The sequence below is a fragment of the Zootoca vivipara genome, chromosome 2, assembly GCF_965207765.1.
Source record: "Zootoca vivipara chromosome 2, rZooViv2.hap1.1, whole genome shotgun sequence".
Taxonomy (NCBI): Eukaryota; Metazoa; Chordata; class Lepidosauria; order Squamata; family Lacertidae; genus Zootoca; species Zootoca vivipara.
Window position 1 is genome coordinate 48,990,088 of NC_142584.1, and position 144,179 is coordinate 49,134,266.

The 144,179-nt window shown below is 43.9% G+C and overlaps 1 protein-coding gene and 2 long non-coding RNA genes across 6 annotated transcripts; 2 read left to right on the top strand and 1 right to left on the bottom strand.

The window, feature by feature from the left end:
- Positions 1 to 24,408: 24,408 nt before the first annotated feature.
- STC2 (stanniocalcin 2) lies at positions 24,409 to 40,970 on the bottom strand. Its single transcript, XM_035105307.3, has 4 exons — positions 40,631 to 40,970; positions 38,118 to 38,260; positions 34,360 to 34,571; positions 24,409 to 28,602 (listed from the first exon to the last, which is right to left on the bottom strand). The coding sequence occupies exons 1-4, from the start codon at positions 40,785 to 40,787 to the stop codon at positions 28,209 to 28,211; spliced, it is 906 nt and encodes a 301-aa protein (XP_034961198.1). The 5' UTR covers positions 40,788 to 40,970; the 3' UTR covers positions 24,409 to 28,208.
- An 838-nt stretch (positions 40,971 to 41,808) lies between these two features.
- LOC148686843 (uncharacterized) lies at positions 41,809 to 81,567 on the top strand. Of its 4 annotated transcripts, none has more exons than XR_015948106.1 (4): positions 41,809 to 42,411; positions 48,392 to 48,690; positions 53,372 to 53,432; positions 81,449 to 81,567. It is a non-coding gene; the product is annotated as an uncharacterized LOC148686843 (long non-coding RNA). The 4 variants fall into 4 exon arrangements; XR_015948105.1 differs by lacking the exon at positions 81,449 to 81,567 and adding an exon at positions 71,515 to 71,823; XR_015948104.1 differs by having other exon boundaries at positions 48,392 to 53,432.
- Positions 81,568 to 124,070: 42,503 nt separating this feature from the next.
- Positions 124,071 to 126,639, top strand: LOC148686844 (uncharacterized). Its single transcript, XR_015948108.1, has 3 exons — positions 124,071 to 124,214; positions 125,870 to 125,943; positions 126,479 to 126,639. It is a non-coding gene; the product is annotated as an uncharacterized LOC148686844 (long non-coding RNA).
- Positions 126,640 to 144,179: the final 17,540 nt, after the last annotated feature.

The window sequence follows — 144,179 nt, forward strand, 5'->3', positions numbered from 1 at the left end:
ATAATAAGTAAGTAAAAGAATATAATTGGAATTGGGACACTGTGAAAATTCCTTATGCAAAAATGGTTTGGTCTGGACACAATGCTAGAATATCTTGAAGGGGACATCATTTGGACATGATCCAAATATTTTTGAGGAGATTAGAGGTGTGCAAATATCTGTTCTTTATTTTAGGCTTCAGCACCGCTGGAAAGTAAGAAAAACTAACTTCAGCCTTGCAGTCAGGGAAGAGAATCAGAGCAGTCACAGATGAAGGCCAGGAGAGCCTATGACTGACAGCTCCAAAATGGTTTCAAAATATGTGTACCAGTTTATTCTGGAACATTATAGTTGGCCTGGACACTGTATAAGGTAGCAATTTCCTGTGCTGCTCTGGCCTGTCTCAGGCATCTGGCAACCCTACCAAAAGTGTTATCCAACCAGTGATAAGAAAGAGCCTTGGTTATGGGTGAATTGTTACCATTGCCTAATATTCCAACGTTCTCTACTTGAGAAGGCTATTTGTGGAAAAAAAGAAAGACCGGACCATGGGGGCAAATCTGGTTTGCTGCACCAGAAAGAACAGTTGGGCTGCAAAATCCCAAAATAAAACATGAAATAAGTTCTCAGCATGGTACTAGCAGACCCAAGACACTCATATCCTGAAAATACAGGACTGTCCGATCTGAGAAGGGTTCGGCATTTTGGGCCTTGATAGATACATATTGTTACAAAAGCCCACAAATAAGCAGTTTGGAAGCTTCTCTCATTATGAGGGAAATTTAATTGAAGACCTGTCTTTTGAATTAATGTGGGAGCTCTCGTCTTGCCAGACTCTGTCTTCATTCATTTACCGGTATATCCTACTCTTCCTTCAAGGGTGGCCTATATGAGTATACCATCCTGGCACTGACCAGAATGAGACCTCTTTAGCTTTGGCAATGAGCAGCATCCTGCACCCTCAGCCCATTCATTGATCATACTGCTATCAGCAATGATGCAAGCAAGGGAGAGAGTATTGTTATGCCCACATGCCTCATTATAGGATTAACATTCGATTTCTAACTTTGGAGCTTATCCTGTTCATATCCTGGCCACCCCACTTTTCATTCTGTGGCCACATCCACACCACAGATGTAAAGCGCTATGATACTACTTTAAAAGGTAATGGCTTCATCCAAAGAATTCTGGGAACTGTAGTTTCTTAAGGGTGCTGAGACCCCTATTCCCCTACCAGAACTACAGTTCCCAAAGTGATTTAACAACCAATCCCTCTTCACAGGAACTTTGGGAAACACATTATCACAGCACTCTGAGGGGAATAGGGGCCTCTTAACAACTCTCAGCACCCTTAACAAATTACAGCTCCCAGAATTCTTTGGGGGAAGCAATGACTGTTTAAAGTGGTATCAAAGCTCTTTAAAAATATGGTGTGAATGTGGCCATGGCTGTATGTATTTACCACATATTTATATACTTATTTTGCATTATGTATAACTTCCTTTCAGCCAAAATTCTTAAGGTGGTTTACAAAATAACATTCCAAAGCAATTTTAAAAAATTGTGCTGTAGGTAAGAGGGAATGTGGAGATGGGGAAACAGTGTTTCCTTCACACCTGTACCAAATTATGTTTTAATAGGTCTTCAACCCCACCCCCACCCCAAGTTGTCCCCCACCATTGTTTTTAAATCTGTGTTTAATTTAGTGTCGGGTACTACACTTGGTTATAGATATGGTTATTTGCCTGTGATATTGAAAAGCCACTTGAATTTTAAATATTTTAAAGAATCTTCTAACTCGTGCTGCTTTGAAACAAACACACACACACAAACACTGGGAAAGAAACACAACTTCCTCCCTATCCATTTATGCTATCTGGCTGCCCCAGTGCCGATGTCTCAGCTGTAAGCCTGTTTGAGAGGGATTCCTGCAGCTAGTCTAATGTTGGTTAACTCACAGCCCACTCTTCATGGCATTCCGTGGCAAAAGTCCAGTTAATTATGAAGGGGTTGGATTGCACTATAAGCATTTTGAGCACACATTGATGTAGTTCCTTCAGGTTGATTTGGCTTGGCCACACTACACTTGTGGCGATCGGTTAAGGGGTCAAAGATTAATGCATTTTATATAACATGTGCCTCTGCACAAATTTAGAGTTGACAGCTCCTTCCCTCACAAGTCGTAGGACTCAAGGACTACCCTGTCAGGTGGCAGAGAGCTGGTGGTGTATTTATAATTCATCGCTGCCTGGGACTGATGGGAATCTGTCATCTCTCAGACTACTCTGGAAGCTGTTCAGCTAAAGGTTGACAGTGATGCTTGTGGCTTTTCGTTTTTTTAAGAGGGGATGTGGGACTATGGATTCACTTGCATTTCTCAGCTGACAAATGAATCCTATTAAAATTCACACCGTGAAAAGCTGGTGCTCGTAGCAGCAGAAAACACCCAGTTTCTACCTTGTCGTCACTGCACCAGCTTTCAGGAGATGCCTTAGCTAGTGAGTTCATTTTCTATGGCAATCTGGTCCTGCTCTGTACCATATACATTAACTAGTCTGGGTCAAAAAGGCTGCAACACAGAATAAAAATGGATTGCCCCCCCTCCTTAGATCATCTCACTGTAGATGCAGGAGCACTGCAAGCCTTGGGTCTCCACATTGACTAGTTCTGTTTTGATCATGGATTTATCCTGGTCGACTCATTTGGGAGGGATTATGAATTTCAGGGATAAAAGGAAGAGCTATATATAAGCACATGGTCACTGACCTGGGGTAAAGACTATCTAGGAGAGTCATTATCCCAATATACTGGCCCAACAGGTTCATCATGCTGAGATGTCTTCTTCTCTAGACTAGGAGAACTAGCATGCTTATATTTTGCTTTTCTCTGAGACTTTCCCTTAGGCTTGTCCCATCCAACTGCTCTTCCTATCTTTTAACAAACATCTTGGTTGTCTATACCTGGGCACAAATCGGTTATTGGGTGGGGCACAAACACCAGCTGATCAGTTTGTGGTACTGTACTGATTTAATGGAGGCAGCAATATATTCTTGAGCTATTCTTGTGCTTCTCAAAGTCTCCGGGTTAAGGGGATGTCTTTTTATCTGCTTTGATTTAGTAATTGTATGTATTAATATGCTAACAGACTTAAGTGACAGAGAGACAATACTAAAATAAATAAATAAAAATCAAGTCAGCATTTAAAGGATTTTTTTGTGATTTTCCAGGGAATAGGCAAGACAGAGATGTTGAAAGCAATGGAGACATGCTTGTGCCAATTTTAGCTGCCAACAGAGATGACAAAAACATGCAGTACCAGAGTGAGTCATGACAACTGCGAGCACATGGCAGCAGCATGTAAGATACTGCTCCAGAGCAAACCACATTCTAACATGCCAAGGATCACCAACATGGTGCCTGCAGGCACACATGTGCCCACAGAGGTCTCCCTCCTCCGATTGAAGTTTGGCTTGGAAGAAGCATTCTGCTGTAGCCAGTACCAGGGGCGTACCCAGGATTAAAACTAGGGGGGGGGCAATCGGGAGTGGGAGGGTGGTGAGCACGCTGGGGCTGCTGCTGGCATCGGAGCAAGAGCCGAGCCCTTTCCCTTCTAGGCTGTGTCGCCAGTGGGATGCCTGCCTTCCTCGCTTGGCTGCTGCCTGTTTTATCACTTTATAACCATTTAATTTTTTTCTTCTAGGGGGGGGGCAGCTGCCCCATGCTGGGTACACCCATGGCCAGTACAATAGGTTGTGCTGTGTGCTTGGTTGTGGGTTGTGTGGGGGCACCTGCAACAGTTCCCCTGATGTGCAAATGTGACCACAGGACCTCAAAGGCTGGAACCTCTGAGAGGCACACAGTCTGACTTGCTAGTTAGCAGGCAGTAACCATTGAGGAAGAGGAGCTGCATGAATTCATTCCACACAGCCAGGGCTGGCCCAAGACATTTTGGCACCTGAGGAGAACCACAAAATGGCACCCCCCTCCCTGCCATGGAAGAAGGGGTGAGTGAAGATCTACATCAAGAACAAGGGGAGGGGGAAGTAGTAGTAAATATCGACACCGGGATCTGCTGCCCCTGTGGATCCTGCCGCCTGTCTGCTTTTGTTATTTTGGTCTCTCTGAATGCGTAGAACAAAGGCAAGCATTGGAAATCTGTGGATGTGTCACAGAGAAAGATCCTAGCATATTACACCTATTGGGCATACTTTTGGAATCTGTGATGCAATGTGATGGCATATGTGACAGTGTGGGAGGAAAAGTGATGGCTGCTAAAGCAGTGCGATTAGATTACAGCTGCCTGGCAGAGATGAAGGCCAAAAGCAAAACAAAAAAATGTCCCTACCGTGCTGCTGTTAAATTCAGAGGCAGGAGCTGCATTTATATACTCCACAACAGCACTGAAAGATTATGAGTTACAGGGATGGGGAGAGTATGTGGGTGAATTCAATGGGGCTTAGTTTGTTTTTTGGTTAATGTTGTTAATATTGTTTTGTAGATTATGAGTGCTTTAATGGTCACATAAACATAATAAATGAAATGAAATCTGCAGCACTGAACATTTGAGAAGAAGTCAGAAAGCTTACAGCAATATGCCTGCTGTCTGAGTAGAAGTTAATTTGTGTGTGTGTACTTACTGGTATGAATTCATCCCAAATCTTAGAATATCTATCATTTCTCTCTTAAAGCCCCAACATCTAAAGTTTTAAATTACTCAGTGTTTGTTTATACTCAGGTATTTTCTAGCCTTGATCATAGAATCATAGAGTAGGAAGGAACCACAAGGATCACCTAGTCCAGCCCTCTGCAATGCAGGAATCTTTTGCCCAACATGGGGTTCAAACACACATCTCTGAGATTAAGTCTCATGCTCTACTGACTGAGCTATCCCTCCCTTATGAGCTGCAGAAGGAGAGAAAAAGAGAGAAAATATTCACAGTGAGGGTACACAAACATTCATACGCAAACAGTGCACACAAACACGCACAGGGAAACTGGTTTTTTGTTTTGTTACTAAAGGTGGGGGGTTTAAAATACATAGATAGTGTAACATCGATTAGTTGTATTGAAAAGTTCCTTAAAAGCAGACAAAAGCAGAAGCTCAACAACTTTGTTTGGATTTCCACTTAGGGAAATATGGCACCCCTAGGCCAGGCTTCCCCAAACTGCGGCCCTCCAGATGTTTTGGCCTACAACTCCCATGATCCCTAGCTAACAAGACCAGTGGTCGGGGAAGATGGGAATTGTAGTCCAAAACATCTGGAGGGCTGAAGTTTGGGGATGCCTGCCCTAGGCTATATAAAAGATACTCTCCCTCTCTCCTCTGACAAACCCACACAAACATTGTGCAGATTGGAGAGTGCTCTTCCTTAATCACACTGAAAAAAGAAATGGAACAAATCAACCCACCCTTGAGTGATGATTAATCTGCTGCTTCCTGACACTGATTTCAGCTACCGGTTGACCAAGGACTGCTGTTTGTCTTGAACCCTCAGCTTCCTTTCTGATGCAGAGGAATTCCTTTCCAGCACAGGGGTGACTCAAAAACCTAATCATGCATGCAGAAGGTCCCAAATCTCTAGTTGGGGCTAGGAGAGTTTCCTGTCTGAAACTCTGGAAAGCCTCTGCCAGTCATGGGATGAGCACAGGAAGGACTTAGCAGGACAATAATCCCTCACCCATCATTTGTACCCACCATCTGCAAGGCCAGATTTAGGTTTGATGAGGCCCTAAGCTACTGAAGGTAATGGGGCCTTTATACTGTATGTCCAGCTGTTCTTTGTCAACAGCAAATTGTTGCTGTTTTTTGTGTTGAATATATGCTATATAGAAATTTATGGACCTAATAGTTATCTAAAGCCATTTGCACATAACAAAATATGTATTTTATCAAAGTAATTGTTGAACTGAAATACAATTAAGAAGAAATATACTAATAGTGAAATACAATTAAGAAGAAGTATAGTGAAATAATTATTAAGCTCTAACTTAAAATGATTTTTTTATTCATAACAAACTTAATAATGCAAACACTTTTTTCCTTTAATTTTTTTTGGGCCCCCCAAAAGAGTGGGGCCCTAAGCTATAGTCTGTTTAGTTTATATGTAAATCCAGCACTCATCATCTGGTAATCAGAGGTAGACTGCTTGTCAAAATGGAGATGCCATCAAAATTCCTAACTACTGATGCAGGCTTGGTTTTTCACTGTCAAATGAGCACCACCACCACCACATTTCTTAAGTAATGTTTCATTCCGGATTGTTTGAGTTAATGTTCTAATGTGTTGTAATCCACTTTGAGATCCCCCCCCCAATATATATATAAAGTGGTATAGAAATGAAATGAAATAATAATAATAATAATAATAATAATAATAATAATAATAATAATCTGCCGCTTCCTGATTCCCTGTAAGAGAAACTCAAATACCAAACAATAAAAAATGGGTTGGATCCAGATTTGCTCATGGTTAAAAGGTAAAGGGACCCCTGACCATTAGGTCCAGTCATGACCGACTCTGGGGTTGCGGCGCCCATCTCGCTTTATTGGCCGAGGGAGCCGGCGTATAGCTTCCAGGTCATGTGGCCAGCATGACAAAGCCACTTCTGGCGAACCAGAGCAGCACACGGAAATGCCGTTTACCTTCCCGCTGTAGCGGTACCTATTTATCTGCTTGCACTTTGACGTGCTTTCGAACTGCTAGGTTGGCAGGAGGTGGGACCGAGCAACGGGAGCTCACCCCGCGGGGATTCGAACCGCCGACCTTCTGATCGGCAAGCCCTAGGCTCTGTGGTTTAACCCACAGCGCCACCCGCGTCCCTCACGGTTAGATAATGCCAATTGAAATAATAACTAATTGAAGTTTCATTGATTTCAGTAGGTCTGATTACAAATCACTCTTTAAAAACAAATACATGCAATAGATGAACAGTCAGCTGTTGCCATGGCCCCACTCCTAGAAACTACTCTGGGCACACGGTTGCTGGTTTCACCTGGTAGAAGAATTTTAGAATTATTGAGTTTTTGCAAGACTTTACATTGTTTCAGTTGTTTGTTTTGATTTTATTTGCCCCCCCCCCAACTTTCTCTCTTTTGTTGCTCTTTGTGTGCAGAGCTGAAAACCTTTTAAGGGTCCTGTTTCCTGGATCATTAACCAGTCTTCTTACTTCTTGGAGCTCACAGATCAGTGTCAGTAGCATCAAAAGACCAGGGCTGTGTATTCACTCAAACTAACTCTGCATCCATTGTGCCCCCAGCGCTGGTTTGGGAACGGATATTGGCCACAATCCATATCTATCTTGTATCTGTCTCCTGTCATTTCATTTGATGCATTCCCCCCTCCAACCAGCTTCAATCTGAATTGAGAAAAAGAATGACTCAGCTGTGCTTTAAGCCAGTAATAGTGATGGAGTATGCAAACAGTCTGTATTGTAACTGGGTGGCACAAAAAACAATAACTTAAAATAGCCCAAAACTTAATTTGGGGGCTCAAAACATAGTGCTGAAGTGCTTCCAAAAAAGCAACTTCGCCTCAGCTCTCAAGATGGTGGTTGTGCTCCCAAGGAGATACAATGCCTGTCCTTTTTCTAATCCTCTGCAGCCCCACAGTCTAGAATCCATGGCTCTTCCAAGGCTCTTCCATCTGTCAGCCCACGCCTCTGTACACGTGGGGCAGGCTGCTTCTGCATTCTCTTTGCACTATGGGCAGGTCAGATTGAAATGCTGACTATAAAAAATTCTCACTAGGTATTTTGGCAAAAGGCACCATAGCTTTGGGTCAGTTTGCAGCATCGTTTTAAGAAACATCTGTTGCTGTCATGTGGCATCCAGTGACATGTTGACTGCATTGAAAAATGGCTGCTTAAAGGTCCAGATTTTGCTCATCAGGGACAATTGGTTTGATATACTTTCTCAACTATAATCACATGTTTCTGATGTGAGACCTTTGATGAGCTGAGCAACAGGACAATGGCATGGTGCAGGTAGAAGAATCAGACATTATTCTAACTCAGGGTTACCAGACGTCCCCATTTCCCGGGGACAGCCGCTGGATTTGTGAATAAGTCCCTGGACAAATTCCATCCCTGGAATGTCCCTGGATTTCATCTAATGTCCCTGGGAAACGCGGCAGCGGCAGTCTCAGCAGCTTGGAGCAGTTGGCTTTGGCTGGCTTCAGGAGCTGCTCGGAAGTCCCCATATGATCAGGGCCGGCTCTAGGGGTAGGCTGGGTGGCGCGGCAAAGCCATGCGGAAGCCGTGCTGCGCCCGCCCACCAGGGCAGGGGCGCCGGAGCAATCTCCGCACCACAGTGCCAGGGCGCCCGACATGCTTGAGATGGCCCTGCATATGATGGTGGTGCAGGGGCTCTAAGATGCAGCTTCCGGGCTGCCTCCGCCTTCCCTGACCCCAGCATCTGAGCTGTGAAGGGAGCCTTCATGCTGCCTATTGGAGCAGCCTCCCAACTCCTACTTGCGTGTAAGTAGGAGCAGGGCGGGGATCTCTCAGCTGTGAAGGGAGGCTTCACACTGCCTATCAGAGCTTGCACGCAAGCAGGAGGGGGCAGGGATCTCTCAGTTAGGCAACGGGAAGCCTCCCTTCCCAGCTGAAGGATCGCCGCTCCCTCCTGCTTGCACGCAAGTAGGAGTTGGGATGGGGCTGCTCCGAAAGGCAGTGTGAAGCCTCGCTTCCCAGCTGAGGGATCCATGGGCGTACCCAGGATCAAAACTAGGGGGGGGCAAGGGGAGGGGCCAAGGCACGGAAGGGGAGGGGGCCACAAAGTGGGCGGGAACAGCGAACTCGCGCTCCGCCGGGCTGTGCCCCTCCCTAGAAGCAGGGCTGGTGGGCAGAGGCGGAGCCCAGCCCAGCGGAGCGCGAGTTCAGCGTTCCCGCCCGCCGCGCCGCGCTCTCTGGTTCCCCGCCGCGCTTGGCCTTGCCAGAGGGCGCGACGGGGAGCTGGAGGGAGGGCGCAGCGCGGCGGGCGGGAATGGCGAACTCGCGCTCCGCCGGGCTGTGCCCCTCCCTAGCAGCAGGGCGGGTGGGCGGAGGCGGAGCCCAGCCCAGCGGAGCGCGAGTTCGGCATTCCCGCCCACCGCGCCGCGCTCCCTGGTTCCCCGCCGCGCTTGGCCTTGCCTGAGGGCGCGCCGGGGAGCTGGAGGGAGGGTGCGGCGCGGTGCTCCGCCTCTGCCCACCAGCCCTGCTTCTAGAGTAGGGCAGCTGCCCTAACTTGCCGCATGGTGGGTACGCCCTTGGAGGGATCCCTGCCCCCTCCTGCTTGCATGCAAGTAGGAATGGGATTGGGGCTGCCGCTCTCAGCCCTCCTTCTCTGCCTTCCATGCCTGACCCACCACACACCGCTTCCCCACCACCACCACCAAAGAACCAACAACTCAGGGGCTGCCCAGGCTCATGGAGAAAGGAGATGGAAGCCTCAGAGTTGGAAATGACCCTGAGGATCATCTAGTCCAACCCCTGCAATGCAGGAATATGCAGCCATCCTGTTTGGGGATTGAACCTTGGTGTTATCAGCACTATGCTGTAATCAACTGAGCTATATTTCATCTGGATCTTATCCTAATTTTGTCATAACAATACTGGGGTCCCTAATGTGGCATCCTTGGGCTTCAACACACTCTCAGAAACCTTATTGATGCTCACCCAGCACTTTTATTCCACCTAAGGGTTTGAGACTGTGTTTTGTTGTTAGCTAGTTGGGAAATTGCCTGTTTTGGGGAACAGGGGTTCTGAGCATTACCAGGTCCCCCCCCCTGTAGAATAGATATTTTGTGGTGCTTATGACAGTTTATTAGACTTCCAAATGTACCTCCAGGCCCCAAAAGGTCATTGCTGATAGTAGCAACACTAAGTACAAGGGGGTTAGAGCACTATATAAACAATACCTTCGCAGCCCCATTGCAGACTATGGGCTTAACGCTATGCAAAAACTTAGTTCTTCTGCATTTGGATTTGTTTCTGTATTCTGTGTACTTTTTGTATAATTGTCACAAACAATTTGTACATATGCCAGCTTAGATCTTTTTGTACCTGCTCCCCCTTCTGTAATTTTTTATTTGCAGATAGAAATGGAGGTTGGAGGAATAAAACAACCCCGTCTCAGACGTATAGCAGCTAAAGTGATAGCTTCATGCTTAGGCTGGCCCTCGTCTTAAAAGTATCTGTTGTGATTTGGAACAGATCAGAATAATGTTTTAAAAAATGTTTACGCAGGTCTTCTTGAGTGAAAAGATGATATGGCAGAATTAGAGAAGATGTCAGGAGGTAACGTATGAAGAGGTTAAAAGACTGTGAGAGTACAAAGGAGAAAATGGTAAACTTGCGCCAAAGGCATTTAAAGCCATATGGACCATAGAACCTTTTTGGTACACCTCTTCAGTTGAAAAGGACCTTATTCCCCACAAAGAGCTCCAGTTCTAGAGTTCCCTGGGAAGAAGGGTTGACCAATAAACCACTGGAAACTGTAGCTCTGTGAGGGGAATAGGGGGTCTTAGAATCATAGAATTGTAGAGTTGAAAGGGATCCTCAAGGGTCATTTAGTCCAACCCCCTGAATTGCAGGAATCTCAGCGAAAGCATCTATGTCAAATGGCTATCCAACTTCTGCTTAAAAATCTCCAAGGAAGGAGAGTCCACAACCTCCTGAGGGAGATCATTCCACTGTTGAACAGCTCTTACTGTCCGAAGGTTCTTCCTGATGTTTCGTCAGAATCTCCTTTCTTGTAACTCGAAGGCATTGGTTTGAGCCCTACCCTGCAGAGCAGTAGAAAACAACTTGTCTTCTAGCAACTCTCAGCACTGGCGCTGAATTGGGGGCTTGCATACTCACAGCGAGGTGGTGTGTGCTTTCTTTAAGAATCCTCTGGCTTTCCCCCTGTGGGAAACTGTGAGGGCTGTTTCCAGCATAATGCTTGGAACTCATGGATAGACTTTTATTTAAAAAAAAACCATCACACAAACTCTTCAGTTTGAGATATTACATGGGGATTAGCAGCTTTCTCAGCTGATTGGTCGAATGCAGACAATGACTGTGCTGGGGAAAAACTGATATGAGAGAGCTTTGCCTTGCTCTTGTTTGCTTCCAGTAGAGTATTATGTGGTGTGGTGGTGCCTTCATGTGGAAACTGGAGGGATATGCAAGACAGAATCTGTGGGAAAGAACTAAGGCAGAGGCACAGAACTTTAATAGTACCATATATTCCGGCGTATAATACGACTGGGCATATAAGACAACCCCCAACTTTCCTAGTTAAAATATAGAGTTTGGGATATACTTGCCGTATAAGAAATACGACCCGGCATATAAGACGACCCCCGACTTTTGAGAAGATTTTCCTGGGTTAAAAAGTCTTATACGCAGGAATATACAGTATGTAATGTGTAATTTTCTCATGAGATAAGAGCTCCACAACTAATTCACCTTGGCAACAACATATGTGGGATTATACATTCAGCATGCTGGAAACTTTACCATTCCCTTGCCTGCTAAAAGTAGGAGAATTGTATACTAAGTTCATATATATCACATGTCAGGAGGTCTTGTGATGGGCCCCTTGGCTCCATCGGGACCTGGCAAGGTTTGGCAACTTCAGATGGACCAAGAGGAGGAAGACAAAGGAGCAGATGGAGGGCTGAAAGACTGGCATCCAGGGGTGTAGGAAAGAGGTTCTCTGTGTGTGACTCTATATGACACACACACACACACACACACACACACACACACACACACACACACAGAGAGAGAGAGAGAGAGAGAGAGAGAGAGAGAGAGAGAGAGAGAGAGAGAGAAGCAGATTTCATGGCTTTCTCTTCCACCCCTCCAAAGGAGTGCAGAGCCTCATCAGGGAGCAGGGAAGACTTCAACAAGCCAGAGAGAGGGGCTGTTGGTGGTGGTCGAAGGACAGGACAGTGTTGTCACTGAGAGTCAGGCACTGCTGACATGGGTGTGATCAAACACAACTCCTCAGATGCAGCAGGCATGAGTGTGTGCAGCAGATTTACAGGGTGAGAGAGTCCCACAAGTGAGCTCTCCCTGCCTCACCTTTTAAAGCTTGGGAGGAGGGGCATGTCAACTGTTGGGACATCTCTAAAGCTTCCACCCACTGATGCATTTCTTGTCCTGGTCATGGAACCTTGAATTCTGGATCACGTGCTTGCTGCTGGGCCTGCGTGGCTGTTCTCTGCTACTTAGTGTGGGAAGTGGTTTGTCTGTCGGTTTGTTAGTTCTCTCTGTGTTGGGAAGCCTCTTGAGATATTGTCAGAAAACGTGGCACGAAGGGTTCCTGAAGTGGGGGACAGCACTCTTCATCAGCATTTGGGTGCCAGCTGCCATTTTGAATCACAATTGCGGACATAAACCATCTTTTTAAAATGAAGGCTGTTTCCAGAGTGGGTTCCTTGGTTCATTCATATCTGATTTGTCAGTGTGTGCAATAGGCATGTGAGGTGTATGTCTTACACTTTTCACATGTATTTCCCTGTTTCCCATGCACACCAGGGGTGATCCATGATGGAGTTTCCATGCTGTGTGTCCTAGCCCCTTCACTCATTAACTACTCCCCTGCCTTTCACCACCTTTTCCTGTTGTGGGCATGCATTCAGGTATTTCTGTACCTCTGAGTGTACTCCTTTAAATCCACTCCATACAGGAAGTGTGCAAGAGCATAAGAGCAAAAGCTACCAGCCTTTTGTTATCATGTTCCACAATGAGCACAATGGAGGCTTGTGCTTTGGGTGCATGTGTGTGCAGGGGGAAGCCAACATCCATTTTAAATTGAACAATAATAGTAATAGTACTAATAACACACATGTATTATGCAAGACTCTTATTTAATAACACGGAAGTTTTGATAAAAAAAAGTTGTGACAGACACACCAGGGGTCAGCCTCTTAGTGACCCAGCAACCAATCAGAGCCAGTTATAATGCAGCCAATCAGAAGGGACTGGTAAGTGAGAAAATTAGAACTTTACAGTTAAACTGTCAGACAGGAATCAATTGAGGTTGGAAAAGTGCCTAGTTAGGGACCTGGGAGAGATAGGGATTGGGGTTAGCTATGCAAGGCAACCTGGTTTAATTTTCTGAGAGAAAGTAAGAATACTAGAAGGGCCTCGGAGAGCATTGCTGGTGTAGTAATATTAATAGCTAGTGCGGAAAATAGTCCATCCTGAGATGAATTTTAAATAAGAGTACTGAATAAGGTTTTAAAGTTTTCTGTAGAGTGTGTTTGCCTGAAGCTAAGAATTGTGCCTCTCATGCATAACCTCACTGAGTACAATTAAATAAAAAGTCTAGGTTTGTTCCAGAAGTGCCTCATATTTCAAACCACTTGGTGGGAGGAATAAGTGGACACATACTCCACACAAGTAAAACACCTGGTTGTGGTATAATAAAGAAACACTACCACAAACAGTTTCTAACAAGGAGAGTTGAAACTTTTAAACACCCAGAAAATTGGTCATGTTACCCAGCTCCTCCCATCTTAAGTGAGGGAGTCTGTCACAGAGGTCTTGCCAAGACCTTGGTATTGAGTGCATGGGGTGGAGGGAGGCTACATTTATGTACTTTTATTAAAGTCTCCAAGGTAATTTCCACATGTGTTGAGATCTGGAGAAAAGAGCCCCTTCAAATAGTTTCTTCAAATGGGGGTTGTTAAAGTCCTTGAAATCTCACTTTGACAGTTGCTGTTTTTACCATCAAGCTATATGGAAATTTTGTGAAATGCCTAAATACCTTAATAAATTATCTTCCTTGGTTGCTTCCAGACTGAGATTGTCTGCTGTATGCTGCATTTCTGTGATCCCAATACACATTACCTGTTTACTGGGTCTTGCTACTATTGTGGGATACAAAAGTGATCGACAGATTTGTAATAAATGCATATAGACTCTTCCCCCATTCCTCTTCTTTCTGGAGCTAAGCTTGAAATATTGAAAAGAACGACAGCCTTAAGTTTTTATCTTAAACACCATCTAAAGGAAGTAATCAACTGAACTTGGTGAGATTTGTGGGTGGACATGCTCTGATAGAGCAGGCTACTTGTGCCAAGTGCTTGCAGTGATAATAATAATAATAATAATTTTTATTTATACCCCGCCCTTCCCAGTCAAGACCGGGCTCAGGGCGGCTAACAACAAATAATATCAACACAAATATAAAAAAAACAATTCAGTTAAAACAACAGAATAATACAATGTTAAAATTCAATTTTAAAATTAAAAATCTACGAATAAGATAAAACCATTATAAATAAAACCTTAGGGGTTTTGATCTGGTCATATGGATGCTTCAGCATCAGGCGAGGTGGCTACTTCTTTTTGCACATCACACAAAAAAGAAGAAATGCATCAACAAAAACGGACAAAAGAGGACACAGATTTGCATAAAATTAGGATGTGCTAATTTATATGCATAGATCCAAATTTAGAAATAGTTACTATAATTTAAATAGAAATACAATACATCTGTGGGGAAGACAGTAGTCAGGTGACCTGTGCGCCCGCTCAGTCTGCTGTCCAGGTACAAACTGTGGATAATAAATTTCATGGCTTTCCATGGAGGCACAGGTTGCAGCCACAGCTAAGGTGGCATTTTTCCATCTCCGCCGTATCAAGCAGTTGGTCCCTTACCTCTCTCGCCCTGATCTGGCCACAGTGATCCATGTGACGGTCACCTCCAGGCTTGATTATTGTAACTCGCTCTACGCGGGGCTGCCCTTGAAGCTGACCCAGAAACTCCAGCGGGTGCAGAATGCCGCAGCGAGGTTCCTTACGGGGTCCCGACCGCGGGATCACATTCATCCAGTGCTTTACCAGCTGCACTGGCTCCTGGTGGAGTACAGGATCAGGTTTAAGGTGCTGGTTTTGACCTTTAAAGCCCTATGCGGCTGGGACCCTCGTACCTACGGGACCGCCTCTCCTGGTATGCCCCGCGGAGGACCTTAAGGTCCACAAACAACAATATTCTGGAGATCCCGAGCCATAAGATGGCTAGATTGGCCTCTACTAGAGCCAGGGCCTTTTCAGTATTGGCCCCAACATGGTGGAACGCTCTTTCACAGGAGACCATGGCCCTGCGGGATTTGTCATCTTTCCGCAGGGCCTGCAAGACAGAGCTGTTCTGCCTGGGCTTTGGGTTGGATTCAGTCTGACCCCTGTGTTTTCCTCCCTCATGGTTTGTATTTATGGACTACTTAAAATGAGGCTGCATTTAAAATTTTAATATTGTATTTTAATCTGTATTTTAATTAATTGTTTTATTTTCTTTTATGTCTTATTGTAATTTTATTGGTGTTAGCCGCCCTGAGCCTGGTTTAGACTGGGGAGGGCGGGGGTATAAATACAAATTTATTGTTATTATTATTATTAAATCAGAAATAAAAAAATCCTTCCAGTAGCATCTTAGAGACCAACTAAGTTTGTCATAGGTATGAGCTTTTGTGTTCATGCACACTTCTTCAGATACACGAAAGCTCATACCTATGACAAACTCAGTTGGTCTCTAAGGTGCTACTGGAAAGATTTTTTTTATTTTTGTTTTGACTGTGTCAGACCAACACGGCTACCTACCTGTAACTATTAAATCAGAGTTGGACTGCTGAGTCCTTCAGACAGAGGGCATTCTCAAACAGGGGGCTGATCTCTGATGGCTCTTCGGAGAGAGGAGTGTCCTCTGCAAAGTAGGACACACGACCACCCTGTTGTCTTGTTAAACTGCGTTGTATTTGCCTTTCACTTTAAAATAAAATGCATGCTACAATAATGTCACTTTCCGGTTGGCATTCTAGTTCAATAGGTGCTGATCTCTAAATGGCAGCAAGATGGCGACGGAGAATAAGGAAACAGATGATACATGTCGAAAAAGAAGGGCCTGAGCTATAGCTGCCCTATAACAAAGCCTCTTGCCCAGGGAGCCTCAAATGAAATTACTGCACTACACAAGTCTAAGGGTCAAATGACATATGATATGAGATCACTCAACCTCCTGCAGGTTTTTTTTTTTAAAAAAGTTTAATAGCAGGCACCTCAGGGCCATTTTTGAAATTAGAACCTGTTCACACAGCCCCTTTGGCTTGTGGCAAACCTGCCCATTTTCATTCTGAGGTCAAAGAGTGCTTATGATAAACCACTTCTGTGAATGGCTCCTAATAATAACAGGCTATTATGGTAGCTATGGTTGTCCAATGGAACCCTCTAAGGGCCAGGTGCCAGAGGACAAACAATGGGGAAGACTGATGCCTTCACACCCTACTTATGGGCTTCCAAGAAGCATTTCTGTGATGCCTCCTGGAAGCAAGGTTCTGAAAACAGATGGATCCTGGGTGCCTGATCCAATTGGGCTTGTCTTCTGTTTTTAGACTAAAAGTTCCCATATCACTTAAACCCTCACAGCAGGAGCATGACTGAAAAATTGGGATCTGAAATTCACGATGAACCACCCACATGCCCACATGCACCTGGGGCAAGCAGGGACAGTTTGTGATTCTTGCCCCAATGACTACTGTACAGTGGTACCTCTAGTTACAAACTTAATTTGTTCCGGAGGTCCGTTCTTAACCTGAAACTGTTCTTAACTAGAGGCGTGCTTTCGCTAATGGGGCCTCTTGCTGCTGCTGCGCCGCTGGAACATGATTTCCCTTCTCATCCTGGGGCAAAGTTCTCAACTCGAGGTAACTCTTCCAGGTTAGCGGAGTTTGTAACCTGAAGCATTTGTAACTCGAGGTACCACTGTATGTCCATTGCCATTTCAGGCACAATAATGTGGCAATGTGCGTGTTGCAAGCACCTACTGGACACTGCCTTGAAAATAAACAATTGTGAGTATTGCAGCCCACCTAAAAAAATCCACACACTACACCATATTCATATGAAAAGTTTCTAAAAGTTGTTAATTTTTTTTAAAAACAGACTGTTTATGAATTACCACCCTGGTCCCTGGCATGAAAACCAACCTATCACCCCACCCCTTTTTTTAAAGGCAAGTGAATAGAAGGTGTTTCTGAAAATGTTTAGCTCTATTTATGTTATTTTAAAAGCGAAGTTGGAATGCATACCCTCTGATATTTTAAAGGATGAATTGCTCTTATCCATTCGTTACTTGAGAACCAGATATTGCATGGCTCAAGGCTAGGAGGGCTATAGTACTAATAATAAAATCCTGTGGTGGTGGTAGATATAATAGAATCATAAAGTTGGAAGGGACCCTAAGGACCATCTAGTCCAACCCCCTGCAATGCAGGAATATGCAGCTGACCCATACAAGGATTGAACCTGCAACCTTGGCATTATCAGCACCATGCTCTAACCAACCAAGCTATCCAGGCAGTGTTAGTATGTTTGTATCACCTGGAACAGGATAAATTCTCTATGCACTGATAACAGCTTCTAGGAACCGGAATCCAAGAAGATAACCAGGTTCCCACAAGAGCCTGGCTCTTCAGCTATAGTTAGCAGCAGACCCACTGTTATCTTTCATCTGGGTGGAGAACCTTATCATTAGGTGTTCTTGGAAAATGAAGGTAATACCAATCTTACAATATATCACAAGTTTTGGCATTCCACTGGTCAAATTCTTTATTTGCTGCCTCCCATGCTTTATAAATTCCATTTCTTTCATTTTCATCAGTGCTGCTATCAGATGTGAGGCCGGCTGCTATTGGTTTCCAGGGGGTGGGGTGGGGAGGTATGGGGGGGGGCTGATACCGGGGAAGTTGGACAGTCACTCACACATCACTCAAAAATAAAAAGAGGACAAAAGAAAACACATTTGCATAAGATACTATATGCTAATATATATATGTGTATAGATACAAAGTTAGAAATAATTACTGTAACTGAGAAAGAAAAGCATCTCATCATAGTGTGGAAGACAGCGACCAAGTGACCTGTGTACCTGCTCAGTCTGCTGCCAAGGTGCGCATGGTTGATGTGCAACTTTCAGACCCCTTCTCTAGAGATGGACAAATCTGTAAATTCTAGTTTTTCTCAGATTCTCATTTTTTTAAAAAAAAAAACCTTGAATTCAGTCCTCTCCATTTCTGTAGCAGTTTGCTTTAACAAAAACAAAAACAAAATCCAAAACTCTGCATGAAAAACTAGACCCATTTTGAATATACATTTTGTATGCAGTTTTGCCTAATATACATAGTTTGCAAGCAATTCCCCCTAGCGTACTTCATTTTCCTGAATTATTTCCCACTAATATATGCATTAGTGTGTGCACGCTTCTCTAATATACCCATTTTTTGTATGCATCTTTTGTTTGTTGGAAAACTGCACTACAGAAGTGAGGATTTTGAAGGACAGGTGCATTTTAGTTTGCATAGTGGTTTGGGAAGTGTGAATTAAGTAGTAGGTGCACTTTAAAATATGAATGTAATTTCTTCCCCACCTCTACCCTGCTTTCTCTACTTATGGTTATTTATCTTTAAATCAGGCTTGGATCAGACAGCTCTTCAAATAAAGTAGGACACACAGCCATAATATATGCCAAGCAGGTTAGGGAGGATACCATATTCACTTGGTCAAGGTCACTATTTTCGTCCATAAAAGACTGTAATTAAATTCCACACTCTCCTATGAACTCAATCCCTGTGATTCTTCTGCCTCTCCCATATTTATGAATACCCACAGGACTTCCATGCATGTGAAACTATTGGAAGGCAGTGACTATGACACTGTAAACCTCTCCTTATCATGAGCTGCGCAGAATAATGCAAACAACATTGTGAGTGCAATTCATGGAATTAAAAACTAGTAAAATAAATGTGTAGTGTGCTGCTTGAAAAAACCTAGATGCCATTGCAGTTTCACTACCTTAAGGAAGTGTACGCCCATTAAGAAATGCAGCTAGAATTTTGTTAAGAGAGTCGTTGATATCATAAGAGGTGAATTCATTGCCCTTTCTTCGTGCTGTGTGACTCCGATGCTCCTGAGAGAAGTGAAGCAGCAAAAAACCTTTCTAAGTGAAGAAAACTTGCTCAGTCTCTACAGAGAAGGGGCATATTAGAGCTCTGGTCTGTGTATGTGTGAGAGACGGTCGATGGGGGTGGGGCAGGCTATTTTTACCTAATCTCTTTGCTGAGAGGAAAGTAAGTCAGATGAATATTTTTACTAAAGAGGAGTCTGCTTTCTGGAACTGGGCCTAAGGAAGGGCAGTCCCTCTCTTTTAAGTGACCGACTTTTAAGATATGCCTCTCAAGCTCACTCTCTTCCTTCACTCAATCCTTTCTAATGTTTCTTCATGCTTAATGCTAGCTCAGCTGCAGTAGTTGGGCTACATCTCCCAGGCCCCTGCAGCCTGAGGGATAGTGTTATATTCAACCTCTTTCCTGTCCCCAGGAACTGGATCTGTCAGCAGAGAACAGCTAAAAATACCCTCATTTCCTTTAGAAATCAAGGATGCACATTGCCTGAACCTGGGGCCCACCTCATGAGTGCCTACGGTAATCCTATCAACACATACCTCTTTGGCTATGTTTGCACTACCCCGCCCCATCCACACACAGCCAAGAAACCTAATTCCCTTCACAGAAAATTAACTGTCTGCATAAATCTCTCCTGTACACTTAATTAAGGATGAGTTCTTCCAGTGCTCAAAGTTTTACTAAAGGTACAGTTCTCCTATAGCTCAGCACACCTCTGTTTTTATGAAGGGATGTACTGTCCAACTACCTCCTGGAAAAGACCCTGATGTTGGGAAAGATTGAGGGCACTAGGAGAAGGGGACGACAGAGGACGAGATGGTTGGACAGTGTTCTCGAAGCCACCAACATGAGTCTGACCAAACTGCGGGAGGCAGTGGAAGACAGGAGTGCCTGGTGTGCTCTGGTCCATGGGGTCATGAAGAGTCGGACACGACTAAACAACAACAACTGTCCAACTTAGTCCTACTTAAAGTAGATCTCCTGAAATTAATGTGCTTAAGTTACTCATATTCACTCATTTTAATGGATCTACTCTGAGTAGGATTAACTGTGGCTGCAACCCAAAATAGCCATGGCTTCCCACAAAGAATTCTGGAGGACTGTTAAGGATGATGAGAATTGTTAGGAGACCTCTATTCCCCCCCCCCCCCCGCTACAATACTAATGACTCAAACATGACTCAAACATCCTGGGAAAGTTATATTTCCCCAAATACCTATTACCTGGGATAGTGCCATTGTTGAGTGCTGCAAAAGGAGAAGGTACAGATGTACGGTACCTTCTACATTCTGGTCTCTGGTCCCCTTGGTCTCTGCAGTGCTCCAGTCTCCCAAATTTATACTCTCTGAGCATTGGAATATGACAGGCACCCTTGTCTCTGTGGTCAGCCAGGAGAAGTACCAATGGCATCATCACGTACCACTCTAAGGTATGTCAAAGAGTTGGCAAGCTGTCCTCTTCTATTATTAGCATGAGAAGCACTAGTCCCTGTCATTCCCATGGCTTTGATCCTGTAAACCCATGAATCAATCATCAATCCTGGCAATTAGCCCAAACTGACCTCATGGCCTGGTAAGGTGAGGTTACCTCACTGACTTATGTCCATAGTCAAAAAATAAGCTCATCTTCCATTATATAACACCCATCACATAAACACAGCCTAACAGGCCAAAATATTGTAAGCAAATTCAGGCTCCTATGGAAGCCATCAATAAGGCACCAGGGACATAATTTTTGGATACCACTTATCTCTTCATAATCAAAATACTGTATACTTCTACACATTTCCAACACACATTAACATCAGACTCCTCCTCATTGAGGTGGATTAAAATACTACTTTCCCTCATTGTACAAGAACATTGTGGTTTCCTAGTCTTTGCTGTTCTAAGGCATGGTCCCTTTTTGCACTGGAAACCCATGAAACAGATTTTTTTTTTTGCAAGGAAGGCAGCCTCTGTTTTTAATTGAATTTCCAGCTCAGTTCCAAACCACAATTTCTTTAGTAAGAGACCATGGTATTTGTAGAAAATCTCATAATGTAGGGCTACAGTCGTAAGGCTTTGACGGAGGTAGGGATTCAAGTCCCTTGTGGCTTCTGCATAATGCCTCATCTTCAAATTCCTGAGTCATGGTTTTCAATCCTTGGTTGTGAGGTTTGGATTTACACATCATGTCTTATGCTAACATATGAGTTTATACACTAGTGAAACAAATATGACAAAAACCAGAATGCTACCTTTTTTTAGTTTGGGGCCAACCCACTCTTTCCCCCTGTCTTCAGTTGCTTAGTGAAGGCTTCAGTGGGGAAGTCTGGGGACTGTTTTTTTGTGGTTGCTAAGCAACTGCAGCCACCTCTTCCCTCTCTGGCATTGTCAAAGTGGCTGACTATATATGGAAGAAAGGGTAATAATGGTTACGAAGATGTCTAACAAGATGTCTAACTTGGGTAGCAGCTAGAGCAGAGATGCCATGGAGGAACCAACAGTTCAAATGTCATGGAGAAATGTAGCTGGGCCCTTACTGCTTTAGAATCATATCCAATGTTTTATTGTTATGTATTATACTGCTTACATGTCAAAGTGGCCTTTGTACACAGGTAGCTGTGGACCTCTCCTAGGTAGTACTTAGCTCTGGTTTTGGGGTTCACCTTCCTGTGTGTTTCATGTTCTTGCATTATTTAGGCTTTAAATGCACAAATATAAAACCAAACAAATTACCGAATTGTTTCCAGAAACTAAATGGAAGCCAGTGCATTTGACTTGCTTGTGCATAACTGCTTAATACAGATATTTTTGCATTTTTTACATTATTTTTCTATTTTTCTATTACTTCACACACTGGTCTCCCTGAAGGAAAGGAAAGACACCAAAATTCAGCCACTCCTAAGGTAGAGCATGTACAGAAATAATTCCCTTCAGGCTTCCAGGCACAGTTGGAATTGGCCGAATCTAACTCTACAAACTGGGGACCCAGGTGGCGCTGTGGGTTAATCCACAGAGTCTAGGGCTTGCTGATCAGAAGGTCGGCGGTTTGAATCCCTGCAACGGGGTGAGCTCCCGTTGCTCGGTCCCAGCTCCTGCCAACCTAGCAGTTCGAAAGCATGTCAAAGTGCAAGTAGATAAATAGGGACCGCTCCGGCGGGAAGGTAAACGGCGTTTCCGTGTGCTGCTCTGGTTCGCCAGAAGCAGCTTTGTCATGCTGGCCACATGACCCGGAAGCTGTCTGCGGACAAACGCCGGCTCCCTCGGCCTATAGAGTGAGATGAGCGCCGCAACCCCAGAGTCGGACACGACTGGACCTGATGGTCAGGGGCCCCTTTACCTTTAACTCTACAAACTGGCTTTGGGCCAAGGATCAGAACAGGTGATATAAGAACAGCTGCAGACCTGGGTCTCTTTTCCTGCTATTTTCTATGGTATCTACTGCAAGCAATGCACCTTATGCTGTCATCACACAGCTGCTGATGTCAGGTAGAGACAATGAGACCCACAGTGCAATGGCCAACATACAGTTGGCCCCAGGAGAAGGAACTGCTTCTTCAACCACCACACAGTCAAACGACGGAATTTGCTGCCACAAGATTTAGTGATTGCCACCAACTTGGATGGCTTTAAAAGGGGTTAGATGAAATCATGTCAATGGGTACTAGTATAATGTCCGGTATCAGAGGATGTCTGAATTGCTGGGGAACATGAGCAGGGAGAATGCTTGGAGGGGAACACCTGGTTATTAGCCGCTGTGAGTACAGGATGATGAACTATATCGGCCTGTGGTCTGATCACGGGGCTCTTACGTTCAAAACCCCAAACCAGGGTTCGCAAAAAGCACTCACAGAAGCGAACGACACATGGAAAGTAAGTCAGCTTCTCATCTAGTTTCAGAAATCCTGTAGCTTGGCTAGAGACCATTTCCTACTAAGGTCTGTCACCATATACCGGTATCTGGCAGGAAACGTTCCCTTTCCTCTTTATCCAATGGCTAAAACTAATCTATGGAGGATTATGCATATAAACTGTGGATTGCAATGCACCTTAAGCATGAATATGACAGGTCATAGTTTCCTGCAAATCAAACTTAAGCTTGCAAACTCCCATCTCATCCGAGGGTTTAAATTGGATTAGTTATTTTTAAACCTCACAGAAGGGGCATTAAAATGTGCTTTTCAAGCGGCCATAAGCAATTCCTGCCGTAGGGCATGGGCTGCTCTGCTACTAATTCCTCTCCCTATCCCTTTAAATAACCCCAAGTGATGAGACAGAAAATAATATGCCAAGGCACAGCAAGGCACTCTACTTGCCTTTGCTGATTGTTGACTTTAGAGAGAATTCAGATTTCACTTGTGGGTGTGGGTGGGGGTTTGTTTTGTTTCACAATCCAGGATTTGCTGTACCACCAGAATTCAGCAGGATATATTTTTTTAAAAAGAAACCAACAACCCTCAGTCCTACCCATAACTCTTTAAAGAGATCATTACTGGAATGAATAGTCTAAAAAGTTGAAGGTAGCATGCAACTCAGTCACCTAAGAATCACCAGGCTGTAAAACCACATACACCAGGCCCTTCCCTTCCCTGTTATATTCTGATCTGAAAACCACTGCTGCCATTGTTAGCTTTGAGCCCCTCCGCTACTCTGAGATTTCTGGCCAAGTTAAGTAGTGGCTCTAGTTTAACTCTTACATTTGATACTTTGGGTTCATCATGCAGTATCTCCTTCCCAAGAAAAGAGCCTCAAGATTTGATATGTGCATTCCTGGCAAAATGTGTCCACATTTGAATACCCACCTTATCCACCCACCTATTTTTATGGGAAAAGTACAACTTTATAAATGTCTGCAATTCTTAGCAAGCTTCTTCCTCCTCCTCTTCTGTGGATTGAATTATTCATTTTTCTTTCCTTTTTAGCTAGACCTAGGCTTGCAGAAATTTTTATTGTGGAGCTGGTGCTACTCAATGGATCCCCCCCCCACAGCAGCCACATGACATTGTCCTCATCAAAAATACCATTCCTCATGGCCCCATTTAATCAGGATTCTATGACAGAGTCTGCCTCTTTTGGGATTGCTAGCTTGCTTCCATAGAAGTTAGCCAAGAGTTAAAATATTCATAAACCCCAGGTTTCAAATAGTTAGCCACTGCTCTAATGGTAACACCTGTTTTCCTCTTAAATGATCTCAAGGCTCAACCCTATATTCACTGGCACTGGACCAAAAGAAGTGAAAGATTTGTTGCCTTCTTGCTGACATGGGATTTCAAAGTGATGCGCTTAACTTTTGCATACAGATCTCAAATCCAGCTTTGCACTCTGCATGCTCCAAGTTCAGGTATACCCCATCACTGCTCACTTTCTCTAGGTTAGTTCTTTCACACTTCCACACTAAGGTGTATGTACTGAATGATTATTTGCTCCTTGCATATTTGTAACTTGGCTGTCTTAAGAGCAGTACACATATACTCTGCCTTTCTTTTCTGTGCAATAAACCAATCTTCTACTTCCTGGTGTGGCAAGTTCTTTATTAGGCATAAGGTTTAAAGGTATACACACATTTTAAATGGATGCACGTCCTGACTCCACGCAAAAGGCTTCATTCCTCTCAAGAGTGCGCATTGGATCGACACATGTGGTGGACACATATGTGGGTTCAGATATGCATCTTTTAACAGTTTCTCATTGTACAGGAGCTTTAGGCAGACAGAAGTGTAAATTACTTTGGCTTACTCCCAGCATATGAGGCAGCCTTGCATCTACTCTGGAGATAATGGGAGGGTTGCATTGATTCTGCTCTCCAGATTTGCGGGAGGGATCCCCGTGTTGTGCTAAGTGGATTTGTCAAACCTGTTTGAAGGGATAGTAGCTCTGTACTGAAATGAATGGAAACTGTAAATCAGAAGTAATGGACATTTCCCACCAGTCTGGCATGATTCAGCCAAAGTTAAGCCCTTTTCAGTTCTGCTTTCAAAGGCTGAAATGTACATTCACTTAATGACTGAGCTCCATGAGTTGTAGCCAACTAAGCCCAACTCAGAGTAGACCAACTGGAATTAATGAATTCAAGTTAGTTATGTCCATTAGTTTCAATGGGTCCTCGTTGTATATGACCAACATCGGATACAACCCAACAAGATTATAAAGGCTGCAATCCAGTCCACTTTCCTGGATGCAAGTCTTGTTGAACGCACCCTTGTTGAACCACCCTTCTGCTTTTCCATTTCCCCCACCGCTTTTTCCCAGGAAAACCTGCTCTTTACTGCTGAATCTGAGCAAATGTCAATCCACAAAAAACTCCATTGACATTTGCTCTAATTCAGCAAAAAGTGGGTTTCTCTGGGTGAAAGTGTTAGGACAAGCAGAAGTGTGGCCAATCCCTGTGAATTACTTCTGAGTAAACAGCCACAGAAGTATACAGCAGAACTGCTTAACATTAATTGCGCTGTGTCCATAATTTTAAAAGAACTTTTGTTGTTGTTGTTGTCACGGTGGGTTAAAATATTATTGGCTCCTTGAGCGGACAGCTGATCATATTTTTATTTTCAAGAAGTAAGGCTATACAGATGTCTTGACAAAACTATCAGGTTAAATGCACTTGTTATCTGTTAGAAATGAAAGTTAACAATAAATAAGTGATTTATGCTGTCAATAACATTATGGAGTGTATAAAATTATATTTCCCTTGCTTTAAACAATAACAAAAATCTACTAGTGGCATTAATATATACAACACAGGTCCTGAAATATATTTAAATTACCTTAGCCAGCAGTGCTCATATTTATTATTATTTTTATATGGAGAAACTATAATAAATAGAAACGTCAAATATTTACAATAAAAGAATACGTGGAATCAGTAGGTGAACACATACATCCAATTTTCATACACAGAGGGGGGGAAGATATTATATACACCCCCTCAAAAAACACCTGGATTTCCTTTGTGTAAGCGATAAGGGGAACATATATTTACTGAATGAAGATAAATTATATGCATGCTGAGGTGATCGGTTGACAGACATTCAGTGGTGTCTCTGAGTTTTGGTTCCCGTTAGTAAATCTGACTTCCGTAAGATCCAATTAATGACATGAAAATATAGGGGCCTGATTTTTTTTTGGATTGTACCTATGTAAGCTGATGATATGGTGATCATTTCAAACAATTTTATATGAACAAGGGGACCTCATCTATACTCTTGCTTCAGTGGGACCTGGAGTCACTGCTTGACACAATCACAAAAGTTGCCCTTGTTTGAAATGGTGTAAATAAAACTCCCTGGCTGCATGAACAATTCTATTGTTCTTCATAGGAGGAAAGGCTTATATGATATTGTTCCTGGTCCGAGTGAGGCTAGGTCCCCCAGCCAGAGCTAGCTTTGCATATGCAATGTGCATGAATGCACATGGCCATGACTGGGGAAGTTCCTGCACCTAGGAGATTGGTGTGCAGAAGAAGCCACTACACTGGGATTTCGTTCTGATACTGCCTTTCTGCTGAGGGAACAGTCGCCAATGCCTTCTGAAGCCACAGGAGCTATTAATGTAGCCTTACAGTCTCTGACTAAAACCTGCTTCATCGATTTAAGGACTACTGCAGTCCCTCCCATGCAATGTAGTGTCCTGAGTGATCTTAGTTAACGATAGAAAGAGGTTTATTTAGAAGTAAAGATGGAATAAAGCATATTAACTCTGGATAATAACAGAGATTGTAGTCCAAAATGCACTTAGGAGGTGGCTGGGGCTGAGGTGTCAAGATGAGTTAAGCTTCCTGTAGTTAACCTGATTAAATCATTGCACAGTGCTGGGTTGCGCTTATTCTACATCACCATTTCTTTGGCAACACACACACACACACACACACACACACAACCTTAGAGCACAGGATTTCTATAGCTCTGCAAACATTGTGGTCCTGCTTTGAGGAAGAGAATAACTTTTCATCAAGCCTCCGAAAAAAGAGCTTCGTGTCTAAGCAAGTTGTAGCCCACCATATATACGCTGTACAGGAAACTCGCCTCTCACATGAGGGCTTGGTTTCAGCGGTTGTAGGGCGAACCAACTACCTATCTGCTTTGGGGAGGTGTGAGGGCTCTGGCAGTGTCCCAAAGCCCTTCCACCACCTTCTCAAAGCACACCTCCTTCGGCTCTCTGAAGGCTTGCCTGCCTTTGCAAAGGAGGCATGAGGGCTCTGTCAGGGTCCTAGAGTCCTCACTCCTCATTCCCGAAACCTAGTAAGCACTAGCCCAGCTTTATGGAAGATGCAGGGCTCTAGGACCCTACCAGAGCCCTTATGCCTGACGCCTCCTTCCCAAAGCCAGGTGCCTGCCCTGCCTGCCTACTTAGCTTCAGAAAGTTTGCAGGCACAGTGAGGGCTCCGGGATGCTTCCAGAGTCATTGTACAGCCTTCCCAAAGCCAGGTAAGCCTGTGATCGCAGCTTTGTTCAGTTTGTTTGTAGGCAAATAAATAAATAAATAAATGGAGAACGGGTTTTCCCTGCTCTCCATTTCTTTATTTATTTTCCCTCAGCCAGGCTCATGCAAGTAAAATAATAATAAGATGCGAGTTACCCATATTTAGGAAACCCACTTCAGTCAGAAGCCAGGTGGATTATTTTACGATGTGGGGGGGGGGGAGAGAAAAAGGCATGCTTTTGGGTTGGTTGAAAATGTCCTCATCCAGAAACTGATTCCCTCATCAGCCAATTTCTAAAGAAACTGGAACAAAAAGCAGAAGAGGTCAGCTAAGAGCCACCCAAACCAATGCAAGGGACACTTAAGGCAGATGGTGTCACTTAGACAAGATCAATGGCTCAGACAGACAATTTAGTTTGCAATTCCAAGGTCCCCTATGCAGAGCTCTGTATCTGAGTTTCTCTACACCTGATCTGGAGCCCTCATTGCCTCTGAGAGAGTGGAGACTAGATTATTTTCTGTCTTGAGACTCAATGTTGAACCTGATCTACATGTTCACCAATTAAAATGTGGCCAAATCCTCTAATCACCACCACCTCAAACCTGCATCTAATCTCCCGTTTCCCCTCTTTTTTAAAAAGAGATGAAAGGATTTACATGAATACATTTTGTTGCACCTACACATCAAATTTGCTGGATACAATCAATAACCAATAGCTGTTGCTTTTCCTCTGTTACTTATAATACATACACTGTCACTGCCACATATCTCACAATGCCCTATGCCTGACACCACCCCTCTATATTGTACATATTTTGGAATGCCCCTAGATAAGAAGATGAACTCAATGGAGGAAGGTTCTGGTGCAGGGGGAAAGAAGAGCTACATCCTCCTTTCACCTCCGGATGTCAGAGAAGTCAGACAGTTCCTCTGCCTGTTCGACAATCCCGTGAGCCACTTTGGGACTATGGCTCCCAGCTTTAGTGCGGGTTTGGGCATTCCCAGGAAGCCTGCTACCTCTCTCCCCTCTGGTGTTTCGGGAGCTCTCTCTGGCGTCAGGTTCAGGGTGGACTATAATGTCCCCTTGACTAATAGAGGATCTGGGGACTTCATTTGGCTTCTTCTCTGGTTCAAGGGTGAAATCTCCATGTGGGATGGAGGTGCAGAAACTCAGGATAGAACACAGGCTGCCCCAGCTCTGTTCACACTGGGCCTGGACGCTCCGAGTGATGGCCTCTCTAACCTCCTCTCCACAAGCGAGCAAGGTGTTCACTAAATCGACATACGGCCTAGGAGAGAAAAAATAAATCAGAAGAATGGAAGGTTACAGTGAAATGGCAGCTTGAGTAGTTCGGTATACTTCAGGCCTGACCCCCAAAGACAAAGGCAGCCCAGCAGCCCCACACATCCATTCACTGAATTGTGGTTTCCTACAACCCTGTTGTTCGGTCCCAGGACTTTCAGAACAGTTTCGAAAAAGTTTTTTAAAACAACATTAATAATAGAAGTCAGGTTTAAAATAAACAAAAGCACAGCAACAACAAACTCTCAGTGTAAATCACAAAGAAAAGGACTTGGGGCAGATCAAAAGGTTACAGGTAGGTAGCCGTGTTGGTCTGGCGTAGTCGAAGCAAAATAAAAAAAAAATCCTTCCAGCAGCACCTTACGGGACCAACTAAGTTTGTCATTGGTATGAGCTTTCGTGTGCATGCACACTGCTTCAGATACACAGATCAAAAGGTGTTCACCTTGGCGCAGAGAGGTGGTAAGATAGTGGTTCGGAAAATATTAGGCAAGCCTTCCTGGAGAGAAACCTTCCATTGCCAGAGCAGTGCAGCCAGTGGAATTTGCGTGGGTTCTGGTTGTTGGAAATGTTACATGAACCAGTCCCCCCCCAATATTATGAGAATCGCACCAGTTATTGGAGCCATATTAGCCCTCTTCAGATGCTTCTCCCTGAAATTGAGATCACATGGAGAGGCAGAGTGGGGAGAGATGCTCACCCTGTGCCGGCCCCTGTCCCAATCCCATTGATGTGTTGGGGGATGGTGTTAAGTGTGAATGTGTGGTGGTAAGTCTGCCTAAATATGAGTAGGCAGCCACCACGAACTGGAATCCATAGAGGTACAAATTCAACAGGCTTCATGCATCCAGACCTTCCCTTGAGACAGTGGTGGGCTTGTGTCAGATGTAATGGTGGGGCAATGATGTGTGGCTTCAGAAAAGGCTCCTGTGTTAGGAGAACCATATCCGTTTATTGTATTGTTGCCAGGCAGCTGCAGTGTCTTGTTACACATTATTTTTTTCATCTCTGAGAAGTTGAAGACTTCTTGTGAAGTGACTTCTTCCACAAAATGGCTGGTGCCTGGTTCAGACTCCTTCAAAAAGATTGATGAGAGGCAATACTCACCATCTCCTCTGGGTCATTACAATGATGGAACACAGCCTGACCCCATTCTACGTAATTGGCTGATTCTGGTAGAAGAGGGAAATACCCACTGCAATATCAAAATAAGGGATTGTGGGAAATGTTTATCCCATTGAAATTAATGAACATGACTACTGTCTCCCCCTTTCAATGAACACACCTACTTTTTACTCATGAGAGACCACTGAAGGACCGACAGAACATTAAATCTCTTCTTCGTCAGCCTCCTCACTAGTCTGGGTAAAATTCTTAGTTGCCAATGGCAATCAGAGGAGTGGTTAAGGCTGGGATAAACTGTACTATGCATTATGGAGTGGTATAATTCAATGTGGAACAAAGTGCTTTGACTGTTAAAGCTAATGACTGTTAAGTTAAATAAAAAAATTCCTTCAGTAGCACCTTAAAGACCAACTAAGTTTTTATTTTGGTATGAGCTTTCGTGTGCATGCACACTTCTTCAGATACAGTGAAATGGAAGTTTCCAGGCACTTATGTAGAGAAGGGGTGGGGAGGGGTGGGGATGGGGATGGGGGATCACTCAGAAGGGTGGTGGAAATGGGTGATTGACTGACTGATAGCTGTTGATGACCGCAAACGACTGCAAATGGTTTTGCATGAAAAAGCAAGGGTTGAGATGGCTGAAGATCGCTTATCATGTATAATGAGATAAGAACCCGATATCTCTGTTCAAACCAGGTCCCTCCATGGTTTTGAGCTTGGTGATAAGTTGCAATTCAGCAACTTCTCTTTCCAGTTTATTTCTGAAATTCTTTTGTAGTAAGACAGCTACTTTGAGATCTTGTATAGAATGTCCTGGGAGATTGAAGTGTTCTCCTACTGGTAAGTTGTTAGAAACCACAGCAGATGTTTCCTATGGGTATGCTTAGATCAGATCTGAGAGGCAAGCCTATAGCCTTGACAAAATACCTTCAGGGGCAGAGAAGTGTTTCCCCCTAGCTGTTATTTTCAAGTATGACAGCTGGTATTAAACCCAGTTGGCAAACAAATAGTGCTTTTCCTTCACCATTTGTGTTATGAGAATCTGTTTGTAGGTTTGTGGTTGCTCCCTTGTCTCCAGTAGTATTATAACCACCACCAAAAATGGATATACTTTATTACTTGATCATCTAAATACCACTGGCATTTTTGTCAATGGTATATTTTTAACTGCTGTAACATAATATCATACTTATTTGTCCATAGCAGAAGACTTTTAGTTTCTAATGAGCTTAGCTGCATTCCACATCTTTCATACAGACAAGCCATAATATCTGATTTGAGGATCACAAGGAATTTTCTTTTTTAAGTTGTGGCAACCAGTCACGTTGTTCTTGTTTTCACTGATTAAGCTACCTCTCTTCATACTCAAATATCTATATTATTATTTCAGAATGTACGATTTAGATTTGGATTCTGAACTTTCTTTGAGAACTCATTTATTAAAAAGCTCCCAGTCCTCATCTTTAACCATTTAATAATAATAATAATTCATTATTTATACCCCGCCCATCTGGCTGGGTTTCCCCAGCCACTCTGGGCGGCTTCCAACAGAAATATTAAAATACAATAATTTATTAAACATTAAAAGCTTCCCTAAACAGGGCTGCCTTCAGATGTCCTCTAAAAGTCTGGTAGTTGTTTTTCTCTTTGACATATGGTGGGAGGGCGTTCCACGGGGCGGGTGCCACTACTGAGAAGGCCCTCTGCCTGGTTCCCTGTAACTTGGCTTCTCGCAGCGAGGGAACCGCCAGAAGGCCCTCGGCACTGGACCTCAGTGTCCGGGCAGAACGATGGGGGTGGAGACGCTCCTTCAGGTATACTGGACCGAGGCCGTTTAGGGCTTTAAAGGTCAGCACCAACACTTTGAATTGTGCTTGGAAGCTAATGTACTGGGAGCCAATGTAGGTCTTTCAAGACCGGTGTTATGTGGTCTCGGCGGCTGCTCCCAGTCACCAGTCTAGCTGCCGCATTCTGGATTTAGGCTGCAATCATATACTCACATGGAATAAGTACTGCAGCCCTGGCCTCCTTTGGGAAGAAGGGTGGGATGGAAATTTACCAACCTTACCACAGGGTGCAGTCACCCAGTTCCTTATCCATTTGTACCACCTTTGGCTATTATTGGCATGGGGTGTCATGCGTGATCTGGCGCCCAAACAACCTGGCTGTAGACCACAGGATTGTGACTGTTAACATCAAGGTGTGCTAACAATTATATAGCAAAGAAAATTTACAATATTAGTTTAGAAATATCAAAGGTGTTTCTCATTATTGTGGTGCTGACAATTGACACAAAAGAACCTATGAAATGTTTGACTATTCAACATTTGAAATTTTTATTCACCCCCCAAAATAAAAAATAATTCAAGGAGGTTGGCATTTGGTTCCATGGGAGTGAAGATATTAAGGGAATTGATACTTTTCAGCCATTTCCGATAACAATTGGGGAGAAAAAGGCCCCCATTTTGCATCAAACTGTACATCACAATGTTCAATATATTGTGTCTTATGCTAGGCTGGTGGTTCTCTTTTAAAAAGAAAGAATATACTGTAGTTTGAAAAATAATCTTTTCCCTTTACTTCTAAAAGTTCAAGTTTATTTTCACTGGACTATACTACTTCCACAACAGCTCCATTCCTGAACACTACAAAGGTCTCAATCCTGAAGCAGGATTTTGGAGAGAGCTGTTCCGTCATAGTGAATTGCTGTAAACAGTAATTGCTGATTGTTACACTGAGTAACAAATGCTTCCACATTTTAGAGACAAACAGCTGTCAAAGTGGCATTCTTTTAAAAAGCATATCCTGATCCGAATAAGAAGTTGAACTAACACTGATATATCCAACCTAAGACAGGTATTAGGAGTCCGTTTGTTGCCATTCTTGAAGTAGGGGAAATGAGCTTTTAAGAGAAATGAGAAGTAAGTGGAGCGTTTGTACCTATATTTTGGCAGGTTAGATATTAACAGTACGGTCTTTGCCAACCATTCACCAAAAATTGGCCTCACCAGGATTCTGTATGTGTAAAGTTAGAGTATGTTTTGAGGATTTGTGTGTTTGTGAAGCCTGATGTTTCCCCTTATAATATATAAGCCAGTTATGTGAGGATACAATGCACCAACAGGAAGTATTGGGACATAACTAATTAGGGTTCTTTTTGAATGCCAGCACCACCACTCCCTTTTATCTTTTAATTTAAGAAGCAACATATAAAATTTTTTGAAGATACAATCCTTGATTTCAACTGAAAGGACTGAGCCATGCCATTAATAATATGCACACATTCCTTCCCTATTCCAAACTGTGGACCAGGCTGTGGTCCACACAGTACATGTGAGGCAACCGGACCATCTGCCATCTTCGCACACTTTTATATCTGTGTGAAGGAGGTGTTTAGAAATACGGTAGAGATCCAGAGTAATCAGAGCCATGTTTACAAAAACAAACAAACAAACAAACAATTACCCCACAGATGCTATACCCCAGAATAAAATCTGCCACAGAAGCATTCACAGGATGTCTTTTGGGATAGTTCTCAAGAGGTATGTTTCTGATCTTGGGCACTTAAGTGAAAACCACTAAGAGCAACTAAACAGAGTCAAGAAGCTTCCCTTTGTAAACTGCTTTGATCCCCCCCCCCAAATCAGGTGGTGTATACATTTTATGAAATAATAAATAATAAATACACCTGAGGCTGCACAGACATTCTGTGGACGGTTAAGGAACCAGAGCCCATCTATTACAACAGAACAGCTGCACCCAACCCCTCCAGATGTTTGGGACAACTTCCATCATCCCTAACCATTGGCTGTGCCAACTGGAGCTGATGACAGTTGTTGTCCAAAATATCAGGAGGGCAGCTGAAGAAAAAACCAGAACACACTAAATTTAGTGTACTTAGTCCAAATGCAATGTATAATTCAGTCCACAAGTACATCCAAAGAGATACAAGGGATAAATCTGGGAGTGGCAGCCTGGCAAGACACTTGGAAATCCCTTTGCAATGCCATTGCTTTCTTTCTGTGGACTAAGGGCTTATCCACACTAAACTTTAACGCTCCGTGACTGAGCACTGTTTTGTTTTTGCCCCAGGCTTTCCCCAAGCAAAAACCTGCTCTTTAGCATTCAATTGGAGCAAACGTCCATTCGGGTTTCCCATGGATTGCTGTTTGCTGTGATTGAGCTTTAAAGAGCGGGTTTTCATGGGGAAAACTCTGGAGCAAAACAAAAAGGAGGTCAGACACAGAGCTTTAAAGAGCAGTCTGTGCCCTGAAACAGTGGAGGAATTATGGTAAGTGTGGATAAGCCCTCAGGCACCCCGTAGTGTGCTATCCTACTGTACCTGTTCGTTGCCCTCTCTCTCTCAAGGCTCAGCTGCATCATCAAAGCCTACCAGTGGTTTGGAAATGGCCCCCCACGGCATTTCTTTTCCCGCTGGCTGTCCCTACACTCCCAGATCAGTAAAATTAGGGTCTATGCAATTCTGTGAGGATGCACAACAGCAGGATTATCACGACTGGAGCATCCCTGGAGCAACTGGTGATAACACAGAGCAGGCTCCCCTCCCCATCTGAGCTCCCTTGCCACCTCCCACTGCAGTATCCAAGCTCTGACTTACTCGTGCTGCAGCAGGTCTTTGAAGTGAATCATCTCCACAATGACCTGGACGTTCTCCTTGGCTGCTGAGCAGAGGTCGTGCTTCTGGTAGCATTCTCGCTGCAGCTGGAACACCATCTCCTTGATGGCAGGGCACTTGCGGCTGATGCAACTGAACTTGTGCCGTAAGGCGTGAGCCTTGCACCGCAGAGCATCTTTAATGAAGGATTTTCCCTGAAGAAAGACCAAAAAAAAAAAAAGCACACCAAGTCTTCATCTCCATGAAGCATGACTTACAGCTGAGTTGCCACCTCTTCTCCGAGAAGCCTTCACAGAGTTACACATCACAGATCATTAAAGGTAAAGGGACCCCTGACCATTAGGTCCAGTTGTGACCGACTTTGGGGTTGCGGCGCTCATCTCGCATTATTGGCTGAGGGAGCCGGCATACAGCTTCCAGGTCATGTGGCCAGCATGACAAAGCCGCTTCTGGCAAACCAGAGCAGCACACGGAAATGGCGTTTACCTTCCCGCTATAGCGGTTCCTATTTATCTACTTGCATTTTGATGTGCTTTCGAACTGCTAGGTTGGCAGGAGCTGGGACCAAGCAACGGGAGCTCACCCCGTCACAGGGATTCGAACCGCCGACCTTCTGATCGGCAAGCCCTAGGCTCTATGGTTTAACCCACAGCGCCACCCGCGTCCCTCACGGTTAGATAATGCCAATTGAAATAATAACTAATTGAAGTTTCATTGATTTCAGTAGCCCTAGGCTCAGTGGTTTAGCGCCAACAGCGCCACCTGGGTCCCAACACAGATCATTAATCACATACAAAAAACCCCTAATGATATGAGGCCTTTCCTGTAAAAAATTGTGTTGCATTTTTATAAATAGGCCTATGAATGTTCTCAGATTACAATACGCTAGTGCAGAAGGTTGTTATGGGGAAAGAATCCCATAACCTGAGCCTATTTAGTTTATTATTTATAAATTGGTGCCTGTGAGATGGCACTAAACGTATGTGGCAATAGTTAGAAAAGGCCAAGTGTGGCTAAGCAATGTTTTCTAGTTACAAGGGCATGGAGATGCAGCACCCTAGACAACCCTCTGCCCCTCCCCACAGCAAAAGTCAACATGTGGTTTTAGTCTTCAGAGACACAGCTTCTCTAGCATAGTCCTGTGTGTTTACTTGACTTCAGTAGTGCTTACTCTCAAGTTCAGGCACCCCCAAACTGCGGCCCTCCAGATGTTTTGGCCTACAACTCCCATGATCCCTAGCTAACAGGTCCAGTGGTCAGGGATGATGGGAATTGTAGTCAAAAACACCTGGAGGGCCGAAGTTTGGGGGTGCCTGCTCAAGTTGGTATACAAAAGAACTGCAGCCTTACAGTGCCACCTAGGCATGTCTACTCAGAACTAAGTCCCTTGAAACCAGTGGGATTTATTCAGTTAAGTATCTGTAGGACTGCAGCCACAACCTGTCATTATCTATTATATACTATAACAAAGGGCCCTTCGTCCTTCATCCTGCCTATCCATGGCAGTCAAGAGAGACCTTCTGTTAGCGTGAAAAAATGCAGCATTCAGCATGTCACAATAGCATTATGACATTAGTAGAAGTTGGAGGGCACACCTTCTACTCTGAAACTTCCAAAAAGGCCTAGTAAGAAGGGTTAGATTTTGAAGATAAAAAATGCCTCATAGATATGCACACTGCATACTATACGATCTCTTATCCTTATTCTGCCCTCTTTTTCTGCCATTTGGTTTGAAGCCCAGTCATGCTTCAATGGTGTTACAATTCTTTGGATAATTGGTCAGCAATTCTTCTCCTTGGTGAATGACAGGCAGCTGGAAATCCTCCTACATTCTTCCCATTCCTTAACGTTTCAGGTCATCCGAGCTGATGAGCATTTCATGTTCTGTGCACCATATAGGGCAAACACTCTTTTAAAAATTTGACTCAAATTTTATAGTAACAATCATAGCAGTTGAGTGTGAGAACGCAAGTTCCTTTGGTTTGGGAGGGCATTTGAAGGGGTGTGTGTGGATGGTCTTTGCTGAGTAGTGCACCAATATTCCGTATATTATTTTCATTTTGTAACTGCTAAAGCTATACCTAGAAGATTCAATACTTGAAGCAATTCAACATAATCTAATTCAACCTGCATGGGCATCAAGGGAGCTGGGGAATGTGGAGAATTATGTGGAGAATTATGGCTATGGACCATAATGGGAATACTATTGTACAAAATGTGTCAAGTATTGTAATATAAAATGAGCATTTTGTTTTACGTTCTTAAAAAAAATATCAAGGGAAAGGTTTTTCAAAGGTGTCTCAGTATTAGGGAATGGGTGATAGATTCCTATTCATTTGAAAGGAAGCAGACATCCTTACATGTCTGAAGAAGCAGCTTAAACATTTCTAGAAAGATTTGTTTTCAAGTCCAAAGTGAGGAGTAGCCTTGTAGCTCAGCTGCACAGAACACCTTTGTCTGCAAGACAGCTCTCCTCCCTACCCACGCTAGGGGTTGAAATCTTTACACATAAATATGTGTGTGTGTGTGTGTTCTGTAAACTGCCTCGTCAAGCCAAATGCCACTGACCCATCGTAATGTGCTCCTTCCCTCTTTCACTGAAATTGGAGAGCAGCTGTACAAGACATAATAACAGGATGCTTCAACGATGTACAAATGGTTTGGAGAGAAAAGGTCCCAAACCCAGGCAAAGCAGCTGCAGACATCCCCAAATGAATAAACCGCAAGACAAAAAAGCAGGCACCCCCTGGAAAAAAAGGCAATGGAACAAGCCAACTCCCCACTCAGTTTAAAAAACAGGGTGCCCATGGTTGCCATGTTGGGAACCCAGGCACTAAAAGGATGACTAATGGAATTATTTAATTATTGACTCTGCAGGAGGTTCTGCTTGCCTCAAGTGCCAAACTGTTTTGAACTAGGGCTGTTCACTAGCCGTACTTAGACTTGTGCAGTCTGCAGATCCAGGCTGCGATTAAAATAAATCCTGTGTGTAAGGAAGAGCCATGCATGAAGCTAGAAGGATATTTAGATGCTGTGTCATAACAATCTCCACTACTTGAGGGGCAACCGCTTTAAAAAACTGGCTTTTATCTTTTTGGCAATGTGAAATGCTCTTCTATATGGGCATATCAGTGCAGACTTTGATTCCTGGGCTAAGCAAGCAATTGGTAATGGAGGTATGTTGAAGGATGCTAGGTTCTAGAACCTCAAGTCAAGAACATTACAGTGCAAGTTAACATCTGAGTGAAGTGCCACCGAGTTCAATGAGGTCTACTCCTAAGCAAGTGGGTTTGGGAATACACACCCATTGCATTAAACAAAGATTACTTCTGAGCCACTGCACAGTCTGTTTTTTCAAACAAGTGCCCCCATACTGTTTCACCTAGCATGCTGTGGAATCTCCGTATGGTGTTTTTCTTCAGCTGGTGGGACTTGAAGTGGACATGCAGTACATATATTGGGCTACTAAGAAGGAGTGACAAGTGTGTGTGTGTGTAAGGCAAGATGTAAGTTTAATAAGAGACTTTATGAATGAACCTTCTGTGCTACCGTATGAACACCCCCTATTCCAAAGGTGTTTCAGACTGGTTCATTTTTGCTGAAAGCAGAAAATGTGATGAGAAAACAGAACAAAACAAAATCTAACAAAACTCTGCACTGTTTATTTCTGCAGCTTTTGCAGCTCATAGGCTGATTTGTCAGTTACCTTTCCTTGTACTTTTAGGTCCAGTTATGCTTACCTGGGCATCAAATTTTCCAGCATTGTGGAGGAACGTCATGCAGATCTCATGTAAGCCTCGGATCTCACAGGAGTTGTTTTCAAAGCACTCAAATACACTGCACCCCACATCACCAGCATTGACCAGACAGTGCTGGATTTCAGCTGAAAATGAACACCCGTCACAATAAATGTTTAAAACCGGAAACATAGAAGGTGGAGGTTTTGATTTGCTAAGAGCATCATCATTTCAAGAAAAAGGGGAGAAAGTGCATGAGCCACACATTAACTGCCCTTGCCTTGCACAGAAATTAAGAGACAAGCTTTTAGTTACAGAAATGCAAAGTCAGTGTTTGGTGTTCCCAATCCACTCAGAGCCATTGTCTCATGTGGCAAATCTGATCCACAGAGCTCTTAAAGCAATATTCGCAACAAGGTTTCCAAGATTTTTGCACCTGAAGATATTGAGAAAGGGAATCGTCAAGATTGCTGAACAAGTGCCTTGATTATTGTTTTATGGTTGGGCCCATCTCCCCCAGATTACTGAAGTCAATTACAAAACTCCTACCGGTAATATAGCTACAGGAAGAAAGAGTCTTTTTGCTACAAGCTTTTGCTGTATGTACTGCCATTTACCATCCCCCAATATTCATTACACATTTGCAATTCAGTTGTGCACACGTTTACTTGGAAGCAAATACTGTACTACTGTGTTAAATGGGGCAAGTATATATTCCACTGAAACCCAATGCAGCTACTATAGGACAATGTACACACTCATGCATGCAACAGTAAAACCAGCCAGCTTTTCCTTCCATGATTTGTGCAGATTAAAAAAAATGCCAGTAAACTTCAAATACTGATAGTGTGTTAATATGTGTGTGTGTGTACTGACTCAGATACTGAGAAGTCTAAAAAAATGCAAATCAAATAGCACCGTGACATTTTAAGTAAAAGGGAAATGTTTTGAGTGCCATATAGACAGCCATTGCCCTAGTACACATTTATGTATCACTCTTTGCAAGCTTTTCCCAGCCTTTCTCGTCTGCCCTGGCAGCTCAAGTCACAGATCCTTTGATTTTCGTTTTATATTGCATACACTGCTTCCAGGTTTTCTCCAATGATGAAGCAGTTTATAAACAATATAATTAAAATACATACATGAAAGAAAATGGGTGTTCCTTAAAAGGGCACACAGAAGCCAAGCTAAGAGAGAGGGATCCTAGTTAAGCAAAATAAATAACAATCAGGTAGGAATTCCTCCTTTTTTAAAACACTGATTGGACAAAGGGCCAGAAGACCCAGAGCAGGATTTTGCAGCTACATCTCCTGAATTTCCATCTCAAGGAAGCCTCACTGTATTGAATTCTATAGACACAGGAGAAGCTGTGCAAAGCAGATGGGGAAAAGGGGCTCTTTGTCCAACATTGTGTAAGTATGCAGCTAGGGTGTGTGTGTCTGTGTGTGTAGTGTAGGCGGCCAGCTGTGCTTGTGTTGGGTAGGATGCAAATGCGGTTCCAATCACACGTCCTGGCCTCAGTGTGCAGAGAATTGCACAGATCTATGATTCATATGTGGCACTTTGGCATTCCTGAATGTGTGTGTTTTAATCAAAGCTTTGCAGCAGCCAGTTCCACTACAGTTAAACCTGGGGAGAACTGGAGGGTGTGTGTGTGCTGCTTCCCCGTTTCTTTCAATGCATGCCTGGCAGGTTTCCTCCAAGGAAACTGCACTGCATTGAGACTTATGGACCACTATGCATTAAAAAGATCACGCGCACCCCCCCCCCCCAAAGAGGGAAGACGGAAAAGGAGAGGAAACCCCCTGTGGTGAATTGCATCACTGCACGCCTCTCCTGGCAGGAAAAAGAGAGAGAGAAAGACTCAGCAGTTCTACTTAGGTCTGCACGTTCCAAGTGCTCTTTTTCTTTCTCAATCGGCTCCTAAACCTGCGCCCAGGAAGCATCCTTTGTACCAGCAATGCTTTTCCCCCTGTGTTTCCTACCCGCCTCCCCTTTAAGACTTTTGCCTCCGGAATCTTGCTGAAAATTAAAGGATGGGAGAGAGCTGACCAGTATGGAACGTGCAAAGACACGCAAAGGACTAGTCATTAAAATCTTTTTATAGCAAAAGAAAAAAAAAGAGTGAGCAAGCGCGAGCAAGCACGTATTCTCCTCGGCTTATAATTACTACCTGGTCTAACTTTCACTCTGGTCCTCCCCGTCTTCTGCCTGCGATGAGCTCCTTTTGCCTTACTTAGATGGCAGCACAGCTCGGGGGTCTGCAGTTCCAACAGGGGAACAAGCACGTGCGCTTCCAAACTAAAGGAAGCATTTTTATTTTCTAAAAAAAAAACGATTTCTGCTTCCTCCCTGCGATGCTCATCGCCGTGCCTCTTTTGAGCCTTTTACGCTGCACAGAACGCAACACCCCGAGAGCCAATTCCCCGAACTTAAAATGCCGGTTTACTTCCCTTCCGAGTTTAGACTCACATGCCGATACGGTTTGATGATATTGGAAAGGAAGCCCAACATACCTGTGTTTTGCAAAGACAGGCGCCCTTTTTGCTGAGGCGCTCTATTATCTTGGGCACCATCCGGAGGGTTGGTGGCTTCCGTGCCCACCACCGGATCCAAGCTTGCAAAGACCAAAGCCAGGGTCACGAATTTCCCTAACCACTCTGCAGCATGCATGGCCCCGATGTCTACGCCAACAGCACTAACCAAAGGAGAGCTCGCCCTCTCTCTCTCTCTCTCTCTCACACACACACACACACTTCTTTGCAAGAAAAAAAGTGTGCGCGCAGCGTGGGGTGATCAAGACGAGATATCCCGGATCTTTCCCAAGCCTCGCTCGGAGCGTGCGATCGGCGCTGGTACAAGTGCGAGAAGTGGCCAGGAAAGGGAACGGATGGTGCCTCAAATATCCCTCAAAGCTCCGGTGTCACTTGAATGAAGGAGTCGAGCAGATGTTGTCCGCCAAGCCGACCAACCGGAGCATCTCTTTCACTCTGACACCACGCTCGGGGGGCGTGGCCTGCGCTCAACTACTACACACTCCAGCGAGCAACTCTGGAGATCTCGGGACAGGAAAGTCGCTGCAAAGTGCAGCAGGTTGCAAAAGCATGCACCGGCGAGCGTGGTCCAGCGAGCGGATCGCGCTCCAGCCTTCCTGCGCGTTGCAGCGTCCTCACATTCCCAATGCGGAGCGCTTATTTGCTCGGTCGTTAGGAAGTCGATTAAAGGGGAAAAGGCGACGCTAAGAATCAAAAGCGTGGCTCTGCAAGGGCAGTCGCTTGCAAGCAGCAGCGGCGGGAAAAGGGAAGCTCTTGCAGGCGATGCGGACGGTGGTGCTTGCAAGACTCGCGCTGCTAACTAGGGGGAGGGGGGGATTGCATGAGTAGTTTGGAAATCGGGCCAGGTCGTTTCCGTGATGAATTTAGCGATACCTTTTGCTAAGCACCAACAAGACTCGCTCTCTGCCTGCCTGCCTGCCTGGCACTGTGCAAGCGCGTCTACGGTATGTATGGCACACGCGGCAATCGAGCGGAGCCAGCGAGTGGCCTGCGAAGATCGGATTTCGAGTAGGCGACCTAGACGGAGCCATGTGCTTTTGCAGCCAGGGGTGCCCAGGGCGTCGCCAATCTACACGTGTTCCTTCGGAAGCGGGTGGGGGGCGGCGGGCATGGCAGGGAGCTTATCTGATATCCGGTGTAGCACCTGAACCCGAACAAAAGGACACTTTCGCCTTTTGGATCGAAGAACCCCCGTTGCATGCTGCGGTTAATATTTGCATTTTAGAGCAGTACTTTATTAATCTTGGCTCGTTTTCTTCCTACATGTCACACAGAGCAGTTTATAATGGTGGTGGTGGGGAACCCGTACTGCCCTCTCTCCCCTTTAAAAAATAAAACATGATACATAGATTTGGACCCTAATACCAAGTGGAGGTGGGGGGATTCAAATGGAAAGTTTGGTTTTATTGTGCGCCCCCCCCACTATGGAACCGTCTCCATCCTCAACCTTAGCGCACGCCTTGCCTTTCGCCCAGATTTTGGGGGATATTTGGGGGTGGGGTGGGGGAGAAGCGGCGATCCTTTTCTTGTGTAACCCCACCGCAGTCGTTGCATCATCTGGTTGCTGTGCCTCAGCCCTCATCCACAGCCCGATCCTCCCGCATTCCTTCCCATCCGCATTGAGAGGCGCAGATTCTGGGGCAAGGCAGCCCGCCCTCCCCGGTGGCGCGTTCGGGATTCCCACCTAAAGCCTTCCGGCAGCAGCTGCTTTCCTTAAGGAAGGCGATGGAAGCCTTCAGCAGGTGACGATGGGGTGTGTGTGTGCCAGGGATCGGGGTGGCTCCTCTTCCTTCCTTCCTTCCTCTCCCCCTCCCACCCCCCACGCCCCGCTGCAGCAATCGCTTTCAGAGGTTTCATCAGGCAGACGCCGCCAATCTGCAACTTCTCCCCTCCGGCCTTCCAGTGGAGGAGAGCCGCGGAGTGCCCGGGTCCTGTCTGGCTGCTGTAATGCAGGCAGCAGCAGCAGCAGCAGCAGGCGGGCGGGCGGACCCTTCAGACTTCGCCAGGGACAGCCGGCTTGCCGGAGGAGGGGCGCGGTGAGGAATGTCTCCAGCTGTTGCTGCTGCTGCTGCGATCCCCTTGCTCCCAGCTGTCAAAATGCACTTGAGAAAATCCACTCTCACCTCCTGAAGTGGAGGGGAGCCCCTGGGAGGAAGACGTGACACTCCGCGGCACAGCCATGGAGGACCCTGTCACCCTTCCCTCATCTCCGCTCCGGCGCGCACACACCGACCCCCCCCCCTCCAAGCCCCGGCGCGCGGCTTTCAGCTCCTCTTCCACAAACCTCTCTGCCTTTCCGTACAAAGCATCGGGTGGTGTCGTCGAAGTGTCTTTGTTAAGGTTTCTGGAGGCCAAGCTGTGGTGGAGGAATAAGAAGGGTAAGGGAAAATTCAGGGACATTCACGAAGGAGGTGTGTAGGTAGGGAATGTATTTATTAAGAGCCTTATAGCCAACGAATTCTCCAAATGTGGATCTTTATTTATTTGTCAAGACTTAGGCTGCCCCACCTTTTATCCAAGGAGCTCAAGGTGGCAAGACTCACTTCTCAACCCCCACCCCTGTTTTAACCTCACAACAACCTTGTGAGGTAGGTTAGGCGGAGAGATAGCAACTGGCCCAAGGTCATCCAGCAGGACAGCGCTGGTCTTTTTGAATTACCTGTTCTAGGATCTTTCCTGGTATCGATTGGTCGTTACCTGGTTCTTCTTCTTTTTTTCCCTTTTGGAAAATGGGGACAACATTTACTCACCTGCAGTCTGTAGGGACCTCACTTGGTCTCCAAGAATTCTCAAAGATTATAGACAGAGGCTCTGAGATCACAACCACAAGTTTCTTTGATACCCTTGGGTGCACCTCATCAGGCCCTGGAGATCTGAATTCATTTAAAGTAGTTAGGCGTTCACCTCCTTTCTTATATTGGGCTGCAGCTCCTTCCTTACATCATTTATTCTGTCATCACCAGGTTGGGCATTGCTTTCCTTTGGGGTGAAGATATGTATCCCCCCCAATACATATACCCACTTATATATTCTCATACTTCAGGGTACTCCAGGTACCATGAGGTGTTGGTAGCCAATGGCACCAGCTTCCCATGCCCCTCATCAGGAAAGGTTAGGCAAGTGGCAAAGCAAGGGAGTTGCTACAGTGAGGGAGAAGCAGCTGAGGGCACTCTTGCAGCTGCAGTTGCAGTTTTGAGCACTCCTGAGGATCCCGGAAGGGCTGCAAGGTTTCAGAAATGACTGTACATTTTTTAGTGACCAGCTCTAGGCTCGGGATCCAACTTAAAGGGCCAAATTCAACTGAGTGGTCCCATTGGAGGAAGAGCAGCTAGCACAACAGGGCTCCCCCCATCTCTGTCATCAAAATGGCTCAGGTGTGTGTCTCAGGAGAAGCCCCACAACAGCACACAAGGGAGGAGAGGGGAGATTGTTCTGGGGGCCAAGCAGAAATGCCTGCGATGACAGATTCCTGCCACTGAAAGCAAAAAGTGGACAAAACATATACTGTATACTGTAGCAGCCCTGGTTAGAGCGAGGGAACCCCATGGTGCTTTGTCATTTGGAACTACATACAATGTGAAGTCCAGTTTGCATTTTCTGCCTTTCAATGAATTTTAAATAGTATTAGTCTAGACCAGTGAACAGTAGATTCCACCTTCCTTTGCTTTCTGTTAGTAAAACAGGCCTTGGCTGACAGTTTCTGTCAAGAAGCTGTGGATTATTTTGGGCTGATTTAAATGTGCAGAACAAGCATATTGATGACACCCCCCTACGACCGAATGACTACAGGCTGCAGTTTCCCCCATGTTTAAAAAACAACAGGGTTGGATGAACCATTAAGCAAAATAAGCATGTGCTTAGGGCATCAAGGGAAGGGGGCACTACTGGAATTTTCCATTGCCAAATTCTTAACATTCGTGGTCACAAATTGCTTAGCTGAGCGTTCCTTTTCTCAGCTGAAGTATATTAAAAAATCCCAACAGAACAACTATGCAACAAGGCAGGCTGGATGCTGTATCTACTAAGCATAGAAGCAGATGTGTTATGTAAGGTTAGTTTTCAGGATCTGATCAAAGACTGCAATTACAAAAAGTAGGGGAATTATTTTCAAGTATAAATAAAGTGGAAGTATACAAAAATAAACATTATTTTCATCTTACTGTAGATTTTTTCATTTTAAAAATAAAATTATATTTTACAGTTTATTATTGTGTATATATATATATATATATATATATATATATGGGGGCATCCAAATCTTTCAAGTGCTTAGGGCCTCTAAAGGTCCAGCCCTTTTAAAATAACAACAACACCGATCATCTCTGCTTGTGGAAAGCTAACATGGCAGAGAGAATTTAAGTTTAGTGTTTTCCCCCATCTACATGTAGTGAGTTTTTTGTTTTACACAACTGGCGCATTCAAACACACAATCCCCTTTGCATTCTAAAGCAGTGCCTTTCCGGAGAGATGTCTTCCTCCATGTGCTATTTTTGCATGTTTGAATTGGACCTCACTTCAGCTCTCATGAGAGCCCAAATCTACTCAGAATCTCTTCTCACAGAATTCTCCAGGGGCCAGGTCAAGATGCAATTCTTATTCTGGAGGCACTGGAAGCAATAGGCAAGCATTTCTAGATACGTGAACCAATGAATACAGCCTAAAGTAGAAGGGAAGCATGAAAATCTGCGATGGGGACATGCTTTGCACCCATCAGAGTACTCCAGACTCACACTTCTGACTTGCTTTTAGTGATGTATTTAGCCCCCAAAATGCCTTTAGTCTCAGAGACTTTACATGTCTGGTCCTAAATAAGTGCTGAAAATATTCCACAGTAGAGCATGATGTTCTAGCTAGTTTGTGTTCCCCAGGGTGCTTTTGTGCTTGGACACCAGTGTAGATGTTCCAGCCGTAGGGACCAGATAGTTCAGATATCAAAGCCAAAGCATACTTTATGCCCTCTCCCTTTTGTCTGGACTGTCTTTTGCCTTTTAGGGGATATGTGTTAGTTTCCCAGTGTTCAGAGCTGTTGGAAAGAAGCAGGAGGGAGCCAGGTTTAATTGCTACTTGAGGAATTATTGTGCGCGGAACTAATGCATAAATGCACAAGCCTGGAGGTTAGTGAGGGATACCATTTAGAGCAGCCTTCACTAACCTGCCACCCTCCAGATGTTTTTGGACTGCAGCTCACATCACTGGTGTGCTGGCTGAGGCTGATAGGAGTCGCCACCCAAAACATCTGGAGGGCAGCAGGTTGACGAAGTCTAATTTAGAAGGGTGCATGTCTGACACCTCTTCCTTCTCACTTCAGACCGCATGTGCTTGCTTGTCAAGAGTGTTTCTCTGGCAAGGAAATGGATTTAGCAGTTGTGCTTGAGTGGGTCAAACCAAACAAATGAACCGAAACAGCAGCAGTCTGACCTCTGCTGATAGCATTGCTATAGCTATTAGGAAGTATTAAAAATAATAATAACCACAGCATTATTACCATTTTATGCAAGGGTGGGTCTTCTGATCTTTGTGAGCATTTCTGGGCATCACCTGCATATCGATGCCACTGCACTTCAAAGCTCCAGACACCCTTCCTTCCGCAGCAGATTCATGGACATGTTAAAGAGAGCAGGGGACATGCTGGTGACGGACTCATGATAGCACCCTGCAAGCCAAAGGCCACCAAGTAGAACAGAAATCCCCCAGCACCACCTTTGGGAACATACTTTTCAGGAAGGCCTAGAGGCACCACAAAAACAGCACAAAGAGATCCAGGAGAATCAGCAAGGTCATCCTCCGCTGTCCATTCCTCAGCATTCACCATGGTAACCAAGGCAGTCAGCTCCAGAAATGAATTTAGCATGAGTAAGTCCTGTTTTAAAAGGGAAGTAGGAATGCTTTCTCCTTTAAGCTTTGCAGGTTTAGACACCCCCTCGGATAGCTTCAAAAGGGGATTGGAAAAGTCCACGGAGGATAAGGCTGTCCATTGCCACTTCTTCCAGTATTGGAGGCAGTATACCCATGAATCCGGCCCTTTAACTTCCATCTCTTGTGATAGGCCTCAAGTACTTCTGAATTCTAACCCAGCTATAAATGCAGATTTCCACATGTTTTCCTTTTTCCACAGCTTTCACAACACAAACTTCAAAATGTGATGGCAGCCACCAATTTAGATCACTTTAAAGAAGCTTTGACAAATTCATGGAGAACAAACCTGCCAATGGTTTGCAGTCATGATGGTTGCATACTACTAGGGACTCAGCTATACAGCCGCAAATAAAATGTTTTAAGTGTGTTGTAAAGTGCATTATCCTGCCAACCTAGCAGTTCGAAAGCACGTCAAAATGCAAGTAGATAAATAGGAACCGCTACAGCGGGAAGGTAAACGGCGTTTCCATGTGCTGTTCTGGTTTGCCAGAAGCGGCTTTGTCATGCTGGCCACATGACCTGGAAGCTATACGCCGGCTCCCTTGGCCAATAATGCGAGATGAGCGTGCAACCCCAGAGTCGGACACGACTGGACCTAATGGTCAGGGGTCCCTTTACCTTTACCTAAAGTGCATTATACAAATGTGACACTAGATGGCGATAGCGAGCTATAGCAAATTCAATATCTTTTTTCAAAACGTTTTATTTTTTTAAAATCATTTTCGCAGCGTTTTTTTATATGTGTCTAGATTCCACCTAGGATCACAGGCACTATGCATCTGAATACCAGTCCCTGGGGAGCAACAGCAGGCAAGGCCTACAGCTCCTATGATCTGCCTCGAGTTTCCTGGAGGTATCTGATCGGCCACAGTGGGATGCTGGATCCAGTGTAGCCTATTGGTTAGAGTGTTGGACTAGGACCTAAAAATTACCAGGCAAACTTAGGCCTGTCACAATCTCTCAGCCTAACCTACCCCATAGAGTTCTTGTATGTCACCTTGAGCTCCTTAGAGGAAAGGAGGCCTATACTTATATTAAGGGCATAAATAAGCCTTTGGTCTGATCTAGCAGGGCTATTCTTATGGGAAATTGGTCTCCTACAGAATTTCAGTTCCTTATAGTTTAAATCTGGGTCATTTTTGGCAGATCTTCAGGAATATGCATACTGTATAGAACTGTGAACATTTTGACACTACTTGGAAAAGAAGGACAGTAAGTACCTGTGAGGCATAGCAGAGTTCCAAAACTCCCCTTTGAAGCTCTGTAGAATAAATGGCTCCCTGGGGATGATACAAGCAGTGGTGTTCTCAGTTAATTTTAGACCATTAAATTGGGAGGAGGGTGCTTGTCTTTAGATGGTAATGTGTGTTACTTCAACAAACTGAGTCAGGTGGACAAGAAACTGAATCAGCAACCCTCTTTGACCTATTTTTTTTTAAAAAAAGTATTTGAAATTCAAAACTATTACAATAAATGGGAGGAAAACTTTATTTTTAGGTGACTATAAAATGAGGAAAATAAAACTAATGCTATGGAAGAAATAGCAGTAGGAATGATATTTTAAATGGCTCAAACACCTTTTTCCCCCCTCTGGTTTTATGAAAAGGTCAAGTATTTGAAAAATCGTCTCGGTGAGGAGTTATTTTCTGATTTTATAAGAAAGGCCTATTTGGTTGATAAAATATGAACTGTTTGAAAGATTTATAGGTGTCAGAAATCCTGCCTAGCTTTTTATATTTACAACAGCCACAATGTGATATTTTAAAAACTGGTATTTACTCATGTAATCATTTCCTTTTTATGTAGGACGTGAAGAAGAGTTTGGATTTGATATCCCGCTTTATCACTACCCGAAGGAGTCTCAAAGCGGCTAACATTCTCCTTTCCCTTCCTCCCCCACAACAAACACTCTGTGAGGTGAGTGGGGCTGAGAGACTTCAGAGAAGTGTGACTAGCCCAAGGTCACCCAGCAGCTGCATGTGGAGGAGCGGAGACGCGAACCCGGTTCCCCAGATTACGAGTCTACCGCTCTTAACCACTACACCACACTGGCTCACCACACTAGTGAACTGGGCATGTGACTACTGCCCTTGATACAAAGAGAGGTATGGGCAGAACAAAATGCTCAAATTGCACCATTTTGAAAAAGGCAGTCCTACAGGACAACAGCACAGCAACCATCACCTGTGTTTACAGGCCACCCCCTTTATACCTTAGGCAATAGCCTGTGTAATAGTTTTGAGTTATCCCGTTTTCTGCTTCGGTAGTTGAAGTTGCAAACTCTTTGGCATTAAAGGCAGAAAACCGTTAAAGGTTCAAAACTTTTGCTACGGTAGTTACATTAAGGACACAAGAAGTGCCTGCTGGATCAGGGCATTGGTCCACCTTGTCCAGCATTTTGTTCTCACAGTGGCCAAGCAGATGCATATGGGAAGCCCCAAAGCCAGGACATGAGTGTAATAGCACCCCCCCCAACTTATGATTCCCAGGAGCTGGCATTCAGAGACAGCTAGTGGATTAAAACACTCTGTTGCCCTAGTGCAAGACATCTACTTTTTTTTTTTTTAAAAAAAGACTTTTCATAGTTTGGAAAGTGATGGAGACATGCGTTGAAAAGTGTGATTATCAGGAAAACATGTAAACACCCAGAAAGAAACTTAGGAATGAATGCTCCTTGTCGTATAACCGCCCCACAAACAAATGAGAACAAATACTCATTAAAGACCGCACATAGTCTTGCCACCACATTAGCTTTGCACAAATAAATCAGGAGGAATGCTCAATAAATAGATCATCTAGTGTGTTTTGCAGATGAATCATATTCTGGATTTGGAGATTCTGATGGGCTGCTGATCTAAGCAATGAAAACACCGAATATTGATCCTAAAGCCTCATTGGTCACTTTGACAGGATGAGATCTCGCTATGGCTTCACCTTGTGGAAGTACTGATTCTACGGCAGATGACTAATTTTCTCATCCTGTGGCTCCACTAAGATGTCAACTCAATGGAGGGTTTGCTTTTTGCATGCAACAATGGAACGTATCTCGTGTCCATCAGTTCCACACAGGTTCCATCACTCTGTGACCGCAAAAAGTGCAAGTCAAAGAGAAGTAGCCCCTGTGCAAAGACCTGAATATCCATGTATCTAATTTAAATATATTTATCTCCAGCTTTTTCATCTCTGCTCCAATGGAATTGGGCTGCTGCTGCTGCTTCTTTTACCAAACACACACACACAACTATCCCCAGCTGTTTCCTGCTATGACTTGTGCCAACTGCTCAGCTGCTCATGGAAAAGGAAGGAGAAGGAGGCTATTGCCAGGCTGGTCAACTGGGAACTTGTGAGGGAAACTTTAGATCTTACCCAGAAAGCAGATGGGAGGAAGCACTTCCTCTTCGTACGCTTCCTGTGTATTGTCTAAAGTGGGAACTTGTGCATCTACCCTGTCATGATGCATGATTTCTGGATGCAGGTATAGATCCTGCATATTGCTGTGAGTTTTGGCTTTGCCTTAAAACCATAAGGGGTTACCTTCCCCCCCCACCCCCATCTCTGTAATATTTTGAAGCCACCCTAGCTGTGCCAGAGCTTTCTCCTTTGGCAAGAGTTGGCTTCTCTTTTTTGGGGACTACTTTCCTACTTTCCCAGTCAAACGGACTAGTTATAATGCTGGGGATTTTTCTGCCTCTCTCCTTAGCACATGCCTTGCCTTGAGTTTGTTCACATGCTTGAACTTTCTGCAGTTATTTACATCTTTTTGCTGAGATGGGCATAGGGGGCCCTCCTGGTAGTTCCTCTGCACTCAGAGGTTCGATATGTAGCAGCACAAGAGAGGGCATTCTCCTTGGTGGCCCCTAAGCTATGGAACTCCATCCTCACAGAGCTGTGCCTCTCACCTTCATCATACAGCTTTTGGATGATGCTGAAGATGCATTTTGTTGTTCTGGCTTTTGGCACTTGAGGTGTATGTTTTTAGGAGCCACCTAATTTTTACAGTTGTAAGTTGTATTAAATTGTTCTTAATATATTGTTTTAATGCTATAACCCACCCTGGAATGCTGGTGGGGCGGGGCAGGTAGCAGGCATGCCAACTCTATGGGACCAAGGTGTTTTCGGCCCCCTTAATATCTGTTGGGAGGGGGCCAGGCCCCTCAATGTTGAGGGGGCAGAGGAGGCTGAGCATGGCACAGCTTCAGTAGTTGGCTCCTCCTGAGTGCAAAGCCCTTTGAGCCGCACTGCTTCAGGCTCCGCCCTCAGCCTCGTCCCAATGTTGTAATGACACATGCACATCATGTGTTGCATACATGACATCACACATGTGCACCACACACCGGGGCCCCTCAATCTTAGGTGGAAGTTGGCACCTCTGGTGGGTATTAAATGAATAAATAATACTTGACCTCTGATTTTGGCACACTTGTAGGGAAGGGCCACAGCTCAGTGGTAAAACATCTACAGTATTTTGAATGCAGAGGTTGAATCACTGCCTTCTCCAGGCAGGGCTGGAAAAGACCCCTTTCTGAATTGCCAGAGATGTGCTACCTGTCAACGCAGACCAGCAATCCAACTTTGTAGTCAACAGCTTCCAAGGTTGTGTAGGGTGATGGGGGAAATAGATGCAGATGGCATTTTGTTGTCTTCCAAATGATTCCAGTTGCTGCATCATTAGACATCTCTTTATAATCTTAGCTGTGAACACCTTAGTTTTTATGAAGGCTTTGGATGCATAAAGGTGGTCCAGCATAGCATCTTGATTTCACCTACTCCTCTCAAAGGCTTGTGGGTTTTATGCAACTGATTACATGGAAACTAGATGGAAGACACGTGTTTTTGGTTCAAATAAAAGGAGAGGAGGGGGGAAAGTACGGACACAGGCAGCACTGGTTCCAGCAATTTACTGCAGAATATCTGAACCAGATGCTGTTAAACCATAATTCCAAGCAATTTGCCAGAATTATGTATCTACTTTAATCTTTTGAGTCAAAGTTAGGCTATGCATGGTTTGCATTACTTGTATATATAAACAAAACTGTGATGCGATTACAGCTAATATGAGACAGATAATGATAAACAGGCATGATTTCACTAACTGCTGTCCTAGCTGGGGGAAAATTGCAGCTTTCTTTGCTAACTGGGGATAGTCTATCATAAAAGAGTCTTCAAAATGTGGCTGCCCAGATGAAGACATTTCCAACAATCTCATTATTCATAGCTATGCAAAAGCAATGTGGAGATTCAGCAGACTTTTGTCCCTGTTTTTAGCGTCAACAAAGGCTGGCCCTTAAGAAGTCAGACTATAGCACTTAGATCTGCCTTCCCCAACCCTAGTGCCCTCCAGGTTTTGTTGAACTCTCAGCTCCCATCAGGCCAGCAATGGTCAGGAATGATAGGAGTTGTGGCCTAACAATATCTGAAGGGCACCAGGTTGGAGAAGGGTGACTTAGATGTAAAGAAATGGGGGAAATGTATTTGCATGAATTGATCAGTAGTGTGGCACCTGTGGTCCCCAGATGTTGCTAGACTACACTTTCCATCATCCCAGGCCATTGACCATATTGTCATATTGGGAGTTGGAGTCCAACAACATATGGAAGACAACACCATAAATAGACCCCTAATAGATCCACAATAGAGAAGAAGAAGAAGAAGAAGAAGAAGAAGAAGAAGAAGAAGAAGAAGAAGAAGAAGAAGAAGAAGAAGAAGAAGAAGAAGAAGAAGTTGCTCATGGGAATCCTATTATGTAAGGTACCATTTTAGCAAATTATGAGCTGTTGAGTCTGGCATATGCTGAGAAACAAAAATTCACCTTGGAACAACAGAGTATGGAAACAGATGACTGCTAACCATAAGAGATGATAGCCATGGAAACATCTGCTGCATGGCAGCCCTACCCATCTGGAGAGGCCTATAGAATCTGTCACATGAGAAATCAAGGATGAAGACAAATGTAGCATTTTTAGAGCAGTGAGGACCCCAGTTCTATTCAGTCCAAGGATATATTTTCTCTCCAATGTCAAGTTCTGAAGCAGGAGCCGGCTGTGCTGAGGCTCCTGTGATGATCTCCCCCTCCCAATTCCTGGAGCAGTTTTGCACTTTAAAAAACAAAATGAATACTACATTATTAGTTACATGAGTTTTAAATAATGAACTTGTTCATTGCTTGATTAAATCTCCATGGTTTGTGTATGATAAACTGAATTGAAACAAATTGCTTCCTTTTATATACAGTGGTACCTCGGTTTACAAACTTAATCCGTTTCGGAAGTCCGTTCTTAAACCGAAACCGTGCTTAAACTGAGGCACGCTTTCCCTAACGAGGCCTCCCGCCGCTGGTGCCCTTTCACCGTGTGGCTTCCGTTCTTAAACCGAGGTAAAGTTCGCAAACCGGAACACTACTTCCAGTTTTGTGAATATTGAATATTTCGTAAACAGGGCTGTTTTTAAACCAAGGTACCACTGTAAATAGTCACTATATGTGTTGCAGTAGGCATTGGCTTAGAAAAGACATTCCCCCTGGGATGAGACAGAAGGAATGCTTTTTCTAACATGACACCTGATACTCAAGGTTTTTTTTTTTAAGATTATCTTTTTTTAGTAGACACAGAGGTTTTTAAATTATGACTGAACTATATGCAGCCCATTACTAAAATGCAGAATGATGTCCTTAAATGTTGGTGTAGTGTAGTGCTTTAAAAAATGCTGGATAGAATGCCTGAAGCATGTGGGGAGGACAAGACTGATGTCTCAGTGTCAAATTGCTGTTATGCATGTCTGTCATTTCAGTTGCAAAGCACAGAGGAAACTGGGAGGAAGCTGAGTTTGCACTATTGCTGAACAATTCATGGTAAGATCTGTTCTGATATTCCATTAATCCCCCCACCCATTTCCACAGCTGTCTGGGTTTCCAAGTAGTTGCAGAGGTGTGGCACTGCTTAGTTTATTGTATAGCAGGAAGCTACAGCCAATTGCCTCTCCATACAGTTCTATCCACGATACAATATGTATTTAAGCAGATGCCATTTTGTTAGTGGTTATCTATTTCCATGCAGGGTGTCATTATTATATTTAACATTACAATATCAGAACTCGCTAATACAATAGAGTCTTACTGTCTGACCATTTTAAAATAGAAATTCTGGCTATCTACCTGCACATCTGTGCAACTGCTTGCATGCAAATAGCACCGCAGCTAATTCAAATGTATGATTATCTAAATATTTTCCAGATTGTTTGAACCAGAATGATGCCTTTTCTGCTTATCTAAGGCCATTCATATAAATTGAATTGTACTGTGGCTCTGGCTGCTATTCTATGTATATCCTTACCTCCTGCCCAAAAGAGCCTCCAACAAAATATACTGTAATTGTAATTTTGCTTGCTGAAATGGGATCTCAGTTTAGCAAATAGCATAGGCCACCAGGGGTGTAGGAAGATAGAGGCGGTGGGCCCCGAGCGACGCGATCCCAGGGGCGCCATCGCCGCTGCCCACCCCACCCCCAAAATGCGCCCCGCCCCTGCGTGTGGCTCGCCCCGCCCCAAAACGCGCCCCATGTCACTGCGCATGGCGCCCCCCCAGAATGCGCGCCACGTCACTGGGGGCAGTGCGCCTGCTCTCCGCCCCCGATGGCGGAGCATGAAGCTCCGCCGCTGTATGCCACTGCATCAATATTGTTTCACACCTCTCCAATCTCTGAGCAGTGCGAGATGCCAGGGGTTCTAGATGCTTACCCAGAGTTTGGTTGCCTCAGAATGAAGAACAGCAGAGACTGTGGTGTCTTTAGGATATATAGCTTATTTACGCACACCGTATATACAACCTGAGCCTTTAGTGGAGGGGCTCACAGCATTAACACCCCAAGAGGGTCTTGCTTCTCCCATAGCCACAGCCTTGGATTCCAACAGAAATCAGGCACAGCTCTGTCTCCCAGCTGCCCAGCCTGCTTCCAGCTTCTAGCTCGATGGAAGGGGGCCCACCCATTTGTACTCTGGCACAGAGCCACTTCCTTTGCTCCCTTAATGACTACACTAAAGAAACTTACCAAGAAACTTGTCTGGCTGTTCCAGCAATTGGATACTTGTTGGATCCAGGAATTAGAAGGGACTCAGACATACAGCCTAACCCCCCTACCAAACTCACAACAATATATTCGAATAGATGGTTTCCATCAGTGGCGAAGCTTCATGCTCCGCTGGGGGGCGGAGAGCTAGCGCCCCTTGGTGTGTGTGTGTGTGTGTGACACGCACTGGGGGCATGGTGCACATCCTAGGGGTGTGGCCCACAGCCCGCGAGGGTGTGGCGCGCGTTCTGGGGGTGTGGCGTGCCGCCTGTGGGGGCGTGGCGCCCGACGCGCAGGAGTGTGTGCGGCACATGTCTGGGGGGGGCCCCGCTGCGATGGCACCCTACCGGAATAGTGGTGCCAGGGGCGGTCCGCTCCCTCCCCCCCCCGGTTCCTCTGCCAGTGGTTTCCATACATTTTGTAAAACCCTTTTCTTTTGTGTGGTTAGAGATTAAAGCATAGTTTCCACAAATAAACTGACACTATTGACACGAAGTAGTAGTTTCTGCTTCTGTCCAAAGACTTGTTACAGTGTTAATATGGGAATAGATCATACTGTGTGTCAGTGGCTCATAGGATCGGCCTGTAAGATATGCGATTTGCTCAGTGCACTGGGCTGCTAACAATGTAAACCATTATACTGCTGACATCAGGCACAAACTATTTTATTTTAACGCGGCCTTCTTTATTTTGGTGAGACTTAGACAGGAGCCATGCTGGTTGTTGGAACCGATCCTTAGCAAACAGCCAGTTAAAACATGATTGAGGTCATAGATGGTAAAGAACTCCTAAGCCCCATCTGGTCCTTCTCTTTACTAGTTGCATAATGCTTTCTGTACAACATTCCCATGGGCTTTTCCCAGTCTAGCCAGAAATCACTTCGTTCCCTTTGTCAGGCTGCTTTCCCGTCATCATTCTCTCTATTTCCAATCTCTGTTCAGGCTATGAGTACTAAGGCTTATTTATGCAGCCCAAATGGTATTACCCACACATAGGAGGGAGATATCAGCAGGCTTGGGGGAGGGGTAAGAGAACCTGAAGATTTGTACAGGATTACAAAAAAAAATAAATCTCCAGGAAAACCTCCTCTAAGTTCCCACCCCTAACTTTGAAACCAGTTCAATGAGAATAGAGTATGCTCGTTGCCTGTTGGAAGGGGGAGAGAGAAATGGAAAACTTGTGGGAGGAATGGAATGGAATGGAATATCCCTGAAAAGTGCATGGATGGAAGGAACAGTGAACAGGAGCACTCTAGGCTGCGACATTTTAATGGTTGGCTTATTTTAATTGGAACTTTTTTGTTGTTGCTGTTGGTTCATTCTACTTGCGCTTGGCAGAGATCCCCAAGACCCAAGAGAGTCTGGGAATCAGAGAAAAATAATTATATGCACAAAAAAGGGGAACCTGCCAAATTATGTCCCTTCATCAAAGTTTCCCTTTGAAACCTAATTGCAGTCTGCTGCTATTGGGCCCATTCTCCAGTAATTCTACTGGATTTTCTTACCAACCCAGATAAGCACCCAAGCCCAAGCCCAAAGCAGATGTAACTGTGGGAACGAACACTTCCTCCACAGAGCCCTCCAAAATTTCGGGTGTGAAATTCTGAAATGGAGAGCTTTTTTTTACTTGCTTAGGGTCTCTCTGTGTTTTTAGAATCCTTCTATTAAAATACCCTGTTCTTTTAATGCCACCATCCTGGTATGACAAGAGCACTACGAGGGAAGAAATTTGCCTGCTAGCTTTTGGAAGGATTTAATGTCAATGAAAACACATTCTGCGTACAGATAGGTAATCCTTGGACAGTGTGTGGAATGTTGTGGCAGAACCGAAGACCATTTGAACTGGTTTGGCGTTGAATATCATACATGCTTCAGGGCTGACAAATAAGCTATAATTCTGTTGAAGGTACCACTGAAACAACAAACCCCAAGAGTTCAGTTGGTCGGTGACAGCTGAAACCAGAGGCTTGAATTACAGTGGGCCCTGACAACAACTAAGAACAGTTATGGCATTATTTATTTTCCTGCAAAAATACGTTTTATGCCTTTGCTGTCAATGAGAAAATAACTTTAATTGGCCTTGTGCATTTAAAATAGAGTCACATACTTGTGTGACTGTGTGTGTGTGCACGCACACACACACTCTCACACACTCACACTCACACACTATATCCATGTGTGTATATGTTAAAATACAGTGTTCAGTGATACAAGGGAAAAAAGGGAAAAAAGGAACAAAGAAAGGTGCATTATTGTCTGCAAGCAGACACAGTTCAGCCACATTGTATAACCTAAGACTTTAAAAAGTTTTGAAGTGAAATTCCAGAAAGTCTAATGAAGCTACTCTTCCCTTTGTCCCACCGTTTATTTATTTATTACATTTATATGCAAGGAGCTCAGGGTGGTGTAGATGGTTCTCCTCCTTCCCATTTCGTTCTCACAACAACCCTGTGAGGTAGGTCAGGCTAAGAGATGGAGACTGATCCAGGGTCACCCAGTGAGCTTCATGGCTGAGTGGGGATTTGAACCCTGGTCTCCCAGATCATAGTCCATGATTTCTAGGCACGGGTCTGAGAGGTTTTTCTTTCGTCCCGCTGCTTTCTCCAGGAAAACCCACCATTTGTACTGCTAAATTGGAACAAACATCAATCTGCAGAAAACCTAACTGACATTTGTTCCAATTCAGCAGTAAATAGCAGGTTTTCCTGGGGAAAGTGGTGGGACGAAAAATAAACCTCTGGGATCTGTGCCTAGAAATCATGGTACAAATGGAAATGTGGATGAGCCCAAAGATAGAAAGAGAAAAGTGGGTGGCAGCGAGAGAGAGAGAGAAAAGATCCTGCCCCGCTAACATACGTTTGGTTTTTCCGGAATGCCCACTTTTGACTCGGACCCAATCATTTTTGATCACCAGCATGCAGCACCCATTACATGCAAGGGGAAAAGCCCCAGGAGAAAGGATGGGTGACCTTCATGCAGAATTTTCTTCCCTTACTTGGATGTCTCCTACTATATACTGAAAGGATGGCTGCAGAGGGGAATATTTCTCAAGCATCCAGCCAGCAGCATGGTTTGCAGATCAGTGAAGCTTATACTCATTCCCCTTTCCTCCGCTGTTACCAGACACAGTCCATGCATTAAAGCTCTGTGTCCAAGCACCTTTTCTTTTTTTTGCTCTACGGAGTCCCTCTGTTTAAAGCTCAGTCTGAGCAAACAGCTATCTGTGGAAACCCTGAATTGACCTTTGCTCCGATTGAGCGCTAAAGAGTGGGTTTTCACAAGGTAAGCTCAGGGCTATGCTCAGACATGGAGCTTTAAATTACGGACCTGTGCCTGGAAGGAGTGGGGCAGAAGGTAAGAGTGGATAAGCTCAGCATTTCCACTGCTTTGCCTACCAAAGTTCCCATTTGACCAGGGGCATAGGCATAACCAAAGGGGGGAGGCAGGGGGCAGCTTCCCCCCTAGATCAAGTAAAACAATAGAAATATGTAACTTAACTGCCCAATCACGCCGGTCCTGCCCCCCCTAACAAAAATCTCGGCAACGCCCATGCATTTGACCCTATTCACAGTGAGCAGAACGTTGGCAACACAGAGAATGGAACTCTCAGCCCCTCAATTTGAGCCAAACATCTCTTTAGGAAGGGAGGGAGGGATTCTAACTTCCACATCTGTTATGGATTCCTGCAGTGGGCTACAGGAATATTATTATATTATTATCTGATCCAATGGTAGCTGAAAGAGCATAATTTGATTCTCTGGGAGAAAATGCTAGGTCACTAGGAGAGAGATTAAATCTTGGAACACCTCTGGAAAATTGTATTGATTTACAGGATATTTTAAAATGATTAGCAAAAATGTTTGGAAGTTGTACTGTAATAGTAATTTTTAGGAGACAGCAGTGTCAGATATATCCGGTTGGAAAGTGCATTTATTATTTTTGTATAGAAAAGAATAGACATCACAATCCAGCCTTTTAAATGTAAGTAATGTTAGTTGAGCTTTAAACATATGTATATGCTTAACTTCTTTCAGTGAAATCAATGGTGCTTGGGTGGTATGGGTACCTGGGTAGGTATGGGAATTCTACAGGACACTTTCCTCTTTCATTTGCTACAAAAATCAGGTAAAGATTAAAAATTCATATGACCCAGAAGTGACGGATTTATCAGTTGCAGACAAGTTGTTAACAGTTTATCAATGGAAAAGCAAGACAGAGCAATAGTTTTAAAAGATTTGCTATGTGGCACCTGTTTTTTCCAGATGAAATGTAGCACAATGAACATGTAAGGATCACTTATTTACTCCAGACGTTGTCGTTCCTGAAGGTAGGGCATCTGTTGTAGGGACACCACATTTTCTCAGCATACAGGCTCAGCATATTGGGAAAATGTGGAACTCCTGTTAAGAAGAAAGGAAGCTGCCATATACTTCTGAGTCACACCATTTGGTCCATCCAGTTCAGTACTGACTGCAGTGGGGAGCAGTAGCTTTTCAGGGTTTTAGACAGCAGTCTTTCGATGCCCTACCTGCAGATGCCACAATTGAACCTGGGAACCTGTGAAGCATGGGCTGTACCAATGAGCTGTGGTCCTCTGGAGCAGGGGTAGTCAACCTTTTTATACCTACCACCCACTAATGCATTTTTCTTGATGGTAAAAAATTTCCTTACTGCCTACCAGTGCTCGATGGGAGGAGGATTCAGCTTGTACCATAGAACCCCCTACCACCCACCTAGAATCCTGAAACGCCCACTAGTGGGCGGCAGGGACCAGGTTGACAACCCCTGCTCTAGATAGTGCTGTGTAGAATGCGGTTATGTGTCATGGTGGCACCTGCTGGAAATTCCTTGTGATGCACACAATGAGGAACCACACAAGTGCACCATACCAGACCCATTCTATAAACTACCTTTCCCACTTCCTATTTTCAGACCATGCTTTCTCACCCATCTCCTCCTCCCCTGGAGTGTACATCCATCCATGTTGGATAAAAGGAGAGGAGAAATAAGTAAGGACCACCTTTCACAGGTGCACATAAATCATTGAGGGTAAGGAAGGGATGGGGAATATGCTAATTAATAAATATTGAGCATCTGTCACCCCCCCCGCCCACTTTGACCAGTGCAGCCAGTATCACAGTTCTCGGCCTGCAATCACCAGTGTTTCAGTGTGTGGCTGGCTGGTTCTCTTTCAGGCTTTTGTAGGCAGGTGCAATTCAAACATTAAAACAACTTTGAAACTGGCATGGTGTATGCATCTGTGTTAGTAGTACTGTAGGCTTGTCCATTGAATATGCTAAAGAGTAACAATCTTTTGAAATTATTATTATTATTGGGAGGAGGGTCTTAAAAAGGTATTGACTGTATCCAGCACCTGGACCGGGGTAGTTTCAACCAGCAGGGAATTACCTGGAATGAAAACCAATAAGGTTTTGCATAGCTGCTAGTTTGCATTTGCTGATTTCTTGCATGCAGTGTTTGTATTACCTTAGTATACTTTTCGATTATTGCCAACCAGTTTTCGGTAGAGTTTATTATTTATAGCTGTGGGAACATAAGCCCCTCTCACTTGAGATGCTTCTGTCTCATTTGATTAGCCATCTAATATTTTTACCCTGCAGATTAAAAGCACCTCCCAAACGATGTCCAGATAGGGACTCTTTCCCCTTTACAATGAACAAATGTAAAAGACAGATGCGGAGGCAGGGAGGAAACAGCATAGCATCTTAACAGTGACACTGACACAGACATAACTTGCTCACTTCCGGGATCAATTCATTCTTCTTAACGTTTCCACCACACCTTTGTACTCCCATCAGAAAGGTGGATAACGATCCCCCTCTGGCTAAATGATATACATTGTGGGGTAGGGGATGGGGATTCATGTTGTGCATTGGAGGGCAGATGCTCACGCTCCATTCTTCACGCAGTACAATTTTAACACATTTACTGCCTCTTTGAAGGTTGCAGAGGGAGCCTTTCCACGTTTTCAGTGCATACTTATTGGTGGACTGCGAATCAGCGTTAGTAGTGATTTTCAGTACCGAATCTGGAGGTTGGTAGTCTTGACTTTTAATGTGCAGAAAAAGCCGTTCCGGGGGGAAAAACCCTCCCCTTCAATGCCGCAATCTTTGCCGTTGAGGCTTCAGCAGTTGCACACCCAGCGGCGTCTGTTGCTCCCAACCCCCCACCCCTTTCATCGTAAGACCCTTCATCACAGACACACACTGCAGCCCCGCCCCTCTTTTAAAGAGGCCATTCGTTCACCCAAGAGAGCGACGTGTGTGTGTAGAAAGGGGGGGGGGGGGCAACAGCTCCTCCCCATGTAAAAGGATACTGTCTGCAACACAGCCATCCCTTCCCCCCTACCAGGCGCAAATGGGAGCCGACCGGCTTGGCAGAGCACGTACCGCACGTGCGCCTGCCAAGGCGGAAGGGGGCCAGGAACCGGCGGGGTCTCTCTCTCTCTCTCCCTCCCTCCCTCTTGCCTGTCAAAGGCACCTCGTACAATGGCGCAAGCACGTGCGCGCCCCGCTCTGGGGCTTTCCTCCCTCCCCTCTTCCCCTTTCTCTTTGCCGGCCCCGCCCCCTGTGCCAACACACCCCTCGCTTCTAGCCAATCGCGAGGCGGAGACGTGCAGCTGCTCGGCCGCACGATGCCTCTTCTCCGCCCACCCGCCTCCCCCGCCTCCCCCTCGCGCTTTAGTGCCGCAACGCCGCTTCGGGCAGCATCTGAGGCTGAGCTGGGGGTACGGGCGAGTCCTGCACCGGACCGGACCGGCCACGTGCGCTGCGGAGGAGGAGCGGGCCAGCCGGAGGAGGCTCTGCCTGCGCGCTTCTCTGCGAGCGGCCGAGAGAGAAAGACAGACTTTTCTTGGGGGAAGTCGAACTCACTTCGCCACCATCAGATTCTTTTAAGACCGCTTGCCGCTGTGTCTATACAGTATAGCCTTTCGCTTAATAAGGTTGCAGGGAGGGACTCTATCGCAATCAATGGCAGGCGACGCTAGCCAAATGCCAGACAATAATAGCTCCTCGGCCACGCAAGGAGTATCCCCCCCCCAAAAAAAACCCACTCCGCGATAAATAAGGCGGTCAGAGTTAACCTATTTGCAGCAGAGCCTACGATGATGTGCACCGGGGTACGGGGAGGACGCCTGCCTCCCTTTGCGTTTTATTTTAGACGATATGTGATGATTAGCCCCCCAGGAACACGGATCAGAAAATCTCCCCGCAACAAAGCTTTAATGCTTTCTGCTGTTGTCGTTGCAAGTCTTTGAAATGAATCTTGAGGGCCGCCCTTTAGTCAGTACGGCTGCCTTTCCAGGTAAAGCTTGGAAATGGCACCTCCGAGGTTCAGCATGGGAACGTGCAAAATGCGCTTCGAAAAGAAATTGGTTGGGTTTTTAAAGCAACGACCACATCCAGATAAATTAGTCACATATCAAAAACATTAAAAGAAGCGCCTTGATGACGTCTGAGAAGTCCATTCTCTTCCTGTTGGGTGGGTCTACTTGGCCATTGATCAGCTCCAGTCATCTATGTAGTGCGAAATAAACTGCAATAAGAACAACACAATAGGTGTAATGGTTGTGTGTAATCTAGATTAAATGCAACGGGATTAGGGTGAGTTCAGTGGGAGATTTCTAGATGTTTTTAAAAAACCACTTTTCTCTCAGCTCTAAAATTGTGCTGCTGCAAATCCACAGTGCATTGGTGTAATGGCCTTTCTCCTTATATAGTAGGGAGTTATCTTTGCTATTGGGCAAAGATGCACACCAGCTATGCACAAAATACATTGCTTATTATGCAACCACACTAAGAGTTTTGCCCATGTAACAGATGTGCTAGAAAGGTGGCCTCTATAGACTACCACTATTTTGTAGGAAGGTTCAAGCATACACAGGAACTGTAGGTTTCTGCACTTCTGCTGAGTCACTCTATCACAACAAATGGACCATTTGCATTTTAGAAAGTGATAGGAAAATGGAGAAGTGTGGGATGAACAAATGACTAATAGGAAGATGTGTAAACACCCCATAAGCAAATTAGAATGAATGCACATTGTCATCTAACCGCCCCACAAAGAAAACACAAATTGCTCAATAAACACTGGCTATAATCTAACATCAGTGTAAACTCTTTGCAGGCAAGTCTGGATGAATGGGCAGTAGATAGGCTGTCTGGAAGGGCTCATTGCCATGGGGGGAACAATGACTGCAGGTACTCAAGACTGCACCTTGAGTGCTAAGAAATGTGATATTCCTGAGAAAGAAAGGCCCTTAAAAACAATGGTCTGAAAGATCCTCTTGTAACCAAAATAAAGACCCTCTGGCCACCATATCTGGAAAGTCCACTTTGGAAACAACCCAATTGCAGGCAGATTAACCCAGGCTAACACGCTAGTGCTTCTGTGTTGTGGTTAGAGCATCAGACAAGGACCTGGGAGACCACAGTTGAAACCCCCACTCTTGTCATGAAGCGCTCTGGATGACCTTAGGCCACTTGCTGTCTTGAGAGTCAGTGTGGTGTAGTGGTTAAGAGCGGTAGACTCGTAATCAGGGGAACCGGGTTCGCGTCTCCGCTCTTCCACATGCAGCTGCTGGGTGACCTTGGGCTAGTCACACTTCTTTGAAGTCTCTCAGCCTCACTCACCTCACAGAGTGTTTGTTGTGGGGGAGGAAGGGAAAGGAGAATGTTAGCCGCTTTGAGACTCCTTCAGGTAGTGATAAAGCAGGATATCAAATCCAAACTCTTCTTCCAGCTTCATGTACCTCACAAAGCTCTTGTCAGGATAAAATGGGGAGGGCAAGAATCATGTATACTACCTTGAGCTCCTTGAAGCAAATGTGGTATATAAATGTAATAATAATAATAATAATAATAATAATAATAATAATAATGTGAACTGATTGTTGTGAGCTAGCATCAGTGGAGTAAGTTAATTTCCAGTTTTGATGTGGTTTAAGAATTTAAGAATCATTTGCAATGATGATAATAATAACAAATGCACCTCAAAAGCTAGGCACTGTACATTATCTATGTTAAGGGTTAAAATCTTTCTAAAAAAGACTAGACCATAAGGAAAGGAAGGAGATGGAGAGGCCAGGAGAAGATGCATGTTTTCAAACACTGCAAGAAGGGAGAAATGTGAGTTTTCAGAGATGGTGAGTGCCACAAAAAAGGGCAGGGGCTGCCAATAAAAGAAAAGACCTGAAATAGGAGAAGTAATCCAAAAGGCAAGCTAAGACAAGAACATTGCCAGAGTGAAGATGAGAGGTCAAATAAAGAAAAAAAGAATACTTAGATAAGAGGATGCGAAAGAGTGGAGCTTTATTATTCAATTCAGTAAAGAAATTGAAGCTAACGAAGGGAGTATTAGAAAGCAATATGGGTAGAATGAAAAAAAAAGTGAAATGAGCCACAGAATTGGGACTGGAGGGGGAGAGAGAGAATTAAAAATATGCACATAAGAAAGGAGAATTATAACAGTCAAGCCTGAAATAACAGTCCAGTGCCTTTACAGCAGGAGGCGAATGAACACATTTTAGCAAGGGAAGCTTGTTCTCTCGTAGCTTGAAAGTTAAGTGAACTGGATTTCTTGTTTCTCTACAGATAATAGACAATGCAGCTAATGTTGAAAATCACATTTTTATAAAGCAAGGAGGGGGAACCTAAGACTTGTTTGCATCCACCTCCCATCAGCCCCAGCCAGCATGGCCAATTGTCAGGGATGATGGAAGTTGTAGTCAAACAACACCTTTAGGCAGAGGCGGAGCTAGCTGCTGTGCACCCAGGGGTGGGGCGAGCGTCCCAGGGGGGCAGGGCGGTGGTGTAAACCCCCTCAGGGATGACACCCGGGGAGGACCGCACCCCCCCCCAAACCGCCTTCCTCTGCCAGTGCCTTTAGGGACACATGTTCCCAGTCCCTGATACAAAAGCATCAGTTTTGCAACCGTTGGAGAAAAATGATTTCATTGCCAAAATATCTGAGCCATCAGTGGAAGAATAAATCAGGTGAACTGTGGATTCTTAGAAAGCATTTTTCAGGGAGAAGATGGAGAGTATCTGTGTATCTTGGAGTACTGCCAAGTACTGTCCTTGAGTAGACAGAAGCATGAGTTTCGCAAGGAAGAACAATGCACTGATTGGCTTAAATATATTTTAAGGACCTATTCACATGCTCATTCTTGAGATGGAAAAGTCCACACTCAAACAGACTGAGATTTTCACCTATGTTATGTTCTATGTGTATATCTTCAAAGTTATAACATAAAAGAAAATAGCAGCAGTTTTTATTTTTATTTTATGAGAAGATTTTCAAGAAGGGAGTGTTTCAGATGCACATTGTCCCATATGAAAATGAGGTGGTGTAGTCACAGAGTGCACACTTTACCACACCCAAAATAAATATTTGAGTCACCTGAGAGTGCCCCTAGCAAAACTCCAAGCATACCTCTCCGCAGAAATCAATAGTTAACTCTTTATATTAGCTTTGGTAGTTGTTCATGTCAATTAAAACACACCCTAGGCATATGCCTATGGTTAGTCACTCTTGACTATACTATAACGGAAAGCTAGTTTCCTCATTAATCATCCATGTACCGTATTCATTGTGGCATTTATATCCCACCTTTCCTCCAAGGAGCTTAGGGTGACGTACATAGTTCTCCTCTTGCCACAACCCTGTAAGGTAGGTTAGGTTGAGAGACAGTGACTGGCCTACAGCCATGCAGTAAGGTTCACGGCTGAGTGGGGATTTGAACCCTTGTCTCCCATGTCCTAGTCCAATGCTCTAATCCCGTGAGGTAAACTGAGGTGAGCAAGAGATTAACCAGCCTAGCAGTGCAATGTGCTGTCTCTTACACCTGCATTTGTGGGGCCACTTGCTCATTCTGCTGTGTATGCCAATCCCTATTTTTATGTGACATGGCAATACTAATTTATCTGGAATATGGAACATGTTCCATTTTGCCGCTTGCACAAGAAAATGGCCTGCTTGTTCAACAGCTCAATTTCATATTTTGACAAAACATATTAGGGAGTAAATTTGAAAGCTCCAACCATCCTCAGGCTCTTCCTTTTCCCTCAGACGAGGATTCAACTGGCGTCATCGTAAGTGCTTTCTTGCCTGTGTGGGGAGAGGATAACAGGGACCCAGAGAGTTACATTCTCTTGTTTTTAGGAATCTCAGCCCAGTAAGGCATACAATGACTTCCTTCACAAGGTGGAAGACCAAGGAGATGAGCCATAGGCAATAAGGAACGGGAAGCGAGAGCTTTAGTGGGACATTGCTATAATCTGTATTTAATGGCTTTTTACCGGAGGATCTGTCTGACCATTCCAGATTCCCCCCACCCCTCTCAGTTCTCGTTTTTATAAGCTATCTAATGCGTGGAAACGTCAGTTCTGGGCATATGTTCGCGTCCCTGGAGTCTTGTTCAGACATCCAGTGGAACATTTTCTAATTCAAAAGATAAACACTTCTGTTGGACTTGAGGGGCGGAAATTGTTTTCATCGCAGCAGGTGTTGCCCATTAGTTCTACTCGAACTGAACACCCGAAGCCAGGCTTTTCAATGAGATGCATAATCGAGCCCTTACATCACTGGGAGATGAACTGTACTTGAGCCTCTTCCTCATCGGGACCGTGCTTCCTCCAGGAGACATCCTGTTTTGCAATCCTCCAAATTCACTGTGCCATGTGGGATTTCATCACTTCTTGGGCACACAGACTCTGCTTTCTGCAGAGGGCCCAAAAGGGCATAGGAAGGATGAGAAACTGAGCCAGGGGTTTTTGCACTTGGTTGTGGACCCATGAAAGAGAGCTATTTTTCCTTTCGCACCATTCTCTCTCTCTCTCTCTCTCTCTCTCTCTCTCTCTCTCTCTCTCTCTCTCTCTCTCTCTCTGTGTGTGTCTAGAGTTATACAACTGAAAATGTCTGGCAGCACAACTAAGTTGTGAGCAAGAGAGTTTGTCTGCCCTGATTCCTTACGGTGTGTTGGTACTGACACCGTAACATGGCACTCCCCAGTGCCATCTGTCCATAGGACGGCGTTTGTACTTCAGTACTAGTGAGGCAAAGCGGGGTGAAAACTGTTGGAGCATCTTTCCCCATTTCATATTTCTGCACCACAAATGGATGGGTGGGACAGTGCCCCTGTGGGCTACATACAGTATTCAGCTCCCCTAGACAGCATCTTAAAAAGCAGAGACATCACCTTGCCGACAAAGGTCCGTATAGTTAAAGCTATGGTTTTCCCAGTAGTGATGTATGGAAGTGAGAGCTAGACCATAAAGAAGGCTGATCGCGGAAGAATTGATGCTTTTGAATTATGGTGCTGGAGGAGACTCTTGAGAGTCCCATGGACTGAGAGAAGATCAAATCTATCCATTCTGAAGGAAATCAGCCCTGAGTGCTCACTGGAAGGACAGATCCTGAAGCCGAGGCTCCAATACTTTGGCCACTTCGTGAGAAGAGAGGACTCCCTGGAAAAGAACCTGATGTTGGGGAAGATTGAGGGCACAAGGGGACGACAGAGGATGAGATGGTTGGACAGTGTTCTTGAAGCTACGAACATGAGTCTGACCAAACTGCGGGAGGCAGTGGAAGACAGGAGTGCCTGGTCTTCCGGTCTGTCGCGGCGGAGAGAAGGACGCAGGGACTTCGCGTGCCGAAGTCCCTGGCCTCGCGGAGGGGGGGGAAGTCCGCAGAGCGAGCGGACTCCCCGTAAAAGCACCGGGTAGAGAGTCCCGGTGACTCACGCGCCCAGCGGCTGCTCCGTTTTGCGGATCCCCCGCTGCCCGAGAGCTCAGTAGAGCGATCGAGAGCCGGCGGGGTGGAACCGCGGGAGCCATTTTGGGCTATATCTTACCTCCGAGAAGCGAAGCTCCGAGTCCTGACCCGGCAAGCGGCGGATTCTTCCGAATAAAATTAAAGGTTTCCATGAAGTAAGTGGAATTTTGATTTGGACTTTAAATTTATTAATTGGAAAAATAGGAGAGACTTTAAAGAAACGGAAGTCGGTCTCTTCCTAATGGAAAACTGGGAGGCGCTTTAAATAAACCTAAGCCGAACGACGAAAAAGTATTTGGGACTGCGGACCCGAGAGGAAAAAAGATCTTTTTGAACCATCTCAGCTCCCGAGTCCGGCACCCCTTGAGGTACAGCATTATTAAGGGGAAGAGCGCTTTGACAGCTGTCAAAAGCTGTCAAACTGTCAAAAGACCGGGTGGATTTATTGCATTGCTGTGAACAGTAAAAATTGATTGAAAACGTGGTAGAACTATTTAAATTGGAATTAAGAATGGATTTGTGATTGAGTTAAAGAACAAAGGAAAAGAACAGCCAAAATGGAGTCGATCGTCTGAGGAAGGAATTTTCCAGCACCCTTTGTTCCCTACCTCCTGTTTGTCTGCGGTTAAGAGAAGAATGAAAACAAAGTACTCTCGAGCCTTCCAGGAGGCTGTGCTGAACTATCTACAAACATGGGAGGACATTTACAAGGAACGGCAACATCCCAATTTACCATCAGTTGAAGTTGAAGTCCAAGTTCAGGACTTAGAGGATAATTTGGATTTGGAGACTGCCGAGTTTGAGACTGTGTGTAAGGAGAAACAACTTGATGAAAGTATTAAAGAGGACTTGGACAAATATGTTTGGGATGCAGCAAAGCATGGATTTCAAAAGGGAGGAAAACAAGCAGAGCAAGAAATTGAGAAGCAAAGGAATTTAAAGATCAATGGAATTGAAGATCCTGGAGGGGTTAAAATGTGGGGTGATGTTTTTGAGGGATGGGAAGGACAGGGACAGGGGGGGGCAAAGGCCTGGAGATGGATTTGGGAAAGAATGGGTGTGGGGTGAAAATTTTAGTTAAAAGGTTTTGTCTTGTCTTTTGAAAGACGGTTTTCGAAATCTTGGCTTGTTAACGGAAATGCTGATCCAATTGGGGGAAAAGACTTAGGGAGAGGAGATGGAGTGTAAAAAAGAAAGAAAAAAAGCTGTGTTTTCTTGAGGGAGTTATAAGAATGGCCTAGGAAAGAATTTTTAGGTTGATGTAAATTTTTGTAAGTTAAGATAGGTGTTTAGGCAGAAAGCTGCCTACTCTCCTCTCCTTACTCTGAGACACTCAGTGGCAGGGGGTGCTCAGAGGGGTGAGGAGGGGATTTAATGGAACCTTGGAAATGCTGTGCCCTACAGGTTCCTCTTGTGGCAGGAGGGGGCCTGTGGGAGGGCAGCATGGAAAAGGAGGAGGATTGAGTTAATAGTATAAGAAAAGGATTTTAATTTGGAATAGAAAACCCGCCATAAGCAATTAGAATTTGTTAGGAAAACCAGGAGGAAGAGTATCGAGGAAGTCACAATTACAATGTTAAGATAATAAGAATTGGGGAGTTAAAACTCTTCCCTATTGTTGTTATGTTTATATGTGTTTATGCATGTTTATGAAAGAGCTGGGGGAAACCAATCCTCAGAGCTCCTCCATTCCTGTCCTTTCAGTGGCAGGGGGGGGATGTGGGGGGAGGAGGGAGGGGGGAGGCCAAACCCAACTTACAAAGGACCCATTTGATTCTTAAAGCTCACGGGTATCACTGGTGGCAGAGGTGGACCGGTGGGTGGAGGGAAAACGAAGGGACAGTTTTATATTGTATGTTTGTTTTGTTTGTTTTGTTTGTATAAAATCAATAAAAATTATTATAAAAAAAAAGGAGTGCCTGGCGTGCTCTGGTCCATGGGGTCACAAAGAGTCGGACACGACTAAACGACTAAACAACAACAACAACCCCACCCCCATAACTGAGGTCCAGCTATTCTGCAATTGCATTGATGAAGCACAGAAATAGATACTGGGCACAGTCTTCACTACCCCATAATCCCCATAGGGTGAAGATAGAATTTTAAGCATGTGCACAATACCTGGTGGAAGCTCAAGAAAAAGACAGCAGAATTTCCAGCAGTCATACAGTGGAGTAGCTGTGACCCCAATGTTACTTTGTCTCTCCCCATTATTACCAGGAGCAGAAATAAGCAAATGTTCAAGGGCCACTGTGGCGTAGTGGTTAAAAAGTCAGCCCAACTTACCTTATATATTTGTTATGAGGATAAAATTGAGGGGAGGGGAACCATGTGGGCAACCTTGAACTTCTTGGAGGAAAGGCGAGATATAAATTTATATCCTCTCCTTCCTCCCAAAGCAGCCCAGGGCAGAAAACAACAAATATTAAAGCATCTTGAAAATATGTTAAAGCAATTCCAGTACAGATGCAGGCTGCATCGTATAGGCATATGGACCACAGAATCCCTCAATGCAGGATTCGGCCATCTTGTAGCAAAAGTCTGAACGGAGCACAAAGATTAGCGAATCCTTCTTATAACTGATTTGCATCTTTGTGTGAAAGGGGCATATATGCTAGCTGTGGTTTTGCACACACACTTATTCCTTTCCCTATTTTTGTGGCCTTTTTAATGGGGCCAGATCCTTCTGCAGGTTGTGTCCACTTTACGCATGTAACATACTGTATTTGTGTTTGGCGTTGGTAAGACAGGCACTCTATTGAAGCCCCTAGTGGTGGAAGGGCAGGATATAAATGTCCAGCAAACAGGCTAAAACTGGCTACTGGCCATAAACGCTGAGCCCACCTTCCCAGTTTTTGCAAAGGAACACATGCATCTGGAACAGTACATTGCTATTTCCTCACAGGCACAAAAACCTGTTTGCCCGATGAGAAAATGAAGAAATAGGATACTGTGAGCAGCTAAGTGCTTCTTACAAACTGATTTGTATACACCAGATCCAAAAAGAATAAAACAAAAGGTTTTTATTGAAAGGACAAGACTGGCTGCATTTTTGCTCTTGTAATCTAGAAACTATTTTTTTTTGCCACCTCCTTCTAGGCTTGAACAAGTGTTTTGCTTCATGGTTGACTTAGGAATGGGGTCCCCAGCGTGAAACCCATGGGTAGCAAAGTGCCCAACATAACCACCTTAGTGCCCACAATGCCTCTTATCCCTCTCTTTTTAAACTTAGTTGTGCCTTTTGGGGGGTTGTTGAGTTTAGAGGGAGTTGGCTGTTGTTTTTTTGGGGGGGATTTGTGTCTTTTTTGGGGGGTCTTTCTTTTATTTGTCTTGGGGTGTATACTGGTATTTTGCCTGATGTTTGAGGTGGTGATTCTGAGCACATCAGTTTTTTTCTTCTGTGAAATGGGTATTTGTAGTGCCCATGTCCATCTCTTAGATTTTATTATGTTTTCATATATGTTGGACGACAGAGGACGAGATGGTTGGACAGTGTTCTCGAAGCTACGAACATGAGTTTGACCAAGCTGCGGCAGGCAGTGCAAGACAGGAGTGCCTGGCGTGCTATGGTCCATGGGGTCACGAAGAGTTGGACACGACTAAACAACTAAACAACAACAACAACAACAACAACAACAACATGTTGGAAGCTGCCCAGAGTGGCTGGGGCAACCCAGTAAGATGTGTGGGGGGGCATAAATAGTAAAATTATCATGATGGAATGGGGTGTCCCTATTTTCATTGGAGAAATGTTGGAGGCTATGCCTAAGCAGCCATTCTGGTAGTAGTAGTTTTTCCTCACTCCACTAGACAGTGTGGGTGTTGTTTGGACATGCTTGCGAGATGGCTATGGCTAGCTGCGATTTAACTGGCTTGGCAAGAGGCACTAAAGGCACACAAGACCTAATAATCACCTAACGAAGCTGGGGTTGTTGCCAAAAGCAGCAGGTGATCCCTAAGAAAACGTTTTATTTTGGGTTGCCTTGCCCTATCCAATCACAGTGCTTCAGGGCAGAAACCCGTCAGTAGCTCATGCGATAGAGAGATTTAATTCTCATTTTCTCCCCTTATACAGTTGCACAATTTCTACATTACTGCGGTATGGCATTGCTCAACTGGCCAGGTGCATGATTGTGAAGATTGCCCAATTCTTCCTGTATGCATCAGACTTGAAACAAATACCTCACTTTAAGGTATCCTTTATTGGGCACTGCTGGAGACAGAATATGAGAACCAGGTGGATGGTTGGGTCTGCTCCCATGCCTGTTCCCTTGATTGATTGATTCCAGGGTGTCATAAATGAAGGCAGTGCCAGTAAAAGACGCCTGGCAGGCTGTGGCAAGCAGTGCGAAAAGAAGTCCAAACAGCTGACCAGCAGGAAAGGAGAGGAGCAGGGCCGGCTCGCCCATTGGCTCTAGTGGTGCGGGGCGCCAGGGTCCCTGGGCACTGAGGGGCGCCCCAGCAAGTGGAGGAGCTGCGCGGCGGCCTCAGTTTTCCCTCCTCTGAGTCTTGCACGCCCACCAGCCGCGCTGCTCAGGGGAGAGCAGGGGACGGGCACTAGGACCCTGTTCCACTCTGCAGCGCCAGGGTCATCCCTCACCCCGGCGCTGTGTTTCATTGGTAGAGGCGATGCCACACGGCGGTAGCTCTACCAATGAAACGCAGCGCCCTGTTGGCGGGAAGGAACGCAGCACCCTGTTGGCGCAAGGAAACGGCCGGGAGGCCTCCTGGCACTGCCCGGACCCACCCGGGCCCTACGGCCCACCCATGGAAGGGGGGAGGCCGCGTGGATCCAGCAAGCGCCGGAGTCGCGGGAGACAGCCGGGAGGGTCCCGGGGCGGCTCGGGCCCACCCAGCCACCCTGGCCCACTGGGAGAAGGGAGGAAGGCCGCGCGGAGCAGCGGCGCCCCCTCCCCCACTCAATCCGGATCTCTGGCCCCACAGGAGACAGACAGGGCCATGAGAAGCCACTGGGCAGCCTCCAGCACAGCGCGGCCCCGCTGTGAGGCATGGGGGCTGCCGTGAGGCTCCCCCCGCCGCCCGGCACGCCAGGCCCTAACACTGTGCCAGGGAGGCTCTCCCCGCTGGCTCCATGGCGTGCCCATCTGGCCTCTGCTGCTGGCAGGAGGGCTCTGGGAAGCCCCAAGGTGCTTCTGGTGCGAACGCCTCCAGGGAAGGTAAGAGCTTTCCTTTTTCCTTTTTTTTTTTTAAAAAAGGGGTGGGTGGGGGGCACCCAAGGGATCCCTGCACCAGGGCGCCTGATGAGCTTAAGACGGCCCTGGAGAGGAGGCCCAAACTGAAATGCCCTGATTGCTCCTTTAGTATTGGTAACAGGAAACAATGTACGAGTTAATGAACACAAATAATTACCTTTTAAATTGACTCTGTCCTTCCACCACTCCTTCGAGAAACAAATAACCTTACATTGGAGTCAACACATATTGCCACATGGTGTCTTGGTTTCAGTGTTGCTGCTAACAGAATAATCAATTTTTAGCAGGGAAAAAAATCTTAAATACATTTTCTTTGGAAATAAGTCACATTCATGTATGTGGAATTTCCGTTGAACTCAGGGTGAGTTCCATAACTAACAAGGCAATTTGGTGTCTCCTAGACGATGTGCGTGATGTAACTGTTCACAGTATTGCCAACCTTTCACTCTCTGACGGTGCTTTGTGTTGCAAGTGGAATGTTCAGATCCGATTCTTCTCTGTGTGTGATTGACATGTGCTCCCTTTTGAAGTCTTAGATTTTTCATAGGCGATTGACTGTTTCCCATCCACACCAGTGAGGTATCCTTGATGGAATATTTCCATGCTATTTTTTCTGGGCCAACCCCTTCAGTCACTACTCCCTTGCCATCCTCTTAATTTCCCCCTTTCTGATAATGTACACCTTTGTGGGGGTGGTGTGGTGTGGGCACAGAAAGTATGGAAAACCATAAGAGGAAACTTTACCAGTCCATAGTTACTGTGTTCCACAATGAGCAAAACAGAAGCTTGTGTTTTGCGGTGAGGGCTGTGGGGAGCTTTATTGCAATTCTGACAAGAGATCTTGCACAAGATATTGGTATTAAAAATAAACTAGTCCCTGTGTATGTACTGAATTGCATTCTCCAAGGTTATCCCCCTGCATGTGTTGAGATCTTGAGAGAATGACTCATCAGAATTAAGTTGCTGACATTTCAGCATGCCTATAGTATGTGGAAATCAATGGAAATGGACCTGCTTGTTTTGTCTGACCTGCTGGAAATAAAATGATTAGGACATGCTCAGCTGCGGAGCAAACAAAAGTAGGGGGTGTGGCAATAGAGACCACCCACTGAAACACCACCCAATGTGTAGGAAAGTGCCACCCTCCCAGAGGTAACTGCACTTGTGTAACAGATTTTAACTTAATGGATTTTCTGAACCAAGAGAACATGCAGATTAAATGCAAAAAAGTATGGGCTGGCATTTTGATGACAGCAATGCCGTGTAGAGAGGGGGGGGGAATTGTGTGCATGAGCAGCCCTGATTCTACAATAAATACATTTCTGTCTGGAAGTATACATTCCTTGCCATTCCCCAAAGCAAGGATCATTCATGGAAGTTAGTTCCTGCCTATGTGGCTCTTACCCTGGAAGGAAAACCTGTTTGGTACATAAAAGAGGCCAAGAAGGAACCCTACGCCACTTCCCTGGCATCATTGGACCATTAAGTGGCTCTTTGAGGCCACAGTTGTGCCATTCAGGGGCTGAGAGGGAAACACGAGGCAGCCCAGCCAATAAGCTTTGAAAGAGGCAACTGAGGCCCCAGCACCAGCCTGAGGAATGAGTTACCCTTCCATATCGTTGCTGCTCAGACATTTATGCCAGGACCTATGAGCAGCTGGTGGGATCCAACCCAGATCAGGATCATGCTGTCTCTAGGATGTGCATACTGTACTTCATTTGCATCTACATCTTGCTATATAATCTACCTGTCAGGAGTATGGGCTTTGCAGGACTGGGGCCCTCCTGAGCTTGTTCTGGGGATGCAAGGCGCGGCTGCTCAGGTGAAGCCACTTGATAACTCACTGCATCTGATGGCAAAGGCCAGGAGGGATATAAGCCCAGCATTTCCCTTCAGCTCTTTGCCACAGCAACATGTTCTCTGCGTTTAGCCTCTTACTTCCTGCCTCTGGACCCTCGCCTTTGGGACTCCTGCCTCCTGACCTTCGCCTGCCTGACTCTCTGCTTCTTGACCTTCGGACCCTCGACTTCACGACTCCTGCCTGCTTGACCCTCGGCTCCCTCACCACCCGGACTCTTGGCCCTGCTCCCGCACAGCCATCTTGCCCCAGGTCCTGATGTCCTCAGCCGGGGCTACAACCACCCGCCGACCAGACCGTGACACTACCCAATACCTACCTCTCCAAGGTTTTTGGAAGCAATATCTTGTTAAATATATAGGGTTTTCAGAGAATTCAGCTAGAAAAGCTCAAAGCAATGTAAATAAAGTGGGAAACTGCAAACAATTACTACAAAGCCATTATTAGTTAAATATTAACCAAGAAAAAATGAGAATCAAAGGCATATCATAGGATTAATATTTAATTAACCTTTTTTTTCCAAAACAGAAAAACATTATTGGTAGAGTCATTGAACACTGCCCCCTTCCCTCCAAACCAAAGGCAGCAGTTAGTAAAAATGAGGTAATTACATTACCATACTTTTTGGACAAGCACAAGACTCACATTCTAAAGCCCTCTACTGCACCTACTTACAGCAGAAAATTGCTTGAAATCTAGCGGGTAGCAGAATGCCTGTTTATTTTTCCTTGAAGAAAACAATTGACTCTTCAGATTTCATTTCAAAATGACTGGAAACAGATGGCTTGAGAGATGCTTCCCAGCCCCATAGCATCAGGGTAGTGATGAATTCCTGGGGGCTTATGTTATCCTTGCTTGCCTAGAATGCAAGCAATAAGACAATTCAAAGTGGGCAAAACCAAGATATCCAAGAGGCAGCCATTATTAAGCACTGATTTGCCAAGAAAAGGTAGCAGCAAAAGCACCCAGATATTTGAAGTTTCATTTACAATGGAAAGCTAAGCAAGAGAAGGAATCTCTCTAGATCTAATAGCTATAGTAGCCAGCTAGTTTAACACCAGGGGCCTCTGTTTTCAGCAGACACTGGCGATTTCAGCAGCAGAAGAGCTGAAATAAATTATACTTTCTGAATTCATAAATGATGGTTTTCATTTTAAACTCAAGAGTCACCCAGGCTTCAAGCACTCTCCAGACTAGAAACCCAGAGTTATAATTTTTAATCTGTCCTCCTCCCTGCACTGTCTTGTACTGCTAATGCGGCATGGGCGTAGGCGGGGGGCAGGGGGGCAGCTGCCCCCCTAGAAGCAAAAAATTAATGTATTTTTCAGACCATAACCAGCACTTTTCCCCTCCAAAAACTGAAGTGGAAAGGGCTTTGCTTTAGCGAGAGCAGCTCGGTCTCCGCTTGCTGGGGGGCGGGGGCGGGAACACAGCTGTAACAAAAACACATCAAATAAATAAAGCAAAGTGGCTACCGGTAGTTAAGCAGCTAAGACAATGGAGCAGATATCGCCTTTCAGGCAAGATTTGATAGCTCACCACTTCACCCTATTGTTCTTCAGTGGGAGTTGTTAATGAGCATTCAGGGATTGCATTAAGAGTTCTATTGGCGATTTAATGAGGGTGCAGAGGATTCAATTTGACTAAGGTGGCTCGTGCCTCGTGACTGCGGCTGTGCCTTGCCTCGCCCGCCCTGCCACCCCCTCTCGCCTGCCCGACCCTCCCGTCCTCTCCAGCCAAGCAGGGTAGCCGCCGTCGCAGCCAGCCCCAGAAGCACAAGGCGGCCGCCGCTGCTGCTGCCATCACAATGTCGTCAGGCCCGCTGGCCCTGTAGCCCCACCCATGTTCCCACTTCGTGGCCCCTCCCCTCCCATGCCTTGGCCCCGCCCCTGAACGACCATGGCTCCCCCCCTAGTTTTGATCCTGGGTACGTACGCCCCTGCAGACAGTGACCATTTTAGGCGCTTCCGATACATGTGCGACCATGCATGTGTGCATTGCACCAAACCCAAAAACTTCACCAAAAGTAGTGTAACAGGGTGGTGCAGGGGGGAAATGGGGTGTTTGCAGGCTTTTTCAATTGTTTTCAAATATATACCCTGGAATGTAACCCCCATGTAAATTGGGAGGTTTCCTGTACAGTAATACCTCGGGTTATGAACGCAATCCGTTTCGGATCGCAGTTCGTAACCCGAATAGTTCGTAAACCGAACGCTGCACAAAGCGCCATTTTTCGCATGCGCAAAGCGCGATTTTCGTGATTTTCGCGCTTTGTGCATGCGCAGAACGCGCGTGCCAAAAACACTTTCGGGGCTGCGCAGTTCATAACCCGAACTGTTCGCAAACCGAGGTGTTCGTAACCCGAGGTACGACTGTATTATGATTTTGCTGGAATTTCAGCTTGTGTACTTTGATATTGTTATTTTTTGTGGTAACTTGCCCTGGGACCTTGGGGTGAAGAAGGGCAGGGAATAAAAATTGCAGATGAATGACGATGTTTGGAGGAAGGCCGTACGCTTTCTCAGTGGTGAGAGTGCACGAATCACCTCTTCTTTCTTATCACTTCACTTGTCCCAGGTTTCAGCTGTGGCACTGAAAACATGCTAATTCCTCATATGCCTTGGTTCAATCACTGGCTGAACTGATTTTGAGGAATCAGTTCAGCGAGTCTGACCTTCCTTATGAAACTTCCATTTATTTTGCATTATTGGACTGGATTAACATTAAACTAAGTATGCTGTTGACAAGGACCACAATATAAAATTGGCTTTCATACTTCTCTCTCTCTTTTGGTATGACCATACCAAGATAGGGGAATCATGGGAAGGGTCCTTGCCCTTTTTTTTTTTTGCAGGCAGTCATTCACAGCCATAGAAAACTCAGAGAAGAAACATTCCCCCTTTGTTTTTGCCTAGTGAAATGGCCTTGGAGATCAGCTGCATGTGTTATGAAGGCAGATTGTTCTATGTGGGCACTGCCGCAAGGTCAGCGTGCCATACTAAAATTGAGAGGGAAGTCTCCTTGTTGTGATTTTTCTCTCTGAAGGAGTTGGTTCTGAGGGTCAGCAGGGAAGAAAATGTGGCCGATACACACACACTAGACAGCTGTGGAACCCCAGAGCACAGTTAAGTACAGGGCACTGAGTCCTTTAATCCGGCACTGATTTCATAAAGTTTAGAATTTCAGAGCGTTTAGCCATGACTGGAGCTTTGTGGCTTGGACTTGTTTGTTGTCTTCCATAAGGTTATGAGGCTTTCCGACCTTACATACAGTGTATCAGTTTGATTTAATAATAGCAGTGAGACCTTCTAAGAAACATATTTCCAGGAGAATGTTATCCTTCACAAGTGCTGAAAGCCACTCAGCCATTACCATCCTCGTTTCACCTTTCACCTTATCCTGTCCTCTTGGACATACTAGTTTCACATGCAAGCACCCTCATTGGCACACCCCATTGCTTATGTACGTTACAGAAACGCAATAGATCATCTGGTCAATGATTTGCTGAGCTGTCACTAGGATTGTTGGCGTGATATGTAATTCCACGGGAGGCTGCCATATTTCATATGATGGCTGTTAACATCAGTGTTACTGGAACACCAGGTGTCTGGGGCTAAAACTCCCATCTTCCCTGACTCTTAGCCATGCTGCCTGACGCTGATGGGAATTGTAGTTCAAAGCACCTAGAGAGTGCAAGCTGAGGAAGGCTGATGTTACAGGAACATCCAATCTATAATTTCACTGGATACCACAGAGTTCAGCTGCTTTATTCTGCTGGTTTCTTTGATCTGAAACCATACTGGACCCTGCTTGGCGTTGCAAATGTGCTAGCAGTTTTATTGCTGCACCACTATGGAGTCTTCATGTATACTTTTCCTTCGACTCTGTGGATTTGCTCTGAATTGACTACAGTTAATTCATCTGATGCAAAATGTGCTCTATCTGTTGTCGTCAACATGGGGAACATTTTTTTTTTTAAACTGAAAGGGAAAAAAAGCAAGTAAACAAAGCTAGCAAACAGACATTTTAAAAAATGCCACCCAGGCACATAAGTTAATTCAATGCAAAATTCTTCCCAATGTATGAACTGATATTTTTCTCATAAATCGAAACAAGGACGAAATTGTTGGTAAGATGCAGAAATGCCTGCTACCTTTTGCTTACATGCCCTGCGGGTCCTTTAAAAGTACCCTCCAACACCACACTGGCACTTGAGAATAAATTAGCAGGTTTTATGTGCCTCTTGCAAGTCAGTGAAACAGGGTAGAAAAAGAGAGCCCTTGCCATAAATTCCAGGGCTTATTCCATGGGCTAGGACATATATTAAGCATGATGATCCAGCCAAAACCAAGCAGTTTAAATTACCAATGATTTCTCCCAACTTGTAGCTTGAGCCTAAGGGCAGAATTCAACTTAACTGCCCCATCAATTCAAAGATTATTGCGTGCGCAATGGGACTTTCCCCATGCTCCTCTCCCCACATGCCCCCCCAAATCTGCTCCAGGTTAAGAGAGTACATGGAGGGGGGAGGGAAGCTTCATTGCACAAGCACAAACCCTTGAACTGATGAAACTTCTTACTTAGCACAATGCTGAATACTACCTCCATCCACCATGGGTATAACATTATACCCAGCGCTCCATACTGCTGCACTTGTGAGAACAATGCTTTTCTCAGTTCAGGTTTGAAATAACTACGATATTTGCAAAATTTGGAAGACTAAGGCTGTGTGCACATTCCTGTGTACCCTGCAGCCAGTGCACTCTTATGGCTGGTTTGGGAAGCAGAGTACGCACAACGTTAGCCACAGCCCATATCTATCTCATGTCTGTCCCGCTGTTTTGTATGAAATAGTGCAGTCTGAGTCATTTCGCTGCAAACCGACTTCAGTTTTGATTCAAAACATTCAGAGCAGGATGGCTGTGTAGCTTCTCTGGCATCATCACTTTGTGACTCCTACACATGCATGTCTTCTTATATAGTCACTCGATGCGGATTTCAGTCATCTCTGCACAAGGAACCTGGACCCTACTTTGTACAACCAGATTTGCCTTCTTCAAACTGTTCTGAAAAGAGCAGTGGCGCCTGCAGATATCTTTTTCTTCACATGGATTGTGTTACCTGGATCAGGGCCACCATGCATAAGTTGGTGCGCAAAGTACGCTTGGCTCTCTTTGCTGTGTCACGGCGGCTGCCTTTGGTAAATTATTTCACACGTTTCTTACTGCAAGATGTGCCAATAATTCCCAGTGTCTAAAAATACAGCTGAATTCCTCCTGCCCCCTATTCCTGCACCATGGCCATCAGCACTACCAAGTGGAGCCCTGGTCTGCCTGGCAGCAGATCTACTAGCAAAGCTGTACCCCTGCCTTTCGTGCAGTGGTTCCCCATTTGTGGAATGCTTTCCCTAGGGAGGTTTGCCTGGCACCTTCATTATACACCTTTAGGCGACAGGCAAAAACGTTCCTCTTTAACCAGGCCTTTGGTTGACTGATATTCAACGGCCTTTTAAAATGTGTGGTGTGTGTTTTTTGGGGGTGGGTGGGTTATTGGGTTGTTCTTGTTTATATTTTGATTGTATCTGCAGGTATAGGGCAGTATACCGGTACAAATTTAATCATCATCATCATCATCATCAACAACAACAACAGGTGGCGGGGGGGGGGGGGTTACATGCACAAAAATAAACATTTGATATGGAGGAGAGGAGCAAAATGGCCCCCAGACAAATGGTAGATGGGCTGCAGGGTGTGGATCGTCCTGCATGATATTATTCCAAGATGCAAATGCACAGCAAAGATCAGTGGTAAAGCATATGCTTTGCATTCAAAATGTCCCAGATTCAATTCCCATTGTCTCCAGCTACAGATGGGAAAGACCTGTTCTCAGCGGCGTAGCTAAGCCGCCTGGCTGCCCGGGGCGGCAAACCTGAAGGCGCCCCACCGGGGGCGGGGTGTCCATCGTGTGCATGCATCGTGCGTCATGACGCATGCGCACACAGGAGGCATGCAGCGGGCGACGCGGCAAACCCCGCGAGCAAGCCGCGGAGTGAGGCAGTCTCGCTTGCATCGTGGTGGCAGGCGCGTTGCGTGGCGGTCGGAGGTGGTCAGCCTCGTCCAGCCTGCTGCCCCTCGTCCAGCCTGCTGCCCGGGGCGGCGTGCCCCCTGCCCCCCCATTACTACGCCACTGCCTGTTCTCTCAAACCCTGAAGATCTGCCGCCGGTCAGGTGTATATTTCCAATCTTCAGTTCAGTTCTGCACATTTCCACATCGATTTGAGTTTTGCTTTTTTTAAGTGCATGAAAATTCATCAACATTTGGGTGCAAATATCTCTTAATATACCCATTTGTCTGTCATTTCCCCAATATACACATTTCTGCAGTGCAATTCCCCCCATTATCTGTTTCTGTACATTATTTTATTTACACACCCACCCACACCACATGCACTAATATATATTCCACTAATATATATTTGTAGGCACACTTCACCTCACTATATGCATTTTTGTACACATTATTTGGCTGGAGAACTGCAATGCAATGCAAATGTGGGGGGGGGAATCAAACAATGGCTATGTTTCTTTCTCACATTGTTTTGGGAAATGTGAATTAGGTAGGCTCCCCTTTAAATGAATTTGAATCTAAATTCTGCCTCCTCCCCAATGATAATGTCACTGCAAAGTCGTCTTGATCTTCAGCAGGATAGCCATGTTGATAACCACCACACTTTGGGTGAACTTTATCAGAATATTAGGGTTCAAGGTGAGCTTACTGGATTCCTTTCATTTCTGTTAAAAAACTGTGTTTTTTTGCATCTGAAATGCTTTTAAAGAAATTGAAAAATAGATTTTTAAGCATGACCTGACTAAAATGATGCCCTGACTGTTCTATCCTCTGGCTTAGAAATGAAATTTACCTTTGCTTCCTGTCCTCAGTCCCCCACTACTGGCATCCTAGTGATCCACCCACAAGCCTCCAATGTTCCACCAATTGTGCTCAGATCACTGTTTGGGAATGGCTGATTGGGCTTTACATCTTTGAAGTTTATGGAATTCTACCCAGGTGAATTTTTTTATTTTTTATTTAAGATAAAAAAAAAATCACCTGAGTAGAATTCCATAAACAGCATCTTAAAAAGCAGAGGCATCACCTTGCCGACAAAGGTCCGTATAGTTAAAGCTATGGTTTTCCCAGTAGTGATGTATGGAAGTGAGAGCTGGACCATAAAGAAGGCTGATCGCCGAAGAATTGATGCTTTTGAATTATGGTGCTGGAGGAGACTCTTGAGAGTCCCATGGACTGCAAGAAGATCAAACCTATCCATTCTTAAGGAAATCAGCCCTGAGTGCTCCCTGGAAGGACAGATCGTGAAGCTGAGGCTCCAATACTTTGGCCACCTCATGAGAAGAGAAGAATCCTTGGAAAAGACCCTGATGTTGGGAAAGATTGAGGGCACTAGGAGAAGGGGACGTCAGAGGACAAGATGGTTGGACAGTGTTCTCGAAGGTACGAACATGAGTTTGACCAAACTGCGGGAGGCAGTGCAAGACAGGAGTGCCTGGCGTGCTATGGTCCATGGGGTCACGAAGAGTCGGACACGACTAAACGACTAAACAACAACAACAACACTTAGGTGAATTGATGCAGGATTGCAGCCCAAGTCTCCTTCTGACTGAATATATGCGATGGTTACTTCCAGTGAATCTATCTGTCAAGAGATGACTGTCCCATTTAGGTCTATAAAGATATGAAATGCAATTCAGGCATATCATTCAATATATGCCAATATATCATTCAATACCGCCTCTCCTTGTATGCCCCACGGAGGACCTTAAGGTCCACAAATAACAACATTTTGCAGATCCCGAGCCATAAGGTGGTTAGACTGGCCTCAACTAGGGCCAGGGCCTTTTCAGAACTGGCCCCAACTTGGTGGAACACTGTCTCAGAGGAGACCAGGGCCCTGCGGGATTTGACATCTTCCCCCAGGGCCTGCAAGATGGAGCTGTTCCGCCTGGCCTTTGGCCTGGACTCAGTCTGACCCCTATGTTCTCCTCCCTTACGGTTTTGATTTGGGCCATTTTAAAATGAGGCTGCATTTTAAATTTTTTAAAAATTGTAAATTTAAATTGCATTTTAACCTGTATTTTAACTAATTGTTTTTCTTTTTTATGTTTTGTTGTGGTTTTGTTGGTGTCAGCCGCCCTGAGCCTGGTTTTGACTGGGGAGGGCAGGGTATAAATAAAATTTTATTATTGTTGTTGTTGGCATTGCCTTAAAAACAACAACTGTGCTGCTATGGCAATTGCACTAGACCGGGTGGTCTAGACCTGGATTTGAATTTAGCACTCATTTTAGAGCAGGAGCACAGAGTCTTTCTTCTGATAAGCCAGTGAAGATTCTTTTCCTCAGGGAATCTTGTCAGATGCATTCTACATCACAGAACATTCTGGGGCATATTCTAAAGCAGCCTTTCCCAACCTGGTGCCCTCCAGGAATGTTTTGTACTACAACTGCCATCATCACCCCTGGCCCACTGGCCATTCTGGGTACAGCTTATGGATGTTGGAGTCCAATAACATCCAGAGAACAGCAGATATAGTAAGGCTGATTTAGAGTGCATTTTCAGTTCCAGTACTGTGCTGTGGTTAAACCACTGAGCCTAGGGCTTGCTGATCAGAAGGTTGGCGGTTCGAATCCCTGTGACGGGGTGAGCTCCCGTTGCTTGGTCCCAGCTCCTGCCAACCTAGCAGTTCGAAAGCACGTCAAAATGCAAGTAGATAAATAGGAACTGCTACAGCGGGAAGGTAAACGGCGTTTCCATGTGCTGCTCTGGTTTGCCAGAAGCGGCTTTGTCATGGTGGCCATATGACCTGGAAGCTGTACGCCGGCTTCCTCAGCCAATAATGCGAGATGAGCGCGCAACCCCAGAGTCGGTCACGACTGGACCTAATGGTCAGGGGTCCTTTACCTTTACTGTGCATTGTACAATACAGAGACCTATAAGTCTTTTTGACAGCTTGTCTGTTCATACCAAAACTTTTCATTACAGAATCCCTAATTGGCTTCCTTAGAACTTTGCAAACTTCCACTCAAGACTATGATCATTCATCCCATTTGTGCACAGAAGATTATACTTATGATCAACTGAGTAAGTGGTTGTTTAGTAACAGGGAAAGTGTCAAGAAAGTACTAAAACCCTGCTTGAGCTCTTGAAACGCCATATCTATCACAGGTCTTTTATAGGCTGTTGCATTTCTAGGGAATGAGTATCTATAAACGTTACATATTGAAGAAGCTGATTTTGGGACTGCTAAGTGGCTTTAAAAAGGAAATAGGTTTTAAGAAGTCGGCAGTTCAGCAGTTGTAAATCCCAAAGGGTAACAAAAAAAGTTGCCTTTTCCAGCCACACAGTCGTTTAAATGTTAAAAGTATTTATTGTTTTAATTTTACAAGACGTGGTATTTCAGCTGTTGAACAGATGAACACCTAAACTTTATTTATTCCTCAATTCATCAGAAACTTTTTATATTTGCTTTTTAAAAAAGGACTTTAAAAAAGTCATAGAATTATGAAATCATATAATTATAGAGTTGGAAACGACATTGAGGGCCATCTATTTCAACTGCCTGCAGTGCAGGAATGATGACCTGAATATCTTTGTAAAAATATTTAAGCTCCTGGAAGAGGCTTCTTGTTTCTGACATTCAGCTTGTACAGGGTGTTTCTGTGACTCTGGTGGCATTTATGTGATATCCTTGTAGACAAAAGATGGTGGTGACTGGGAGGGGAATGCAAGGTGTTTACAACTCAAATTTGGTCTGACAACAAAAGAGTCAATCCCCAGTTCTCACACAGAGGGTGCTTCCAGATAATAATAATAATAATAATAATAATAATAATAATAATAATAAATTTATACTCTGCCCATCTGGCTGGGTTCCCCCGGACACTCTGGGTGGCTCCCAAAAGAATATTAAAAACACAATAAAACTTCAAACATTAAAAACTTCCCTAAACAGGGCTGCCTTCAGATGTCTTCTTAAAGTCAGATTTATTTCTTTGAAATCTGGTGGGAGGGCGTTCCACAGGGCGGGCGCCACTACCGAGAAGGCCCTCTGCCTGGTTCCCTGTAACTTCGCTTCTCACAGTGAGGGAACCGCCAGAAGGCCCTCGAAGCTGCCTCAGTGTCTGGGCTGAATGATGGGGGTGGAGACGCTCCTTCAGGTATACTGGGCTGAGGCCCACATTGGACATGTATACTGATTTGTTTGAGATGAGGCTAGAGGACATTGTGTGAAATTAAGGGTTACCCCACACTTTCTAACACATTTCCCCTATGTTTTCATTGCAGAAAAGTCTGATATTTGGGGGAAGCATTATGTGATTGCATGGATAGCTCTGTTGGTTAAAGTGTGGAGCTAATAATGTCAAGGTTGCAGCTTTGATCCCCGTATGGGACAGATGCATATTCCGACATTGCAGGGGGTTGGACTAGATCAGTGGTCAGCAAACCTTTTCAGCAGGGGGCCGGTCCACTGTCCCTCAGACCGTGGGGGGGGGCGGACTATATGGAGGGGGAAATGAAGGAATTTCTATGCCCCACAAATAACCCAGAGATGCATTTTAAATAGAAAGATACATTCTACTTGTGCAAAAACACGCTGATTCCTGGACCGTCTGCGGGCTGGATTTAGAAGGCGATTGGGCTGGATCCGGCCCCCCGGGCCTTAGTTTGCCTACCCATGGTTTAGAATTTAGATAAATGTCCAGAGTCCTAAAAGCAGACAACGCCCCACACATGAGCTTTTGAGGCAATGAAAGGGTTAGGCTGTGAATGGAGAAATGATGCTATCTAATATGGAATGAAACACAGTTGAAATATTGCCTATTGTCAGGTGGTGCATAACTTTCCAATGCTAATGGGCTTGCCATTGCCTTGTAAAAAGTTTATGGGCCTTTGTTTAGCATCCTTTCAAACACTTTTAGAAGCCTTAGAACAACAAATAACATGGAAGACTAGATCAGCATCCGTTCCATAGTGAGCATTCTGATCCCCCCAGGCTAATAAATGATGCATGCTTAAAATTACTGTACCATGTATGAAATCCACGATGGACTGAAAATGAACAGGGTAAGTGTTAATAACAATCTTGTTTGAAACTACTTAGAAATTTGCATGGTATGGGAAGTTCCTAAATTCAGATAGGATTGTGTGTTTAGCGGATTTTGGCACACTTTTGTTAGGTAAGCTCAAAATGGGAATATTTCACGAAGCATTTGAATGCGCAAGGGACATTCTCTCCTCCTCTCTGTCTCTGAATGCACACCGTTACGAGCAAAAGATGAGCTGTTCATAGACCTTTTCCATTTTGGATGTAGAGCAAGATGAGCTTGAGAAAATACACAAGGTTGGCAAACAATCACAAAATCTATGGCTGTTTCCACAATGAGCACTTTCTGAAGAATAGTAACGTTTTGTTCACCCACCTTTTTTTAACAGGTAGGTAGCCATGTTGGTCTGCCGTAGTCAAAACAAAATAAAAAAATTCCTTCCAGTAGCACCTTGGAGACCAACTAAGTTTGTCATTGGAATACCTGCACACTTTCCCCAGGTACAGATGATTTGGGCTGTTCCATTATGACCTGTGTGGAGTGCTCAGCCATTTTCTTGATTGTGCTCCAGTCACCTCCTTACCGGTATTTCTACTCCATCTCTCATCTCTAGAAATCAGTTCTATAACTTTACCCTTCCCTTTCCAAATAGCATTGCCTTTTATTCGTTTCAAGCTGCCTTTTCAGGTAAAAGTAACAAACAAATTACATGACCCTTGCCCACCTTACAAGATAAATGCTGCTGTGAAATATTTATTTGCCTTTTGTAAGACCACTGGAAAAAATGGTGTACCTGACTTATGTCCTGAGGGAGGATTTTGGGAGACAAGTGGTATTACTGGGAAACCCAGCCAGATGGGCAGGGTATAAATATAGTAGTAGTAGTAGTAGTAATTATTATTATTATTATTATTATTATTATTATTATTATTATTATTATATTGGGGGATGGATGGCGGCTAACAGATTGAGGTTGAATCCTGACAAAACAGAAGTACTGTTTTGGGGGACAGGTGGTGTGTGTGGGGGGACTCCCTGGTCCTGAATGGGGTAACTGTGCCCCTGAAGGACCAGGTGCGCAGCCTGGGAGTCATTCTGGACTCACAGCTGTCCATGGAGGCACAGGTTAATTCTGTGTCCAGGGCGGCTGTCTTATCAGCTCCATCTGGTACGCAGGCTGAGACCCTACCTGCCTGCAGACTGTCTCGCCAGTTATCTCCCGCTTGGACTACTGCAATGCGCTCTATGTGGGGCTATCTTTGAAGGTGACCCGGAAACTGCAATTAATCCAGAATGCGGCAGCTAGACTAGTGACTGGGAGTGGCCGCTGGGACCACATAACACTGGTCCTGAGACATCTACCGGTACCCTGGCTCCCAGTACGTTTCCAAGCACAATTCAAAGTGTTGGTACTGACCTTTGAAACCCTAAACGGCCTCGGTCCTGTATACCTGAAGGAGCGACTCCACCCCCATCATTCAGTCCGGACACTGAGATCCAGTGCCGAGGGCCTTCTGGCGGTTCCCTCATTGCGAGAAGCGAGGTTACAGGGAACCAGGCAGAGGGCCTTCACAGTAGTGGTACCCACCCTGTGGAATGCCCTTCCATCAGATGTCAAGGAAATAAGCAGCTATCCTATTTTTAAAAGGCATCTGAAGCCTGCCTTGTTTAGGGAAGTTTTTAAATATTTAATGCTGTATTGTTTTAACACTCAATTGGGAGCCACCCAGAGTGGCTGGGGAGACTCAGCCAGATGGGTGGAGTACAAATAAATAATAATAATAATAATAATAATAATAATAATAATTTCTATTTTTTGCATTTTTAAATTATTGGTGACCACAGATAATCACCAACGCCATATCTATCCTCATTTCCTTCATTAGACAAGATAGTTCAGGCATCCCCAAACTTCGGCCCTCCAGATGTTTTGGACTATAATTCCCATCTTCCCCGACCACTGGTCCTCTTAGCTAGGGATCATGGGAGTTGTAGGCCAAAACATCTGGAGGGCCGCAGTTTGGGGATGCCTGAGATAGTTCCTTTAGATGAATGGTAGATATCGAAGTCTGGCCTTTTCTCCACTGCATGTAATGGGATGGTATTATTAGCATATGACCCACACTTAGAAAGAGGCCTCTATGCTCGTCTCAGAATATAGCTGTGACATCTGAGAGAAACACTCAGTTTTACAAGTTGTGTTCTTGACCCAGAGTAAACTTGACATGCTTAAGCAGAAAATATCAGAAAAGGCAGAAGTTCAACCTGCTTTTTTAAACCCCTTTAAAAACCACAACATGTTCCACATGAGGGAAATTTGTATTATTTATTAATGTTCTCAGGTACAGTACTTCTTGCATGCCTTTCACTTTTCCTCTGTGTCGGGAATGTCTCCAGAACCGGCCACCACTGAGAGATGCTGAAACAAAAGCAGTACCATGTTCTTGATGTTAATAAACAAACCCAGGAGACATAATCGTTGATCAGATGAACATGAGCCCAGTTAATATAGTCTTAGCATGGAAGGCATCTCTCTTTGCTGCTGCTTTGTGGAATATCAGCTCTCAATAGTCTCAGGTGTTCCTGGGGCAGCTCCTTGGCAGGACTCACACTTTGCATGCCCAAAGTCTCAGGTTCAGTCCCTGGCATCTCCAGCTAAGAAGAATCAAGTAACAGATGATGGGAAAAAATCTCTGCTTGAGACCCCAGAGGACTGTTGCCTGTCAAAGTAGTTGTGGCTGCACTAGATGTACTAATGGCTTAACTTGGTATATGGCAGCTTCATGCATTCATAGGAATGCAATGTCACTTTGGGATCTGCCTGATTATCCATCAAGATTTTTTTTTAAAGCAACAACAGCAACAACAACAACAACAACATCATCATCATAGGATAAATGCTGTGAAGAGTACGCTGGAACCAGTCAGAACAAGCATAAAAAAGCAACATAAAAGCAATAAATACAATACATATCATCATTGTCATGCATAAGAGGAGCAGACTAAACCAATCCTCAAATCAATCAATGCTCATAAAACCAACAAATGCTGTGGATGACTCCACAAAATCCGAGCACTTAAAAGCTTAGGGAAATAAATAAGTTTTGAGCTGATACTGAAATGATAACACCATAGGCGCCAACCAAACGTCCGCAGGAGGGGGCCTTCCACATTTGAGGTAGCCCCTTCTCGTGCCACCATATAATGTAACAGCCCTGGATGTGTGACACTAATTATGGCATCTCTTTCACATCTTAATGACTGAGTGAGACACTCCTTCAGGAGCTAGCACTTAATATGTCAAAAGTACCACTGTGAATTGGGCTCAGAAGCATATCGGGAGATAGTGAACTCCCACAGAAATGGAGCAACAGGATTCCTGCTGGCTGGCCCACTTACCCATTTTGCACTAACAGCAGCTTCCAGACAGTCTTCAAGGTGCTCAGCCCCAAGTCACCAAATGCTCTTCATGTCTGTGTGGGGATTTGAACCTGGCTCTGCCCAGTCCGAGCCTGACACTCTTACCACAACACCATGCTGACTCATGAGAAAAGAAGAAGTGTACCCTGTATTCTCAGAAAGGCTGTGTAAAACCACAAGTCGTTCCTTACGTTTTTAACCGACAAATCTCTGCCGTGTTACAGAAGCAATGCTATTAAACCCAAGTTTGTAAAACTTATTTAACAACTGGCCTTCAGTTTGTTTTGTCATTAGCAATGGCTGTGACAGCTGAACAGGGAATACAGGCTAAGCATAGGTTGAAATCATTTAGGATGTGGGACCATTGCCATTTGGTTTGCATATCACTGTGGGAATACAAGGGCAGCAAGTGGGCAATTCAACAGCTGGAGCTGGGGGGCTGCTTCATCAGATGGCTCTAGCAGAGGAAACTGTAGCATTCTGGCACATAGTTTGCATCTGGCATGATTTCTTTCTAATGTATTAACTTACACAAAACCCTCTCCTCTCTAACACTATTAAACACTTTGCACACCCAATTCAATCTCTCCTACACAGATAGGCAGAGCAGGCTTTGCAAAGCTGCTAAGAGGAATCTGCAACGTCACATCGCTAGGCAGACAGATGCAGACAACAGGAATGCTTACAGGTGCAAAAAGTGCTCAGGATATAGCAAGTGTTTTTAACGACTAAGGCCTGCAGGGTATCTGCATGCCTTTCTTTCTTTTTTAAAATTAGCTTTCACAATCTGCCGCCATTATTGTTTGGTCTGATGTAGCTCTAAAATGAGACACTGTAAATGTCTATTTGCTCAAATTTTGGACACTAAGAACTGCCACCCAGTTCTGTTCCGTTGGATACTTAAAAACCAACCAACCAAGCAACAGGAGTCTGTTTTTAACTTTTAAAAATAAATGTGCTTAAGGAGATCTTTACTATGGATAATATATCTGTAGTTTGCATTGCTCTTTAAAAAGCCGAGTCAATTATATTCCACCTAAATGATATCTTCGGGTCTGTTCCTTAAAGAAAGCCAGCAAAAGTTACAACAAAATCTACCAAGCACAGCCAACTGTAGATATTTTGATCCTACATGTGATGAGCCCAGAGGTGTGTGATTGTCACCTGATGCTTATAAACCTTCCACCGTGATTGTTATAATCTGTATAATAAACTGCTATTGATTCCTGGGGGAAAAAGGGAGAGGGACCCCCTCTTCAAACAAACAACCCCTCAATAATGAAAAATGCAACTTTTAGGGAGCCAAAACATGGGAAATGTAGTTAATTTCATGCAATGACAATCACATGCACTTATTCCGCAGTGCATTCCCATATTTCTTTCCTGCATGCTCGATATCTTTTCCCCCTTTCTAATCTTGGTTTTGACATTTGTTTGCTTTCAAAAAATTAAAATTCCTCTAGGAATATAAGAAAATGTTTGCTTTGAATTCCAACTTCATCTTCATTGCTTACTTTGGCCAACTTTATCTACTGAGTTAGAGGGCAATGATTTTTTGAGCCACCCAACTTGGCATTCTTAAATCCAGGGCTTCTCCGGTAAATCCCATTCAGGAACTGCTGGAGAAGACGATACAGTTCAGACTCTTAATTGTAGCCTCCGAGGGGCCAGCACAGCAGCACAAAGGCAGCTGAAAGGGAGGCAGGGCTCTAATCACATTAGTGGCCCACCAATTTAAACCCACATGCTGCAAAAGCAAAAGTCTCATTTGGAAGAGGTCTCTTTTATATGTAAGAAATACAGCAGCCAAGCCAAGAACTTGGAAAACATTACATGTCAACATGATTAATATGGAGGGCTTGAAATGTTGTCTCCTATCCATATGTTGTTTTAAGGGATGGAGAGTCCGAGGCATCATGGGAAGGAGAAAACCTGTAGCCCATAATGGAGAGAATGAAGGTGACCAATTTAAGGTTTCTAGGAACAATGCTGGCACGAGAGTAGCTCTGCCTTCTCATTAGCAGGAATGCCCTGGGAGACTATAAACGTTTATGTAGCATTGTTTCCCCATTAAAAGGCATGCAAACTCATCCTTGGAGTTATATGGCCATGATGTGGCACTCCAATGAGCACTTCAGGCACCCTTTTTCTCTGCTCTTTTCTCATAGGTTAGAGACTGATGGTAATTTCTTAAAGGGGTCGTGTTGGTGCTATTTCCTGTGTGGCACACACAAACACATATGTCTTTCTTATTGCCCTTATAATTTCCAACAAACAGGCTTCCCTGGCTTTTGAAAACAACACAAACGCTGCAAAAGCTGCAAACAGAAGTCATGGTGGGATGCATGCCATTCTCAGTGTTGTGGTGGCATGTACAATGGTTAGCTTCGCCTCTGTGCGTTTGGCGTCCTTTTTTTAACTCATGCCCAGATGCTACATTATGAACAAAAAGCGGCTTCTTTGTGTGTACACCCTATGAGAAGCAGGATGCTGGGCTAGACAGGCCTTTGGAATGACCTTAGCATTCAGTCAGGAGTCAAACAGAAGGCTGAAAACTCTAGCATTTCAATGGATAAAACGAGGCTGCCCTTTACAGTGTGAGACGATCACTATCTCCAATTGGTTTGGAAGTCTAAACCCACCCCTCCTCAACCCCAAATAAAAATTTGTGTGAAAGTGCTGAGATCTTTAGATTAAACAAATAGTTCTCTCATCCTGTCATATCAGCGTTGTATTGGCTACCTGATTTGACATGCTGATTTGATGACTGGTTAAAAACAAATCTAGGAAGAGTAAATAATTTTTTAAAAATCTGTTATTGGCAAATGTTCATTCTAATAAAATCTGACCACTCAAATGTTCACGGCAAATGAATCTCGATAGAGCTTGAGCATAGCCAGAACTAATCCATTCAAAAATCACAGGAGCATTCACATGATCCCCCCTCCCTGACTCTTTATTCAGACTTTTGAGCACGATGTGCTTTTTTTTTTTGCAAGAGTGAAGGAACTTGAATACTGTAATTTCAAAACAGAAAACCCAAGTTTTTTTAAAAAAAGGGGAAAATTTGCTTTGTTTTGAAATTGTATATAAATAATTTCTTGTAAGGATGTATAATAAATTGTTTCTCTCTTATACAACTTCAATTTCTAGCCCTTCACACCAACAATATTTGTGATGCCACAGGCAACAAGTCTTTTCAGCTCCATTTTTCAATCTCACTCCAGCTATTACCAACCCTTATCTCTCACCTGTCAGGCTGCTACTTCACATTTCTGTACTGGAGGTGTTATAAAAACTTCTGCTCATCTGGCATCTTCAAATAACACCACTTTACCATTCTCATTTTGGGCCAAATTATACACCACACATATCTTTTCTCTTATGTGGGCAGTTGCGTGTTCAGACCCAGAGACCTCCCCTGTAAATAAATTCACACTTGACTCAAATTTTAGTTTGGTTTTTGGCAGAATTTAGGCCACAACTTTATTGATTACATCAGGTGAGTAGTTGCATAGGCTCTGGTTCGACTAGCTCCCTGCACCCTTGCAGGTAGCGCTGACCCAGGGCACCAGCATAGATCAGCCAAGGGTGAACATCTGTATAGGTGGAAAGCCAGGAACAGACTATGTCTGCCACCCAGATGTCGCCCTAGACTCAGGCACGGGCACAACCCCCTCTGCGGGGTTGACCAAACCATTTGAGTCCCTGGATTCCTTTAACGGAATATCCTTCACATAGGGATGGCAAGAGCGATCTCCTATCCCTATCACATGAACCAGTGCTTATCCGCCACACGAGCACCCACGCTTGCTGCTAGCCACTCACACCTGTAATCAATCCCTTAACCCCACTGACACGGCAAATCCTTCCCAATCATAGACAGATGAACCCCATCAAGCCTGTAAAGGGACGCATCACGGAAGGTAATGCCCAGGTGACAGATCACCAGCCCGCCCAGCATGGGCGTAGGCAGAGGGGCAGGAGGGGGCAGCTGCCCCCCTAGAAGCAAAAAATTAATGTATTTTACAGACCATAACCAGCACTTTTCCCCTCCAAAAACTGAAGTGGAAAGGGCTTTGCTTTAGCAAGAACAGCTAAGTCTCCGCTTGCTGGGGGGGGGGGACACACAGCTGTAACAAAAACGCATCAAATAAATAAAGCAAAGTGGCTACCAGTAGTTAAGCAGTTAAGACAATGGAGCAGATACCCCCAGGCAAGATTCGATAACTGACCACTTCACCCTATTGTTCTTCAGTGGGAGTTGTTAATGAGCATTCAGGAATCGCATTAAGAGTTCTATTGGCGATTTAATGAGGGTGCAGAGGATTCAATTTGACTAAGGTGGCTCTGCAAGGCTAAAAGGAAATGAATAAGAAAGGGGGGGCTGTAGCTTTGACAGACACAGTGATGTTTATAAAAAGCAGTGATGTTCCAGTCTGCCCCTCCTCCTGCATCTGTATACAGTGGTGCCCTGCTTAACGAAATTTCCACTTAACGAAAGGTTTTTTCTAGCGGAGGTTGCCTCGCTAGACGAATTCATTTTACGAAAAATTTGTCTAGCGAATCGCGGTTTCCCATAGGAATGCATTGAAATTCAATTAATGCATTCCTATGGGCAAAAAATGGGCCACATGCTGTGATTTCCTTATGCATCACTGCAGCAAACTGACACCTCTTTAACAGGGACCCATCCTCATGGCAGGTTGTTGTTGTTGTTGTTGTTGTTGTTTAGTCATTTAGTCGTGTCCGACTCTTCATGACCCCATGGATCATAGCTCGCCAGGCACTCCTGTCTTGCACTGCCTCCCGCAGTTTGGTCAAACTCATGTTCGTAGCTTCGAGAACACTGTCCAACCATCTCGTCCTCTGTCATCCCCTTCTCCATGTGCCCTCCATCTTTCCCAACATCAGGGTCTTTTCCAGGAAGTCTTCTCTTCTCATGAGGTGGCCAAAGTATTGGAGCCTCAGCTTCAGGATCTGTCCTTCCAGTGAGCATTCAGGGCTGATTTCCTTCAGAATGGATAGGTCTGATCTTCTCTCATTCCATGGGACTATCAAGAATCTCCTCCAGCACCATAATTCAAAAGCATCAATTCTTCAGCGATCAGTCTTCTTTATGGTCCAGCTCTCACTTCCATACATCACTACTGGGAAAACCATAGCTCTAACTATACGGACCTTTGTAGGCAAGGTGATGTCTCTGCTTTTTAAGATGCTGTCTAGGTTTGTCATTGCTTTTCTCCCAAGAAGCAGGGAGAATTACCTCATGGCAGGTAATATCTCTTAACTCCATAAAATGAGGCTCTCCTGTTTCACAGTGACAGATTCACAGAACTTGCTCTTTGAAAATGGCAAGTTGCAGTTGTTTTAGTCATGGAAGTAGCTGCTATGTTCAGGGCCGGATTTAGGTTTGAAGAGGCCCTAAGCCACTGAAGGTAATGGGGCCCTTTATATGTCCAGCTGTCCTTTGTCAACAACAAATTGTCACTGTTTATACCACTATACAGCTACCACTGTATATAGAAATGAGCAAACCAGTGATATTTTAGGGAGCAGGCTAGCAGGTGGGGCCCATTACTTACATCATAGGAACCTACACAAAACAAAACACTGTTGCTGTATGTAGGTTTTATTTTATTTGTTTTTTAATCTTATATTTTGGAAATGTACATCCAGTTTTTCCGCCTTTAAATTTTTTGGGGGCCCTCAAGAGAGTGGAGCCCTAAGCTATAGCTTGCTTAGCTTATACGTAAATCCGGCACTGGCTATGTTTGTCCATGATTCCGCACTTCTTATATTAAGAACATTCAGGGTCACAGAAAAGGCCCTCTAGTCTAGTATTCTCCCTAGACAGTAGCCAGCCAGGTGTCTATACAAAGCCCAAAGCAGGACAAGAGCACAATAGCCCTTGCCTGCGGTTTGTTCCCCTGTCTCTGGAAATGGAGGCAATGTGTGGCTTCCGTGTATAATAGTCATTGATTGCCTTATCCTCCATGAATTTAACTAATTCCCTTTTAAAGCCACCCAAATTGACCGAAATAGGAAAATAATAAATAAAATGATTTTTTTTTAATCCTGTATTCCAACTTAGTACCAACCTGCCACTTTTGGAGAGTCACCTCTTGTCATTTCATTATTGGGACTGAAAAGTCACTCTGTGCCTATTTCTGAGAAGTGATGGGCAACCTTAAAAACATTCCTGTTAGTGAAAGTCTTTCATCCTACAAATTAACAGGAACAGAAATTAAAGGCAATGAAGTTGAGAAACAAAGAACTGGGGAAATCCATTGTAGGTTCCAAAGTTAACAGCTTCTTCCTTACCTGAAATTATATTGCCACATAACCTCAGTTCATGACACAGAAAAAATTAGTTTCTCCTATGTTCATGATGGCAGCTATTTAAAATAAATTGTCTTTAATTAAAAGCAAGTCTTCATAATTTGTAGTACTGTATACTTGGGCCAGAGCTCTCTGATTTCATTTCTGAAGAAGAACGTAACTCTAGTCTCTTGCCAGTTTATACCATTCGCCATGTCCAGCCATAGAAATTTCTCATGGGCCCCAAACTTTCAACAATACTGCATTATGTTTCATGACTCATAAAATGGGCTGTTGCCCATGGAAAGCCATGCATCTTAGGGCAGGCTATACTGCTCCCTCCAGCATGTTTGAACGGGTCGTTCAGCCTTCAAAATATAGCATGGTTTATTATTCTCATGACTCGCATACTCTCTTTGCTGACGGTAAGAGCTTCTTGCATCAGAAGAGGAAATAAAATTAAAGGCTCTGATGCATTTCAATGGGAAATTAAATGCTCAGTAAAATCTGCCATAAGCAAACATCAAACAAAGGATGGAGCTGGGATGCAACTCTAAAACCTTTTTGAGATAAGCAAATCTCATAAAACTCTGATGCAATATGGTAGAGAAGGGGAAATTATCAATCCCGTTTTGTGACTGTCTTTAATTCCGTTTTGTGTTTGCACTTCACTCTCCCTGATATTGTTATATTGTTTTTGTTTGTTACTATGTTACGCATTTTTGTGTTTTTATGTTGCAAACTGCCCTGTGACCCTTGAATGAAGGGTGGTATGGAAATTTAATAAATAAAAATTATGATGGTAATGAATGTGCAAATTGACATTCCTTCTGGCAGGGGTATAGTTAATTGCAATCCTATAATTCAAATTTCATCATTCACATAGGTAAGCAATGTCTGTCACTGTCTGCATCTGCATTTGACCCATGAGTTGCAGGTTCCCAGCCCATCCTACTAGGATATCTATGCACAGTTTAAATCACCACTGCATTCAACACTCACTGTCACTTAAATGCTTCGTCATGTAAAGGTGAATATCCAGTGGAATATATGGCTGCACAACCCGAGGCATGTTTACTCAGAAGTAAATCCCGCTGCCTCCCATTCCAAAGGCAGTTGGTTAAGATAACATTATGTTACTGAAACACTGGGGGAGGGTGTCAATTTTTATTATTATTAAAAGTGTATGGCCAGGGCTATGCTTTCATAAAATTTGCAAGGGAAGCATTCTGGAGCTGCCGCAAAGAACCTCTCCCTTTGTGCACTGAGAGGGAAGCACAGATTTGCACAAATCTACTCACTGGCAACTTCAAGGCCCATTTTCACTTCTTACAGTTCTTCATCTTTAAACCAGACTTCAGCTGGGCAGCACCTTCAAATAGAGGACCCACAGAGGATTGTCAACTGTACAGTTGGACACATGGCCAAAGTAGCATTGAAACTACATCACAGATTATATGAAGAAGGCAATATTTCTTAAAGACTGCTGTGGGTGGAAGCAAAAGCATGCTAAGTCTTATTCGTTTCCAACAGAGGGCAAAGAAAATTCATGTATTTTTTTTTACTTTTGTGGATCTTTATTCCACAATCCAGGGGCGTCAGGCAGTGTTCATGTTTATTGTGCTGAAGGAAGCACAATAATAGAGATGGAAAACTGATTTAACCAGTCACTAGCTGTTTGTACAAAAAGAAAGAAAGAAAAGAAAAGAAAAGACTGGAATCCAGTCCTGGAAAGTTCACGAAAATAAACTATGGACAGACCTGTTATGATACAGAAGAATTAATTTGCTTACCTGTGGTTAATGATTACATGAAACATGAAGACATCAGCCAACTGAAGAAACAAATAGTCCCAGTCCCAAACAATAACATACTTTTCGTAGGATTAATTGGCAGAAGCCAATTTATCGCATGTTCACACAGCCTGGAGGTTTTAACTCCTCAAGGTTGCAAGTGATACACTTGTGTTTCCCTCCATTGTTTTTCACATGATCACAAAAGCTAAACTAAAGTAAAAACAGAGTTTATTATAGCATCAATGGGACAAATAGGAGTTCAAGTTGTTTCAGCTGCATGTGCAAAGAAACTTTTTCTGAGCAGCTGGAAATAGACCACAGTAAATTAGGAAGCAATGCTGACTTGCCTCTGCTGACACCTCTACCCAGTCCAAAGCCCAGACTCACTGGTGGAAAGAGGGAATGGATTGGTTTGTTAGTTTATAGCAGTGGTTCTCAATCTTTTTGGAGTCACAGACCTCTTTGAGAATCTGATGTAAGCAAGGGACCTCAGAAAAATGCACATAAACACACACACACAAAGTTTTGCACACAATTAATTTTATTGCATTGGAAAATTCAATTTTTTTGCACCCTGTTCACAGACCCCCTGAAGCCCATTCATGGCTTAGAGAATTAATTCCAGTGGAAGGAGGGAAAATCCTTGTTGTGTGAACATATCACATATCTACTCATTAGCAGTGTATATTATAAGAGAAGGCTTCACCCTGACCTGACACGCGCCCCCCTCCATCATATCCTCTGGTGTGCACCATTGTGGTACGTATGCAAGTTAAAGCAGCCATTTTAACTAGGCCACAAAAAATGTACCAGCTAGCTCAGGTCTTTCACGGTATGATGATATAATTATGTAATGGACCATCCAAGCGATGTGGTCATTTTTCCCTAAAATGAGTGTATTTGTATCTCAAAAAGAAAAGGGTTTTCTTTCAAAGTGAATTTCCCTACCATCTGTCGCTTCTTGAACAGTTCTGTAAAATAGTGTCAGGGCAACACTTCTGATTTTTGTAAGGTGGTGGTATTGGAGAAAGAGGACTGAGTGTGTCTGTGCTGCCAAGACAAAGCAGCAGGCCTAATTTCTGGTCGTTTCTCCTGTTCCTTCTACATTTATCACTTGCCTGCCAAATAGATTTAAATGAAACCCAGTGATATCTTTGGTGTGAAGCCTGCCCTTAAAACCAGCCGAGCTGTTTTTGTGTACTTAAGTGTGATGTGGTAGGAAGTTACTGGAAGGAATTTTTACTTGCCCCTAGAGAGTTAGTGGCTAGTTGCATGGCTCCTTTAAAAATTGGGCTGGTTTGGATGTTACTTTACCCCAAGGTGGCTTGGCTGCCTACAGCAGTCTGATGGTTTTCCTAGGGGCAGAATGCCTATGGGAACAATGCAAGGCTAGCACATGCTGTCCTTTCCAAGGGGAAAAGATGGCCGCCCACGTTGGAGTGATGGGCTGGAAGGAACAAGGAGTGAAGGGCTGTGGCCGGCTACAGAGAGGAAGTGAGAGAGAACAAGCTGGAAGGTTATTAAAGACAGAGGCTTTTCCTGTATTAAATCACAATATGTTTGTTGTTAGATTACAACAGTTTCTAGCTTTGCTCCATAACTCAAGGAACCACACGTGTTTTATATCCATACCTTGGGGGTTCTTCTTGCTGAAAGGTAGGTTAAGAAATCTTCTCCAATTCCTACTGGTGTTTGCTTTGAGACTTGCAGTGGGACCTCTGCTCATGATCTTTCTTGATAGCCATAGCCTGTGGAGTGGTGTGTTGCTGTGGCTTTCTCTGTAGTTGTATCTTGCTTGTGGAATTCCCTACCTGGAGAAGGACAACAACAACAACAACAACAACAACAACAACAACAACAACAACAACAACAACACTTGTACCCATTTCCTGTTAGAAATCAACTAAAGATGTATTTGTTTGCCCAGGCTTTCAGGAGAAAAAAATTTATTCAAATCTAGCAGCGCTGATGCTATGCTATGCTGTTGTTTTAATCTTGTAGTTTTTAGATGGTTCAAGCATTGTTGTAAATGGTGGTATTTTTTACTATGTTATACATTCCCTTGGAAGGAAGAGAAGCATATAAACTAACTAAATAACAAAACGTGCAGCAGCATTTACCAGGTATTGTAGTAGTTTTAGCACATTAGCTGCTGTTTATTTTTTTATTTTTGAACATAAGTTATGACTTCTTAATACTAGGGTTATGCTCCTATAGTTCACTTTTTGTTTATTCTTTGTCTCCTAAGTGTGTTCTTCTTCAAGTATTCAGATTCCACACTTATTCATGTCTGATGTTTTACAAGGAAGTTGTCTCATCATTCTCTCTCTCTCTGAATCTGAAAAGGGACACCAAGGGCAAAGGTCTTCAAATATGTCTGGTTCCCATGGGCAGTCTTGGGATTCACAACTTGTCCAGGTTCAGGGAACAGACTATTCTCGACATTTTCAAAGGCCATGTATCTGGTAGCCTGTCATTTTGGATTTGGGGCGCATCTGCTTGCAGAAATCCACAAATCCATTTTTAATACATTCAAGATATTCTAGGTTGACCTATTCTAGCAAGCACCGGTAGAAGCAGAGCAAATTGCCTTATACACTGTTTTTGTCAGAAAAACTGGATGGTTAAGCAAGGGAAGCATATGTTTTCATATTCTGGTCGCTGCTTTGAATGTGAACAGAGGATAGTACGATTCCTGACATTTAGACTGGATCCTTAAGGTATTTTAAGGGCACGTACACATCTAGGGGGTAGTCTATGAATAGCTAGAAAGGTCTCTCTCAGAGTATCTCACCACCCATCAATTTCTCCCTGTGTTATGGAACTTCCTTTCCCCCTTTGGCCGCATGGCAATGGCTAGTCCTCTGAGGTTGCTCATTTATAGTGCTTCAAGCATTTGTATGTATTGTACAGCACTTTCACATCAATGTACCGGGAAGTGTTTTAAATAACTTTAAAGCTCTTAAATAAAGAGTAAGAGCACAATCCATAAACCAGTTAAAATCTGGCTACAGTCCATTTGAAATCAGTGGACTCCATTGGTTGCATCAAAACATTATGTGCTAATGACGTTTATGCACTTGTCCTGATGTTAGTGTTTTAACAACACAGTTCTATGTCTGTTTATTCAAATATAAGTCCCACTTATGACAATGGGGTTTGCTCCCAGGTAAGTGTGCATAGGATTGCAGCCTGCTGTTGTGAAAATAGTGGGTAGGTGAGCCGAATTGATCTGTCTGATGGCTTCTGCTCAGTTTGCAGGAATGGAAATAACAAACGCCATGCTTATTTTCCCACGAAGGCAATGTGCACAATGTGCATATATTGTATGTAAACACTCCATTTCATATTAAAAGTGATTGTGTGTGCACAGGCACAATATGCTATCTATCTATCTATCTATCTATCTATCTATCTATCTATCTATCTATCTATCATCTATCTATCTATCTAATCTATCTATCTATCTAAAAGTGTAGGCTAATTTTTAAAGAAAACACTGTAGCCTTTTCCTATTAGGAGCATGAGAACTAACAACATGGAGGTGTATGAAAGTATTTGTACAAATGTCTTCCCTGTGTATTGCATAAGTTGAATTTGAAGGGTCTATGGAGAGCCACAATTACGGCTACACTACTCTCTGCTTCTTGGGAGAAGGGTAGGAATCGGATAGACATTTGAGGTTTTTTTTTTTTAACATGAAAGGAATGGTACCTTTTCAACGCAATGGAGAGAAAGAAGCAATGTGGGACCTGGAATTTGGGCAGGTGGTGTATTTGCTGAACTCAGCTTGCGTGGAGGATGGGTATGAGGATTTCTAACGGCTCGACAAGATGGGAGATGCTCTGATGAAAGGTCAATATTTTCTTCTTCGTGCTACATGTCATAAGAATGCAAGAAGAGTCTGCTGGATCAGACCACGGACCCATTCAATATAGCATCCTGTTTGTACAGTGGCCAACCAGAGGCCTTTGGGAAAACCAAAAGCAAGACCTGAGCACAACTGCACTCTCTCCACTTGTGAGTCCCAGCGACTGGCATTCAGAGACGTGTCTCACGTGTTTCCTTCAGGAATGCTGAATCCACGTTCCCAAGAGCCCCAGACGACATGCTAGTAATCAGCCCTGCTAGTAATCAGCTTCCCACACTTTAAAAAATAAAATAAATAAAATCCTGAATTGCTATTCTCCACCAGCAGGATGTGAGGAATATCCTCCAATTCAAAAAGTCTCTAAGTCTCCCAATTCAAAGGGTACCAATCTTGAAATCAGACAGCAGTCAAGAGGATTAAACTTATGCATGTGCTTTAGCCAGCTATATATGAAGAACCAATGTTGTAGCAGCTATATATAGAGCACCCAGTAGGATATTCTGTAGTGGAGAGTGGACTAGGGGCAGAGACATGTCTGCAGGACTCTTTGCTGCTCAATAGCTTCATCCATCCAAATATAGATTACATTTTTGTAACCTATCCTTAATGTCCCCATTGACTTCCTGTAACTTTTCCCTGTTGTTTGTTATAAAATCATTTAAACGATGGCTGTGTAGACTGTAGACGTTAATAATAATAATAATAATGATAATAATAATTAATTTATTTATACCCCGCCCATCTGGCTGGGTTTCCCCAGCCACCCTGGGCGGTTTCCAACAAGACATTAAAATACAATGATCTATTAAACATTAAAAGCTTCCCTAAACAGGGCTGCCTTCAGATGTCTCCTAAAAGTTTAGGATTTCTGCAACTGTTGCTGTTACTACTAACCAGTTACAGTATTTAGCTCCAGTGGAGTGCCCGGGGTGTTTGAGATGCAACAGTGACACGGTGCCTGCCCAGAAGGCTTGGAAAGAACTGTTGTCCGGTGGAAGCAAGCCATATGAAACACACCACTTCCCAATCTAGTGCCGAATACAATTTCCTGCCTTAAAATACTGTACTCCAAGTCATCATGCTCATACTTAGCCACTAAAGGAGATGCATGCTGTAATGTATGCTGCATTACAATGTTTGCAATGCTTTCATAGGCTTTATGTTGCCCAGAGGCAAGGCCATTGCTCAGTGGTAGCTTGGTCCTGGGTAGAAACCCTAGGCCCACCATCTGCAGGTAGGGCTGGAACCCGGGAGCCAAAGAAGACTGAGTTTGATGGGCTGTCCGACCACATCAACAGCATATATTTAATGCACTTTTAAAGCACATTGATTCCCCCAAAGAATTCTGGGAACTGTAGTTTACCCTTCATAGGAAATAAACTACAGTTCCTGGGGTTTTGGGGGCGTGGGAAGTAATGTGCTTTAAATGTATGAAAGAAGGCAGATTTCTATGCTACCATAATTACTTTTACATATATGGTGTGTGGAAGAGGAGGAAGGTGCACTAGAATTTTTTTAATGCCTCTGCTAAAAAAGAAAATTTGGGGTGGGTGTGGGGGAAGAGAAATGAAGTTATTTCCTTGATGTGTTTTAATGGTTAGGACCCTAAGGGTAAACCAATACTGCAACGTTAATATGTGTTAATTTTAGCACAGTGAGTAGATAGGATAATATTTCTTTTTTGAGTTGTGATTGGCTCATATCCTTCACTTTGGGGTTTAACAGGGAACAAATTTTAATTAGGTATTTATAGCAATGCATCCTCTTCCCTTACTTCAAAGGGAAAGTAATAGAGGTGTAAAATCTGGTCCCATTAATGTAGTAGCTGGCGGGGGATTAGACCTGGAAGTTGACTTAGCAGCGATACTGTCGTTTCATTGAGGGCTGCACTTTAATAACTTTTGAATGGTTCCATTTAGGAAACTGCAAGCCAAGTCACAAACTTTTGAGGGTGGGTGTGGACAAGGATGTTAGCAGAACAAAGTCAGCTGAACAGACTTGTGCAATTGTATCTAAGAATAGATCTACCTGCGTCATGTAAAAAAGAAGAAGAAGTGGTGTGTATTTCTAGAACTCCTGTCTTGGTACAGAAATCAAAGTAAGGAAGTTTGGTCACCACCAAACACATGAAACCAAAAAGAGTCAGGCAGATTCCAAGAAGCAGAGTCCCAACTGCTGGGAACTGAAGTCAGCGTCTTAGGTGGCATGAAGAATACTGCCAGCCAGACCTACCCTACTGAAAACAGAGCCACTCCCTGCCACATTGCAAGGCAAATTATCAAGAGGCGGTGCAGATCTGTAATCAGGGTATTTTGGGAAATGTTTTGAAGCAGAGATGGTGATATAAATGCTTGCACACAAATTTTGAACGGCAAGCTCCAAATACACGATAAAGGGCCAGAAAGTTAAATATAGCAGAATGCGGTAACTTGGCCACAACACTAGCTTGCAAAAATATACACCAGAGACGTGCTTGATACTCCTTTATGCGCATGGCATTACTTACAGGGATAAATGCATAGCACTTACTTTAAAGATCAGATGTGTGTGTGTGTGCAGCGCATCTGAATCCTGTCGATTTGTGCCAGGTTGGCTGACAGGGATGACGGTATCATTAGGTAGCTCATTTTATATAGCTAGCTTCCTGCAATCAGCATGACATTCTCAAGGGAAAATAAGACCCATGTTTTCAAAAGGAGGATCTTGTGCTTTTGGCTGGGTGCTCTATTGTTCAGCTAGGAATGGAGGACACATGTACATACCCATTGTAGTTTTTTCCATCAAAAGAGGTTGGCTAAGAATAAAGTACAAGATTGGAGGACCTCTGCTGTGGCTAGTAAAACTACATTTGCCCCAGCCCAGGAAGGGAATGAAGATGGGTGAGAAGACTGTTGGAGAGATAGAGTACTTGCTTAGTGCCTTCGAACATCTAAATTCAAAAGCACCATCTCTAGGAAATTACCTGACAACCAAACATTCACAAAAATCAGGGTGTTTAAAATTCTGTCCTAAATAAAGCGCCCAAACTGCTCCTGAGGCCGTGATGGTCCAAATGGTTAGCCTTTATAGGAAACTTTGCCCTAAGAAGATTTTTTTTTTAACAGAGCCTTGGTCATCTAGTTCTTCTGACCTCAGCAGTAACAGATGACATGCTTTTCAAAATGTCTATCTGATGGACCTTTCATCTCCCTCACAGGACCCATTTTGCTGCTTGTTAAACCAGCATCCTTGTCAAAGACCTCGCTAACTCCAGCAATTATTGACAGAGTCTGAAATTCAGCCATGGGAGGGCGGTATTTAGCCACAGGAGTCCCTTTTCTTACCATGGGGTCTGAGGAGTGTACTGACTCCTTTACATTTTGCCTCCATTCACTAAAGGCGCTTTCTGAAGTGAGCCAGGCAATGGACTTCATTATCTGAAGATCACTGATACTTGACTGTTGCGCCTCCCCTTGTCCCAGTGTCACAACAGCAGTTCTCCTCAGCATAATTTACTTTGAATTCCTAGGACACAATTCAGTCTTCGGCATCTCAGAGGCAATGGGTCCATTTTGTGAAGTCGGGATCTGTTCCCGAAAGTTCCCAAATCAGAAACATTTATTTATCTGGTCATATGTCTTGGCTTGTGGGACCCAGGTGGCGCTGTGATTAAACCACTGAGCCTAGGGCTTGCTGATCAGAAGGTCAGAGGTTCGATTCCCTGTGATGGGGTGAGCTCCCGTTGCTTGGTCCCAGCTCCTGCCAACCTAGCAGTTTGAAAGCACGTCAAAATGCAAGTAGATAAATAGGAACCACTACAGCGGAAAGGTAAACGGCGTTTCCTTGCGCTGCTCTGGTTTGCCAGAAGCGGCTTTGTCATGCTGCCCACATGACCTGGAAGCTATACGCCGGCTCCCTCGGCCAATAATGCGAGATGAGCGCGCAACCCCAGAGTCGGTCACGACTGGACCTAATGGTCAGGGGTCCCTTTCCCTTTACCTTTTTATGTCTTGGCTTAGAAGCCAATGTGTGAGGGCCAACCTCAGTGTGGTGACCACAGATAACACATCTCTTTTTTTCCAAGACTGGCCCACTCACATATAAAGTTTGAATAGTAAAAGGGGCATGTGGGAGAGCGGCTGTGAATCTCCCCCCTTCTCTTGAACCTCTTTGTGGTCAGTACTTTTTTGGGCCCAAAACAAAATGAAGGTTCTTGGAGCAAATGGTTCTTGTTAAAGGCTGCCTCACATTTTATATGTGAGTGGAGCTGGAATCATATGATGAACCATTCACTTCTGGTTTGAGCCTGAGACAGGATATTTGTGTGTTTATGTGTGGAAGAATGGGCTGATAAAGTAATTTTTAAAACCTAGCCCTTTCAGTCTATTTTCAGTTGGAAAGCACTCTTTGGGCTTCAAACCCTTCCTGTTAGCTCATTTCTTCCATTTCTTCTCTTCTTAATATTATTATTTTTGCTCTGCCTGTCTTTCTGATTAGTTTGAATATCTTGGCCCAACCACTTTTATGATTTCTTTTGATCTTTGTACTTCCCATTAAAAGGATGTGGTATGCCTCAAAATAGCAGATCAGTAAAAGACAATAATAGATGTTTGGTAGGACCAACGGTGGAGGTGTTTGTGGAAGGAGGAGGTAAGCTAATAATATTGAGGAAATGACAACAGGAAAAGCCAAGCCAGCTTGTCTTGTGTTCCTAAGGTGAAACCGTTTCACAGGGAAGTGTGTCCCTTCCCATGTGGCTTTTCATAGACGTCAAAGCTGCTGAGAACATTTCAGTACCAAGGCATTTTAATGATCATCCCTTAGGGCCAGCAGCCCCATAATTCTCTTCTAGCAAGTGCACGGGAACATAATGTTCTTCTCAGTATACATGTGAGCAGAAGGGGGACAACCTTTGCCCTGTGGGAAAACATTGCTTTTTTTGGGATGCAACAATCCAGCTGGTCATGGGGAACAGTTTTAAAGATGCATGCCATATCCTATTTGTGTAACTGCAGTCCTTGCACCCCTTATTTGCTGTAGTAAACTCCAGGGTGCTGGTATGAACTGGATGGGTGGGTGAGTCAGTCATCATCATCATCATCATGTGTGTGTGTGTGTGTGTGTGTGTGCACGCACACACACACGAACATGCCTGCAACTCTAAATGCAGTTAGGAAGGACCTAGTAGATGCCAGTGACAATATCGTGCAACTTTGTTTAGGTTAAGCCAGAGCAACCCTGACTACAACCTTATTTCTAATGGTGATTGCTGGAACTCTCACAAAGACAACATTAGCAGAGAAGCCATAAACAAACCCAGTAAGAGCTTGGCTCATCCATCACAAAAGAAACTTCTTACTAAAATTTGATTGATATCTTGGTATCCTACTAATCTTTTAGAAACATAGCCAGTAGGTGTCAACTCCCTTAGCATGGCCAAGTGTTCTTTTATCAAACCCTTTTCAAAAAACACATTTGCAGAGGTGAAAAACTATCAAATTAACATTGCTTCAGCTCTCAGGGATGGAAATACAGTGTATGGCACAGTTTTTGCTCCTGAAAATGCCTGTCTTTAAAACCATCTTGGTTGGTCCCTTATGGAACATGGATGCACCATGTATGCTGGAGTACTGAGGGCAAGGCTCAGCAGCAATCTGGCCCTGAGAGGCAGGCCCAGGGGAGGAGGCAGCTGAGGTTTTGGCAATAAAAGAAGCAACTTGTCAGCTGATGGGAAGTGGAGTGGTAAAAATAATGGCACAATGGCAATCAGGGAATGAGAAACAAACAAACAAACCAAAAACTTCACACACCTCCAAACCAGGTGAGATAATAATGCCAGGTCATACTGGAAAGTATGCACTGCTATTGCAATGAATGGTCGAAGAAATACTATAAATCAGCATCTTTTATTTTTATTTTTATGGAAATGAAAAATAGTAGGGGAGCAGTTCAGGGAAAACATTGCCTGGGTTCCTTGAGTATGTAAATGGCGTCAAAAATGGCTAAAAGGGCTAGTGCTGAGATTCCCTAGCAGAGTTGGCTTCCATTCCTGTTCTCCTTATCTAGAAACCATATGCTGTGGGAAAAGATGCTCCTTGTACCCATTGACCTAAGAGAATTCACCATTTTTGCATGATAGAACATATTTTGAGAATCACAGCAACATTTAATTTGTGGTATGGTTGAAACTGTATTCATGTAAGTTATATGTGCCATATAGCACAGGTGTGTGTGTGTGTGTGTGTGTGTGTGTGTGTGTGTGTGTGTAGAGTTATGTCATCTTGCATTGCATTCTGGGCTATTATTTTAGGAATCAAAGGAGCCACGAGGAAGTGCATCCTGGTTTAATTGTATATTATTATAAGTGTGAGGCTGGTAAACCAAGAAATAACCAGCAGTTTGCCCGACGGCCGAGAAAACACTCTGCGTGCCCTGTGTGGAAAAAACACAGCCCCTTACGATGGATACAGAACACATAGAGGTTCAGTTCACCCAAACAGCTTTGAGGTTTCCCTTGTCCATCATGATGTAACCAAGCCATAGAAGCCTTTGCTTCAAGTAGATGGAGAAAACCTTTGTAAAACATGTTGCCAAATGGATATATCAAGGCAGGCCTTATTGTGACAGGCTGTCAGGGACTAGCAGGGCTCTGATGAGTCTGTGGCGGAGGCAGGGGGCCAGGGATTTATGGGGTTTGGCACCACCAATGTTGTTGTTGTTGTTGTTGTTGTTGTTGTTGTTGTTGTTGTTGTTGTCATCGTCGTCGTCGTCATATGTTACTGGAAGTTGCCACCAAAAGAGGACTTCACCTCTTAAAAGTGACATATACCATATTTTTTCATGTATAAGACGCCCCAATGCATAAGACGCTCCCTACTTTTGGGGACCCCAAATTTAGAAAATGGGCTTATGCACTATCTGTGTATAAGACGCCCCTAGATTTTCAACCTTATTTTAAAGTAAAAAAACAACACCCTAGTCTTATACACGGAAAGGTACGGTCAATGTTTCAATAAATAAACAAGAAGTCAGCCCAGCAGTTTGTTTCATCAACAAAGAGTGACTTTCCATGACATGTTCACAAACAAGATGGCCTAAAGGAGTAAGGAGAGAGAGGAACTAGGTGAGTTCTGTTTCCGTGATGACTGCATTAGCAAGGCTGGGTAGGTTAAGCAGGGGCGGCCACTGAGACGAAACGGGAATTGGCACCCCCTGTCCCACCAATAACACTTCTGCTGCCCCCACATCCTGGCCCTCACTGAACACCGTGGGAATTGGGGTGCTCCTCAAAGCGTTATTGCTCAGCTTCTTAACCCAGGGGCGGGAAAGACGAGTGACAGCACCACACGTTAGAATGCCTCCCTCTCACCACTGCTGCTGGTAGCAGTGGGACAGGCAGAACACTGCCTCTAGCACTTCTGCCACTTAAGGTGGGCACCTCACCCAGACGTAGTGGCACTAAGGCACTTCTGAGTCACCAGAAGTGGAACCAGCTACCGATCAACACAAATAGCACTCCTAAATGACTCATTTGACCTCAATCAGTTTTGTTCTTTTTCTTAAACAAAACAAAACAAAACCCAGCACCCTAGATCATTACTAATCTTTATTTCATTATTGTCTTCACTTGCTCAGGCTGATTCACACATGCCTGGCCATCACTGGGTGGCTCATCATTCTGCGGCTTATCATGTGATGACTTGCAGTTGATGGTGTGAGCTTCCTCTGCGGGAAAACACTGTGTTTGAGGCGATGCAAGGAAATATGAGGCCCCGTTCTCAAAGTTTGATCTAGGATGGCTGAGTTACAAATGCAAGGCGTCCTCCGGTGTTTCAGTTTGATCCCACGTGCGTGAACTCATCCGAAGTGCTCATGGCTTACCTTATTTTTCTGCACACGGCTGCTAACGTTTAATGCCAATTTGTTTGTGGTGTTAAAGAAAGCTGGGAGTTGGCTGCTGGAGTGACATGCATCTCCACAGGGCTTATGCTGTCCCCGGCTTTATCGTAAATGACCATTGGCCCTGCAAGCGAGTTCTCCACATGGTGCACATACTGCAACACAAATCTTGGCAGTATGGAGCTTTCCTGGCAGGTATGCAGGCTGAACCATTAAAGATGGGGATGCCCATCTATGTTTATTGAGATTGGAATAAAACGCCTTTTACACAGAAGATATTTGTTCCTCTTGTCTATTGAGAAAATGTACTTAGCACCAATACTGTACATATTTTTCATCTGCTATCTGATTTTACATACTTTGGGATATGTTCTGCATAACACTTTCCCTTAAATTGCTGGAGGCCGATAATAAACGTTGGACTGATTTGTGTCTGTTTTACTTTTGGCTATCAGCTCATTGCACGAGAAACTATCTGCCAGTTCTTTCCTAGAATGCTTTTTGACACCCGTTGCTCTTGCTTTCTGGGAACACAGACTCTGTTTTGCCTTCTTGAATCATCTCCCTTATATCAAACATGCACATTCCTTACATGGTAAGGAACTTCTCTCCTATATTGTCCAGAGCGGGCTGCATGTAATTGCATTCTTGTCCTAGATGCGGCAAGTGTTTATGCCAACGCCACTCAACAGGCAGAAGATTTGCAGCCCGTTCACATGCTGGCTGGAGGAGTGTTGTCTGCAGCATCTTCATCCCTTACTGGGAAATTAATCTCAAATGTCTTTTGGGGACTCTCAAAATGTAATCATTTCCAGGGAGAGAAAACACGAGATATTATAAAAAAAGCTCTTGCTGTATGACTCAGGGACAAAAATTACAACACACCATGTAGTAAAGCTCCCATAACTAAGATTTTCCATTTTATAACTTGCCGAAAGCTAAGAGGTGAGCTATTAGCCTGAGCTATGGCAAGAGGACCAATTATGGTGGGAAGCTCCAGCAATGCAGCTGAATCGCTAGAGATGATACCAGAATGACATCATGAACCAAGCTTTATGGGGGTTGTTAGGGGAGGCCTAGGGCCCCCAAACCTGGGCCTTTGGAACTGAGCCCCAAATCTCCTGTCCCCTTCCATCCTATTCCTTAAACTTACCTTTTTAAAAAACTTTGCTCAAAGGGTAGCTGGACACACTGCAAAATGCAATGCCGATGAGTCCCTGGCCACTATCTTAATTTGTACGAAACATCTATACATATAAATTAGCATATAGAAATTTGTGTAATAATGGGCAGAGTGGCCATTTTTTTACAGAAGTGCTTTTTAAAAAACAACAGAAGACGGTTGTCTATCTGAAGATGTCTTCTATTTGAGGCCTATCCCAACCGAACTTTAAAGGCAAAGAACTGGAAGAAAAGAAAGCAGAGGTCTCCTCAGTTCATTGATAAGGTGCCACAACCGTTGGCAGTAACTTATCAACAGAGCAGACTAAACAGGCATATGAGTCATGGTGACATGTATTGCATTTATATCATAGTAATTATTTTTATGCGGGAGGCACTGGAAGACAGGAGTGCCTGGCGTGCTCTGGTCCATGGGGGTCACGAAGAGTCGGACACAGCTAAACGACTAAACAACAACAACAACAATGTCTAAATATGTGTCTGTACATATAAATGATGATATGCAAATTTCTGCCCTTTTTTGAGTGATGCAAATCTTTTTTGAGGGCAATGAACAACTAATCATAACTCACTATAATCTTGGTTCCAGTTAGCAGCCCCACAGTCATATTCTGCACCAGCTGGAATTTGCAGGCCATGGTCAAAAGCATCCCCCACATACAAAACTTTGCAATAATCCAGGTGGGAGGTCATCCAGGCCCTTTCTGCAGCTAGGCACTGGTTCAGCACCCTGAGCACTACTCTTGAGAGAAGGAGAAAGGGAGTTTCCTTTATGTTAAACAGCATGGAACATTATGATGGAACCTTAATGGTTCCCAGAGTGGAAATTCTATGGGACCAAGCAGAATTTCTCCAGCATCAGCTTCTGAGACCAACCATTCAAGTATAAGTGGAACTGCTGCAATGCAGTACCACCAACCCCCGAATTGGACAGCCATTGCAGAAGGTTGATGGTACTGAAATCTGTTGAGATCAAGGAGAACTAACAGAGGTCATCTACAGGGTGACCAAGATGGTTTTAAGGTGCTGAAGCCAGGACTGAACCCCAATTGAAATGGCTCCAGAAAATAATCAATTAATCATAATTAACATGCTGGTGGTTGTTGTCAAACTCAGGAATGCTGAACATGTTGACCACACATAAGCTTCAATGCTAACTCACAGCTGAAATGCCTGTTTTCTCTGTACAGCTACTTATTCTGGGCTCCCCTTGGCATTCCTCAGAAATGCTCTCAGAGTTCCCAACTTTATTCTCTGCTTCATATGTCAAAGTCAGGTCCAGGTCGCTCCCCAGTCACTTGGCATCACTGTCTCATTCTTTCCCTTTTAGCAAAAATAAATATCAACCTCTGTCATCCAAGCTGCAGCTGAACTGAGTTTTACTGGGAAGTTTATAGCCAAGGTTAACTTGTTCAAAAGGCCTAAATCCCAGAGAGAAAGTCATGTCTGCCTTTGTGAGCCTCACAAGCAAAGAGTTCATGAGGATGCTCTGAACCAAATGTCCAGAGAAGCCAGAGCTATTGCTGCTGCTGGTACTGCTGAATATGTAATCAGTGCAATAACAAAACTATACCGTGATAAATCCCTGAAACGAGATATTGATAAAGTGAATAATAATAAAACTAAACTAGTAATTGTTCAAAAAAACCACAATTAGCTGAAATCTCCCAAAAGAAACCTTGATATATATAAAAAAACAACACATAAATTTCTCAAAGAAACCTCTAAATAAGTAAACCTTGATGAGATGCCAGCTGAGTGACTCGTTTCACTGGAAAATCTCTATCTGTTTCCTCAGAAGGAAAGTATTTTGGGGCTGAGGTTTACTTATCAGAAACTAGACAGGAACTGTAGACTCTGAAAAGAACTGAAAGCTACACCGCAGTCTGAGGTAAAATTCCCCAAAATAAGACTCTAGTTTTGTTTAAACCAAAGGTTAGCTAATCCTATGAGACAATTCAAATAATGAATAACGTATCTATTTGAAAAAGATTAGGTAGAGAGCTGTAAAAGCTCTCCTAGTTGTGATGTTATAACGCCATTCCTAAGACTGCTGAATAAGCTAAGGGAATGAGTGAACGCCATTGAGAGTGGCATAAGATACTGATCGGCTGATGCTAAAAGCCAGGTCATTCTCATACTATTCACTAGGAAGCAATAAAGGGAAAGAAATGAAATGCCAAACAAAAAGGATTGGGCAAAACTGAGGCATTTCTTTCATTGGAAAAGGGTCTCACTATAAGGGTGGGAGAGAAATTCTTTTCAGTTCTTATTTAAAAGCAAATCTATCTAATTAGCAAGTACCAAAAATATGCAAACCGAAACACAACCATCCTTTTTCTTTTCTTTTTTGTAAACAATTTTTATCACATTTTCCCCCAATAGGTACCAAACAAGGAGTGCAAGGACAAAGCCAAAAAGGGGAAACATAAAAGAGGCAGAGAACCAAATTTTGTCTTAGACATGTATGCTATATGAACACAGCAATAGCTAAGTAGAATAGTTCTCTTATGTACGGAAGACAGCAAGGTTAACATCAGAATAAATAAAAACTATCAAAATTATGTATGATATGCATGCAAATTGCCAAATATGCCAAGCTTGTGATTATTGTTGTCTGGAAAATGTATTATTTACTGTGTATGGAATAAAATAATGCCATACCATATTAAAAGGGTCTGGAGATTCTAGTCCTCCTCAAAATTTTAAATGATATTTACTGCTTGGCATCATTGTTTCTTGTGTCCCCCCCTGCTCCTGGCCAGCTAATAGAAGCTGGGAAAATTGTGCGGAACAAGCCATTGTGTGCAGCTTTGCTTAATTTGTGCGATGCCTCCAGGTTGCAGAGTGTTCTTGGCACAGAATCCAAATTTCCTTGGCACAGCACACACATAGAGCACCGGTTGTGTCCTTAGAGGCGTCATATCCGGGACCATCCGTGAGGTTACAAGTGCTAATTGTAGCATCTTTAAGTAGTTTGTATACTTTCTAGAAGCCAATTATGTGTCCTTCCACACTGGCAGCAGCTAAGCAGACCAAAGATCTGCTGGTTGTTGAAAACAAACTGTGCCGCTTCTGCTACGCATGATAAAAAACAAGCAACAGACAGAGCCTTGTCTACTCAAGTCCCAGTGAATTTCATGAAAAAATTGCTTGAAGAAATTAATTGTGGAAATAATTTTTTAAAAGGAATACAAGCAATATATTCAGAACAGAACACGAAGTTAATTGTAAATCAGATGATAACGAAGGAATGTAAAATACAAAAAGGAACTAGGCAAGGTTGTCCGTTATCACCGCTGTTGTTCATCTTGGTCCTGGAAGTACTTGCAAGGAATATAAGAGCAGAAAAAGAACTGGGCAGAATGAATTCAAATTGAAAGCCTTTGCTGATGATTTAGTAATTACGGTAGAAGATCGAAAAAATTCTCTCCCTACGGTGATAGAGATAATTCAAGAATTTGGGGAAATGGCAGGATTTAAATTAAATAGAAATAAAACTAAATTAGTAGTTATAAACCTAAAAGAAGAAGAGATAAAAGATTTGGTGCAAAGTATTGAGATAGAAATTAATTAAAAAGTAAAATATTTAGGGATATGGTTAACAATAAGAAACATACATGTGTATAAAGATAATTATGAAAAAGCATTTTGTGAGATAAAAAGGAAAATAGAAATATGGACCAGAATGAACCTTTCCCTATTTTTCAGACAGTCCCAGTAATGGTTAAGGATGAAGAAAGCATACAATATTCTGCTAGAATTAAACGGAAGATGAGGAGGTCAAATTGGTTATGATTAAATGGGCACAAGATATAGGACATAATATACAATTAGAGGATTGGGAAAAAACTGTGGAAGGTAGATTTGAAATTTACAGACTGTTCTCTTTTGAAGGAAAATTATATGAAAATGTTGTACAGATGGTATATTACACCAGTAAAAATGGCAAAAATGTATAAAACGGGGTCAAATACATGCTGGAAATGTAAAGAAAAAGAAGGTACTTTATATCATATGTGGTGGGAATGTAGAGAAGTCAAAAAATTCTGGGAGAGGATATATAATGAATTGAAAAAGATGTTTAAAATGACTTTTGTAAAAAACAAACAAAAAACCAGAAGCATTTTTGTTAGGGATTCTAGGACAAGACCTGCCAAGGAAAACAAAGAACTTATTTATGTATGCTACAATAGAGGCAAGAGTCTTGTTAGCACAAAGATGGAAGAATGAGGAAATCCCAACGAAAGAACAATGGCAAGAAAAACTGGTGAGTTATGCGAAGTTGGCAAAGATGACATACAAACTACGTGAGAAGGACAACCGTGACCATAGCTGCCAAGTTTTCCCTTTTCTCGCGAGGAAGCCTATTCAGCATAAGGGAAAATCCCTTTAAAAAAGGGATAACTTGGCAGCTATGACCGTGACTTCAAAGAAGAATGGGAACTTTTTACAAACTATTTAAAAAGACAACAAAATGATTTGGATTCCTTGGCAGGTTTTGAATAAACATCCACAATTTATTAGTAGAACACATGATAGATAAGGCAATGATATGTACAATTTTATAACATGCAGAGAATAATATGTAGAAACAAACCAGAGAGGGGAGCTGAGGGAAGTCCTGAGAGGGTGGGAGAGGGAGGGATGGGAGGGGGGAAAGGGGGGAATGTAATTGGTTATGTTATTGGTAATTTGTATTGTTTAAAAGTTTCTTTTCAATAAAAATATTAAAAAAGAAAGAAGAAAGTCCCAGTGAGCCCAGTGGGATTTACTCTCAAGGAGGTGTGTATAGGATTGAAGCCGAGGGGTTTAAAGTTGGCAGATTCAAAGCTAATCCAACAGGGAGAACAAGATGTGGCTCACTGTTCCATAGCTGACATTTCTGGAATGGCGACAATAAGATTGCAGGACTTGGCAAAGGAAAGTATTTTTGAGGTCTGTACGTACACATGGGCTTTCTGCTTGTGTGTTCGCTTGTGATCTGTATACTTGGTCCACGGATTCTTACTCAGCTTTCTTTAAACGACCATTTCAAGTCTTCAGGATTGTCCGTTAGAAAATGGGAGATGCACAAAACAAAGAAGAAGTATGGCTCTAATGTGATATCTGATACAATCATTTCCAGGTCCATCTTAGAATCCTGGCAGGTGAGTTTCAGCAATACCAAGCTCTCTTCCCTTCTGTGACTGGAAATAACACCCCAGCAAGTTCTAGAGCTCGAGAAAGGGAATAGGCACTCCTGGTGCTCCCTTCTTGCAAGGAGGTGTGGTCTTGTTGTGATTGCTTCAAGGGGTGGGATAAGCCCCTGCTGGCTGAGTGCTCTTCCAGTCACCACACTAGCAATACCATGACTTCTCTAGGCTCTATAGTTTTGAGAAATTTCTTTTCCAGTTACCTCACTCAATTTCTTTTATGGCAGGAATGTTTTCTTCTCTCTCCTTACCTTGGCACATCTTGCGGTATCTAATGCCACTGTTTGTTTGTTTATTTCTTACATTTATATATGACCTTTCCCTTCAAGGAGCGCAGGGTGGCATACATGGTCAGCCAGCTGGTCCCGATCCAGTAATCTAGCCATAACACCACACTGGTTCTCAATACTGAAGTGTAGGTGGGTTCCCACAAGGCAAGACACAGTGATAACAGCAAGAACCTTTATTGAACTAACAGGACTGGACAACAGGGGCAAAACAACTGCTTATATACATTTCTGAAGGCCTGGGCCACTCCCACTCCCAACGTGATTGGCTGTCTAAACTTCCAAGCTGCGAATCACGACTCAAAGTTTAAGGGCCAATGGCAGAGGCCCAAATTCTGAAATGTTCTGTGACTGGATATAATGTATCAAATCAGAACACTACTTTAGTCCAGACTCAGGCAAGCTCAGGCATGCACAGACCCACTGAATACATCACAAATACCATGTGAGTATGTGTGCTTGTGCATGCTAAAATTCCATCACTGTTTATGCTCAAGACTTCCCTTTCATGCTTCTAAAGAGGCCCACTTGAGATGCCTTTCCTCCTGTCTTTGCTCACTAGCAAAGGCACAGAGCCTGGGACAGCTTCTTGGTGCGTCCTTTTATAGATAAGGTTCTGCCTAAGGCATAGCATGCCATCAGCACAAGCCACGCTGAAGCAAGTTTGCAGCAACGCAGTGAATCATAAGCGATGTATGTTTATTAGCAGGAATACTTATGACACTGCTGAGAAACTCTCCTGCTCCAGCTAAGTACCCAATTATTTTAGATTTATTGCCAAGGCAGCCATTGTATTAAAAACCCTTATTTATGTCGGTTTTGTACCCTCAGCCCAATCTGCTCACTTATTTTCACTGTGGGTTGTATATCCAAGGGGAAAACCCTGCCCCGCTCTATTGACGGTGCCACACTCTTAGCAAACTGACGTTTATTAACTAATACAAAGTTGCAAATGATGTACAAACACAGCAAAACAAAAGGCTCCAGTGTTGAGCCTAAATCAAGGCCCTAAATCATGTGCCATGGTGTGACAAACCACACAGCCCTTGCCAGTACTTTTTAAATGGGCCTTTCTTGCCAGGCTGAGAATCCATAGAGCTCAGCCAAAGAAAACAGTGAGTGGGAGCCAGGGCTCTCCCAAGCCCTGGCATCAGCTCAACAATAGTAGCTTTGGCCGCGATCCACGGAATTGAGCACATGCTCCATAAGGTCACTTCAGAACACCACAATTACTTGATATTTACTTCAGTGGGTTTTGCAGACAAAAATAAGAAGGGACAGCGGCACAGTTCAGGGACCAGATGACAATCCCAGGACCCTTTGCCATCTCTCTCCCTGGGGACAGGAGCCAGCCCATTGCAAGCAGGCCAGAGGGGAAGCGAACGCTTGAGGCCAGTGCTTGTCTGAGGCAAGGCAATTTCAGAAAAGGCCTTCCCAGAAGATAAGGTTAATGCGCAACAAATATATAGTTGAGACTCTTTTTCACCGTATTGGTCAAGACATCACCCCTCGAAGCCAGCGCTTCTGTTCTGAACATGTTGCATTTATGCCTGGTGACATGATGCCAGCTGGGCGTGCTGGAATTGACAAGAGGATTATCTTGACTTTATTTTGAGAGTAGTCCTCTCCAACTCCCCCTACTAGTGGTTTTTTTTAAATAGACTTGTGTGTGTGTGTGTGTGTGTGTGTGTGTGTGTGTGTGTGTGAACTACTAGAGTGCACATCGTCCCATCTTTTTAAAAAAACAGGAAGAAGGAATTGTTCTCTTTCTGTATTTCTTCCCACCTCACAAGAAAGGCTATCTGAAGTTCCTCTGTCTCCTACCTGGCCACTTGATATCACAAGTGCCTACAAAATGTGGCTTACGGGAGCAGCAGGACTAAAGAGCTAACATGTAGCAGGTTGGTGGCTTTGGGATGCTAAGAAGTTAAAGTAAACTGGGTGCTGGTGGCAGCTGATAGTAGGATATACCCACATGGATTTCTGTATTAGCTTTTAGGAGCTAGGAACTGCCGTAAGTTGTCATTTTTAGGAGGAGACAGGTGGCACTATGAAGTCCTGCACTGAGGTAGCTGTGGCTTCTCATTGGTCTGTGCCCAGCATTCTGGCCCTCCCATCTTCTGCCACACATACCTCCTGTGACAATCTTGTTTTTCATGCAGATATGCCATTGATTTTGAACTTCCTCATAAGGACAACAACAACAACAATTTATTTATTTATACCCCGCCCATCTGGCTGGGCTTCCCCTGCCACTCTGGGCGGCTTCTAACAAACATTAAAATACATCAAATATCACAGATTACAAACTTCCCTACACAGGGCTGCCTTTAGGTATTTTCTAAATGTCAGGTAGTTGTTTATCTCTCTGACCTCTGATGGGAGGGTGTTCCACAGGGTGGGTGCCACTACCGAGAAGGCCCTCTGCCTGGTTCCCTGTAGCTTTGCTTCTCGCAGTGAGGGAACCGCCAGATCACTGAGTGATTGCTCGCTTTTCAACTTACAGAATCATAAATGTGTAAGTGTGGAGGGTATCTTAACCTGACAAGATTATTTTGATTGCTGTGTGGATTTATTTATAATTTACTAACAGCTATGCAAATTTAATTAATTAATCACAATTAATCACATCTATTCCAGCAGTCTTCACCAAATTAAGGTCCACTGTATCTGAAACGTCGCAGTGGACCAACCCAGACAGTGAAAGCGCACGGTCTACAATCAAACCACATTATAATGTACCATAAGCCCAACCTAGGAAGGACCACAGCACAATGCATGAGAAGCACAGGTGTAAATTTGACTACTCTCTCTCACACACTGTTGGTGAGGAGAAGGCATTGCTGGAGAGGTCAAATAACTGTGAGAGCTATGAAAACCCAGATTAACCTCCCTAAATATGTGGGTCATATAACTCATATTGTCAGGTTCCCCCCTCTCTGAAAACACAAAGTGTCATATTTTCTTTGCAATGCATTAAGCCAGAACTGCCTATGTGAGAATGCTCACATATAGATATGGCAGGCTCAAACATATGGTCGCTGTGGATGAGATTTTGAAACCCCCAGGATCTCAATGTTGTAATTCAAATCCATTTGTCTTGGGGATCAGTCTAATTTTAGATGCTCTCCAGGGCAGCATTCGATCTTGCAGGTGTCAGGAAGACCGCTCCTACAGTTGTGTCAGGCTCCGTGAACCAAGCAACCTTTTCTTTAGGGACACAAAAACAACACCTTCCACTTGCATCAAAGTGCATCTTGCACTATTATATATAGGAGGGTGGCACAGGTGTGGCAAGGAATTCAGAGATCCTGGTTGCCCCATGCCTTTTTGTTCCTTCTTTGGGTAACCATGCATGATTCAACATTTCATTGCAGAGCACATTCCCCTCATTCTGACATTGGTGTTGTGAGAGGGAGTGGGGGAAATATAGCACAATGGTGAGGCTTACTCTTTCCTCAATTATTATGATTTCTAAACCTGCCCTTCTCTAAAATACTCTTAAGTAGTATGGATAGTATTAAATTACTATCCATTCACCAGTGAGTGCACAAAGATTGTTGCATGCAGTTGACATGCACTTATATAGTCGGCTGCCACGTGTGAGGACCTGTGGATTAGGCTACTAATCCCAACTCTGGCACTAGAAGAGGGATAGAATGTGATCCATTTGGCACCTGCTCCTAGAACCATAAATGTGTAAACCATGTGAAGAGAAAGCAGCAGCTCTTTCCAAACTCCTTTCTGTCCAAATCCCCGATAATGATAATAATAATAATAATTTATTATTTATACCCCGCCCATCTGGCTGGGTTTCCCGAGCCACTTTGGGCGGCTTCCAGCAGAATATTAAAATACAATAATCTATTAAACATTAAAAGCTTCCCTAAACAGGGCTGCCTTCAGATGTCTTCTAAAAGTCAGATAGTTGTTTATTTCTTTGAAATCTGGTGGGAGGGCGTCCCACAGGGCGGGTGCCACTACCGAGAAGGCTCTCTGCCTGGTTCCCTGAAACTTGGCTTCTCACGGCGAGGGAACCGCCAGAAGGCCCTCGGCACTGGACCTCAGTGTCCGGGCAGAAAAATGGGGGTGGAGACGATGCAAGAAAACTGCAGATACACGCACAAAACCAGTGTGGATCAGTGAGGATCCGCTGCCAGGATGCACCCAAAGTGGACACTGGCAGAAGAGAAGAAAGCATATATATATATATATATATATATATATATATATATATATATATATTATCTGTTACCTTCTTATTGTGACTTGCAAAACAAGCGGGGGAGGAATCAGAGGAGAGGAATCAGAGGAGCCCAAAGCACAACACAAATTCCCATCAACTATGCTCATGTTTGTGGATTTTGCCTATCAGTTGTTACCATCCGAAGAGGAATGGAGAAACTGTGGCCCTCCAGATGTTGTTAGGCTCTACTTCCCATCAGCCCCAGCCAGCATGGCCGGTGGTCAGGGATGATGGGAGTTGTAGCCCAACAACATCTGGAGGGCCACATGTTTCCTGCCCCAGTATGAGGGCATGCAAACTTTAGAAAGCTTCTTTCAAACAACAGCTACAAGCTGATACTGCCTGTGCCTGCTCCTTCTTTAGACTTTCAAGAATAAAAACAGCCACAATACTTAGGTTAGATTGACATTAGTTGGTCCACATGTGCTTATATTTACAAGAACTGGCTGCCCCAGAGCACAGACTTCTTGGTAAAACGATGTCACATCTTAATTTTCCATTCCATGCATTCCACAGAGTCTGCAATGCAGTAGAACTAATGGAGAGAGAAGTGCATGAAGCCAGTAATTGAATCCATTCTGCACCAGGCACAGCACACCTGGTCTGGTAACTCAGTAGCAAAAAATGCATTTCATCTGCAGAATCTAGGCCAAACCAATATTAGTGTGAATCAGTAATTTATTTAATATTTGTCTTTGTTCTTCACACAACTGGCCTGTAGTCAGTGTTGTGGATCTTGTTTTTCTTTCCCATCAAAAAGTCTGACATCCTTATAATCAGTGTGGTGGTTTGTTTTTTGTACAGTTATAAGACTCTGCAGATATCTACCGCCACAGGGCCCTCCTATAACCAGTTTTTCTTTTAAAAGGTTCAAAGGACATGAAAACTTGAAGTAATAGCTTCTAAAGTCACACTTGCGCTTCTTTACCACCCATCTCACAACTTCTCTAGACTGCAGAACACATCCTGGAAAAGACCTATTGCGTTGTATTGCATTTTTGTGAATTTGTGAATCGCTTATCACATAAGTTCATGTAGAATCATACAGTAAAACAATTAAAGGAGGGTATGGAGTTATGCGACCCCTGAGCCAGGGATATAAGTAAGTATATAGCCTTTAGAAGAGATCTGAAAGCAGCCATGTATAGGGAAGTTTTTTAATGTTTAATTTTTTTTACTATGTTTTTCTATATGTTGGAAGCCGCCCAGAGTGGCTGAGGCAACCCAGAAAGATGGGTGGGGTATAAAAAATAAAAATGGTTGTTGTTGTTGTTGTTGTTGAATAGGACATTCCTATTATCATTGGAGAAATGTTGGAGGGTATGCATCAATCATTCGTTCATCCCAAACGTTTGGAGCATTTATCCATCACTTTAAAAAAGAAGCACCTTTGTTGCACTACAGCAGCAGAGGGCTTGAATCCACATTTAATTTTTCCAATATGTCCTTGAACCCCTTCCTGCAAAATAATGATAGTCTGCTGGTGAGGTTTCTTTAGGCATCTCTTCCGGCAAAACCGGGCTAAATGCTGCTAAGTGCCTATAAATGGTTAATGAAAATCCTCTACGCCATATGATTCCCACATGTGGCTGTTGCATCCCTTCTCTCCAGATGTGATGAGTGATAGGGAAGCACGCAGTGGGAAACTAAGCAAAAGATCCAGATGAGGGAGATAAGAGGTAGCATGAAATTGACCTCTGCTGCCCCGAGAGTGCAAGAGGAGATGCGAGCAGGTGGCTTTCGTGGAGGAGAATGGCTTGCATTGAACACCAGAAGGCTAAAGCCTGCCTGAGCCTCAGAGGAGAGCGTTTAACTCCATGGAGCCTCTTGTAAACCTGGTTCCTGGCTTCAGACTACAGTTCAAGTATCCTTTTGGAATATTTGCACATCTGCAAATAATGAATGTTAGCAATCACATATTCTCTCTCTCTCTCTCTCTCTCTCTCTCTCTCTCTCTCTCACACACACACACACACACACACACACACACACACACACAGCATTATTTAGCAGGATTGGCACAAAGCAAAACCCAACAGAGTTTAGTCTAGAGCACAAGACTACTGCAGTGCAGTGATTACTTCTAATTAACTTCTTTGGAATTTCCAAAAATGATTCTAACACCCCCACCCCACCCCGTATGCAGCCTTTACTGCAGCAAAAATCCCAGTGAAATGACTCTTTAGTGTGCAGAGAGCAAAATCCAAATAGATAGTCCAGATCTTCAAAGGCGCTGTGCCAATTAAGACCAAAAGAACCCAGCTTTCATTTGAGCAGAAATCAGATTTTGTACACACCTGCTGCTTCCGACCATTTAGTTCTGTGGTCAGAAAACTCAGTGTGCTGTGTTAATGCTATTTGAAAAATGAATTTGGTCTTGAGACAGGGACCAAGTACATTCATTCATTCATTCATTCATTCATTGAAAACTTCTAGATGGGAAGTGCTCTAAGTGGGGCTGCCTTTGAAGATGCTGCGAAAACCTATGCAGGAGCAGAAGGTGGTGGCATGACTATATTTGTGAGCAAATATATGCCATCTGTTTGGAAGCACTAAGATTGGTTACTGGTCTTTTTCAACCCAACTCAAAGTTCTGGTTCTTACCTTCAAGGTCCTAAACAGCCAATGACACCTCCTGAAGGGGCACTCAAGATCTTCTGATGAGGCTCTGCTCTGGATTCTATCTCGTGGGGGAGGCGCTCGATTAGCCTTCAAAAAGTGGCTGCCCCGAAATGATAGAACACCCTTCCACTGGAAGCTTGAACAACGTCCTTCATGCTGGCTTTCCATAGACAAGTGAGAAGTTCCCAGTTGGCCTTTGAGAACTGATCAGTGATCTGCCCTGTTTCGCTGTGTTTGTTGCTGTGCTACTGCTTTCCCTTTGTGTAATGTTATCTTATTGTGATTTCCCTTGTTATAAAAGGAAAGTTTGTCCAACAGCAGTATAGATATATTTAAAGAAACAGAATCTCTGTGCATAGGAAGAGTGGCAAACCATTATTTGCTAGCTTCTCATGCCAGGATAGTACTTACCAAACTATAAAGATGTGTGGTGCTTTGTTATATGGAGCTAGAATAGTTTGCGCATGTGTCTGTGTGCACATGCGTGTATTAGGAATGGACGAATCTGAAAAATTCAGTTCCTCCCTGTTTCTAATTTTTACAGTCTTAAGTTCATTTTTCCAGACTTCCATATTAGTGTGTGGATTTTTCTTTTAAAAAGACCTCCTGATAATTCACCAGCGTTTCAGTGCCAATTTATTCCAATAAGACTCATTTTTACAAAGCAACTCCCCTAAATTTAATGCCTTTTTGTATGTTATTTTCAGTAATATAGGCTTCATATGCATACTCTACCCTAGTACATGCATTTTTGCACACATTATTTGGATGACGAACTGCATTGCAAAATTCAGAGATGTGCACATTTTGTAGGATGGCTGTGTTTCAGCTGGCGTATTGTTGTGGAAAGTGTGTTACAGTGGTGCCTCGCAAGACGAAAGTAATTCGTTCCGTGAGTTGCTTCGTCTAGCGAGATTTTTGTCTTGTGAAGCGCGGTTTGCCGCGGCAAAAAAAAAGGAACCCAAACCGCTGAAAAACTTTGTCTTGCGAAGCACGGCCATAGAAAACTTCATCTTGCGAAACGCCGAAAACATCGCAAAACACTTTCGTCTTGCGAGTTTTTCGTTGCGTGAGGCATTCGTCTTGCGAGGTACCACTGTATTTGGGGAGTTTGCCTTTAAATGCAAACTGAATCAATTCCCCCCTTCCTCCTAGTAAGTGTGTAAACAACATGCATGCAATGATTGAGGAGCAGTCCAGGAACCCTCTGTCCAATCTTATCCAGATAACGAGGGTTGACGTTGTGCTTTGTTGCTTGCAATATGACTTTTTCCAGCCTAGTATCACTAGTAACTTCTTGCTGATGTGCCTTGTGGCATTTAAATTCATCCACCCATGTATGGCTTTCACACGCATAAACGGTGGAGAGTGATTTACGAGAGTAAGCAGTGGAGCCCGAAGGCCAAAATTACCTTTTGCATATTTTGCTTCCCTTAATTTACCCACCCCAGGATATGTTTGCACAATCCATTTAATCCCCACCACTGTGGCGCAACCCTGTTTTGGTGCAATGGGTTCATGTACAGAGACATGCCAAGGTTTAATCAACAATCAGAGATGTAAAGGAACATTCAAAGTGCAATTTGGCGCCATTATTGCTGCTGCTCCAGCAATGTCCTTTTGCTCCCAGAGTACAACTTTAAATTATGCAAGTTTTGTTTTTGTGTTCAGTGAAGAGTGTAATTGTCCCTTGTTTGACATGGAGTACCAGGAATGTTCAAAGACCAAGTGGAGGCACAGGGAGGGAGAACCACCCTAAAGTGAGCAGGTAAGTGGCCTGTTTAGACAAGGTTCATGCTGATGTTAGTTTCTGTTTATATTGAGTAACCACTTCTAATATAGACCATTCCAAGTCCTCGTTCCTGCTATGAAGATGACCAATAAGATGACTAGGATCTCTTAATAAACATTTAGGATTTGTTTCCATTTCTAGTACTCTGTGACTATGAAGATAATATTGTTATGCATAGCCAGAGCTATTTTTCTAGAAAAAGAGGTAACAGAACTCACCATGAACACCTCCCTCTTCTTTTAGAACAGCAATGGTGCCTACCTGAGAGGTGCCGGAACTGAGTTCCAGTGGAAACCCCCCTGTGCATAGCCCAATCTCTGTGTGATGAGAAACTTTAGGGGCACCAGCACATAGCTTGGGTTCAGTTTCCTTGGAATATAGGTCACTGGAGACTTTATCATATATGAGTTTATTTACACATACAGTGGAACCTTGGTTCTCGAACTTAATCCGTTCCGGGAGACTGTTTGACTCCCGAAATGTTCGAAAACCAAGGCGTGGCTTCCGATTGGCTGCAGGAGCTTCCTGCTCTCAAGCGGAAGCTGCACCAGATGTTCAGCTTCCAAAAAACATTCAAAAACTGGAACACTTACTTCCGGGTTTACGGCGTTTGGGAGTCAATTTGTTCGTCAACTAAGCTGGTCAAGAACCAAGGTTCCACTGTATATACAACCAGAAGATGGAAAGGGTCACATGAACATGTGAACTCTACAACAGAACTTGCTTCTAGAAGTTGCTTTCCTATTATGTTTCTTGTGGGGTCCCCAAAGTCATAGCTTTGGTTTCAGCACAGAACACAAGTCAAGGGCTTGACCCACTGGAGCAAAAGGTGGATTCACACCTGCTTGCCTTTGTCACTGGAGCACAAACAACTAGCAAAATATTATGCTGCAGGTTAAAGCGATTTGAACATCAAACTGTAAAAACTAAATTACATATTACTCAAATCACATGTATTCTCCAGGTCTCTTTCTCATTACCTCTTCCCCCCCCCCCCACCTCAATAACCATGGAAGCTGGAATCTGAAGCAGAAGATCAGTGCAGAAAAGACAGCCAGCTTATAAAAAGTGGGAGAGGAGGAAACAACAGAGATAAAGGAGACATAACTGAGTATCATATGTTAAACCTTGGTACATAATGCTGTATACACTTGGGAGTCAGCCTCATTGAACTGAGCAGGACGTAGTTCTAAAGTAAATAAGCTTAGGGCTGGGCTGTGATTTATTCAAAGGAAGTGCAGCGTGCTTAGGACTTTTCTAAAGACGCCACTTTCTCAAATCCATTTTTAGATATGGAACATTATCACTTAACAAGCAAGGTTGCTTATTTGTGGAAGTGATGCTGATAAGTTTTGTCAGCACAGTGTGCTGGAGAGAGCAGATGGGGGAAACTCAGCGAGTGTTGGTCAGATAGAGCTGGGTGTTGGGAGTTGCTTAAATTTAGGCATTTTCTTTCTTAGAATCATAGAATTGTATTATTTTGGCTAAGGAGAGTCAGTGAATACATTCATCTCCAGTGATCTGATTTTTCCATTCCTTGTGCTTAAACCTCCCTTGCAAGGACGTATGGCAAAAGTATCCCGCGTAGTTCCAGTTGATTCTTTATTTATTTATTTTTATTTTTTATTTAGGGGATATGATTGCAAAGGAAAACAATCTGGACCATGATACATCTGCCACGACTGTCCATGCTGCCATCTGAGAGGTACCTGTCTGTTGACAGTTTCCAGGCAGCCTCAGTACTTCCAAAAGCGTAACGACTGGCTGCTACTTAAACTGTGAAACTCTTTATTAAATGTTCAGAGTCTTTCGAAATTAGTTAGGGATTTATGGGACTCAGATCATGTTGCCTGTTTATTTGCACACCGCAAGGGTGGCCACAGAGTTTGGCAGCAAAAGCCCCATTTGCTCACTTCTTCAGCAAGCAGGTGACGCTAATAGAAAGAAAGAAACCTCAGGTTCCAGTGTGCTAGAGCCTCTTTACTTGGGTTTTGGCTGGCGCAAGGCACTGTGTGCCAGAATCGGAATAGCTACTTTGGGCCATCTTTCTGCATTACAAATGCTTTGGCTGAGAGGTGTGATGTACCGTAGATGTTTCTCTGGCACCTTCATCCTAAAAATTGGGCGCTGTCATCCTTCCCAATGGGAAGCTGGCTGGCAGATGGTCATGTGTGGCGGCCCAGCAATCTGAATGTTGGAGGGTAGTCATATCAACGTTTTTCTTTTTCTTAAAATTGCAGGTACATAGAGTCCTGTTGGTGTCTAAACTAAACACAAGCATCACACACACACACCAAACAACGGAGCAAGTGGGACCAGCTGAGCTTAAAATTGCAATTGCTTGTGCAGACCCACAAGCAAGAGAGGCCAAGCTTGAAAAAGCGAGTGCTGTCAGTCTGAGGTAATATTGGTGAATTTCCTAGTGATGCAGTGAGGACCCTCTTATTAAGTGGGACCTGCAACAAAACACTGCACTGTGGAGAGTGTTCCTGTTCCCATTCAGGCTTCCAGCCAACTTCCCTGTGATCTCCCCAATACTCCATTCTCTCTCCTCCATTTTCCTTTCTTTTCCAACTGGTAGTCAGCACTCTGTGGTTACTGAACAGGATCAGTCTTCAAATTGTTGTTTTGGGGGTGTTTTGTTCCCCTTAGATTTCTTCTTTGAAACATGATCTGTGCCCCCCCCCCAAATTTCCTTCTTGTCCTTTGTCTTCCCTCATGTCACCCTCATTTTACCTCCATTTATTTAGTTACAATGGGACGCAAAGATAACATCCAGCTTACCTGTCCCTCCCTAGAGACCAAAGTAATTTGTTTTTCTCTGCCAAATTCCACTCTCTCTCTCTCACACACACACATGGTATGAACTAAGTGACTAGGTATGTGAGAGCTTAGAATAACCCAATAGTTTTGGCACAAATCCATGCAAAACCCTAACGATGACATTTATTAGTAAATAAAAGAAAGGATGAGGACAAATGGAAGAGGGAGAACGTTGCTTTGAGAAAATAACAAAAGATCACCTTTTAGTTCAACTCTATCTAGTCATAGCTACTTGCAAACAGGCCTCTGGTTTCCTCACATGTAGCAGAATAGATGGCCAGTTGAAGGACTGAGACACAAAAAGACTGTGGGCCAGAGTCCACTTTAAAGAGTTTTGGACTCAGGACTTGACTGACAGCTGGCATTATCCAGCCAATCACAAGGCAGTCATGTAGCCAGGAAAATGCCTAGGTGCTTGGGGCTGAAACACTCAGGGTTACATTAGGCCAGGGAGGGCCCATCCAGGTGAGGAACAGTCACCTTTCCTCAGTTCCTGGAGGTGGCTCCTGCATTTATAGTAGATGGAGGACTGGGGAGACTGAGTAATCTTAGAGGGACAGGTTGGGGAGAGCAGAACAGAGCCATATATATTTAATTTATTTAAATGTTTATAAACAACACTTTCATAGGAAATATAGCAAGGCAGCACACAACATAAAAACATAATGCAATAATAACTGGTTAAAAAAAACTTCAGTAACATGTCAATAAAAACTGGTTTTCTAAAATGTCAAAATCAAAATTTCTGTCTGAACAGTATGGTTTTAAAAATATGTCTAAAAGAAAGCAAGGGTGACTTCTGCTGGACATCTATTGGCAGGGAGTTCCACAGGGCAGGACCTGCCACATTAAAGACATGGACCCTGACCAAGCCTCAGGGGACCACATCAAGTGCCTCACCAGGGATTGATGTGGAGAATAAGGAATCCAGCAGTCCTTATGTGCCCCAGTTGTTTAGGGTTTTGTGAGTTAACCCAAGGATCTTGAACCTGTCTTACTAGCAAATTAGTACCCAATTAGAAATTTTATCCCCTAAGGAATTGTTTTCTCAATATTTCTTTTTTCTATTTCTGTAAACCTTGAGGTTCTGTGAACATTATGGTGCCATTTTGACTTTTTAATGATTTATTTGTGTGTGTGTGTGTGTGTCAAGTATACTCTCTAACAACTCTCTGACTATCTACTTCTTAGAGTGTTGATGAACTCTGTGTTCATAGAGCACTGATTTCTCCCATTCCCAGAAGGCTGATCCTGGCCCTTTGTCTGCATGGGTTTCTTCCTTCACTCTGTTGACAGAAGTTTTTGCATGTCAGCCACACTCCCACAGTGTACTTTGAAAGTATTTATAATAATCTCAAAGAGGAAACTACAATTTGGCATTCCCAACGCACTGAGGCAGAACAAGTTCACAGACCCATGCAATGCCCCTCTTCCGATTTGTAGTTCATTGTATGCTCACGAAGGGCTTGTCCACACTTTCACCTGACCTGTAACTTGATTGTAGCATGTAATGATTAATTCCCCCGGATCCAAGTGTTTTTCTCGTTGTTCCAATCTTACCTGCTGAATGGGAATTGATCAGATGCGTAGAAAATCCAAATGGGTATTTTGCTTCCCAAGCTTCAATTCCGCGGGCAAGATAAGATTTTTGCAAGGCACAGCCGTGGAACAAGGAGAAAGCTCTCAGACCTGGGATAATTAATCGGTACACAATACGATAAAAATACAGGTGAAGGGAAAGTGTGGATGATCCATAAAGGTGTTGTGTGGTTTGAAGAGATCAAGCAGGCTTAAATGGACATGTTAGTGGGCTGGGAAAACTATTGTGTAGTAAGTTGTAGAACTGAACACCTGCAAATTCTCCAATTTTCTTTTGTGTGTGTTGGAAATGCAATCCTTTTTTTCAGCTTTTTTTTTTGAATGACTTTATTGAAATTTCACAGACCAGAAGCAACACATAGAACAATACAAAATTACAACGTTAATACAAATTACAACAATTGAGAAAAACTAAAGAACAAAGAGAGTACAGAAAAGAAAGGGGAAAAAAGGAAGAAAGAAAAGAGCTCACAATCAAAATACGAAATATATCCAAAATCTTTTTGGCCCATCAAGCAAATAAGAAATAATTGTTACCCCCAACCCTCACTTTCCCTCCCCCCTCCCCGCCCGTCTACCCTTCCCTCTCTCACCTAATTCATCCATAGTTCCTTGTTGTACCTATTATTCAATAGTCTTTGCTATTTGAATGTCATCCACTTTAATAAAGTAATCTTTTGGTCAAATCGTTTTGTTATTGTTTATTATTAAGATTTGTGTTCTTTTCTTTCTTTATATCATTATTAAGTAAGAAATGGGATAGGAAGATGGGCCTAGTAGGTACCTCTTATATTTGATTTTAATTTAATCCTCGGACTTCCTGCCTTTCCCCAATGCATTTATTCGTCTTAACCTTGAACGTACATAACACAATACCTTTATCTATATCAGTTATCAAGTTCGTTCTTGTTTCTTAGTGCACCAATATTTTGCTCTCAAAAGTTTGTTTTTCTCCCCGCCCTTTTTGATTTTAATCCAATATTAATACAGGTGATATTCCTTTACAATATTTTTCCACATATATCTTATATTTTTCCCACTTTGCAGCAAAGTTTTGTTTTGATTTGCCTCGTATGTTGTTAGTCAGAATGGCCATCTCCGCCAGTTCTTGTAGTTTACACTGCCATTCCCAAATTGTGGGGACATCTGTTTCTTTCCAACTCTTGGCGACCAGAATCCTGGCCGCTGCAGTTGCATACAAAAATAATTCCTTTGTTGGATTTGGTATGTCTTTCCCTATTATGCTTAACAATAGCATCTCTGGTCTTTTTTGAAATGTTATTCCTAGCATTTTCTTTATTTCCTCATATATTAGTCCCCAGAATCTTTTTATTTTCTCACACGTCCACCACATGTGATATAGGTCGCAATCCTACTGGTTAACATAGCTGCCAAGTTTTCCCTTTTCTCGCGAGGAAGCCTATTCAGCATAAGGGAAAATCCCTTAAAAAAGGGGATAACTTGGCAGCTATGCTGGTTAACCAGAAACTCTTCATTGGTCTGGTATCGCATGTGTGCACATGGGCTGTTTTTCTCTCAGAGCAAGCAAAGCTCTGGCTACCATGGAAGAGAAGGCATGGTTCAGTTTTAAAAGAAGTTTTTTTCTTTTCTGTAGAGTGGAGGGTTCTCCTGTGAACGAGCATGACCTTTCTCTGAATCCTGGCTGCCTTGCATCGACAGTATTAAGTAAGCAAACAGCAAGGACTGGTATAAAAATGAGCTCCTCATTAAGATAGTAAAATGTAAGATTTGTTTTATTTGTTTTGTGGCCTGTTACCCTTCAGTTGTATTTTTCCTACTTTCTTTACAACCATAATGGCTAAGAAGCCCTTTTCTTTTAAATGAAATTGGGTTAGTCATGATGACTCCGGGAACTGAGGTTTTCAGTGTGACGCCAAATATCACAATAAAATGGCGAGGGTTGACTGCCCCTTTGTGAATCTGGACTTTAGCAAATCATTTTAATGTCAGTTTACTCACAGTTTTTTTGTTAGGCAAGCAGATTGTTGCGTAATGATCCCCCTGTCAAAGTTGCCACATAAGACAGTCTGCCATGCTGAACGCATTAAGTGGGACGAAGTGCTTTGACTACTAAAGGAGGTCATGCTGAGCAACAGCTGGCTGACCCTGTTGCAATTTGAATATTTTTTTTAAAACACTCCAAAAGGAAAGTTTGCATCTTTAGGAGAAAAGGAATCTGCAGCTGGCTCACCAGCATTTTAATATCACATCTCCAGTAAAGAAGTTGAAAGATGCTGGTTTGAAGTGTTTGTAGCTAAGAGAAAATACATAAATGACTCTATGAAAAGGGAACTCGGTGGGTCCGTGTTTTTAAAGCATAAAATAAAGTAAGACATTATTTAGGACTGTATGTATGCAGTGCTTCATTAACACCACCATCATTAATGTAGGTCTGTAGGACATCTTACTTCAGTGTAATGAACTTAAGATCAGGATGTAAGACTGCAATTAGCAAACTGCTGGTTTAGGGCAGGGGTGGGGAACATTTCTTTTTAGCCCAAACCCCCATGCACTCATGGGCAATTTGCTGGGAGCCGTATACCTGTGGTGGGCTGGGCCAGATGCAAAGATGGGGTGGGCCAGAGGTGAAGCAACAATGGCGACTCTTAACTTTGAGCAGTAGACTACATTCTACTTGAGGGTCAGATAATGCCACACCTCCCAACATTTATCCAATGTAAATAGGGACATCCTAAAGAAAAGTGGGACATTTCAGGGATGTCCCTGAAAAATAGGCACATTTGGAGGGTCTGCATGGCTTACATAATCAAAATATAATAAGCCATTAAAATACAATTAAAATAAGACCCACAGGCAACAGTGGCTATAAAAGCAGAAATGTTTACTTCTGTATAGAATATAATCTTTGTAAATCACCCTCTCTCTCCATGCACACACACACACACACTGAAATTTAGACTTTAAACAGTGTCATGCTTTATAAAGGTAAAGGGACCCCTGAACATTAGGTCCAGTCGTGACCGACTCTGGGGTTGCGGTGCTCATCTCGCATTATTGGCCGAGGTAGCTGGCGTACAGCTTCCAGGTCATGTGGCCAGCATGACAAAGCCGCTTCTGGCAAACCAGAGCAGCACACTGAAACGCCGTTTACCTTCCCGCTATAGCGGTTTCTATTTATCTACTTGCATTTTTGACATGCTTTCGAACTGCTAGGTTGGCAGGAGCTGGGACCGAGCAACGGGAGCTCACCCCGTCGCGGGGATTCGAACCGACCTTCTGATCGGCAAGCCCTAGGCTCTGTGGTTTAACCCACAGCGCCACCAGCGTCTTTATAGACATGCTTTATAGACGACCCCTAATTTCTGTGAGAGTGCATGGGAGAACTACAGAAGCACTTCTCCCTCAGTTCCAAGGAGCCTGGGAACATCTGCAAACCCTGGCAAAAGGAGAGACTGAACTATGGAAGCTTCATTTTCAGCAGCAGGGAGGGGAAAAATGCCTCCCCCTCCTCTTTGGCAAATTATAAATGTTGCACTTGGCTATTTCTCTGGGGGGGGAGGGGGGGTACAACCAAATATAATTAAAGCAGCCTCGGATGAATGGCTGGTCTGTCTGATAACCCCTTGCCAGCGTCTCTTCAGGTGCTTTCTCATTGCTCATTTGCAAAAGTTGATGCTTAGCACCTGTGCTGGGGGAGGGGAGCGGGGGGGGGGAGGGCTCAGAGCAGCTGCAGCCGTGGTGCCTGGTGTCTGGCTCGCAAGCGCTTGCCCGACACTTATTTCGTCATACTCCGCTTGTTGGCCTTGGGTCAGGCCAGGGCTCCCCTTGGGAACCATTGTAATAAAAGGCCCTTCACATCATCCACACAGCTGTACAAACTGCGGCCACCTTAGCCCTCTTGCCTGCTCTGGAATGTGGCTGGGATTTGGGAGGCTGTGTCTGAGTGCAGCCTTTCGGATTTGGCCTTTGGAGAGACCGGGTGATTCCTTTCAGTCTTCCTTATCCGATCTTTGCAAAGGATTAGGCTGAGCTTTTCAGACGGTGTAAAAAACAGAGAGCAGGCGGGCATCTCTGATTCACGGGGTTGAATGAGCTGTTTCAGTCCTGCCACATCCTGCTGTACGCATGTGAGCAGGGTGAACATGAGGTGGGCTGACGGCTCGGGTTCGGAGGGAACATTGGATGGTGTAATTTAGGGTCAGCAAATTTTGATAGTACTAGCATTCATATTCCATGTATGTTCCCTAGAACTCCTCCTTCAGGATGGCACCATCTGTTGTTGTAAGGCAAGGGTGGCCAATGTGGTGCCCTCCAGTTGCTGCTGGACTGCAACTCCCATCATCCCTCACTGTGTCTAATTTCCCTGCTCCTTGACTTGATAGTTAGAAAAGGGGAAACTGCAAAGAAAATATATAGGTCTGGTGCAATCCTGGAGGCCTACCTACCTCCATGCTGTTGCTGTTGCAAAAGAGACCAAGCAGGAGGTGTGTTTCTGTATGTGATTATGCAGGAGACGGATCTGGGTGGATGGGTTTTTGCATCTCAGTTTTGAATCTCTGTTAGGGAAAATGTTAAGTTTAGCCTTCATGGGGTCCTGCTGTTGCATGCAGCTGGCACAGATCAGCTAGCATGGGACCAGCAGAGGTTTGGTACCCTTAAACACATGCTGAACCATGCACTATCAACCTGCCCTAACAAAATGGACATCAGAAATAGCAATATTCAAAAAACTGCAGGAGATCATTTCAGTCCTCCAAGACACTCTACCAATGACCCGAAAGTTGCCATTCTCCAGCAAAGGAATTTCAGTGGGATACCTTAATTGCGTAAATTAGAACTTGTCCAGAAATTTGATTCTGGTTGTTCAGGCTTGACTCTGGACAATGGTTTCTTGTGCTTCTGCAGGTGTTAAGAAGAGCCTGCTAGATCAGGCCAATAGCTCATCTACCCAGCATCCTGTTCTCACAGTGGCCATCCAGGTGCCCCTAGGAAACCTGCAAGCAGGATTTGGGCACAAGAGCACTCTCCCCACCTGTGGTTTCCAGCAACTGGTTTTCAGAAGCATTACTTTCACCAACTGAGAGAGAGCATAGCCATCATGGTTAGTAGACATTGATAGCCCTCTCCTCCATGAATTTGTCAAATCCTCTTTTAAAGGATATCTAATAATAATAATAATAATAATAATAATAATAATAATACCCCACCCATCTGGCTTACAGCATATATAAAAACATAATAAAACTATAGGCTTTGTGAAGAAGTACTTTCTTTCATTTGTCCTGAATCTTCTGACATTCAGCTATGTTAGATGTCCATGAGTTCTAGTGTTATGACAGTGGGATAAAAATAGTCACTATTATAAAATAAAATAAAAAGTCAGAATGAATCCTCAATGAACAGGTTGTCTGGAAGTGCCCTGTGTCAGACAGCACTAAGTAATTGCTGTTGTTGTGAATGGCCACTTTGCTTATCTTCAGCTTTACTGAAGATAATTTTTTTTGTCACAGACGGTACTTACAAGCTTGTATGTACACCAAACATCTGATGATGTTACAAAAGCTTAAGCATGATAAATCTGTAATTCTTGACAGTTCCACAAGACCCTTGGTTGTTTTTGAGGCAAGAGACGAATGGCCAAATTGGAAGTGATGTTAATTGAATGCAATTAACATCTAGGTTTTTGAAAATAATTAAATAGCACCCCTCTCAGGGCAAACAGCAGCTTTAGCAGCTGGTTTTTATTGGGCCTCCCTCTCCACTCCCTGCTATTTGGGTGCTGTTGCTCCAGGGCCCCTGCAGCTATTAAAATTTTTAAAAATGAGAGCACCACTGGCACCCACACAATTAAATTCTCATTTGATGCTAATGTGCCTACCACTTTGGAAGTTAGCTTCATCAAAGACACTTTTGATCAGCAAAGGGTATGGCATTTTGGCTTTAATAAATCTGGCACTTTTGATTTCTTTCATTAACTCATAGCTGATTTCATTACCACGTCTGGCAAAATTACAGCCCTGATGTTGCAAGCAGAAAAGTGCAACTTGATCCCACTCAAAGCTGAGGAAGAAGGAAAATGTGATGGTTATGGTCTTCAAACTAGCAATTGCTTAATTAAGTCTGAGCTTATCTTTCTTATCTCGTCTCCCCTCCCTTCCCCTGCTGGGCCCCTGGTAACATGTGGCCCAGTCAGACACTCAGCCCCAGTTCTGCAGGGAAATTTACAGTTTGTGTTTGACAGTGGCCATCCATTACGCTTCTGTGCAGCTGTTCATGTGAAGACAACTTTAAACTCTTCCAGAAATTGCTTGCATTCATCTGCGGGCATTCCTTGCTGGACCAGGAATGCGGGAAGCTAACTGCCTCCTCTTTCCTGGCAAAGAAGAGCAAGCTTCTGTCCCTTGCATCACTACAATTGTTCATTGACAAGGATGGACGTGGCGAATACTCTGTCATCCTGGGGGCTGCACCCTTCAGGACATAACTGCCTTACGCAGAGTCAGATCACAGCTCCATCCAATTCAGTCTTGTCTGCACTGACTGGCAGTGATGCTCCAGGATTGCAGTCAGTGGCCTTTCCCAGCCCTTCCTGGAGCTTTTGCATGCAAGGCAGATGCTCCACTGCTGAGCTACAGTCATTCCCCATTGGCATCTCCAATTCAGGGATCTCCTTTCAGCCTGACATCAGATGGCTTTTATCATGTAACACCTGTGTTTGTTTTTAGGCAATTCGTAAAAGGCACACAACTATTCTTATGGCACTCTCATACCCATGCACACACTTGAAGTTGCTCTATTGGTGAGGCAATATTTAGACAACTGATTTCTCCCCACTATAAGATTATTTTTGAAGTTGCTTTGGGTTTCTGTGATACGAAAGCCACAGAGAACACTTCTAGTGTGCTCCCATACTACCACATGAAAACTTGGGCTTAGGAAGCCCAGTATATATTGCACTTGGATCTTAAACTACTTTGTGCCTTATAGTTTCAAAATTTTCAAATGGAAAGGTATATTTTGTATTGATAGTTGGTGCATGGCATTCCTCATTGCAGTTGTTTTCAAACTTTCTACATTCAGGGATTACTTTGTACACTGACATCTGCCGGGGAACCATCTTCATTAGAGGTTCTAAAATAGAGGTTGGGTGGCTGTCTTCCAGGGATTCTTTAGCTGTGATTTCTATATTGCATTGTGGTCTCTTCCAACTCTACAATTCTATGAACGCCTAGGGATCGTCCACAGAATCTGCTGCAGAGGATTCTGGAGCATTCTCTAGGACACAATGCTCAACGGCCCACTGTGAACACGTCGACAGACAGGATTCCCCTGTGGCAGGAGTGGTGGCCTTTCAATATTGAGCAAACTTTCATAAGCTTCTAAAGAGTTCCCTAGAAAACAGTTATAAAGCCAATGATATTTCTTACCTGACCGTTATCTGATGGAAACCAACCAAGAGAGTAACCCTAAAGCCAATCCAAAGTCAGCTGAGGAACAGAAATGCCACTTCGCCCCACCGTGTGCCTATGGAAAGCTTTGTGGGGGTAGACATCCATTCAATGGCAGTTATCCCACCACTGGTGAGGGCCAAAATGGAGCATATTGGGGCAGCCAAACACCTGCTGCCTCCCTCATTCTCCTAGTATGCCCCAAACGATGTCCAAAAGTTGGTGTAGTCAATAACTGACCAGAATGGGAAGAAAAGTAGGGCAAAGAGTACCTGGGGGGGGGGGGGGAAAGGAAGGAAAATATCACCCCACCATCACCAATATCTCTCATCCTGGCTGCAGCAAGGTTTAGTCAGTGGTGGTTTCTCTACCACCACTGTTCTCTAAAACTTGCAGCCTGTCCATGATTAACCATTTTTATAGCGCCTTTTCAATATCCAAAGTGCTTTACCATTTTTTTATCAGTTTCCTAGCTTATTCGGAATCTGGCAGATTTCGCTTGCAAGGGAGCTGAGATTTCCAGTGAGCAGATGGGAACAAAAGTATCTGGCATTTCTGGAGTTTATTTTTATATAATCCTTCATTCTTTTTACATACATTTGGAGCTTTCCTTATGGCAGCCCTTTCTCCACTCAGGAGGTGATGACAGTATACGAGAAATCAATATTCATAAGCACTTGGGGCAGATCATGTTAAAAGTAAGCATGATTCAGCAAAAAATGGAAGCACTTTCAATGAGTGAAAATAAGTCTCACAAGGCCAAACTACACATTATGTTAAGTGTATGGTTTGACATCATGCGAGTCTTCCCCCATCCTCAAATTAAATAGCTGTGGTGGGTGGGGTGGGAGGGAGTCAGGATTGGACCGTTGTAAGAAGGAGTGATGTGAGCATTGTTATGTATTCAGCGGTCTGTGTTTGCCTGAGCTTGAGTTTGGACAAAGGATTCTGAGCTCCTGTGTTCTGATTCTATTCATGATGTCCAATCACAGAACATTTCAAGATTTGGGCCTCTGCCATTGGCCCTGCCATTGGCCGTTGAACTCTGAGTTGTGATTCGCAGCTTGGAACTTTAGACAGCCAATCACATTGGGAGTGGCCCAGGCTTTCAGGATTGTATATAAGCAGTTGCTTTGCCCCTATTTCCCAGTTATGTAGTTCAATAAAGGTTCTTGCTGTTATCACTGTGTCTTGCCTCATGGGAACCCACCTACACTTCAGGCATGTCCGGTGATATATTCTTTTTGGTCTTATAGTCAGTATCCAGGCCCATGCAGAGGGAGGCACAGCTGGGTACATTTTCCCCAGGCATTGGAGGGCTAAGTTGACCAGGGGCCCCCACCAGGGACCAGCTGCATTTCTAACTTTATTCTAACAAGACTTCTGCCCCGGGCCTCAGAAGCTCTGCATGGGTCTGTCAGTATCAGTTTTGTACTAGTGGAATCCTTGATACTTGCTGATGTCCGTGCACTTTTAAATTATACTCTTGTAGTATGGGGATTAATGGCAAGACAACAAAAGTGTATTTAGTGAACAATGATGGTTGCTAAGACACTTATACTTCGAGTTGGAAGGATAAACAGTAACTGCCTATTATGCAATAATCTGAAGGCCTCACTGACCTTGCTGTGTGTGAACAAATTTATTATAAATGTCAGTCTTGTCTGAATACCTATCTGGGAAGGTGGATGGCCTATATCAGCATATATGTTTAAATTAAGATGCGTGCCTTGATAGCTATTGTATTTTTGATGTGAGCTGGTGTGTTGTTCCCCTCTCTTTTCTACCTCCCTGTTTTTGTTTTCTTTTTCTTTACTTATGTATATTAAACAAACAGAATCTGATGGAAAGCCTTTTGGGGTGGGGTGGGGTTACCATTCTCAATAGAAAATTCCACCACAGGCAGCTATTTGGCCTAGGAATGAAGCCTTGCCTTTGGAGGTGGATCTCCAAACACAGCCATTGGAGGGGGAGGAGGCTTCTCCAGGAGGGAACTACCAATGACTGAGACCTATAGAATAGGAGGAGGAACACCATGGTGGTGTGATACTCTTTCTCAAGTATACACTGACCATACCTGCCAAGTCTCCCGCCGAAAAATGAGGGATCAGCAGCGGCGCGGCACCGGAAATTGCATTGAAGCAACTTCCGGGACCGCTCTGACCATGTGTGGGCACCGGAAATAGGGCAGAGCAGCATCGGAAGTCGCTTCTACGCATGCCCGGCGACCATCTTGGTGGTGGCTGCATGGTGGCGGCCATCTTGGTGGACTTCCGGTGCCGCTCTGCCTTATTTCCAGTGCCCACACATGGGCAGAGCAACACTCAAAGTGGAGGCTCCCTGGCAGGTAGGAAATCCAGTGGCTCTCCATGGCATACTATTGCCGCCACCACTCCTGTGTTTCTCTTGTCTCCCCACAAAGCCATTTGACTGTCTCACCTCCAATGCTATGGAAATCACATGCAATATTTGCAGCAGCAGCAGTAGCAGCAGTGACAAGTGGGAAGCCAATGCTCTCTCTGTGGAATTCTAGCAGGGCTCCTGTGCCTACTCAGATTTCATGGCTGGTGGCAGTCTTTCATTTATGTACTTCATTTCGAAAAAATTTAAACCACTTGCTCAAAAAAGATTTTTTGGACAGATCAATTCATTGCTATCTGTTAGTGAGAAGGCATTATCATTAATCCAGATGTAATATGACTTGTTACCTGGAAATGAAACATTACACAGAGAGCACTTGTGCAGAAACTGGAGGGCAGTTCCTTAAAGCAAGGTTGTCTAAAGCTACAACATTCATTTAATGCACTGTTTGCTGTTCCTTTTGAGAGTTATAAACCACAGCAGGATGTAACTGACCTGCGCTGCAAACTAATATTGACAAATAAACAGTGAATCTCTTTTGTCAGGGTTCCTTGTTTTTTGCATGCGTTCATACTTGCTCATTTTTCTAGTCGGCACTCTCAATTTGTTAGCCAACATTTTCCTTATTGAACCATCATTCAGTTAAGGCCTCTAAACTATCCAAGAACATTTACATCTAATCTCATGCCGGACTTTGTGCAACTAGTACCAAAGGCGTACCCAGCGTTCACCATGTGTACTGTGGATTCTTGTATAATTAATGCAAACGCTCATATGCTCATATAAATATGGTAAATAACCACATTCTTCTGGCTCAAACTCTGGCCATCTGGCCTCGAGCAAACTGCTCCCACAGAAACAGAGCATCATTTGAAACTTCCAATGCCTCTGAATAATTTCTGAGAGAAGGCTATCCATTTCCCTGGAAAGTTAAAACTTAGCGGAGCTGTTAAGTGGGCTCGTTGACATATTGAGTGCCATCCAGAGCGAAGAAGAATGCCCACTCTGTGCTACTTGGTTAGTTCAGTCCTGACAGAGGTTTACCCTTCTTTAACAAGAATGGAAAGGACAATAAATAGGCACTTCTCACCTTGTCGTCGCAGTTGCACCACTGCTATATCTCAGTAAATTCAGTAGTTTGAAAAAATTGCAGTAGAAGAGCATATGCTCCTGGTTGTTGTTTTCTGTGATGTCTCTTTCCAGGTGGAATTATTGAGCCATCCATTCCCATGAGAGTTTTATGCCACATACAGTGGTACCTCGGTTTATGAACACAATTGGTTCCGGAAGTCTGTTCATAAACTGAAGCGTTCATAAACTGAAGCGAACTTTCCCATTGAAAGTAATGGAAAGTGGATTAATCCGTTCCAGACAGTCCGCGGAGTAACCGTTCATAAACTGAAGCGAACTTTTCCATTGAAAATAATGGAAAGTGGATTAATCCATTCCAGACGGGTCCGCGAAGTACTTAAACTGAAGCGTTCATAAACTGAAACATGGGTGTAATTGGTTCCGGAAGTCTGTTCATAAACTGAAGCGTTCATAAACTGAAGCGAACTTTCCCATTAAAAGTAATGGAAAGTGAATTAATCCGTTCCAGATGGGTCCGCGGCGTTCATAAACCGAAAATTCATAAACCGAGGTGTTCATTCCACTACAAGGAATCCTCTCAAAAGTCAGAGGCAGCACAAATCAAATATGTGGCACACTTTTAAAGTGCAAATTGTAAGGGGGGGGAAGAGAGCACTTTATAACAACACTGATCAGCAAGTAAATATTATTCCCATTTTATAGAGAGTCTGAAAGATGGTGATATGCCCAAGGATTATTTACCTGGGTGCACAGGTAAATAATATATAGCTAAAGCTGGGACAAGATGTTGCAAGAAACACTGAATTCTTCCCAGTATGCCGACTACTTGGACTCTTTACAAACTGGTTACAATAGATGTTGCAAAACTACAACTCCCATCATCCTTGAGCATTGCCCATTCTGCTGGGAGGCAATGGTGTGGAGACGTTTAAGTTCCCCTTCCCTCCCACCACAGTCATAGGAAGCTGCCTTACACCAAGTCAGATCATTGGTCCACTTAGCTCAAATGGCCTCCCCCAATCTCCTGACTTGAATCCCCTGTTGCTGTTTTAATTGTGACGCTGTTTTAATGGGCTTGTTTATGCAGGTGTCTAATTTGCTTGGGTGAACTGGTTTTATTGCATATTTTAAATTATGTGTGTTTATAATTTTTTTGTAATGTGTTTTATTCTTTTAAGCCACTTAAAAGTCACACTGACAATTAAGCAGTATGATAATGATAAAAATAATATTATAAAGTACATTGCCGATCCGTAAAATAACCCAACTCTTCTCTCTCCCACAGCTATTTTGCATTATCCAGTGAAGTTGATCTGTTTCTGCCTGTTTGCTTTATTTGTCATGCGGTGCTGGTAAAGCTCAGTGGTGCGATTGACGGAACAGCCGTGCTGGCAGGAGGAATGCCCAGACAGTTCCTGAAGAGCACCATTCATACATGTAGAGGTACAGGGCGTATTTTTCCTTGAATGCAGGGTCTGTGTGGGTGCACTGCATGTGTTCCTGGGAAAGCTGTCTGAGTAGCTGACGCATCCCAATTATACTTATGTTCCTGAGGAAGAACTGAGCATCTGTGAAGGTCCACTGAGAAAGTTAAAAATACCATGCTGGTCTCCTCTGCCAAATGAAAGCACACAGATGTTTCCAGTATCAGAGGGTTAATGCTTTGGCAGAAAGTCCAGTCTCCAGAAGCAGGAAGAGATGGCCCAAGGCATCCTGGGGTCTGAGGCAAAGAATGCAAATGTTGCCACACCACGCCACTCTTGTGGGGAGAAAATGCAAAGTGACAAAGCAGCAGGGCAATCCTAGGGATCTCTACTGAGCCCCACAGAGTTCACCAGGGCTTACTCCCAAGTAAATGGACACAGTGGATTGCAGCTCAAATGACTGGTCATTTTCTGTCCTTTTGCAATGGGCCTAAATGTTCTGCCTTAAGGAGGTTAATCAAAACAATCTAAGGGAATGGATCGTCTTTGGTACAAAGGAAGGTGGAAAAGGTTGGGACTTTTTAGAGCAGAAACAAGACAACTGAGTGGGAATATTGTAGAGGTTTGAAATATGGGCTCTAAGAGTATGAAATTAGAAGGAATCTGAAAATATGATGGGATCGTCCAGTCCATAGGCAGGAGAGTTTTTGATAAAACAGAAATACTCCTTTGAACAATGCATGAGCACCAGTGGGGCGTAATGGTTAGAATGTCAGACTATTGATACCTGGGTTCAAATCCTATTCCACTATTAAGCACACAGTGTTACCTTGGGCTAGTCACTGCTTCTCACCCTAGCCCAGGAATCCCCAAACTAAGGCCCGGGGGCTGGATGTGGCCCAATCGCCTTTTAAATCCGGCCCACGGACGGTCCACGAATCAGCATGTTTTTACATGAGTAGAATGTGTCCTTTTATTTAAGATGCATCTCTGGGTTATTTGTGGGGCCTGCCTGGTGTTTTTACATGAGTAGAATGTGTGCTTTTATTTAAAATGCATCTCTGGGTTATTTGTGGGGCATAGGAATTCGTTCATTCCCCCCCCCCAAAAAAAATATAGTCCGGCCCCCCACAATGTCTGAAGGACAGTGGACCGGCCCCCTGCTGAAAAAGTTTGCTGACCCCCTGCCCTAGCCCACTTCATGGGGTTTGTTGTGAGGATAAAAGGGGAGTGGGCTGAGAGAACCATGTATGTTGCTCTGGCTGAATTCTTTAGAGAAAGATGAGATAAAAATGTAAGGCGTAAATTACAGTTGCTGTAAGACATTAACGTAAATTACTTTTAAAAAAAAAATGCTTGGAGAATAGTTAAACTCATGGATCCTTCCATGCCCAAGTACCTAACTTTTGCCATTATCATGCCCTAACTGTGAACTTCCTGGGCAGCTGGCCCCTGTCTGAAGGCTGGGTTACACAAGCAACCACTGCGCTGACCCATTGTGCCAACCATTATGCTGCTTTTTTTCTGCGGCTTATGAGCCTAACCCTCAAAACAACAGGCCTGGCTTAGGTTTTGCTAGAGCCCTGGCCATTTGTCAGGACTGTGGGTACCCAAAGACCTCTGAACAATGGGACTTGCAGTTATCAGGAGACTCGTTTGTTGAGCTGGGCAACAGGAAAAAGAATTAAAGACAGACAATTAGAAGTGGCAGATTTGCTTGGCAAACTGAGCGTCACCAAAGGAGCTTTTTCTGTAGATTTTGGGTGGTGGAATGGCAAGTCAGCTCAACCACCATGAGGTGCCTTCCGCCCATCCAAGAACCACACACTATTTATGAGAAAATTGGATGCTCTAAGTCAGGAGCAAAACCTCTTCCCTTTTGTCCTCTGGCTCTTTGCCAGTCTTCTGTATCTGAGCCTTGGCTGAGCTGAGGCCTACGTAGCAGATCGCATGGGCAATTCCCTTTCCCTTATTGGCTTTCATTAATGCCACTTTTGTAGAGGCACTAAGGCTGCCAGCCCAAGAGGGGGGAAAGTGGGCAATTCATGACATTTTGACTGCTGTGTCATGGAACCAAACCGTACAAGCAAATGGGCAAATAATCTGATCCCTGGCTCCTGAGGCAAATAGAAATAAAATACCGTTTGAATGAAAACTTGATTCTTCTGGCTTTGGAGAGTCCTAATCTCAAACAGACCCAGTCAGCCCACTTATTTTTAGAGTGAGTATGCTCAAGCCCTTGGGCTATGGAGCCTCTATAAACCAAGATGAAAATTTCTACTTCTTCAGATGTAACACTCATCGACCTTGAGCCAGTCACAGTCTCTCATGGATGACCTGCAAAATTAGTACAACTGTTCATCTTTCTCCTAAAGAGTGGGAGCCGATCCATGTAGGGCATGCCCCACATCTTCTTTCACATTGGGAGGCACTCATTTGAAATTGCCCAAGTGTGAAAATAGCTTCCCTACGCCAACAGCTCGCCACATCACAGAGATGCATTTCTGAAATTTCAACCCTTACCTGGAAGCAAGGCCTGGGGAACTTCCTCTAAGTTAACATGCAGCAAATGGATTTTATGTTTTATTTCCTCCGTGGCACACCCCTAACTTTTGTTTATCACCCTTTCCTACTCTGATCTGAATTAATATCTTGTAAATGAGCCTTTTCTCCTTTCCTACTTGCTCGGCGATAAATCTTCTGTAGGGTCCATGCACTGCATGCAGAAAGTTCCACATCCCACCCCAAAAATCTCCAGGTAGGGCTTGAAAAGGATCTTGTCTGAAATCCTAGAGAGCTACTGCCCTCTGTCAATTTCTCTTTCTCCATTTCTTTCTGGGGCTTTTCCACAGTCCGAAGTTCAATGCTCCACGTTTCCACATCAGCGTGCGAATTTTTTTTAAAGTCTTCCTGAAAATTAATCAACATTTTAATGCAATTTTTGCTAAATATATCCATTTTAATGCAATTTCGCCCAACATGTACATTTTTGCAAAACAATTCCCCATAAAAATGCTGAATTTCTGCATATTATTTTGATTAATATTTGTATTTTTATCAACACTTAACCCCAGTATATGCATCGTTGTACATATTACCTAGCTGGGGAACTACAGTGCAAAATTCAGAAAACTGCAAATTTCGAAGAACGGCTGTGTTTCAGGGAGTGTGAATTAGGCACATTCTTCTTTAAATGTGAACTTAATTAAATT

Bases quoted from the DNA above. Each gene is read 5' to 3' on its own strand.
- STC2 (XM_035105307.3), bottom strand. From the start codon at position 40,787: ATGCATGCTGCAGAGTGGTTAGGGAAATTCGTGACCCTGGCTTTGGTC. The intron at 34,572-38,117 runs GTAAGCATAACT...GTCTTTCTTCAG, and splicing joins CTGGAAAATTTGATGCCCAG to GGAAAATCCTTCATTAAAGA. The intron at 28,603-34,359 runs GTAAGTCAGAGC...TTTCTCTCCTAG, and splicing joins AAAGACCTGCTGCAGCACGA to GCCGTATGTCGATTTAGTGA.